At 38.3% G+C, this 116,142-nt stretch overlaps 5 protein-coding genes and 1 long non-coding RNA gene across 12 annotated transcripts; 1 reads left to right on the top strand and 5 right to left on the bottom strand.

The window, feature by feature from the left end:
- The first annotated feature begins 7,079 nt into the window (after window positions 1-7,079).
- On the top strand, window positions 7,080-10,922 carry LOC143883554 (uncharacterized). The gene is made up of 2 exons (XR_013252424.1): window positions 7,080-7,152; window positions 10,251-10,922. It is a non-coding gene; the product is annotated as an uncharacterized LOC143883554 (long non-coding RNA).
- Window positions 10,923-15,689: 4,767 nt separating this feature from the next.
- LOC143885122 (lipoyl synthase, mitochondrial-like) lies at window positions 15,690-38,175 on the bottom strand. 3 transcript variants are annotated; one of them, XM_077389124.1, is made up of 5 exons: window positions 37,580-38,174; window positions 30,067-30,278; window positions 28,950-29,329; window positions 22,248-22,368; window positions 15,690-16,024 (listed from the first exon to the last, which is right to left on the bottom strand). In XM_077389124.1, exons 1-5 carry the CDS (start codon window positions 38,023-38,025, stop codon window positions 16,002-16,004), a joined length of 1,182 nt encoding a protein of 393 aa, XP_077245239.1. In that variant the 5' UTR covers window positions 38,026-38,174; the 3' UTR covers window positions 15,690-16,001. The 3 variants fall into 3 exon arrangements, with proteins under 3 accessions (XP_077245239.1, XP_077245238.1, XP_077245240.1); XM_077389123.1 differs by having other exon boundaries at window positions 22,242-22,368; XM_077389125.1 differs by lacking the exon at window positions 22,248-22,368 and having other exon boundaries at window positions 37,580-38,175.
- A 3,864-nt stretch (window positions 38,176-42,039) lies between these two features.
- On the bottom strand, window positions 42,040-62,037 carry LOC143885123 (uncharacterized). Of its 2 annotated transcripts, XM_077389126.1 has the most exons (10): window positions 61,789-62,027; window positions 54,291-54,350; window positions 54,140-54,179; window positions 52,109-52,287; window positions 51,542-51,580; window positions 51,274-51,360; window positions 50,796-50,856; window positions 43,691-43,815; window positions 42,691-42,782; window positions 42,040-42,382 (listed from the first exon to the last, which is right to left on the bottom strand). In XM_077389126.1, exons 1-10 carry the CDS (start codon window positions 61,834-61,836, stop codon window positions 42,268-42,270), a joined length of 846 nt encoding a protein of 281 aa, XP_077245241.1. In that variant the 5' UTR covers window positions 61,837-62,027; the 3' UTR covers window positions 42,040-42,267. The 2 variants fall into 2 exon arrangements, with proteins under 2 accessions (XP_077245241.1, XP_077245243.1); XM_077389128.1 differs by lacking the exon at window positions 51,274-51,360 and having other exon boundaries at window positions 61,789-62,037.
- Window positions 62,038-68,955: 6,918 nt separating this feature from the next.
- On the bottom strand, window positions 68,956-69,384 carry LOC143882871 (uncharacterized). Its single transcript, XM_077386263.1, has one exon. The coding sequence runs from the start codon at window positions 69,382-69,384 to the stop codon at window positions 68,956-68,958; it is 429 nt and encodes a 142-aa protein (XP_077242378.1).
- A 3,821-nt stretch (window positions 69,385-73,205) lies between these two features.
- LOC143885124 (BTB/POZ and MATH domain-containing protein 4-like) lies at window positions 73,206-103,274 on the bottom strand. Of its 4 annotated transcripts, none has more exons than XM_077389132.1 (5): window positions 102,472-103,274; window positions 95,687-96,032; window positions 95,250-95,529; window positions 73,606-73,655; window positions 73,335-73,473 (listed from the first exon to the last, which is right to left on the bottom strand). In XM_077389132.1, exons 1-4 carry the CDS (start codon window positions 102,864-102,866, stop codon window positions 73,636-73,638), a joined length of 1,041 nt encoding a protein of 346 aa, XP_077245247.1. In that variant the 5' UTR covers window positions 102,867-103,274; the 3' UTR covers window positions 73,335-73,473; window positions 73,606-73,635. The 4 variants fall into 4 exon arrangements, with proteins under 4 accessions (XP_077245245.1, XP_077245244.1, XP_077245247.1 ...); XM_077389131.1 differs by having other exon boundaries at window positions 73,391-73,529; XM_077389130.1 differs by lacking the exon at window positions 73,606-73,655 and having other exon boundaries at window positions 73,206-73,473.
- Window positions 103,275-106,718: 3,444 nt separating this feature from the next.
- Window positions 106,719-114,654, bottom strand: LOC143885125 (uncharacterized). The gene is made up of 3 exons (XM_077389133.1): window positions 114,448-114,654; window positions 114,177-114,267; window positions 106,719-107,080 (listed from the first exon to the last, which is right to left on the bottom strand). The coding sequence occupies exons 1-3, from the start codon at window positions 114,515-114,517 to the stop codon at window positions 106,942-106,944; spliced, it is 300 nt and encodes a 99-aa protein (XP_077245248.1). The 5' UTR covers window positions 114,518-114,654; the 3' UTR covers window positions 106,719-106,941.
- Between the last annotated feature and the right edge of the window lie 1,488 nt (window positions 114,655-116,142).

The following is a 116,142-nucleotide window of genomic DNA, read 5'->3' on the forward strand; positions in this document are numbered from 1 at the left end:
TGTTAAGCCACAACATAGATACGTTGCGTTACATCATCTCCATAGGATGATCCCAACCTTCCAATCTGTAGTGAGATTGCGCACCAAGCTCTGTTTGGTTGCTGGAAGTTGGGTGGGGATTAGGAGAAGAAGAAGAAGAAGTTAAAGGGGAGTAGACAAGAAGATTAGATTGGGAGAAGAATAGTGGAAGATTGATTGGGTGTGTTTGGTTGTGCGGCAATCCGTAAGAAGATTAGTGGAAGATGGAGGGGTGCCATTACCAAAATGGAGGGTGGAAGAGAGAGAAAGAGAGAAAATATAATAGAACCAGAACTTCTTGAGATCTTCTCCTCAAAATGGCGAAATTTGGGGAGAAGATTTTGGAGGCATCTCCGCCACGTAGGATAAAATGTAATAATGATGTCTAGAAGTTGTCTAGTGGTCAAAGTTCTAAATGGCAACCAAACATGCTTTTGGGAGATCTTTGGAGAGATCTCAATCATTTGAAACTCGTACAACTAGGGCCAGAACCGAACCAGACCCGAAGAACCGAACCGGAACCGAACTGTTTAAATATACTTTGGGTCCGGTTCGGTTCCACTGATGGAGAACCGAACTTATTCGGTTCGGTTCCGGGTCTAATATTTTTGGTTCGGTTCTGGAACCGAAGAACCGAACTTTTGAATATAAATATATATATATATATATATATATATATATATATATATATATAATATTTTTTATATTTCTATTATACATATACTTATTAATATAAATTACTTATAATATTAATAAGTAATAGTTAATACTATTCTTATAATAAGAAAGTAACTTATATTATAACTTTAATTAAAAAAAATTTATAAATTATAATTAGTAATTAGTAATTAGCCATTAGAACCGGAGAACCGGACCGGACCGAACCGATTTTGTTCGGTCCGGTTCGGTCCTACTATGTACTACGGTTCAGTTCGGTTCTTACGGTTCATGGAACCGGGAACCAAGAACCGAAAAAAAAAAGTAACCGAGAACCGAACCGGTTGGCCACCCCTACCTACAACCCCCTAAAATGGGCAACCAAACAGAGCCTAGATCAGAGGCTTGGGATCATCCCATGGAGATGACTTACGATTGCAACCTATTTATGTTGTGGCCATCATATAAACAGTTTACCTTAGCGCCTCTCTCTCATTTAAAAATCAAAGCCACCCAAAAGAGCACTTTGTCTTTCGTGTTTCCTTTCTTCTCTTTTGAACTTGCTTGGTTTCAGAGCTTTACAAAGTAGAGGCAGGATTTTAAGACTACCCGAAAAGAGAATAGCCAATGGAACCCCAAAACCCAGAAACCAAAAGAAAACCCAACCAAATACATTGAAAAATCCCCCCACTCTTTTACTAGCAAATACTCCCACAAATCAAAACCCACATACAATCAAGGCCCCTGAACAAAACAACACTCAAACATCAACAAATAAATGACAAGTGGGTTCTCTTCTTTCCTCTTTTCATCAGCAGAAATCCCTGCCCATCAAAATCCATATGGAGAACCAAACAAGACAAGTAAATCCCCAATTCATCAACAGAACATCGAAAGGCCTTTGTTTTCTTCTTCTCCTCCCCGCTAATGGCTATGGATTTTGTAGACAGACCTCGTGGTATAAGGGGCGGATGATAGAAAGGAGATTGCATGGGAATCAGGGAGTAGTATCTATTAGGCCTTGCTATTGAAAGGGTCTACACTAAAATCCATCCTCATTTGGATACTTCTAACCCTAAAATAGTTCTAACCCCCAACGGTCTACATTACATAAAAAAAAGGCTTCACATATTGGAGGCTTATAATTGTCCAAAGGGAGTGGGTTTTGTAAGAACATGAGAGTGCATCCCATAACAACTCATGGAAACATATACAGTAAATGCTATAATTAGCAAAATTGCGGAGAATTCAACAGACTCAAACTACTTTGAAGAATTGGGCACTCTTCAATTCCTCAAAAAAAATCTGCAAATAATTTACATCTTTCAAACCAATCATGCGACAATTATATTAGAAATTATATGGTGTCAGGTATTATTTAAAAAGTACAGCGTGACCTACTTAATAGAATGATCCGAACCGTTCATTTGCTGAGCCAAAATGTAAATAGGCTTTACCCTGTAAATCATCACCGTAGGATGATCCTAACCCTCTGAATCTGATTGGATATTGATGATTGCTTGTTAATTGTCACCTGTAACACAGCCTATACAAAAGTGGAAGTAAAAGAAAAGTCCCATTATTTAAAACCAGGGAGTGCAGATATCATTACCTTATAAAAAAAAATCATCAACTAATCCACACAACAATTGTTTTTGAGATACTTAAAACCATTTGAACCCATAACAGCTGCATCAAAGAGCGGCAATTGGAACATAAAGAACAAATTGAGTTTTTTGAAAAAAACTAGCAAAAATATTGAAACCTTAAAGCTCCGATCTTGACCCTCGAATTTTCAATTACTTTGAGAAGTTCCTGAAGAATGAAAAACTTTGTAAACATATGCGGAAGTAGTGTTAAAATCATGAGTTTGTCAAATTACTGTCAGGGGCAAGCTTTGAAATGCTAAATTTTTAACACAAAATAAAGACAGGCTGCTGATAATGGCACTACCATGTTTTAATAATTGCCCAAACTCATCTTGTCTTTTCAGCTCCCAGATGCCCGTTAAAACAGAAAAGACAAGATCAGTTTGTGCAATTATTAAAACACGGTGCTGCCAATATCAGCAGCCTAAAGATAAACCAGAAGGAAAAACAAATGAACAGCAACTCATGTCCAGTTAACATACAACTGATTAAACCAAGCATTGTAAAGTTGCAAAAATGGCGGCAAATGGAAACAATAAGTAGAAACAGGACGGAGTTGACAGCTTTGATACATTGCTTTAGAAACATGCAACTACGCAAACCAATTGCAACTCAAAGCAGATAACAATGTTGATTTTGCAAAAAATGGTAGCAAAAACTATCGAAAAACTACCCACTCATACTCTTTACAAAAAGTGTTCATGTAAAAATGTTCAGAGATTTTACGATGAACTATAGGATGTAGGCACGAGCAGATTGACCACTCTCTTCTGCAATCTGTGTAGTTTTGTTTCTTAACAATTAAGGTTAAACAATTTAAAATGGAGGAATACTGGGGGTTTATAAAGCCAATGTTCAGCCCCTGGATTCCACTAGGTAACAAGAACCCATGCTGGAAAGGACGATAGAAAAACAGATTTTGGTGCCAAAAGGAGTCTACAGCTGTCAGTATAACATTTTCTGAGATGAGCAAGAGGTGGACCCTCTTCAAACCGCTTCGAAACTCCAGGAATCTCATTGTTTTTATTTTTCACATTTTGGAACAAAATTTCAGAATGTGTTTGGCATATCCATACTGTAAGGATTGAAGAAAAGAGAAAGAAGGATAAGGAGGAAAAGTTTTGTGGTAATTCTCTATTCAATACTCAAAGTGCTGACTTATATATCAATGATAAGTAGATGACTAAAATGCTCTCAAGTCATCGCTAACGAGATCTCTAGATAACAATTTCAGCTTGCCAATCTCTAATAAAACAATCCACTATTCATAGTTCACTTGATATACCTCATTTCACTTTGCTGCCGATAGATGCTCCTAAAGTGTCATGGAGATGCTGACAAACCTGACTTACATCGTATAAAATATCAGATTTTGGTAAAATTGAGGTTCCGAATAGCATCTACCATAGTTCTAATACATAAGAGGGAACTTTATTTTTTTCTCCTCCTTTACCAGTCTCCTTAGTGTAAGCAACAAGGGTGCTAAGTGGTTTACAATTCATCATGTAAAACCTATGCCTATGAAGTAGTGCAACACCCCAAGGTCCTTCACATCAAAAGGGGGTTTCCAAAAGGGTAAGGCTAAATCGAGAAGGTGGTTGGGGGACTGGTTATGCTCACTCTGCGATTATTGTAACTTCAAATGGCGGAGTAGATGCCACTGCTGTCAACAAAGGAAATCAAAATCACTCCCTCCGATCGGTACCCCACAGGGTAGTCGCCATTTACAAACATCCGTGGTGGGGGGAGAACCTAGAAGGAGAGGTAAGGAAGTAACAGGACGGCGGCTTGGGGATTGGAATTGCCCCTCTTGTGATTATCTTAATTTTAAGTGGCGGGATAATTGCCAATGGTGTCAGCAGGGAAGAAAATCCCCAAATGAAGTGAGTCCCGTTAACCCAACAGTTTTACCAGCGAAGGATAGTATTGAGGTCAACCGATGGCCTGATTCTGGGGAGATCTCTTCCAATGTTGAGGGAGGGGTTCCAACATTATTTATCTCGGGTAAGGATGTGGAATTGCGAATGGATACCCTAAAGGCATGCTTGATAGGTAGGAAAAACAGATAAAAATGGGACCCTAGATGACATTTGGCTTTGGGCTAAGAGTTTCTGGGATATCCCTTCTCTTCCTTGCCCCAGCATTTTGGCGAAGAACGAAGTCCTCTTTATGTTTGAATCGGAGGAGGTGGCCTCCAAGATGTCGAGGCATGGGGAGACCAACTGTTCTATCTTTTTTCATGGAGTAGGGACTTCGTTCAGGGTGCGGAAGCCCTCTGGGTTAACTTCTATGGTTTTCCATCCGATTATCCGACATTGAGAATGGTAGTTGAAACCTTCCTCGATGGATGGATCCAATTATCCGACATTGAGAATGGTAGTTGAAACCTCCCTCCTTGCCCGAGGAAAGGTTGAGTACATTGAAAGAGACCCTCCTAATAGTGACGATAAGTCCTACAACAAGTGGAGAGAGGAAGATGCCATTATCAAGACGCTCCTCTGGAGTAGCATGGACCCAGAGTTGCAAGACATATGATGTACCCTATGATTTGGTGGACACTATGAATTTATTGTCGACACACGTGTCGTGTCGTGTCCGCCACGACACCCGTGTCGACACTCCTTTAGACACTTCTAAGTGTATTGCTAGAAGTGTCAGTAACTTTGTATGTATGTGTATGAGTGTGCCACTATTTCAAGATTTTTAGGGGATTCCATGTCAGATACCTCATATCTTGATCGAAACCCGGCACACGAATCTATGTCCACAAATCATGATTATATGTATTTTCTATTTTAGCTGTGTCCCCGTTTCTAAATTTTGGGAGTTTGCCGTGTCCGACACTCATGTCCGTGTCCACAAATCATAGGATGTACCTTAAATCATCCAAGGACATCTGGAAACGAGCTGAGACTTTGTATCTGATCGTCAAGAAGTTCGCTCGAATTTGTGAAGTATACTCCGAGCTGTTGTATCTCAAACATGGTGATCAGTCTGTCTGAGTTCTACTCCCAATTCGTGACTCTTTGTGAGCAGTTGGATATGTACCTGCCCTTTACCACGGATCAGTCAATTTTGGCCAAGCGTCAGCAAGATTTATGGGCCGTCCAACTCCTTGATGCTTTAGGGCCCAAGCTTTTTCCTATTCGTCAGTAGATTGTGGGTTTAGGGCCTCTGCCATCTCTTGATGAGGTGTTCTAATTTTGAGGAGAGAGAGGGGGGAGAGAATTAGGGCAGATTGGTTTTAAGTTCTATGGGTTTCCTACTCCAATGAACTGTTATTTGCTTTAACTGTTTGATGAGATTGGAAGCAATGCTCGCATCTAATGATCTTGCAACGGACTGGGCTATATTGCTCGTTTCATTTTTATGAAGATTGTAGTTTTGATATTATGGTGTTACATTACTTTTTTGGGTGCAGAGTCCGTCTACACCAAAGGGGTGTCGGTGCTGATGCCTGGGCAAGACATCCCCACTTTCATTGCACACCCTGCCCCTGCACCATACCCCCCTGAGCGGATTTCGTGGCCCCTTCAGCCACTCCACCTCCAACTCCAGTTACAAATCTCATCCCCTCTATAATTGTTTGAGTTCCAGAAATTCAGCCTCAAAACCCATTCAACAGAACCCAATTTAGCAATTATACTTTCAACCTAGAGTTAGAGACCATATAAATTCACCCCGCCGCACTACCAGAGACTCCTCCTTCAACACAACCTGTCAGCAATTCTATCAGAGACTAACGGAAACCATCAGCAATCCTACATCAAACCATGTTTCTGTGTATATTCTGTCACATTCCAGTGGTGTTGTCGTCAACTTGCTCGCCTACCCTCTTCTCCATAGATGATGTTGGCCTCTGTCTCTATCGATGATGATGTTGGCTTCGTAGCTGAGCCAACCTGTACGATTACTCACACCAGAGCTGATTTTTTCTAAGATTTTTCGGGTGGCTATTCCATGTCTCCTACAAATTCGCCTATTCTATAGTATAGTTTTGAATTGTCCGAGTATCTTTGATGGATTACTTACTGCAGAGCTGATCTTTCTCAGATTTTTCCTTTTGAATCAAATGAGCATCTGCCTAAAGAGCCAGAGAATGTAATCAGCATGTAGAATGATCAGTGGACACCCTTACTCTATTGTCTAGCCATTAATGTAAATTCCAGGGGAAGTACTTCAAGAGGCATGCTTTACACAGTCTCTGTGTGTGTATTGCTATTGCTATTGTATCACTAATTCCTTACTCCATATGGTGTCTTGTAAACTAGGTTCTGATTACAACCTTTTGGCATATCACTAGTTCCCTGCTCCAAAGGGATTTGCTAGGGTCCAACGCAAAAGGCATTTCACGGGACGTCTGTTGCAAGAGAGAACAGCCACGTAGGCTCACTTTTCAACAGATTTTGTCATATTTAATGAGGTAGCCGCTCTCTCATGCAACAGACGGTCCACGAAATGCCTTTTGAGATGGACCCTGGCAAATCCCTCCTCCATATGGTGTCTTGTAAACTAGAACATTACGACCTTTTGGCATTCCATATAAAAAATGCCTGCCTTCTTGACAAGGAAAGAAGGATGATATCCCCCCCAGCCCCAAATGGATAAAATCCACCCCCTCTAACGGTTTCTGTGAGAATGGTTCACAGCTTGAGGATATAAGTTCACCCCCTTTAACGTTTTTCTTTGCCTTTAAGTTAAGGAATAATGTTCCGGGGGTATTTTTTCCCCAGGGGGGGATATCATTTCTTGGTTTGCAATGAGCAGGATGCATGCAAGAGCAAAATTGTTGGAGCTGGTGGAATGGTTCATGCGAAGATCAAGAAAGGTACGTTTCCATGTACTAGAATTTGATTTGAATTGTGTTCCCTAATACATAACTAAATTGATGGAACTATACAAGCTCTAAGAAAATGATCATCCATGCTACAACATTTCTTGGTTTGCTGCTTGCAGACACTAATTGCAATGTTGTGGGTGGAGTTGGATCACCATGTAATAGATTTTGTATCTCTGTTAATGCTTCAAAACCTTAATGAATAAAATATCAGATCAGATGAAGATTTAAAAGTTCCCATGACTTGAATACTCAAGGTATACATGGTAGTGTTCGTTATTTTTGTGATTTATTCCTTCCCCAATTCACAAGTTTTACTGACTATAGGATCATGAATATAGCTTATTCCCTGATGTTGTGTATGATATTTATTTATTTTCTCCTTTTTCTCTCCCTTGCTTCTCCTCTTTTCCGACTTCACACCCCCATTGTAGCCATTCCTGCTTTGATTTCTTTCGCTGGTTTTTCCCTGTTCTTAAGAAACTCAAATAACTGAAGCAGAGTGAAAGTAAGTATTAGCTATACAACAAGAGAATCACCAGCCTTCTAATTTTATGTTTACGAGAAGCACTTAAGAAGTGCTCCCACAAATTTCAGTCCACCTGAGTAAGCAGGGCATTAACATGCAATGCATATTTGTAAAAGGACCATATATAATTAAAAAGGAAACTGTTTCCAAACAAGAAAAAAAGGAATATACTCTATAGTTAGGGGCTGTGTTTGTCATCTAGAACATTGCAAAGTTAGTCAAAGGAATATTGTTAGTGAGTTTAAAGATAGATATGAACAAACAGAATTACCAATGATTGAGATGCTATCGGCCTTTTAAAAAAGCTAATGATAATGATGAAACAACAAATAATGATACGGAGAGTACTCTATTTGATGCTTTAGGGTGACAATATTGTTCTTTAAATGTTGGCTACTTATAGCGAACATAGCAACATGCAAGATGTTTCAACTCTCGAAGAAGAATGTTGTAAAGGAACAGTAATTATTCTTCGTTTCAAAGCAGCTTTGTTCGGTTTATAGGGATTCAATCCAACTGTGCATGGGCACACCAAGGGATTTCTTATGGTTTTTCTGCCTCTTATCTATTGTCCATTTGGGTTTTTTTTAGATCAGATATATTCTTCTTGTGGTGTGTGGTGTGTTCATATTTATTTTTTCGTCTCTGTATATTGTCCGTTTGGGTCTTTTTTTTTGTAGACTAGAGATATTCTTCCTGTGGTGTGGATTCTATCTCTCTGATTCATTATATCTATGAAGAATTTTGATTTTTCAATGATCATTAAAAAATTCTTCTTATAGAAGGGAAGAAAACATAGAGTGGGAAGTCATTGAGTTGTAGTTCTTTGGTTTGAATTTTAGTCCTATTGGAAAGTTTGGGTTTTCATGATCATTGGAAAAAATTAAGTCATTTGCTTATAGAGAAAGAAAGAAAAACTTTGTAAATCTTTCAATTCGTTGAGTTGAAGCTCTTAGGTTTGGATTTTAGTCATATTGAAGCGTTGGTTGTTGGGTGATCGAATAACTGACTAAATATGGGTAGTAGAAACTTCATCTTTTTATCGATAATGAAGAAGGACAGAAGGTTAAAAACTTCATCTTTCTGTAATTTGTTTGCTAAGATCAACACAAAACATGTTAGGTTTCTTATTTGATTTACCCTGAACACATGCAAATTGGATATGTTTGCTTATTTTCATTGATCTAGAGTCCCATTATTGTTCGTTGGATTAATATACATGCTTGGACATGATTTTTCTGTTTGGGAATGAGGTTATCTTTTTTTACCTTCATTGGGTAAATCTAACTATGTAATGTTTTGGTTTTCAATGACCATTAAAAAATCATCTTCTTATATAAAGGAAGAAAACTTCGAGGGTATTCATTAGGTTGAAGCTCTTTGGTATGGATTTTAGTCATGTTGAAAAGTTTGGGTTATGATCTGACAGTATAGAGTTTTGGTTTCCAATAATCTTTTTCCTTCATTGGGTAAATCTATCTATGGAATGTTTTGGTTTTCCATGATCATTAAAAAATCATCATCTTATAATAGAAAGGAATAAATTTTTTCCTTCATTGGGTAAATCTATCTACGGAATGTTTTGGTTTTCAATGATCATTAAAAAATCATCATCTTATAATAGAAAGGAATAAAAATTAGAGAGCATTTGTTGAGTTGAAGCTCTTTTGGTTTGGATTTTAGTCCGGTTGAAAAGTTTGGGTTTATGATGTGGCAGTGTGGCGTTTAAGTTTGCAATGATCACTAGAAAAAAAAATCATTTCTCTAATAGAGAAAGAAAGAAAAACCTTATAATCTTCACTTCGTTAAGTTGAAGCTTTAGGTTTGGATTTTATTCCTATTGAAGCTTTGGCTGTTGGGTGATTGATTAACTGACTAAACATGGGTAGTAGAAATTCCATCTTTCTATAGAAAATGTTCATTAACCCAGGTCAAAAATCACCAAGGGAAAAAAAGAAGATATACCATGAAGCTAATATTGTAACGACTAAGTTGGAGCAGTCCCCTCTTTCCATTACTAAGATGATCATCAAGACCCATCGTCGTGCTGTGATTCCCCCTTGGTAGATTGGCTCACATATTAGGGGTGGAACTCAGGACAATTTTCGGGAATTCGGGTTGAGATTTTACCTTAAAATCGGGTCAGGTTCGGATTGATTCCTATTCATTTTTTAGCATAAGCTCAACCCAACCTGACCCGACCCAATTTGAACCCCTACCACATATTGAACCATATTTATAAATTTTATTTACAAGCACAAACTTCTTATGACACAAACAAATGTTCGCTGCCCTTTAAATCCTTGGAAAATATTATCTATAATATGACTGGATTTTTATTCTTTCATAGGCTCATTTGCAGGACATAACATCTGTAATATATGACTCCTTTAATCGAAATTGAAATGATTCAATAGGTCGTGTTTTCAATGGATTTTCTATTCAATATATATGTCCTAGGCTATGTGTTTGACATTGAGACATAGTAATAGATTTTTCTTAATTGTTCTCTTTTTAGGTTGTTGTCTGACTTATTGTCTCTGTAAAATGTTGGATTCAGGCGTTTGTTTGCTATGAAGATTTAGGTTGGAAAAGGTAGAGTTTGCAAACAGTGTTCCTCGGGACAAGAAAGTAATCCCATGGAAGCTTACCCTGCATCAAATAGGACTCGATGCGGTTCGTACTGACAAGAATTTAGTGTTTAAGGAGAAGGGAGAATATTTATCATTGGTTTGGGATATTTTTGTTGAAGATGTTGGTTACAGCTAAGGAATGAGTGATCCTTGCTCCCCGATTGTCCTTTGCAAATGCATTTTGCATCAATCACTCAAGTTATTGATCCAAAGCTTCATCAGCACTTTGAGACGCTTGGTGGAGGAGACTATCTATTTGCATGCTGTATCCAAGAAGTGAGATGGATGTTCAAGGCTTGAATAAAATTTAGGTGCAGAGAGGCTCACTTTAACCTTGAGTTGGTTTTTGGATATCCTTTTTGGGCCTTCCCATCCTGGCGACTATGCTGGTTCACTATGCTGCAGAACGCCAAACATATTTTATTCGTACTTCACAGTGGTTTTTTTATGACATGTTAAATTCTCAATATTTTTGTTCAAAACTATGTTTAGGGTCCAATTTTGTTACCTGGAACTACTGTTCCTAATTACGGGAGTTGATGGTGAATTGTCTATGGTTGGTTGACTGGACCCTGATGCTCCATAATTTCTTTCTTAAATGTTTGTGGCTAAGTGAAGATGAACATGAGATGAATGTAATTAAGAACTTTTTATTATGCAAATATTGACAAAAAGGTATATTTAGATTTATATTTATGATCTCAATTTACATGAGATTAGCACAAGAGCTTTTTATAATGCAAATATTGACAAAAACATAAATTTAGATTTATATGTTATGCTTTCAATTGGTCTCGGAATTGGATGCCAAACCTGTTTCTAATCTATTTGTAAATTTGGCGTTAGGTTTCTTGAGCAAATGGATATTACTCTTCTTTGAAAGAGTATGTGGAGAGGTTGGTGGCTGCTGTTTTAACAAACTTCAAATTTATTTTTCATGAATCTCTCTATGTTGCCTTCAGAGAGGAAAGACTTTCCCTACTGATGAAGCGTAACTTATATGGTGTAGGTTTATTTCTTGAGACTGATTGGAGACTATCAATTTGTCGAGTTTGTAAATGCAAGTATTTCTTGGTTTTGGATTTTTCGTACGGAAGTTTTACTACCTACTTATATTATTTTGTCATTGAAATTGCTACTAGCACAATGGGGAGATTATCCTATCTTATTCGGGGACCCGCAGGTTTTTCTGACGCAAATGAAGCACAAGTCGCGGCTCTGCTTTTTGGGCTTAGATGGTTCGCGGCTAATAACCTCGGGCTATTACTTTTTGGGCTTGGGGGATTTGCAAACACCATTGCTTGGGCATGTAATAGGAGCTGTGGACCTTGCTTCGAAATTGATGAAATTCTACTGCCGATAAGTTAGCAAAAGAAAAAGAAGGCGTGGACAGAGTTGATATCTTGTGTGTCTTCTCGAGAGCCTACCAATAAGTTAGCAAAAGAAGGCGTGGACAGAGTTGATATCTTGTGTGTCTTCTTGAGAGCCTAAGTGTTGTACTTGCTCTTTGTTTTCTCCTTTTTGTATTTTGGTTGTGGCTTATGTAATCGTTCAAACAATATCAGGGGACATCTTGTCCCTGGCTGTAGTGTTCTTTTCAGGAAATAAATTTTAGTTACCTTCTAAAAAAAAAAAAAAAGTAAACAAAATGAAGTCCCGTTGGAGAGAACTCAATAGATAAAAAATCTTGATATTTGCTTGGATTTTTTCCAAGATAGAACAATTAATTTTCATTTATTTTTAGTATTTAAAAAAATATTGGACAGTATTCAAATAAATTTCTGGCATTCCTATAAACTACTGCCATTGCATACCAATCGTTTGTGATAGTTTGTGATTAGTTCTATTGTCCCAAGATCATAACCACAATATGATTCAAGGCAAAAACTATTGATTAGTTCTATGGATTCTCTTGGAATCACATATATGAATTAATCATTATTTAGTTAATTAATGAGCTTATAGTGTCAGTCATATTTTGTACGGTTTGTTTATTAGTGTTCTCTAATATGGATTATGACCTTTCACAGCATTGGAGAGCCAATAAATGCTTCCTTGATGGAAATAAGAAATTGCATTGCACTTTGACAACTTTTTTCTAGCTCAAGCCACCCTTATTTGTTTAATGTTTCATGGCTGCTGGCCGGCCGGCCCATGACACTATGAAGATGTCTGATGAAGTTTTGTGGTGTAAAATAAATATGTTTTTTTTGCAGTTTTACGTTGTAAAATACATCGGTCGCACACGTGCAACGCACGTGCCCTTTTACTAGTAATTATGAAAGCCATAGAGGTGAAATGTGGGCCTTATTTTTGCAGTAAAACCCCCACCCATCATTCATATGGTGATGCTCTTCTAGAATATTAATTGCAAATGACAGCAGGAAAAACAAAACGCCCGATTCATGTTCAAAGGTAAAAAACATGCATATCTTTGGGGTGTCACGAGGAGGGACACGTCGGAAATCAACCATTGATCTTGTACAGTAGAACATCAGGAGAAAACCCTCATGGGTTGGGTCCCATCCAGAAACGGACATCTCGATTCGAATCCTTAACGAGCCGAGCCGAGCCCAATTTAGGCCAGGCTCGGCTCCGCTCAGCTCGTTAAGAATTTAATATATTTAAATATATATATATATATATATATATATATATATATATATATATATATATAATATTAATTTATACATTAAAAGGGTTGTCCAAGGAGTGAAAGGGGGGGGGCAAAATATGTCACTTCATTTTTGGAACCCCATTTGTTAGTAGACCACCCCCCATAGTGTAAAAAAAGTAGTCAAATTACACCAGTAGGGCTGTCTAGGGAAGATGAGGGGTGTGAACATGATATAACCCAAGCTCGGGAAGGCTCGCGAGCCTGGCCGAGCTGAGCTCGAGCCTGGTTCGAGCCCGAGCCGAGCTTTTGAGCTTAACGAGCCGAGCCGAGCTTGGCTCGGCTCGTTTACACCCCCCACAGCATCCCAAAAAAAAAAATTACTATTGTTTTGGTTGATTAAGATTTTTAAAATAACCTTATTTTTATATAGTTAGCCGGTTTTAGGAACTCATATTTGACCTAAACATTTTTGTTTTTTTTGGCATTTGGCCCGTGCTAAGTTATGTCAGCTTACTAAAACAGTTCGTGACCTAACACCGTTTATAAACCAAGAAAGATACAAAAATAGTAATTTAGACCTTGCAAAGTGGAGATTAGTGTTGGGGTAGGTGCCTTCTTAGAATTCTCAAGCACAAAAATATCTTGCCACATTGGTGTGATATGTTCAAAGGTTTAAAAAAGGGTGATGATATTTTCACCCCCCTGCAGTACTTGCACACCCCCCTTATAATGTTGTCAAATCAGGTTATAAGGGGGTGTGCAAGTAATGCAGGAGGGGTGAAAATATCATCTCCCTTAAAAAAACAGAGATTCTATACGTTGTACGCGTGAAGTCGAGTATTTTTCAAAAGTAAAGTGAGGCCCACTTCTTGTTAAGCCACAACATAGATACGTTGCGTTACATCATCTCCATAGGATGATCCCAACCTTCCAATCTGTAGTGAGATTGCGCACCAAGCTCTGTTTGGTTGCTGGAAGTTGGGTGGGGATTAGGAGAAGAAGAAGAAGTTAAAGGGGAGTAGACAAGAAGATTAGATTGGGAGAAGAATAGTGGAAGATTGATTGGGTGTGTTTGGTTGTGCGGCAATCCGTAAGAAGATTAGTGGAAGATGGAGGGGTGCCATTACCAAAATGGAGGGTGGAAGAGAGAGAAAGAGAGAAAATATAATAGAACCAGAACTTCTTGAGATCTTCTCCTCAAAATGGCGAAATTTGGGGAGAAGATTTTGGAGGCATCTCCGCCACGTAGGATAAAATGTAATAATGATGTCTAGAAGTTGTCTAGTGGTCAAAGTTCTAAATGGCAACCAAACATGCTTTTGGGAGATCTTTGGAGAGATCTCAATCATTTGAAACTCGTACAACTAGGGCCAGAACCGAACCAGACCCGAAGAACCGAACCGGAACCGAACTGTTTAAATATACTTTGGGTCCGGTTCGGTTCCACTGATGGAGAACCGAACTTATTCGGTTCGGTTCCGGGTCTAATATTTTTGGTTCGGTTCTGGAACCGAAGAACCGAACTTTTGAATATAAATATATATATATATATATATATATATATATATATATATAATATTTTTTATATTTCTATTATACATATACTTATTAATATAAATTACTTATAATATTAATAAGTAATAGTTAATACTATTCTTATAATAAGAAAGTAACTTATATTATAACTTTAATTAAAAAAAATTTATAAATTATAATTAGTAATTAGTAATTAGCCATTAGAACCGGAGAACCGGACCGGACCGAACCGATTTTGTTCGGTCCGGTTCGGTCCTACTATGTACTACGGTTCAGTTCGGTTCTTACGGTTCATGGAACCGGGAACCAAGAACCGAAAAAAAAAAGTAACCGAGAACCGAACCGGTTGGCCACCCCTACCTACAACCCCCTAAAATGGGCAACCAAACAGAGCCTAGATCAGAGGCTTGGGATCATCCCATGGAGATGACTTACGATTGCAACCTATTTATGTTGTGGCCATCATATAAACAGTTTACCTTAGCGCCTCTCTCTCATTTAAAAATCAAAGCCACCCAAAAGAGCACTTTGTCTTTCGTGTTTCCTTTCTTCTCTTTTGAACTTGCTTGGTTTCAGAGCTTTACAAAGTAGAGGCAGGATTTTAAGACTACCCGAAAAGAGAATAGCCAATGGAACCCCAAAACCCAGAAACCAAAAGAAAACCCAACCAAATACATTGAAAAATCCCCCCACTCTTTTACTAGCAAATACTCCCACAAATCAAAACCCACATACAATCAAGGCCCCTGAACAAAACAACACTCAAACATCAACAAATAAATGACAAGTGGGTTCTCTTCTTTCCTCTTTTCATCAGCAGAAATCCCTGCCCATCAAAATCCATATGGAGAACCAAACAAGACAAGTAAATCCCCAATTCATCAACAGAACATCGAAAGGCCTTTGTTTTCTTCTTCTCCTCCCCGCTAATGGCTATGGATTTTGTAGACAGACCTCGTGGTATAAGGGGCGGATGATAGAAAGGAGATTGCATGGGAATCAGGGAGTAGTATCTATTAGGCCTTGCTATTGAAAGGGTCTACACTAAAATCCATCCTCATTTGGATACTTCTCACCCTAAACTAGGTCTAACCCCCAACGGTCTACATTATATATAAAAAAGGCTTCACATATTGGAGGCTTATAATTGTCCAAAGGGAGTGGGTTTTGTAAGAACATGAGAGTGCATCCCATAACAACTCATGGAAACATATACAGTAAATGCTATAATTAGCAAAATTGCGGAGAATTCAACAGACTCAAACTACTTTGAAGAATTGGGCACTCTTCAATTCCTCAAAAAAAATCTGCAAATAATTTACATCTTTCAAACCAATCATGCGACAATTATATTAGAAATTATATGGTGTCAGGTATTATTTAAAAAGTACAGCGTGACCTACTTAATAGAATGATCCGAACCGTTCATTTGCTGAGCCAAAATGTAAATAGGCTTTACCCTGTAAATCATCACCGTAGGATGATCCTAACCCTCTGAATCTGATTGGATATTGATGATTGCTTGTTAATTGTCACCTGTAACACAGCCTATACAAAAGTGGAAGTAAAAGAAAAGTCCCATTATTTAAAACCAGGGAGTGCAGATATCATTACCTTATAAAAAAAAATCATCAACTAATCCACACAACAATTGTTTTTGAGATACTTAAAACCATTTGAACCCATAACAGCTGCATCAAAGAGCGGCAATTGGAACATAAAGAACAAATTGAGTTTTTTGAAAAAAACTAGCAAAAATATTGAAACCTTAAAGCTCCGATCTTGACCCTCGAATTTTCAATTACTTTGAGAAGTTCCTGAAGAATGAAAAACTTTGTAAACATATGCGGAAGTAGTGTTAAAATCATGAGTTTGTCAAATTACTGTCAGGGGCAAGCTTTGAAATGCTAAATTTTTAACACAAAATAAAGACAGGCTGCTGATAATGGCACTACCATGTTTTAATAATTGCCCAAACTCATCTTGTCTTTTCAGCTCCCAGATGCCCGTTAAAACAGAAAAGACAAGATCAGTTTGTGCAATTATTAAAACACGGTGCTGCCAATATCAGCAGCCTAAAGATAAACCAGAAGGAAAAACAAATGAACAGCAACTCATGTCCAGTTAACATACAACTGATTAAACCAAGCATTGTAAAGTTGCAAAAATGGCGGCAAATGGAAACAATAAGTAGAAACAGGACGGAGTTGACAGCTTTGATACATTGCTTTAGAAACATGCAACTACGCAAACCAATTGCAACTCAAAGCAGATAACAATGTTGATTTTGCAAAAAATGGTAGCAAAAACTATCGAAAAACTACCCACTCATACTCTTTACAAAAAGTGTTCATGTAAAAATGTTCAGAGATTTTACGATGAACTATAGGATGTAGGCACGAGCAGATTGACCACTCTCTTCTGCAATCTGTGTAGTTTTGTTTCTTAATAATTAAGGTTAAACAATTTAAAATGGAGGAATACTGGGGGTTTATAAAGCCAATGTTCAGCCCCTGGATTCCACTAGGTAACAAGAACCCATGCTGGAAAGGACGATAGAAAAACAGATTTTGGTGCCAAAAGGAGTCTACAGCTGTCAGTTTAACATTTTCTGAGATGAGCAAGAGGTGGACCCTCTTCAAACTGCTTCGAAACTCCAGGAATCTCATTGTTTTTATTTTTCACATTTTGGAACAAAATTTCAGAATGTGTTTGGCATATCCATACTGTAAGGATTGAAGAAAAGAGAAAGAAGGATAAGGAGGAAAAGTTTTGTGGTAATTCTCTATTCAATACTCAAAGTGCTGACTTATATATCAATGATAAGTAGATGACTAAAATGCTCTCAAGTCATCGCTAACGAGATCTCTAGATAACGATTTCAGCTTGCCAATCTCTAATAAAACAATCCACTATTCATAGTTCACTTGATATACCTCATTTCACTTTGCTGCCGATAGATGCTCCTAAAGTGTCATGGAGATGCTGACAAACCTGACTTACATCGTATAAAATATCAGATTTTGGTAAAATTGAGGTTCCGAATAGCATCTACCATAGTTCTAATACATAAGAGGGAACTTTATTTTTTTCTCCTCCTTTACCAGTCTCCTTAGTGTAAGCAACAAGGGTGCTAAGTGGTTTACAATTCATCATGTAAAACCTATGCCTATGAAGTAGTGCAACACCCCAAGGTCCTTCACATCAAAAGGGGGTTTCCAAAAGGGTAAGGCTAAATCGAGAAGGTGGTTGGGCGACTGGTTATGCTCACTCTGCGATTATTGTAACTTCAAATGGCGGAGTAGATGCCACTGCTGTCAACAAAGGAAATCAAAATCACTCCCTCCGATCGGTACCCCACAGGGTAGTCGCCATTTACAAACATCCGTGGTGGGGGGAGAACCTAGAAGGAGAGGTAAGGAAGTAACAGGACGGCGGCTTGGGGATTGGAATTGCCCCTCTTGTGATTATCTTAATTTTAAGTGGCGGGATAATTGCCAATGGTGTCAGCAGGGAAGAAAATCCCCAAATGAAGTGAGTCCCGTTAACCCAACAGTTTTACCAGCGAAGGATAGTATTGAGGTCAACCGATGGCCTGATTCTGGGGAGATCTCTTCCAATGTTGAGGGAGGGGTTCCAACATTATTTATCTCGGGTAAGGATGTGGAATTGCGAATGGATACCCTAAAGGCATGCTTGATAGGTAGGAAAAACAGATAAAAATGGGACCCTAGATGACATTTGGCTTTGGGCTAAGAGTTTCTGGGATATCCCTTCTCTTCCTTGCCCCAGCATTTTGGCGAAGAACGAAGTCCTCTTTATGTTTGAATCGGAGGAGGTGGCCTCCAAGATGTCGAGGCATGGGGAGACCAACTGTTCTATCTTTTTTCATGGAGTAGGGACTTCGTTCAGGGTGCGGAAGCCCTCTGGGTTAACTTCTATGGTTTTCCATCCGATTATCCGACATTGAGAATGGTAGTTGAAACCTTCCTCGATGGATGGATCCAATTATCCGACATTGAGAATGGTAGTTGAAACCTCCCTCCTTGCCCGAGGAAAGGTTGAGTACATTGAAAGAGACCCTCCTAATAGTGACGATAAGTCCTACAACAAGTGGAGAGAGGAAGATGCCATTATCAAGACGCTCCTCTGGAGTAGCATGGACCCAGAGTTGCAAGACATATGATGTACCCTATGATTTGGTGGACACTATGAATTTATTGTCGACACACGTGTCGTGTCGTGTCCGCCACGACACCCGTGTCGACACTCCTTTAGACACTTCTAAGTGTATTGCTAGAAGTGTCAGTAACTTTGTATGTATGTGTATGAGTGTGCCACTATTTCAAGATTTTTAGGGGATTCCATGTCAGATACCTCATATCTTGATCGAAACCCGGCACACGAATCTATGTCCACAAATCATGATTATATGTATTTTCTATTTTAGCTGTGTCCCCGTTTCTAAATTTTGGGAGTTTGCCGTGTCCGACACTCATGTCCGTGTCCACAAATCATAGGATGTACCTTAAATCATCCAAGGACATCTGGAAACGAGCTGAGACTTTGTATCTGATCGTCAAGAAGTTCGCTCGAATTTGTGAAGTATACTCCGAGCTGTTGTATCTCAAACATGGTGATCAGTCTGTCTGAGTTCTACTCCCAATTCGTGACTCTTTGTGAGCAGTTGGATATGTACCTGCCCTTTACCACGGATCAGTCAATTTTGGCCAAGCGTCAGCAAGATTTATGGGCCGTCCAACTCCTTGATGCTTTAGGGCCCAAGCTTTTTCCTATTCGTCAGTAGATTGTGGGTTTAGGGCCTCTGCCATCTCTTGATGAGGTGTTCTAATTTTGAGGAGAGAGAGGGGGGAGAGAATTAGGGCAGATTGGTTTTAAGTTCTATGGGTTTCCTACTCCAATGAACTGTTATTTGCTTTAACTGTTTGATGAGATTGGAAGCAATGCTCGCATCTAATGATCTTGCAACGGACTGGGCTATATTGCTCGTTTCATTTTTATGAAGATTGTAGTTTTGATATTATGGTGTTACATTACTTTTTTGGGTGCAGAGTCCGTCTACACCAAAGGGGTGTCGGTGCTGATGCCTGGGCAAGACATCCCCACTTTCATTGCACACCCTGCCCCTGCACCATACCCCCCTGAGCGGATTTCGTGGCCCCTTCAGCCACTCCACCTCCAACTCCAGTTACAAATCTCATCCCCTCTATAATTGTTTGAGTTCCAGAAATTCAGCCTCAAAACCCATTCAACAGAACCCAATTTAGCAATTATACTTTCAACCTAGAGTTAGAGACCATATAAATTCACCCCGCCGCACTACCAGAGACTCCTCCTTCAACACAACCTGTCAGCAATTCTATCAGAGACTAACGGAAACCATCAGCAATCCTACATCAAACCATGTTTCTGTGTATATTCTGTCACATTCCAGTGGTGTTGTCGTCAACTTGCTCGCCTACCCTCTTCTCCATAGATGATGTTGGCCTCTGTCTCTATCGATGATGATGTTGGCTTCGTAGCTGAGCCAACCTGTACGATTACTCACACCAGAGCTGATTTTTTCTAAGATTTTTCGGGTGGCTATTCCATGTCTCCTACAAATTCGCCTATTCTATAGTATAGTTTTGAATTGTCCGAGTATCTTTGATGGATTACTTACTGCAGAGCTGATCTTTCTCAGATTTTTCCTTTTGAATCAAATGAGCATCTGCCTAAAGAGCCAGAGAATGTAATCAGCATGTAGAATGATCAGTGGACACCCTTACTCTATTGTCTAGCCATTAATGTAAATTCCAGGGGAAGTACTTCAAGAGGCATGCTTTACACAGTCTCTCTCTGTGTGTGTGTGTGTGTGTATTGGCTGTTTTTGCATACCCCATTTTCTTCTTGATGGTCTGTTTTATGGCATCATACTTCACTGGCAAGCAGTGGGTCCGATCATAGCTATCTCCGTCTGAACCTTTATCTTGTGTATGGAACATCCATTTTGGATGAGACCCGGATACTGTGGTGAGCGTCGTGATGGTTCTACAGGATCAACGGTCTTGATTAGAAATACAACCATGTTTATTGTGGGATCCATTCTAAGGGTTGATCATCTGCAGTCACTTGTTAATGATCCAAACTATATATTTTATTTGCACCAAAATCCACCCCCGGCAATTGTGAATATAGTTTTTGGATGTGCAAGCTGGGGTTAGGCTTTAAAATTGTGACTTGCCAGTTAATGATGGTCCTAACCATTCAAGTACTGCTAAGAATTGGTAGGTAGTAAGTAGGTACCAACCACCTATTCGATGGTTGCAACTATAATTAAGGGCATGTAAGGTAAATGCTGGGTTTAGCGAGTACCTCTATCATATTACCCAGTGGGCCCAACCTATAGTTGATCTAAACCGTCTGCTGGGTGTCCCAAGTGATGAAAATCCCTAAGGGTCCGTTTGGATGCCGAGAAGATTTTGATTTGGAATTCACAAATTTGCAGCCCCTTTTTGCGTTGACATTTGGATCCCGATCAAATCCTTGAATTTCCAATTCAGCGACCGACACTGAAAAAAATCAGATTTCCAAATAAGCTGTGGAAGTAAGAAATTGGAAATCCCCAGATATGGCAGTTTCCTTCACCTCTACCCTGCTCCTCAATCTTGTTAGTAGTTGTAGTAAAACCCCCACCCATCATCTTCTGTTGTGATAAATCGGAATTTCTCTCATGTTTTTGTTGTCCTATATAATAAGGGAAGGGTGCCAATCTATGCAGTAAGCCTCTGCTCAAATTCATATGGTGATGCTCTTCTAGAAAATTAATTGCAAATGACAGCAGGAAAAAAAAAACGCCCGATTCATGTTCAAAGGTAAAAAAACATGCAATTTTTTGGGTGTCACAAGGAGGGACACGTCGGAAATCAACCATTGATCTTGTACAGTAGAACATCAGGAGAAAACCCTCATGGGTTGGGTCCCATCCAGAAACGGACATCTCAGTGTGAGAAAGATAAAAGGACTACAAAAATCAACGGTTTAGATTTCCGTATGGAATCCCAAATGAGGCTTGATGGATCAAGGGCCAAAGATCATCCGATTAAGGTGTCTGGATCACATGTTCTGATCAACAGATCTGATGAGGCAGAAGTGGGGCCCAATAAATGTCTTTTAGGCTTGATGGGCTGATAAAACCTAGTTACATCTCGAAGATCACAAGAGTCCAGTGCTGCTGTAATTAGTAAAACTTATACTGGCATCCATTCATTGAATGGCTAAAGATCAAACAATAGACTAGCTGAAAAACAGGTGAAAATATTTATTAAAAAAAAATAAAAAATAGAGTGGGCGCGCAATGATCCAAAACATTCAATTGTTGGTTCCCTACTCAGATAATCCATGTACAAAAAATCATCTCTATATATAGATAAATCTTAACCCTCTGATCTGCAGAGGTTTCTAAAATTTGGAGGTTTAGCATCATCATATGGAGAAGATTGATTTTCGGGGCATGGCCTATCTAAGTTGGCGCCAAACAAATGAATGGTTTTGATGAATGAACCATGAGGGACCCACATTATTTTTTTAATATACTTGAACTTACAGACACCATATAAAAAAGTATTGAATATTAAAAAATACATTTGGAGAGAGAGCGCGCGAGAGAGAGAGAGAGAGAGAGAGAGAGAGAGAGAGAGAGAGAGAGAGAGAGAGAGATAGAGAGAGAGAGAGAGTAAATGAGATATGGGTTGGACTTAAAGACCTTCACCTAAGGAGACGCCGAGCTGAGAAGACATTGCTCTATCAGATTGAATCATAGATTTCATATAGAACTCCCCTGCTTTGTATGAGGACCTCACCATGGGACCAGATGCCACGTATCTAAAACCCTGCAAGCGACAAACCACATCACATTAAACAACCACGACACGAATTTCACTTATTACAATCATACCACATGGAGTTAAATGCTTGAAGGGTGAAAAGGGGCAAAGAACCGTCTATGAATCCAACCGGGAAGGTCAACAAGGGGAAAAAGAGAAATGGGACTACAAACAAAGAGTCGGATCTAGAAGAGGAGATTTTATATGGTGGCCGACCTTTACATGTAAAGGTCGGAGAGAGAAAACCCCTCCTCCCTTGATTTTTTATCCATCAAAAGCCCCTTTTTTTTTACTTTTCCATGGATCAAAAATCAAGGGTGGCAGGTTTTGTCTCTCTCTGCCCTTGTTACTACACGGTCGGCCACCATATAATTTCTCGTAGAAGAGAATGTAAGAAGGGCGAAAGAAATGAATGGAACAGGAGTTAATGGATAGAAAACTGCCCTTTCAAAAAAAAAGTATAGAAAACTGCTATAGTATGAAACATCACTTTAAAAGAAAAAAGCATCATACCCCATCAATATAAGAAAGCACCTATTGTCATTCATTTCAACCATTTTCAAGGCCAGTAAGCCTTTCATATTTATAGGCTATACGAGCCAAACCATATGACTATCGTAAAAAACATTTAAAATCCTAGTCTAGTTAAGATTCCTATCATACTTAAATTGCTAACTTATTGTTCAAACAAAACTATTACATGGACTCACTCTACTACAATCCTAACTCACCATGGAAAGTAACCTACTTCAAATCCCAAAAATACAAGGACTCTACTACATTGCAATGTGGACCCTTGCGTTCACTTAACAACTTCAGTGATTAATTACAAATGACTTAAATGCCCTATCACTTGAGATTTTCATAATAAATAGGTGGGCCCTTTTTTAATGGTATGTGGGCCCTATTTTAAGCACCTAAAGCTTAAAGAAACTAACTGATAGAAAAATATCACCATACCCCTCCTATAACTAAAAGGGCCTAAAAGACACATAAATAGCACGCAAAAATTAAAATATGGTCCCTAGGTTGGTCCAATCAATATGGTTAGGAATAGGATTTGTAGGATCTATTTTGGCGCTACAAACAACACTTGAATATCTACTGCCACCTACATATGCTTTGTTGGTCAAGAAAAGCTTTCTTTTTCACCCTGTCTTCATTCAATGCAAATTAGAAAACTTCCTATGCATTCCAAACTCAAACAGGTACTAATTCCTTTTGAATATGAGTCCAAGAACCATAAACATCAAGCTATGAAGAGCAAGCTGCCAAAACTCTTTCATGTACTCTTTCGCACTTTTATCAGAATGACAAAGGTGATGAAAAGAACTATAAAAAGTTTGCACTTAAATCAATCAAAAAAAATCCCTGAAATTATATTCAGTGTACCCAAGTCCAATTCTTCATCTGCCACTTCTCTCTAGTGACGGCATGAGACATTGCCACCAAATTGAAACTCCCTTCAGTTTTGCTTATATGAATTTTATTTCCAATCTTCAAGAAAATCCTTCCACTCACTAAAAAATTCCACACCATTAAGACAATCCAGAAAAGATTTAGGATGCACCTTACTGTGAAAAATTAGACACAGAGACCTCCAAACAAAGCTACAATCATCCTCGAGTTCGAACAAATACGTCTTCCTATCGACAAGAATTAGACCTCGGACCTTTGGAACATACTAAAAATAATAATTTATTTTTGTCTTCTACCTGCTCACGAGTCCCACAGACAACATCTTCATATGCCCCTTGAGTTCTTGACAAGTTACTTGATTCTAATGTCGTCACTACCTTTTAGTTGGTTTTTGGCCTCCGCTAGCAAGTTCTTGTCTGCCAGACCACCATTACAAGCCAACATATCCAATCAAATTCCTGCAACTATGGACCTACTTGCTGCACTAAATCCAATAGCTAGTCATAATTTTGTTTATGAATGTGTGCATAACACAAGTTGTTTTGCTGCACATGCTTTGCCCAGCAATATTTATTCAAGACAAATTTTCATAACTTCAAGAACCGCTCTAATACCAATTTTTTTTTTTTTTGAAAGATGACCAATTGTATTTATATTCATACCATATATACATAAGTAGGGGACCAGGAGTCCCGTAAAGCTACATCATAAAATGGCCTAGGAAATAACTCCAGGCCTTCCTACAGAAGGGTTCCCAAAAATTCCTCTGATCCCATTACATTAACCAGTGCAAACCTAAATACCATCTTCACTATCTACCTCGAGACTCATTCATAAAACATGAAAGGACCCACCAAAATTTCTGCTATCTTAACCGAAGATCTTAGAAGATAAGCAGGACCAACCTTCTTTCACAAAAAATCCTGATCAGAAACCACAAGGGATTTCACCCATAAGAGGAGCACTTCTCCAGCTCTCCTAAAAGATGTTGGATTTGGTAGTCCGGCATGTCTGTGTAAAACCCAGTCTCATTCTACTGGAAATCCTTTCTTCTACTAGACGAATACCCACCGCCTTATTAGCCTCCCATCGAGACTTCCTCAAGTTCCTCTCGTCGGCCAGGATTATATTGAAGAAGGGGTGTTTGTGTAGAGGCAAATGAGTGTCCTTTACATAAACTGACCCGGATAGACGATGGAAATCCTCAAAGTTATCTTGGGCCTCCTTCTTAAACAGTTTCCACTGCTTCCTGAGGTCTTTCGTAATTTCCTTGTGGGTCGGGTCGTTCATAGAAGCCCTCTCCTCGTCATAATTCATCGTTTTCATCCCGTAAAGGATTTTTTCCAACACCAAAAGTTCCATGGACCACTTCCTTTTCCTCTGGATATCGCTTGGATGCTCCATTCTTGGCTACCTCAAGATGAGAGCGAAAGTTCAAAAGTAGACCTATTTCCAGATCTCATGTCGGATCCCAATGGTTTTCCCTAAACCTTTATATAAAGGTCATCACCAAATTATGGCCAATGACCAAAGACCTATCCCCTATTCCACTATAGTGTGCGAAGAAAGCCCTTCTAAATAAATATTTATGCAGCTAACGTATTCATACCCTCTAACCCAAATCGAGAAGAAACCTTTTCGACTCCCCTTGTATCGGTAATAGAAATATAATAATTACTATACTCAAAGAGCAAAGACCTTTGGAAGGGTCATTTCCTGATCGTGACAGATCTCTACTCTTCCCCACCCAGTGACGAATGTTAACATTTATTAAGTACAACGGCATCTCCGTAATACCCAGAAGCAATGATATAAAGCAATCCTTCTGATGCACGCTTAAAGCACCTTTTATCCAATATCCTTCTTCATTTGAAGAAGTGCCAACCAATAATCCCCCGATCCCCCACATAGAATACTATATCACATAGGACCCCCGCTCTCCTAGGCCATCTAGCTTCAACTTAGACATAAGCTAGAGGGAAACCACTGATCACTCACGCAAAGACAGCACATGCACTGGGTGGGGACTCAACTTATGTCACCGATGAACTTTCCAGATGTGAGGACTCAAAATTAGGCAAATCAGAAAGAGACCCAGCTACATCTTGAATTTCAATTCCAATGGTGTAATATTGGTCTGAAATCCAGATTTTTACAAAAGAACCAGGTAGCTTCCATCGTGGGGCTAAAATTTTGGTTGACACAAAACTCATACATTGTATGTGACTCCCTTCCAACTTCACCTCCAGAACCAGACCAAAGAGGCTCCCTAGAGCTTCCACCGTTGAAGTGGCCCATGCGTGTTGTGGAAAACCATAGAAGTTAACCCAGAGGGCTTCCGCACCCTGAACGAAGTCCCTACTCCATGAAAAAAGATAGAACACTTGGTCTCCCCATGCCTCGACATCTTGGAGGCCACCTCCTCCGATTCAAACATAAAGAGGACTTCGTTCTTCGCCAAAATGCAGGGGCAAAGAAGAGAAAGGATATCCCAGAAACTCTTAGCCCAAAGCCAAATGTCATCTAGGGTCCCATTTTTATCTGTTTTTCCTACCTATCAAGCATGCCTTTAGGGCATCCATTCGCAATTCCACATCCTTACCCGAGATAAATAATGTTGGAACCCCTCCCTCAACATTGGAAGAGATCTCCCCAGAATCAGGCCATCGGTTGACCTCAACACTATCCTTCGCTGGTAAAACTGTTGGGTTAACGGGACTCACTTCATTTGGGGATTTTCTTCCCTGCTGACACCATTGGCAATTATCCCGCCACTTAAAATTAAGATAATCACAAGAGGGGCAATTCCAATCCCCAAGCCGCCGTCCTGTTACTTCCTTACCTCTCCTTCTAGGTTCTCCCCCCACCACGGATGTTTGTAAATGGCGACTACCCTGTGGGGTACCGATCGGAGGGAGTGATTTTGATTTCCTTTGTTGACAGCGGTGGCATCTACTCCGCCATTTGAAGTTACAATAATCGCAGAGTGAGCATAACCAGTCCCCCAACCACCTTCTCGATTTAGCCTTACCCTTTTGGAAACCCCCTTTGGAAGCTCGCACATCTCTCCCCCACGCATGGAAATTATCACCACTACTTTTGTTGCTTCTACCCTGCCCTTGATAGCTGCAAATTACTTCCTCCTGATCGAGTTTCCACTTTTCAAGTTCTCCAACTCTCACACACTCCTATTGTAATTTGTATATCAGATTTCGCTCTAATACCAAAATTGATGGAGAGAAAGCAAATAAAGCAAGGAAAATAGAGCCATGAGTCCGTGACAGCTAAGGGGGACTTCCCCCTCGGCAATCACCCTAGATAAATCAGAAGGTGCAATCAATTTTATACCCTGAATGGCTGCCCTAACTTCCGCTTCATTTGAGTCACAAAACCCGAGGGGTCTAGAGAAAGCCCCAAGTGTATCGCCATCCTTGTCTCTAAGAAGACCGCCCACTCCTGCTGGACTGGGGTTTCCCAAACTAGATCCATCGAAATTAATCTTAAGGGAACCTGAAGGATGAGACGACCAGCTCTAAATGACTCGCGCAATTGGGTCTCCCCTAAGCATACCTCCTTCCAATCATGACAAAAATCAAATGCCAAAACAAAGCTAAATAACGGGAGGGCCTTTGCCTAGGAGATGATTACAACAACAGTTTTCACGTACAAAAAAAAGACGGGCTCTTGACAATGCCCTTGAAGATTCTAGCATTTCTTTCCGTCCACAACACCCAAATTGTAGCTAGTAAGGCCACATTCCATAGCAATCTTCCTTTCTTTTGCCAAGAGACCAACAATCACGAGTCCATTAGTTGATCCAAACCGGCTGGAAATACCCAAGAAATACCAAACGAAAATAAGATTATGTAGCTCCCTGTCAAATTTGCAATGTAAAAAGAAAATGATCCATTGTTTTGCCTGCTTCAATACATATAGCACAATGATCCACTATCAAAAGTTGGCATTGGCGAAAGTGATCCACTGTCGGAATCTTGTTCAGAACAACCGTTCAGCCGACGGCACAAACCATTAGGGGTGCCAAGATGCACCACACTTTAGCTACATGCGGAGATACCGTGCGAGAGGTAAGATGGAGGGAGAATGATTTGACACTGCAATCCGCCGAGGTGCACCAAATCCAAACTCTTTTGTTTATACCCGAGTTATGAATTAATTGCCTTTCCACAATACTTAGCAAAGGAGCAACCCACTCGAACTCACTGTCAAAGAAGCTTCTTCTGAAGTGCAAGTCCGAGACGATGCCACTTTCCTCTCAAACAAGGCATTCATTCACCCAAATTTCTTTCTTCTTAGCCACAAAAAACAGATCAGGGAAGATATCACAAAGAGCCTTGTCTCCACACCATTTATCCTTTCAAAATTTAATTCTCTCCCCCGAATAAACCCTAAAATGAATACCTTCAGTAAACTTGAAGCAAAATTTAAGAATATCTCTCCACACAGTCACACCTCTACTGTGAAAATTATCACCTGACTCCCATCCTCCAGGAAATTCTCCACATGGTCACAATATTTTTTTTTATTTGAATGGTAAAATTCCATTAAAGAAAATGGAACTAAGAGAGTCTCCAGGATACAAAGAAGAAAGATACAATGAGCCCTACAACTTAGGGCGGAAGAAAGCCAAAAAATACAATGCTTTCTTTGGAAACCCCTTATTTAGCCAATCTATCAGTATTATCGCGACATTTTGATACAATGACAAATACTTGAAATAATCACGGAATGATATTATCATTGTTATCATTTGTTGTGAAAAAAATAACAAAAAATGTCACAATAGTTTAATGAGGGTTCCATCAGATTACTTAAATTGAGTATGCGATAAAGTGTTTTGAATCCAACATCTTATGTCATTATGATCCTACAGTTCAAGCTCCCTCAAGTATCTGATCAGAATTTCTGAAATTGAGTTTTCATAAGTACTGCAATAAGGTTTTTTCAAGTTTTTTGAAGAACAATCTTTCACCTTAACCCCCAATTCTTGATTTGAGTCCAGTAAATTCAATGAGTTCCCCCTAGCAGTTCATTGAGTTTTCGAAAAACCTTGGAAGTGAGAGACAATTGAAAGATTGAAACTATGCAAACTGTCCAAATATAACATCTAATAAGTAATTGTAGAATATGTTTAAGTGATTGGAGCATACCATTTCCATGCCAAGAATGCGATACTTTTCAAAAGCTTCTGGAGTGACGTATTCAGAGACTGGCATATGTCGCTTCGATGGCCTCATATATTGACCAAATGTCATGACGTCAACCCCTGCAGCCTTCACGTTCTCCATCGTTCTCACCACTTGATCAGGTGTTTCCCCACAGCCCAACATTATCGATGTCTTTGTAAGAGTGCCAGTAGGGGCATAATCCTTTGCCATTTTTAGAACGTCAATAGATTGCTTGAAATTAGCACGGTGATCACGCACGACACACTGAAGCTCTTCAACTGTCTCGATATTGTGAGCAAAAACGTCTAATCCGGATTTGGCCACTTTCTCTACACATAGAGGGTCTCCTCGGAAATCAGGAACTGCACAGATGGTATGATGTATTTTAAAGCTATGGATGAAGGAAAAAATCCTATGATTATTAAGAGTGTGAAAAGGAAAAAAAACATTAGTGAAAAGTGAAAACTTTAGATTGTCTTCATAGACATAATCAACATTGCGTCAACATGCATGCTGAGCATCAGTTACCAGGAGGGTAAAATTGGGAGTACAGGCAGCAAACAAAGGAAAGAAAACAAACTAGATGAGAAGCCAAACTGCCCAGAAATTGCGTAATCAAATGTACAGCCTATTGGATTCTCTCACTACATGGAGGAACAAGTGTTTACTTGGATGTATTGCAATTTAAAATCATATACTTAGTCAAAATAAAGTTGACTCAGTTTAGTTAATCAGTGACCCAGTGGGATTTTATTAACTTGAATAATCTGAAGAAGCTTTTGATGGACCAAAAAGGGGAGGCCAGAATCGGCTTGACATGTGCAAGTCAATGATTGAAGACATGAGTCTTTAAACATAACAATGATCTGGAAAGCAATAATTATAGCCAATCCCAGATCTTCAATACATTTTCTTTAAATGGGAAAGATCTTCAACACCTTTAATTACACTATAGGTTACAAAGTTATGATTGAAGATGACAACAGTATATTCAAACACAGTTTAGAAAAATCACCCTACAGAGTACAGACACTACAAATATATAAATAAATGGATATGCATACATATTATAAAGATTAAGGGTGAGAATAGTTCATACCAAGAGCTTCTATTAGCATTTTTGGCTTTAATGTTTTCAACTTCTGGACAGTCTCTGCAAAATGACCACTTCCTTGGTCAGCCAAATCATCACGATCAACACTAGTAATAACCACATAATCCACACCCCATGACACAATTGCCTCAGCCACGTTAGAGGGTTCATTTGGATCTGGTGGAGGAGGATTACGTGATGTCTTCACATTACAGAACCTGAAAAGTAGCACATAGAGAGCATCAGGCTCCATGACATCTGAAGAAAAGGAACAGTAGAAGAGGTTCATAACTACAGCCTTCCTAATAACATGTAATAATCCATGTCACAAAAAATTCATTCATTTCATTTCAAGTTCAACATTGAAAAGTTATTAATGAATGATGTTATTAAAACATTCATATCATTCCTCGACATGGACAGAGCCAGCGCCCCCTCCCATTTCTCATTTATTCTAAAGAGGGGTAATGCCCTTATCACCATTGTCTCGGGTATTTTCCAAAACAACGGGTATTTCCAAATCTGCAACAACTCCCTTCATCGCAGATGTTAGGGCTTTTTTGTTTTCAAAACACATCTTCCTCTCAGGTCTACCCTCTCTCACGGTGACAGTCAAGGCGATTTGTAATTTTCCAGGCGTATTGTCTTTCTCCATCTCTATCTCTAGGTTCCCTCTTTCTCTCTCAATGTGAATGCTCCAAATTTCTGAACATTTTATTTTCCAACATGATATAGCTACATTGGTTTCTTGTTTTTGCCATTGCGAGGTCTGGGGAGGGCTAGATGTACACAGCCTCCCTATGAAATCCAAGCCAAAATCTACAAAAGGGTGGAATTTTGCTTGGAGTTCCTGGGAATGATGATCCCTCCCTCCCTCCCTCCCTCTGATGGGGTACCATCCAAGATGACATGAAGAATCAAAGAGATACTGATTTTTTTACTTTAATTCCACAAAAAAGGCAATGGAGGTTCGGAATTTCAAACCAATTAGCTTGATTGGAAGCATTTACAAAAGTATTAGCAAGGATCTTGCTAGGGGTATAATGATCGTGCTTGGAGAAGTGATCTCACCCTTCCAATAGGGTTTTTTGTAGAAAGGGAAGCAAATTTTGAGGGAGTACGGATTGTGAATGAATGAGGAAAGACCGGGAATCATATGCAAGGGAGACCAGAAAAAGCATACGATTATGCGGTTTGGAGTTACATAAATTATATCATGGGAAGGATGGGGTTTGGTGATAAATGGACAAAATGGGTGAATGGCTGCATTTATCCCTCTATTTCTCTATAATGATCAATGGAAAAGCGGTGATCTTCTTCAAAAGGTTGAAAGGGCATAGGCATGGGACTCCCTCTCTCTTTCATATTCTCTTTGGTGGGCGAAGCTTTTGAGCAAGATGCCAGAGCCAAGGAGTGGGATGGAAGGCTTAGCGACAAGGAGAATACTTCTGTCATTTCTCACCTCTGGGTATACTGTTATTTTTATTTGTGGGGATTCTGAGCTTCAATTGTGCCATTTTGTGGAGGTTTGAATTTGTTTCAAGGACAAAAGATAATATGAGAAAGAGCTTTATAGTGGGAATTTGAGTTGAAGCGGACTAACTACATAATCTAGCAGAGAAGTTAGGGTGTAGTGTGGGTATAGCTTAATCTTAGACTTCTGCTTGGTTTTGGTATTCCTTCAAAATCACTTTGGGCTCCTGACATGGAATGAGTGGAGAAGAAACCTGCTCATTAGAAGAAATCATATTTATCATTTGATCGTATTTGATATACCTTCTTAATACCACATAGGCATTTGCCAAGAAGATTGTTAAGTTACAAAAGAATTTATTGTGGAAGGGAACAGAAGAGAGAAAGCAAATGAAGGAAATCGTTAAATGTGAAGTTTTGCAAGACAACAGTGTCGAGGGGCCTTGGCCTGTCTCTCTCTCTCGCTCTCTCTCTCTCTCTATATATATATATATATAGAGAGAGAGAGAGAGATAGAGAGAGAGAGAGAGGAGTTGGGGGGGGGGGGGGGGGGGGGGGAGGAGTGCTGGCAATGAATTATTAGTGTTAAGGATAATTCCTTTCCCTTGGTTATGTATACAGTTGAGCAGGGAAAGTGGATTAGGTTTTGGAATGATCTTTGGTTGTTGAGTGTCCAATTACGCCATGTTTATTATAGGAAAGTCTATGAGATGGGGTGTTTGTTGCCAAATGATTCGAATGCAAGGAAGGTAGTTTGAGGGTGGGTTATGAGTTGTAACCTTAACCATTGAGTATGAGTCTCTTCTAGAGTTATTGGGTCATTTTGCAGGTGTACATTTACCCTAACATTGTAAAATGTAGGATTAGGACATCAAGTGTGAAAGGAAGTTTCTTTGAGTGGTCTTTCTTTCGCAAGCTCGTTGAGAAGGAGACCAAGCTTTTCCTTATTTGGAATTATACAGCCCCACATAGAATTCTAGCTTTTGAGTGGGATAGTTGTGCTTCGGGAGATCAACTCTTAATGTATCTAAGAGCAAGGTTTTAAATTTCGGTTTCCGTCGGCAAGGAAATGGAAACGGAAACATTTCAGTTTCGGTGGAAATCTTGTAAAATCACAGAGACTTAAGGAAACATATACAAATGAATAAAAAATCTAATCTTTTAAAAAATATATACAAATGATGAAATTTTAAGATGAAACTTTGGGAAATGCAAAAATAAGCACAAATACATACTTATAAACCATAACATAAGCAAGAAAACCATCCATAACGACTTAATCGGATTGAGCATCTAGAGACATGTGTTGTCGCACATGTCTGGAACAATAAAGTCAATAAGGTACAATGTAATGAATTATAAGAAAGTACAATGACTAGTCCCCCTCTAAGGACCTCAACTCTATTTCAATACCACATAGAGTTACGAGGTATTATTGGTCTCATGCCGATCTGACATCCCATGCATAAGATAAGGTTACTTTGTTATGCAGTTCAATAATGTTGCCTACCAAATATCATTTTCTACATTAATGAAATGAAATGCAAATAATATCTTTCTATTTTTTGTTGTTCCAACAATTTCGGTCGAATTTCGGGAATTTCAGTCAAAATTTCGAGGAAATAATGACATAAAAGGAAATCATGTAGATTTCGTTTCAATGGGGATGGAAATGGAAATATTTCGGTCGTTTCAGGGAAATTTAAAACCATGTCTAAGAGAACGAGTAGCCATTTGGCCAACTATTGTGTGATGTGTAGGATAGAAGAGGATTTTTTTTTTTTTTTTGTGAAGGGTAATAGATAGAAGAGGAATTTTGCTCCGACCACCTCATTCATTGCTCTTTCTTTAGCAAAGTTTTTTTTTTTTTTTGAATGGTTCTTTCTTTAGCGAAGTTTGGACTACCATTCTTCATGATTTGGTATAACCTAGGTTTTTTCGTGCTCCCCCCCCCCCCCCCCCCTTCTAGGGGAAGTGAGGTATTGATGCCGCCTGTGGGGAAAAAAAGAACGTATTCTATGGAGCATGGCTCCATTTTGTAGTGGCATGGGCAGTTTCAAAAGAAAAGAATAGAAGAACATTTGCAGGTAAGGACGATGTAGTGGCTAGAATCATATTTGGGAAGTAAAGAGCTCAGTTCTGAATTCGGCCACGGAAAAGGACCAGCACGTTCTTTCCAAGATATTATTCAAAAGTGGGACATCATCTTGAAGGATTGAAGCTCCAACGGTAATAGGATGATGAGATTGAAGCTTTCACTGCCCCAAGCAATCAAGCTAAAGCTAAAATCTGATGGGTCTACCTAAGAAAACACAGAGTGCACGGGATTGGTGGCATTTTTCACAATAATTGAGGCGAGGTGGTGTTGTTACTCATGACAGAATTGGCATTGCTTATTCCAATGAAGCAGAAATGAGGGTCCTTGCTATGGTCATCCAGATTTTCACCTAACAGTAGGGAGACACATTATGGGACGAGCGGGATTCTTTTAGCTAGATATAGTTGGCAAATCAAAAGAATTCAGGACTATAGAAGCTGGCTCACATTATTAACAGATTTCTGATCTAGGTGAAAGGAGATGTACTAATTTTTCATTTTCCTTGAAGTGCCAATGCGATTGCGGACTCGCTAAAATTTGAGCCCTTGGAGATGTTCTGTACATGGAGCGACCTCTACCCCAATTGAAATTTTCTGCTTTTGTTTCTTTAGTAGAATCTAGTCGTCTTCTAAGAAAAGGTAGGGGAATCAGAGATTTTTGGACTGCCATGTCCAGTTTTATTGCTATAATAAATGTAAGGCAGTTCTTAAAATTTGTGCTTACTTTTTCGTTTCCAGTGGGTACCGGGGAGTAAAAATGCTTAGGCTTTCCACGCCAAGCAGCCAAAATCAAATAGAACTTCACCATAGTGAATTTACTAAGAAGATTGTGCTCAATAATTGAAGCCTTTAGTGACCCATCTAAATTAAAGGAAGAGAAAGTGAACAAAGAAAGAACCACAATCTGTAAAACCAGTAGAAAGAGACCATTATCACTTATACATCCAAGGAAGTATCACGTGCAAGGGAAGAATGAAAGGAAACAATAATAAAACTTCGAAAGTCAACAACACAAGGGAGAGTTGGTGAGATAACTATGGGTAGAGGGTGATTCTTGTGCAACAGGATAAAGCCTCAGCCTTTTAAGGATTGCACAACACGAGACAGAGCCTTTAGATTAGGGAGTGGTGCCTGTTTAACCTTTGTTGTAAATATTTTCCTCATTTTGATTAAAAAATGTGAGAAGCACATGCACATGAAGTCAAGTCTCATCCCATATGCAAGCATACAAATCACTATGTGAGATCCTGGATCTCATTGCCATAAGAATTAAGAGATAAAAGCACAATAAAATAATTCCAAAAAAAAAAGAAAATGTAGAAGCAACACAGATGGACACAAAAAAAGCTCAATCATTGTTGCTTATTAATATGAACCAGGTATCTACCTCTTAATAGACAGAACTGTAAACCCAAAGGCCAAAATTTTGCAATATAATAACCTATGCCTCTCACAAGACACGAGATGGCTCCCGAATTTTAAATTTGACATGGAAAGACAACTCTCAGAACAGCAACAAATTAACACTGCAAACAAACATATAAAACATGGCACACTTCACCTTTAGCCAGTAATGGCAGCAATCTGGCAGCCTATTCTAGCACTCAATTTGGGTAAGTTCTGCACAAATTCCTAAAATGACATGTAAGAAGACAGATGTCAAGCTCTTGGTTTTAAATTTCCAATTAAACCGACACGAAATGAATCCGAAACCAACGTAAGTGTATTAATGGTGTACTAAGAACATTGTCGGAAGTGCCTCTTATTCCTTCTCAAGAATTCTAACCCTAGCAATTTCTTCTTCTTTTTTTGAAATGGCAATATATTGAAAGAATTGAACCCTAGCAATTTCTTGGGCTAGGTTCCTTTCCGTGCTCCAAGTTATGCTTGGCAGAGGACATCAGATGTCGCTAGGGTTAGAATTCTTGAGAAGGAATACAACCCCCCCCCCCCAAAAAAAAAAAAAAACCGGGCTGGCTGAAGCTAAATTTTGACGATTCCACCTTCGGCAACCCAAGGCCAGCTGGCATTGGAGACCTTATGAGAAATGAGTCTCGTGCAAGCAAATGGGCTTTCTCTGGCCCTATCGGTATCAACGACTAATGGGACGAAAGGGCATTCTTCAGGGTATTATACTGGCGGCTAGAGAAGAATTGGATAATATTGTTGTGGAGGGCGATTCTCTTAACGTAGTTAGATGGTTAGATGGGAGGAATACTCCTCCTTGATGATTTTCCGAGATTATATACGAGATATTGGATACTGTGAAGGGTCACTTGGTTAGGTTTCACAATACACGGAGGTCGGCTAATGAAGAGGAGAACAAAGTTGCTCGTGCTGGAGTCGATCGGCCTTCGCTATAGAGATATTTTCAAAGAATCATGATGTGTTCGGATGATTTATAATTAATCACAAATAAAGGACGTGGAAAATTAGGCCATTTACCTCAAAAGAATAAAAATCTTTGAATTAGACCCGCTTTCAATTTGTCAATTCGCACTTCGTTTTTTGTTTTGAATGCGCGATTAGAGTAAAGGTAGATAGAAAATGGTCAAATGACCTTTAATCTTATAGAAAATAAGTCTAAAGAGCCCAGTGCAAAATTAGGCCATTTACCTCAAAATAAGAAAAATCTTTGAATTATACCCGCTTTCAAATTGTCAATTCGCACTTCGTTTTGTGTTTTGAATGCGCGATTAGAGTAAAGACAGATAGAAAATGGTCAAATGACCTTTAATCTTATAGAAAACAAGTCAAAAGAGCCCAAAATTGAAAAGAACATAAAATATGCAACCAGAGTTCAAATTTTTCAAAACCCGGATAGCATGGTGACACTCACCTGATATGGGTGCAATTGTCGGCAAATGATACATGGGGTCCCTATCATATCAGCCCCCCTAAAAACCGTTATGTATGGTGTCAGACCATGCTCTTAAACAGTCTTCACATCTTTACTAGTGAATTAGGAAAGAAATTGTTCATGAAAGATGAATCTTCAAATGGAATTGATTCTCCAAGTGTGAGTAGTCCACAATCTTTCCATAGGTAAGATTGGATGCCCAGAAAAATAAAGTTTGTGTTAAGAATGAAATTAGTAACAGATCAAGGGTATGTCCAATATGCGTGCAAAACTTATACAAATAGACGAAAAACTCTGCCAATACCTCAACAAAACAACCATTTCTTGCTACTAGCAACGATCAAAATACTCAAACTTTTGTTCAATCTTGTAAATATGTTCTAGCATAAATGAAGAAAGCCTGTTTTCCCAAAGCAAGAACATAAATGAAGAATGTAATGATTTTTTTTTTAATTGAAAGCAATTTGAATTGAAATTTGTGTCATCGTTTGATTTTTTGACTTTATAATAATTTATTGATTATTATATATCAACAATTCTGTGCCCCCTGGAGCAAATTCCTCGCTCCGTCCCAATGTATAACCATAAAATGAAAGTATCAGTGTATAACCAGATGTGAAGTCCATTTCATGTTTCATCAGACCATATGGATTCCAATGTATAACCATAAAATGAAAGTTTCAGTGTCGGGCAATTGCACAGGTGACATTAGGAATACATGAATTGAAAGAGTAAACATAAGTTAATGAGGGATCCAATGGTTCTTCATACAACTCCATGATGACTTTTTCAACCTAGGGAAGCTGTATGCAGGCAACCCTCAACCTATTAGAACTCTACCCATATAACACAACACATGTCACTGTAATAAGAGCAGGCACTCTTTTGCTTTGCAAAATGCTATGGCTCCAATCGCATGGGCTTACTTGGAGAAACAAATCCATTGTTTGGTGAGGTATATTTTGAATTCATATTAATATCAAAGTACAGAGAGAGAGAGATAGAATTCCTTCAATTTTACAATCAAAAGAAAATTCCTGACTGAAAATAACATAATTGACCACAATATAAAACACATAAAACACAGACCTGCATCCTCGAGTACAGGTGTCTCCGAGGATCATGATGGTGGCGGTAGCAGTTCCGGTCTCTCCACCGGACCAGCATTCTCCCAAATTAGGGCAGCGCGCCTCTTCGCAGACGGTGTGGAGCTTCAATTCCCTAAGCTTACTCTTGATACTAGCGTACTTAGATCCTCCGGGAATCGATTCCTTCATCCATTTAGGCTTGGGGAGTGGATTCTTCTTCGTTCCAACCTCGACGGAGTACTCCTCCTTGTCGCGAAGGCGGATGAAATCTGAGAGGGAAAGGGATTCGATTGAGAGGCGAGCCCTCAGATCTGCAAGGGTTTGGGGGTTTGGGGGATTTGTTTTCTGGATAGAGGGAGACGAGGAGGAACATAAGTTTCTGGATAGAGAAGGAAGAGGATGGGAGGATTTGAAGCATCTCGCAAGGGAGACGATGCGAGGATACATGATTTGGTTTGGCTCTCTCTCTCTCTTCCCGTAGAAAGAAAGATCAGAGGGTGAGGTGAATCAGAGAATGATAGGCAGAGAGAAAAGATAGAAAAAAATAGCTTCTGAATATTTGTTTTTGTCTATCGGCCATTTTGCTGGATCTTGACCATCAGCTACCACCATGGTTTTAAATCTTGACCGAAAACCGAAATTTCCGTCCGAAATTTTGGGTTTCGGTCGGGGCCCAAACCAAAAGACACATACCCGAAACGTTACTTTATTTCCAACGAAATTTCGTTTATTCCAAAATTTCATCCTAAATTTTAGGAAATTCGACCAAAATTCTAGATTTTTAAATTTTATTATTATTTTCCTAAACTTTCGATCGAAATTACCAAAATTTTGTAACAAATAAAATATTGTTTTTTACATTTCGTCGGATTTTGGCTGAAATTTCAATTTCGGTGAGGTCTGAAACTGGTACCGAAACCGAAATTTAAAACCATCGCTACCAGTCAGATGATAATACTGGTGTATTTTTAGCCACACAAAGATGGCCGACGGCAACGGCGGAGAGGAGTAAAGCGTTAGGAGAGGTGGTTAGGGTATTGAGGTCGGAGTGGTGTGGGACCTGGTGTGCGTGCCCAAATACGTGCAAAGGCTGCACGAGTTGAGGATGGAAAAGATTAGGGTTTCAGAGCAGGTCACGACCTATATGGCGCGCAGCCAGATTGTGGACATGAGGAGGCTGGGTTTCAGCAGATGGATTGGAGGCATGGGTAGGGCTGCAAATGAACTGAGTCGGCTCGCGAACATGTTTGGGTTCAGCTCATTAAAAGCTCTGCCCGGGCTCGTTCGTTTACTAAACGAGCCGAACTCGAGCCCAAATATTAGGCTCGCCAAAATAAACAAGCCGAACTTGAGCTTTGTATAGTTCGGCTCGGTTCATAAACGAGCCGAGCCGAGCTTTAAAGCTTGGATTATGTTTGTTTTTTATATATAAAATAAAAGAATATGGGTTGTTTACCACAAATGAAAGTTTGGCCGAGTGGTTAAGGCGCTGGATTTAGAGGGGGCTTGGGTTCAAATCCCACAGATATCATTCTTGAGACAAGCCGGGCTTTCTTGAATATTTCACGAGCCGAGCCGGGCTTTTTCTTGAATATTTCAGGATTTCCTTGACAGTAGGTTTATTTGGATTTTTTCTCCGTTTGGTTGCCAGTAAAATTTTTATCCTAGAGTGTCATTTACTAGATGTGAAGTCCATTTCATGTTTCATCAGACCATATGGATTCCAATGTATAACCATAAAGTGAAAGTATCAGTGTCGGGCAATTGCACTGGTGACATTTGGAATACATGAATTGAAAGAGTAAACATAAGTTAATGAGGGATCCAATGGTTCTTCATACAACTCCATGATGACTTTTTCAACCTAGGGAAGCTGTATGCAGGCAACCCTCAACCTATTAGAACTCTACCCATATAACACAACACATGTCACTGTAATAAGAACAGGCACTCTTTTGCTCTGCAAAATGCTATGGCTCCAATCGCATGGGCATACTTGGAGAAACAAATCCATTATTTGGTGAGGTATATTTTGAATTCATATTAATACCATTGGTTCGGATGTTGAATCCTGATGGCAAAGCATTGAGATCGTTGATTGCCCGTATGGGCTTTCCTAAGAGGCCATAATAAGGGTAAATTGGATAGCTCTAGCCCATTTGCTATCTCATAAACTTGATCTCTACTCAATTTATATCAGTCCCTAACCCAGCAAACACAATTTACTTGGGCTCCTCCTGCCCATCAAGCCACTCAAATACCTCTCAGGCCACTAACGAGCAGCTGCACAATCTCGCTTACCCGAATAACTGGTTTCTTATATAATTTTCTGAGTAGCTCAATGAATTCTCTCTATCACTCAAGGCAGCTCTTCAGTCACAATATAAGTACCTTTCACTTAGTCATTATTCCAAGGGGGCATAAAAAATAATATACAGTTGGACGCATTGGAACGGAATAATCCGTAGAATAAATCATTCACCTCATGGCGTTGGAGGGCCAAAGATGAGGGGAATGTGATCCATCCAATCCGGTGGTGATAATAGGCTCTCCAGAGTGGGCCACAGTTTCCTTCTTTCATCCACTGTAAGAGACCCTAATATGCCAAGGAAGGCTAACACAGCAGCAGAAAAAGTAGAGAAGAAAACTATAGGCACAGCGATCTCTCGAGCAATCTCAGCCATCCCGTAGGAAGATCATATCCTGGACTATCTGATTGGGTGCAATAAAGGCGATGCAAGAGATCACAGGCCTTCGTTTAAGTATTGGTTATCTTCTAAGGGTATGTCAAGGTGGCAAGGGAAGCTCTATTAAGTATATTAGAGCTGCTAAGATTTGAAGGGACTTTGTGAAGTCTTTGAATCTTTGGAGGGGTGGAAATGAAGACTCGGATTCATATCTCATTATCTTGGCTAAGGCTATAGAGAGTAGTGAAGATCCTCAGCCATGTCTAAGTCAATGTTGTTGATGAACCAGCCACTTGTATTTCATCTCTCTCTCTCTCTCTCTCTCAAGATTTTCAATGAAATTCCACCCAAACCGAAACCGAAATCCAAATTTAAAACCTTGATTGTCATCAGCCAAACCTTGAGTCAAAGAAGACCTTGATTATTAAGTTAAATGCCTTAGCTCAGGGAAATCGATTTTTAGTGCCTTTAATTAATCACCGTAACTGTTTTAGGCTTGCTAGCCTTTCTTGGTGGACTCAAATCTTACGTAATGAAAGGAAATACTTCCCTTCTAAAATCTCTCTGACGGTACAATCCGTTCTATCGTAGAAACAAATGACTCATTTTTCTTTGGGCAGTGATAAATTGACCCCCTAATATCTTAAATCGACCCCGTCTCTCTCCTCTCTCTCTCTCTCTCTCATGTTTCTTTGGTATTTGGATAGCATGTTTAAATTTCAGATAAGGTTAAAAAACCTGAACCGATCCGACTTGAGAAACTATCTCATGTGGGGCCGGGTTTATAAATCATGGGCTTTTTTAGTTTTCCTAAAAAAACCCGATCCGACCCGAGATTGTTGGGCCGGGTTTATAACGTAGGGTACGTTAGAGTTAGGGTTAGGGTTCTGGAAGACCTGACCGGCGACCCTAGTAAGGATCATCAAAATGATTTTTGGGGCACAACCTATTTACGTCATGGCCTAACAAATGGACGGTTTGGATCATCCTATGGAGTGGGCAAAAATAATGGACACTATGGCCCCACACCATGTAAAAACTCCCGTTTTAACAACTACATGTCAGATAGTTGCCACGATCCTATGTGTATGAATTTCAGGGCGCGGCCTATATATGTCGGGCCCAACAAGTGAGAACGGTTTGGATCATTCAATAATATGAGCCCCGTAGATTCTCTACTTTCATGTGGTGTAAATAGAAAAAAAAAATGCGTCTCAATTTTCCCCAACTATTCCGAAAATTTTCCGAATTTTTTCGAATATTTCTTGCCGATTTATTCCCCAATCTGAGCTACAGGTTTGACATGTCTCAGAGAGCGAAGACAAATAAGAAATCAAAATAATTCTGTTAGGGCCCGTTTGGATACCTCATGCATTTATATTTTGATTTGGATTTGAGTTTTGGATACAAAACACATCAGTCATCTTCATGATCAGGTTTTAAGAGAGATAAGAGAGTGAGGGAGGGATGGCTCGCTGCTGCCGGAGTAACATCGAGTGAGGGAGGGAGGGATGTCTCGCTGCTTCCGGAGCAACGTCGAGGAGCAGCGATGGTGACGGAAGTTGCCACAAATGTTGATTTGCAAATAATGTCTCTCAGAAAAGATTTGAAAATCAGAATTTTTGCACTGTTGTAACTGATTTGGAAATTCCAAGGATCTGATATACTTCAAAATATCAACTAAATCCAAATCTAAATCTTGCTGGTATCCAAACGTGGCCTTAGAGAATGAAATAAGAAATCCAAAGGATTTAATATAGAATAACATGGTATATGAATGAAGGCAATAGCTAACTTAAATTCACCGCCATCTTTCTACATTTAAATCTGTTATTGGCAATTTTGCTTAGAACACGAGGCATTTCCTCCAAGAATCCTTGTAAAATTCTCAACTCTGACCACCTTTCCTATTACCTATTTAGAGAAGAAAAAAAAATGTACTAATTTCCAGAAGAAAAAAAGCAAAAAATTGTGCAAAAAAAGACATGAAAAAGAAAAAAACTCAGACATCAGTCAAGATCAAGGATGACACTATCATAACATAAGCAAGAAAAAAGAAGATAGCAATCTGAATGAAGAATTTTGGATTTTCCCTCATGCTTGGCGAAGTGACAGCTCTGCACACCAAAATTCATCATCTCATCAGGAAAATAGAGAACAAATGTGGAGCCACTCTTTAATAATGTGAACGCCTCTGGCTAAAGAATATTTGTGAAGAGAATACTCTCTTTGTTTTCTTTGTTTCTTTCGACGTAAAATGGGCATTAAACAAAATTTACACTCATTTTTAAGTGGAAAAATGGATGTGAAATTTGTTTTACACCCATTTTCTGTTGAAAGAAACTGAGCTCTATTAGGAAAATTTTCCCCTGCTTATACTAGGAACGCCCCTTTCAGTAGTTTCGAAACAAATAGATAGTGTTACCTTGCGATGCGCTGAGAAAGTCGGTAGAAAGGTAAGCTCTGAACAAAGACGATGCCAGGTCCAGTTAGAACAGCTGTTGATAGGTTGTCACCCTACAAGATTATGAGTAGACAATATCAGATATTTTGTAGAAAATCATCACAGGAGTATCTTACATCTTAGATTTGAGTAGGAGTATCTTAAATCTATTCTTACTACCTGTTTGTTTTGGATTTTAAGAATCGATTTTGAGTCCAAAGTGATAATTGGGCTCAAAATTAAACTTAACTTTGACTCCAATAATCAGTTTTTGACTCGATCAATTCTCAAAATCCAAAATGAACAGGGCCCTAGTGTTTCAGATAAAGTGACTTTTAACAGTTGGGGCTTGAAAGGCTATATCAAAGTTCAAAACATCAGCTTAACACAGCAATGCTCAAGTCCATCGAACAATGTAAATATTTGACGTTCTTATGTGCTACTCCCTTAGTTGACAATCTGTTTGACTGGCACACCTAATGAAAATCACCATGTCAGGCAGATTTTTTTTTTGAATGATGGCAATTTCATTAAAAACAGACCGAGATGGTCCAATAAGAGAACAAAGGAAAAACAAAAAGGAATTAAAACGAAAACATGAAAAATTATACTAATAATCAGGTTTCTGAAACTGAGCTTTTGCAGGTTTATAATTATACTAAAATTATACCAATAATCAGGTTTCTGAAAAATTATACTAAAAAAAAGTGAGAATATGATGATGTTTTATATGTTCCTGAAACTGAGCTTTTGCAGGTTTCAGGTACCCGTTTGTCACTCTTTCTTTGTTGATTGGTACACGTTTGTCACTTGTGAAATGAAGGAATATGGTTTACATGGAAAATCAACTGCTACAAAATATAAAACTAGAGCATTGGAATTCCATTAGCTTGTCAGTAGAACATGAAAACAGTGATATTCAACAAAAGAAGCAGCATGGAAATTTTTTTTTAAAAAAAAGCAAAGTAAACAGGTAACTCACCCCAAAGACCACTCGCCTCATCGGTCCAGAATATTTGACTTGGAAATCAATTGTAGCTGTCATGGCAACGATGCAGGCCGCATCAACAACCATCACTTCTCCCACATCAAGATTCTTCTGTACAACTAACCCAGGGAAATGTCCAATAACTTCCAAAGTTAGCTTATAAAGGCATGAACTGAAGAAAAACTAAAACTTTTTATTGAGATGTATGTGGCAATGTCGCGATGATCTCTTTTAAAGCCAACAAAGTTCACTAATGCATGCACATTACGGAGGAAAGCCTAGTGGTATAAAATTGGCATAATGAGTGTAGGTCAATCTTCCAGCTCACACATTTTGAGACCATAAAAAGGGTGATAAATCTTGTTTTATTATGCCATTAGTGATCATGATAAAATTTCAAGTTAACATGAAGCAAGATATTCTTTCTTTTCCTTTTTATTAATCGAGAACTGAAAAATACTTTATTAGAAAATACATGGAGATACAAATCTAGGGAACATTGCAGCAAAATGGAGAAAGAGATCCAAAAAGAAACTTATAGTCTATGATATGAAATTCATGGTCATCTCTGCTTCCATCAACTTTGAAAATAAATTTCAATTTTTAATGGAAAGAAATTGGAAAGAGAATTCCAATGTATTTTTTGTTCTTCCTGCAGCCTTGCTGGTATCGTACGTGTATCAGTTGAAATATTTCCATTCATCATGATATGGATGTGGAATCATCTTTCTGATAGATTTATCCATGGCTTGTTAGTTGTCACCATGAAATGTAGTTAGCTCATAGGTGACTGACAAAATATATTTTGTTAACTAGAGCATGATTATCTTTCTGCTATCTTTTTTATCAACAACTCAATAAGTTATATTATTTGAAAGGTACATAAGGGAAATGGAAAGGAGATCCAAATACAGAGGGATTGTCTCTGGATTACATTCATACAATCTACTTTGCTTCATAAACATTGAAATTAACTAATAACTTTAATAAAATTTCCCAAATTTGCTACAGTAACTTCCGTGCTATGAACTAAGCGAACCTATTTGATTCAGAGTTTGTTGCACCAATTCACTAAATGGCAGCGAATTTAGCGTTTTTGTTGTGTTACTAAATTTCTTGTTATTTACATATATTTTTTGGTACAAAAAGTGGATATAAAAAATAAAAACCTAAAAGGTTCTGAACCTGAGACACAAAATAAATTTAAGAATACCCTTACGAATTTAATAACCTAATTGTAAAAAATTAGTCTAAATTATTATTATATATAATCATGTCACGAACATCCATCTAACTTATTTTGTGAACTTAGTGAATTAATGGCACAAATTGGTGGACTATAATATTACAAACTGCTAATTGAAATTGAACCAAACCAACATAAAATTGACAGCTATGACTAAAGAGAAAACGGGAAAGAAAATTCATACGTATACTTCATGGGTGACATTGCAGTCACTTTATGGGGATCAATTAACATTTCTTCCCCCTATTAATGATAAGGATGCAGATTCATCTACTTGGCAGATTTTCCAGGGTTTTCATCATGAACTGGAATATTCATTTGAAATGAACGATAATGAAAAAGAACATTATGTGCACATGTGACGGGTCATGCATATGCACATGGTTCGCAATTCGTCAGCTGGTCATACTAACTATCGACATAGATTTAATCATTTTGGTCATGGGTCGTTCAGCGGGTGAAGCCACGGGAATAAGAGGTAGAGACATTTATAAATTACACAAGAACATCAAGGATGCTGTCTTTAGTCAATAGTTTTGCTTGCATATTGTGCAGAATCCAATGATATTCTTAGTATTATTTTAGACCAGGAATTTATATAGGAACCCGGACCGACAAGTTAAATTTTATTGATATAAGAAAAAGGTACAAGAGGGGAACGTACCACCTTACATCTGAATAAAAAAGAACTCTCAACTTACATCGAATATTTGGTATACCCAAAACATCACATCTAGCTGCACCTCTTTCTCTATTAGGAAGATTTCGATAAAATCTGAAAATATTATAACATTTATTATCGCAAGCATGATTATCTGAAGAATCGACAACTTGATTTACCTCTCTGTAGGCATGAGACATCCGTAGTTTCAGCTCAGCTATAAGCGAGTCTGTTATCAACTGGGACCGCATTAGTGTTAAGATAAGTTATATTAGACTAAGGGTATATATACTGGTCATTTCACCATGTATAATATTAACTGTGTACACATGTATTTATCATATTGGTGAGAGGGGCTGATTGACTCTCTCATTTTCCCCCTCTCTATTCTCTCCTTCTCTCATCCTCTCTTCTTTCGATCTCCAAGTCAATATGGTATCAGAGCCCTAGGGTTACTGTGCCACTTCTCTAAAAAAAATAGCAAAGAAAAAGAAAGAAAAAAGGAGAGAAGGGGACGAAACCCTAGGAGCCCTCCTCTCCCCCGACCACTTGGAGTCGCCGAGCCCCCCTCCCAAACCGTTTTTGGGTCCCTCCCCCCACCCTTTTTTTGGGGTTTACCCCCTGCCCCCCTCCTTTTGGGTTTTCATGCCGCGGCTCGACTTACCCTCTTTGTCGTTGTTGACATCTCTGGCACTCCCCAAGCACTATTTATTGGATCCGATTGTTGTTCGCCTTCATTTGTGATGGCGTAAATTCTCGTCTACACCTGTGCTGATGTCGTATGTCTCTGGATCAATTGTTTGCTTGTTGTTTCACGTTGGCAGTCCGCCCACAGGACTGATTAGTGTGTTCGATCCTTTCAAATGATGTGTGTTGAAGTTTGTCTGATTCCAATACTTGGGATTTTTTGTCGGATCAGTGCCCTTCTTCGGGTCGTGTCGGTTCGCCATGTTTTGTGGGTCACTTATGATTGCCTCTGCTGCTGCTCCCACTATGGAGTTTCAAAACATTCAGATGACGTCCAGTAAATTTGATGGATCCAATTATCCGACATTGAGAATGGCAGTTGAAACCTTCCTCCTTGCCCGAGGAAAGGTTGAGTACATTGAAAGAGACCCTCCCGATAGTGACGATAAGTCCTACAACAAGTGGAGAGAGGAAGATGCCATTATCAAGACGCTCCTCTGGAGTAGCATGGACCCAGAGTTGCAAGACATATGATGTACCCTATGATTTGGTGGACACTATGAATTTATTGTCGACACACGTGTCGTGTCGTGTCCGCCTTTAGACACTTCTAAGTGTATTGCTAGAAGTGTCAGTAACTTTGTATGTATGTGTATGAGTGCCACTATTTCTAGATTTTTAGGGGATTCCATGTCAGATACCTCATATCCTGATCGAAACCCGGCACACGAATCTATGTCCATAAATCATGATTATATGTATTTTCTATTTTAGCCGTGTCCCCGTTTCTAAATTTTGGGAGTTTGCCGTGTCCGACACTCATGTCTGTGTCCACAAATCATAGGATGTACCTTAAATCATCCAAGGACATCTGGAAACGAGCTGAGACTTTGTATCCGATCGTCAAGAAGTTCGCTCGAATTTGTGAAGTATACTCCGAGCTGTTGTATCTCAAACATGGTGATCAGCAATGAAGCACGGATACGGGTACGGGGTGCGGGTACGACACGATAAGGGTACGTGGATACGCGATTTCTTAAAAAAATAGGATATGGGTACGTTGGGGGTACGCTGAATATAATATATTTTTATATTTTATTATATATTTATAAAAATAAAAAATAAAATATTTTGTTAAAGAATTCAAACAATTTAATTGGAGAACAATCAAATAACAATAACATCACCAAAATCTAATATTACTTCTAAGTTGTTAGGTTTTTAATTATGGGATATATATATTATAGATATTTTGATATATTCAACCCCCCTTTTGGACAACCCATATATTGTAAATCTGTAATTTTCGATTTAATTTGAACCAGGTGCGCACCTGATACGTACACAAACCCGGGTGCGTACCCGGTATGCACCCAAAGAGTACCCAAGAGCACCCGCACCCGATACGCACCCGACACGGGTACGTGGACCTCCGGATTGTACCCGTGCTTCTTAGGTGATCAGTCTGTCCGAGTTCTACTCGCAATTTGTGACTCTTTGTGAGCAGTTGGATATGTACCTGCCCTTTACCATGGATCAGTCGATTTTGGCCAAGCGTCAGCAAGATTTATGGGCCGTCCAACTCCTTGATGCTTTAGGGCCCAAGCTTTTTCCTATTCGTCAGTAGATTGTGGGTTTAGGGTCTCTGCCATCTCTTGATGAGGTGTTCTCCCGTGAACAGAGGTCTATGACGACTAAGGGGTCCAATAAGTCTCCTATTGATCATTTTGCTCTTGGTGCACAGTTAGGAGCAAATCGTGGTGGTAGAGGCCGTTGTGGCTGTGAAGGTGGTCGCAATTCAGGGGGAGGCAGTGGCATTGGTGTTCATGGGACTCGCTTCTACACGCACTGCCCAATGGAGGGCATTCGGTTGACTATTGTTAGGACTTACATCCAAAGTTTTGGCCTTCCTGTTATGCCAACTATGCCTTAGCAAGTGTGCCTGAGAGCTCAATACCGCCTTCATTTGGTCAGGTCAAGCAGAATGACACTGATGGTGTTCCGTGCTAAATATGATGAGGAACTATGCCTGAGAGACAGAGGCAAGCAACCGCCTGCCACTTTAGCCCAACAAGGTATCACTTCATCTTGCTTTGTTATTGCTACTCATTTTGGGTCATGGCTCATTGATTCAAAAGCCTCCAATCTTATGACGGGTAAATCCGACATTCTCTCTCCTTTTCAATCATACTCGTCATCGGTTCATAGCATTACATTAGCTGATGGGACTACATCCCTTATTTTAGGGATTGGTGTAGCCTCTCCTCACTCCGGCCTCACTTTATCATTTGTTCTTTAGGTACCAAAGTTTCCTTTTAATTTGCTCTTCGTTAGTCAGTTAACCAGATATGTAAACTGTATTTTTAACAGTTTAGATATCTAAATTGTTCTGTCTCCTTTTTCGCTTCTTATTGTGTTTTTCAGGACCTAAAGACTGGGAGGAAGATTGGTTTGGGTCGTAAGATAGATGGCCTTTATTATCTTGATCAGGGCAGTGATGGTACCGCATTACGTAGCTCTATTGACTCATTTCAGTGGCATTGTCATTTGGGCCACCTTTCGACTGAGAAGCTTCGGAAGTCTTATTTTGAGTCTAGTCCTCCTTAAATCAAAGTTGAGGTTTGTCATATTAGGTGGTAGAGGAACACCCCTTGAACTTCTCTCCTCTTTTATTTCCCTTTTCAATGACTTCCATTTGCTTTTTAAAGAGGAACATGAACATGCTCAAAATAGGTTTTTTTTTACTTCTTATATCTTATAGTTATAGTAGCTCTGCGGATCCGCCCTTCGAGACAGAAAAGAGGATAAGAGCTCGAAGAGGAGATAACAGTCAAATGCCAAATATGGCAACCCAAAAAACCCAATACTCGACATCAATATAGGTATATGATAATAATATCTATTTTGGATGCAATACTGAATAATATCTTGTTCACAAAAAGAAATATTGAGGAAGATAATACTAGTTAATATAGTGAAAAACATATTAATATATTTCTAGATAGATTAGAACCTATGATTAGCTGAAACTTTGAATTTTCAGTAGACATGCGTGTTAACACATATCTACTATTGGGATCTTAGCTATTAGCTATTAATAATTATTAATATTAATTATTATTAATATTAATTAATGTTAATAATTATTAATATTATATGAATTCTGATTTTCTTTTTTATTATTTTCTATTTTTTTATTTTTTTTATTATTATTTCATTTATTAGTAGTCACTAGCACTAGAATTTTTTTTTCCATTCAAATCAAATTTTAAAAATGCAAAATAATGTGAAAAAAATAATAAGATGTTTCTAGATAGATTAGAACCTATGATTTAGCTGAAACTTTGAATTTTCAGTAGACATGCGTGTCAACACATATCGACACTCCTATCGCAATTTTAAAGATATTGCTAGAAGTGTCAGACTAAATGTGGGCGTGTTGAGGCAGTTTTGTACCCATGTCAAGTGAAATACTATTTATTCTTGAATATTATGTTCACTTCCATTTTTATCATTAGCAATTATTTTTATTATTAACTCTTCTTACACTAAACAAACACTCTTTCAATATTATATTCATTGTATCATATTGGTCTCTCTTTCTCAGTGCATATCGGAGACTGAAGATAACTATTTTAGATTGATAAATGCATTGTTATTTGATTATCTGATGTTTCTTCGAGACCTATAGTTTCTTTATCCTAAGATTTATTGGTTTATTAAATGAATAACATATTTTTTATGCAAATTATGATTAGTAATTAGTAATTTTATATGTAAGTATGTGTACGGATGTTCTCCATTTCTAGATCTCTAGAGGTTGCCGTGTTGGACGCCTTGTATCTGTGTCGGCGCTAGACACACGAATATGTGTCCACAGATCATAGATTGTAACAATGTTAAACCATATACTTAGTCTACAAATGGAGGTTTAACAATCCGTGGCATTTTCTATCTTTCTTCGAGGAAATTGATGATATAGTTCTTGACTCGTCTATAATGTTTAACCATGTGAGGAGATATGCTAATTCAGATGCAGACTCCCTGGCAAGGGATGGTGTTTTTAGGACTAGTTTGGAGAGTTTTGATTATCTCCCACCTTGATTTTGTATCTTCGTTTTTACTCTTTCTGTAATTTGCTTGAACTATCTTGGTTCATCTTTTAATATATTCTCTCTTTTACCGTCTCAAAAAAAAAAAAAAAACTTAGTCTACAAATGATAACTGAAAATGAAGGAAAACATAAATTAAGGTTTTCTCCAAATAATTGTGTCCAATGAGCATGGAGAAGTAGCGTTTGACATGGCCATTTAAAAAAAAAAAAACAGGAGGGGGAAAAATTCTTGTCAACAACAAAATAATATTAAAAGGAACCAGCATAAAGAAAAATAAAAAAACAGGACATAAAACAAAAACCATAGGTGACTCTACCATGGCTAATACTCTGTGCAATGAAATCAATATAATCATAAGAAATAACAAGAACAAAGGAAAGGAACTTCTACCAGATCCACCAGCAACTATGAATGCAAGCCCTTGACCTTCAAGCTTCTGCCTTAAAATTCCCTACAAAAGCACAATCTTTAAACAATCTTTAAACAGTCAAACAAACTGTTGCAGAGAGAAATACCACAACCAACCGACTGAAGAAGAGGACCAAAAGAAAGTAAAATAACAGACTTCAAGACAGACTAACACCATGATCCATAAGTTCCAGACTGGAGTGCTCCATTTTATCATCAAAGAAGCACATCTAGCACCATGGTTTTAAATTTCATCCAAAATCTGAAATTTCGTCGGATTTCGGTTGGGACCGAAACCGAAATTTCGAGAAATTCAATTTTTTTTAAAAAAAAATAGTATTTTTCCGAAATTTCAGCCGAAATTACCAAAATATTAATTAATGCTTTTTTACCGGATTTCGGCCGAAATCCAGCTGAAACCGGAATTTAAATCCATGTCCAGCACCAACCACAATCTCACCTCTACACCGCCCACAACATTCCGCGCCCTCTGTTCAACTGTGCTGGTGACTTTAACATCGTTGACAGAGCAAAGAAATGCATCTGACTACAAGGACCATTTTGACAAAGTGAAATATCCTCCTCGGTGTAAGAAAATATAGAAAGAAGCGACAACACTTCAATATACGCATGGATAATAATCATGATTACTATGGGAAGAAATCTAAGCTACATTCTCTGAACTAGAAAAAAAATCATAATTGATCAGTGTGATGATTCAGCTCTACCTGGCATAAAATCTCTCCGCCAAAGGTTGCCAGGTCAATCTATGAAAGAATAAGCAAATGAAACTCAGGATATAGAAAGAAATATAGCCAAGAATATCCAAATGTAAATTTTGGATTTTTTTTTAATGGTATAAATTTTAGAATTATGAACAATATCTGAACTTCGGAGAAGCACATGTTGCGCTTGCATAGCAAACATGAAAAATATTCCGTGGAATTAGTGGGGCCAGTTGTAAGAGATGGGAGATACTTGAGAGGGTGGGAGTGAGAGGAGCAAGAAAAGCCACTGAGAATCGGGGGAAAAAAACCCAATTTGAAGTAGCATACTATTTTAATTTTTCACAGTTTTTTAGGGATTACTCATGCTCTCTCCACTTGTGCCTCATCAATTCTCTTTCCTCCCTCTTCGCAGCTCATATTTACAGTTGGCAAGATGGATATTCTATGGAATAAAATTTCACAGTTGCTAAATGCCTAAACATGCCCTTATGTGTAAAGAAAGAAAATGATTAATTTAATGGCATCCGTTAATTAGGGAATTGGACATGATGTTTTGTAAATACAGACCGGCAGTATCCTTGCAAGAGATGGGGCGGCAATTCCGACAAATCCATCATGTGGACCAGGATTGAGAAGAACCACGCTAGTCACACTCCTGCCGAAAAGCCATTGCCACATACCTCCTTCATTTTCAGGGATGTAAACATTCTCCATTTGAATAGAGCCAGATGTATAGCACATGGAACCTAGACGTTAATTTAAACATCAAAATAGAACTTAAAATACTAGAAAGAGAAACTAGATTCAGATAAAATAAACCATGGCTTACTTTACAGGAGTAATGCCTAAATAGAAAAATTTATAACAGACATTTGGCAATGTTAAAGGCACTATATGTAGCAAAAATAAAGTAATCATCAACTATATAGCAGTTTTAATTAATCCCCTGAAACAAATAAAAGGTCACATTCTCATCAAGCTCGGCTTGCTTTACAAGAGTAACGCCTAAATGGAAAATTTTATAACAGACATTTTGTAATGTTAAAGAGACTTCATGTAGCAAAAAAAGCAATCAACTATATAGCAGTTTTAATAAATCCCCTGAAACAAATAAACGGTCACATTCTCATCAAGCTCCAAGTTAGAACTTCAAAGCTCAAAATTCATTTATGCATATACGTGGGAAACCAGAAAATGCAACACGTGACACACCTGGGTTGAATATGCAAAACCCTAAGAATATAACCTGTAGTCTCCGCTCTGTTCTCAAGATGCACAATTTCAAATAGGCAGTATGTCCTATTGTGAATACATTTCCATCGAAGAAGTTTACTCTTTGCACATATTCTGATATGTATAACACCACAATATTCAGACTTATCATGCCACAGTGAAAGTTTAGTGTCTCATTCAGACAAACTTTCGTGGAGACAATGGCAATCAGGAGTTATGGTTTCCCCATCCTAGGGGCTTGCAACAAAGAAATTTTGATTCCAATGAACTAGACAGACATTACTTACAGCCAAGATATCAAGGAAGTGATTTGTTGCTACCCTCATTATTTTAAATTTCGGCCAAAATACCGAAATTTTGGATTTCGGTCTGGCTGACACTGAAAGTACAAAGATTCGATGTTGGCCCAGATTTCAGCCGAAATTTTGTCCACAAAAAAATTTTGGATGAAATTTCGGGATTTTCGAAATTTTGGCAAATTTCATTTTTTATATTATTTTTTTCAAAATTTCCACTTTTTGCCGAAATTGAATTTCAGAAAAAGACTGGGCAAAAGCAGAATTATTATTTTTTACAAAATTTCGGTTGAAATCGAAAAAATTTGGTTTCAGTTATGGCCGAAACTGAAATTTCAATCCTTGGCTACCCTTTGCAGAGCGCAGGATCTAATGCATGCTTTCAGTGAACAAATGCAGGTGTGAGAATTACTTCGATGTTATTCTTTTATATAACAGGATTTCCCAGTCTCCAATGGCACATTTCACCTCATTGATCAGTAAAGGCTATATCAAATCATATGCTTAAAGTGTTCAGTGAGGAAATCATCAATTAAAAAGAATGCGATGCTATCCGACCCCAGTATCCTCAAAGTGAGCGTCTCCGGTGGTCTTTTGGTTCAAGGCAACTCTTCTAATGTACCTCTTGGGAATTAATGAAGCTCGTTCCTCTATAATTTTTTGTCACTTTTCTTTGTTTGTCTGTTTTGTGGGGCTATGCCAGTCCTTTCTGTTCTTGTATTTCTTCTTGATTTAATTGTTATCTACTTATCTTTCAAAAAAAATAAAAATTGCAGTTGTTTTCCTTCACCCCTATATTGGATATTTGGATTTGCATTTTTTATGGATCACAATCACATTCCTTACCATATTAATAGAACAAGAAGATTGTCAGCTTCAGCCATCAGTAGATACTACACCAAATGTGAGACGGCTAGAAAATAAAATTTACCTAGTCAAAACTGAATGTTCTGGGCAAGTTAATAATTAATTAGAAAACTATTCAAAAAAAAAGTTAGAAATAACAACCGTCCATAATAGCATACTTTCTGCATTAATTACTAACAACAAAGATGGAAAATGAACTTACCAGGCCTTGCAATAACCTTCTCTTGTGGCTTTAACATTATCTGGAGGTGGAAGAACCAACGCCATTGTTAGGAACTTAAGAGGTTCAAATACCCAAATTACAGAAACAAGATGTTGATATTAGCAAGGATAACCATTATAAACCCAAGTACCTGAACTATTTGAGCTTCTCCACCCAATATTTGAAAAGGTATGACAGCTGCTTGTGGAGTCTGCAGCATGGAGTTGCAGATAGGTTTAAACAGCATATAGAAATTGAAGAAAGATAATAAACTAAAGGTAGTAAATTTTTCTCTATACTCGTGCTATTCATGTCAGCATCCATCACAACTGCTGTATATTCAAAAGGCATTATCAGATATGAATAAAGGGCATGCACTGTAAATGAAAGACAGTGTGTGCAAGACAAGTGCTTATATTTTATGGAAGGTCCGAAGTGTGATGTGCTAGCATACTGAAAAATATTTACCTTGGGAAATGTTTTTTTGGGTTTAAATCAGGAAAATAATGGAAAAATAACTATAAAAAATAATATAAAAAACTAAAATTTGAGAAAAACTACACAGAAACATGTATAAACATGCTGATATGCTTTCGAAGCTCCAAATCATAGTTTCAAACTCCTCCGCTTAGACGTGGACTACCTCGAGTCGACTCCCTTTTGCCTTCGCCGCATTCTTGTCCAGGCAAAGTCAATCAAAACTCCTTTGACTCTCCCGAGTTATGACCATGTCAACTAAGTACTCAGCGACGTCGACCTAAATCTTGGATTTGGGTTCTATGCAAAGATGCAAAAATGTAAAGGATCTTTGAACGCTTCTGAAGGCGACTTCATCTCCCCCCCTCCCTAGGTCGATCGAAACCCTAGGGAGGGAGGCTCTCTCTCTCTCTCTCTCTCTCTCTCTCTCTCTCTCTCTCTCCTTTTTAGTTTTTTCTCCCCTCTGTTTTTCTCCCCCCCCCCCTCTCTCTCTCTCCCCTTTTCTTTCATCTTTCAGATCTCTCCCTAATCTCTCTCTTTCTGCTTTTTCTGATCCCCCCTCTTTCTATCTCTTTGGTCTCTCTTTCTCTTAAATCTATCTCTCATACTTTCTGATCTCTCCCTCTCTCCCTTATGGGCAAGGGAGGTGTTGGTGGCCGGATGATGCCTGGAGTTGGGCAGATCTCGCAGGGGATGCAACAATGGTGGCTGGAGGTGCGGAATGGCCGGATCTGGGTCCGAGTGGGCCGGATTTAATGGGAAGGATCGGAAATTGGTAGGGTGAAAGGAGAAAGTAGACTGGTGAGTCGTCGAAAGCGGTAGACGTGGCAGGAGTATGAAAAATGGTGGCCGGATTCGGGGGGGAAAGGAGGAGGTTGGATGTGGAGGTGATGGTGGTGGTGGTGGAGAAAAAGTATGATAAAGGATGCGGACGACGATATTGAAACGGCCGGTTATTCCAAACTCTCCTCTCCCTCGTGAAAAGCGGAAGGCACGTGGGATGACGGAAATGGTGCAGCAGATGACCGGCAAAGGACTTTGTGAAGCCGTGGGTCGCCGGGTTGGGGCTAGTGGGGCCGGGGTGTTAGGTTAGGATAGGTGTTTTGGGTTGCAGGTAGTTAGATGGAGTGGTGGAAGGCGGTGGCTGGAGAGGCAGTGGTTGCAGAAGGAGGTAAGATTAGGGTTAGGTGGAAGGTAGGGTAGGGTTAGGATTTTAGGGTTTGGTGGAAGTGAAGAGGAAGAATGTTAGGGTGAACAATGGTGGTCTCTAGGGTTAGGTGGAAGGAAGGATAGGGTTAGAGATTTAGGTTCTGGTGGAGGTGAAGAGGAAGAAGCTAGGGTGAATAATTGTAGTCTCTAGGGTTAGACTAGGTTTTTTAGATTGGTGGTTTAATGAGGATCTCCCGAGAGAGGCGGTGGCGCAAGGTGGAGGCCACCAATGATCGGATTCGATGGGTTGGCTATCGTGCACGGTTAGGGGCGCACAATAGCTTCAGGCCTTTGAGCGGGATTTTTGAAAATCGAATTCGCCAGCTAAAAAGTGGTGGAGAAGTCTGTGTGACGTGGCAGGTCACACACATGACTCGATGGGGCCCACAAATATGGCACTTTTTATTGGATTCGATTCAATTGAGACCATCTGGCAGTGTAAAAGGAAAGGAAGGGGGAATGGTGAAGGCACTCTCGGCTGTGGTAGTAGATGAAGAATTCGAAAGGGAAGTGAAATAGTTGCTCAGCATGGTGGTAGCACATGAAAGTGTGGACGTCACTGTAGCGGTTGACCCAGAAGATCATTTCTTTTGGTTTTTACTGGCCTAGGAGTATGCTCATGGCCACCCTTAATTGATTCTATGTAATGCAAGTCGGGACCCCTGGTGCCCAATGCAATCTTCATAGTATCAATGAAATTGTCAATTTTCAAAAAAAAAAAAAAGTACTCAGCCACGTCAACCAAGTACTCGACTGTGTCATGTTGAGTCGACTAGACCTGTTTTGGCCAAGTTTTGACCCACATCCGCATTTTGAAACAATGCTAAAAATACATCACCTCTACCCTCTGCAACCAAATGCTTTTACCAGCTCGGCCAATCGGCTATTGGAAATGTCCATCCCAGCCATACGACTCTTTGTTGACATTCATCCTCATTCCTGATACCACACCGAACCACCTAAACATGTTTCAAGTTCATGACCTAGTCAACCAAATTCTCACAAAATAAAATTTTGTTGTCAATACACTAGAGATGAGATACGATCCCATTTGGCCCCAAATCTCCACCCTTTTATACAATGTCTTCTCTTGACCCTACATAAGATTCTATTTAGAGCCTCCCCTCAGGTGCAAAAGGAAGCAGTGGTAGAGGAACCCCCCTTGCCTTGGAGCCTTGGAGCTCTCTAAAAAGCATCGGGCTCCTATGCACCAAAGATTGAAAAACAAAGGCCCAAGATGCACTTCATTTTCAAAAACAAAAAAAAAACAAAAAAGGCCCGAGATGCACTACTCCATTTGTCCTCTCCATCTTCCTCCAAGCCTCATTATCCTTAGCAAAGTAATCTATAAATCCACAATCCACATGGTCATATGCCTTCTCCATACCAATTTTACAAATATTCCTACTCTCCCTCCCTCTTCAGAGATTCGAAGCGCTCGTTTGCAATAAGAACCCCATTTAAAGTATGAGGCCCTCCATAAGAACATTTGAAATGGTGAGATAATGTCCCCCAACACACTTAATGTAACGACCAGGAATTTTTACTACAAGGATCGTTACAGGCAACAAAACATATTTATTCTTGTAATTACGCAGCAGAAGGTTAAAGTACATCCTGAATTTACAAAAAATCCCAAGTATGACATATTTAAAACCTTTCTACATCTGAGGAGATTAACTAGGTTCATCATTTCTGTATTTCCTCAAGTTGCTTTCACACTTCTCATAACTAAGGTTCCTCATTGACAACTACTCCCGCATCCAAATTTTCAAATCCTGGTGGGAAAAAGTGGGTTAGGAAAGCAGGTATATAAAAACTTCGATAAGTAGCTGAAATCAATAATAAGAGACAGTTCTATAAAAATATGCAGTATTTTGTATAGAACATAATGTGGATTAAAAACTAATACTAATAGGATTTTTTTATAGAAACAATTTAACCAGATAGTAAAACAAACCATTTAAAGCCCAATAGTTTCCAACTGTTTCTATTTCTAAAGTTTCCTGTAACAATTCGCCTCACCCCCGTATTGTCCGCTTTGGACTTGGCCCGCTTCCTCTTTTGGGTAAGTCGACGGCTCAGAGGTACAAACACGTCACACGAGAGAGACTATCGCACATTTACCTATTCCATTTCTCATTTTCGTTTAAACTTTTCGTGCATATAAAATCCAACATTTCATTTCATTTTCCAGAATGAAACACATTTCATCATTTTGAAACAATTATGATTTGATATTTCTCAAATATAAACAATGTATATTTGAAGTAAAACGGATAATAAATATCTGAATAAAACAACATATAATCATATCCCTATCACTTTCATTGAGAAAAGATACCAGTCGAGTCTACATATTACCTGCCTTATCAAACCTGAGAAGTGGGAATTTGAAGATGCTTGACCTTGAAGATGACAACGATCAGGGAGAAGTGATTCTCCTAGCCTTTTCCTTCTTCTCCCTCTCCTCCTCCCTTTTCTTTCTCTTTCTTCCTTTTCTCTTCCTGGTTGTTCTATTTATAGGAAAAACTGAGGGGAATAGTAACATGTGAATAGTTTTTTATGCATAATAACTGTTATTTTTACCGGGTATTACATTCTACCCCCCTTAAAATAATTTTGTCCCTGAAATTCCTCTCTCCATACTCTCAGGAGAAAATAGTTCTACCCTAATCGTAACAACAAGCAATGGTTACATTCTGCATCTGTAAGACGAACACACGGAGGATTAGATATATTTCAAGCTTGATCTATTGTCTATGTTTCATCTATCTAACCCCTTTCCTAAGACATACCCAAGACTCGCGCAACCAGGTTCCTCACAAACTAAATCTGGTGGCTCTGATATTGTCTGGTTCTAACTGCAGTGATCCTGGTTTTGTTTTTCCCGCGGAAAATGCGTCTACATAGGGTATTGGGGTCTACACATATAACCCAGGAACTTTCTCCGCTTCCGATGTGGGACTATTATAATAAATGTAATACCCGGTAAAAATAACAGTTATTATGCACAAAAACTATTCACATGTTAGTATTCCCCTCAGCTTTTCTTATAAATAGATCAGCCAGGAAGAGAAAAGGAAGAAAGAGAAAGAAAATGGAGGAGGAGAGGGAGAAGAAGGAAAAAGATAGGAGAATCACTTCTCTCTGATCATTGTCATCTTCAAGGTCAAGCATCTTCAAACTCCCACTTCTCAGGTTTGATAAGGCAGGTGATAGCTAGACTCGACTGATATTTTTTCTCAATGAAAGTGATATGGATATGATTATATGTTGTTTTATTCAGATATTTCTTATCCACTTTACTTCAAATATTCATTATTTACATTTGGAAAATATCAAATCATATTTGTTTCAAAATGATGAAATGTGTTTCATTCTGGAAAATGAAATGAAATATTGGATTTCTTATGCACGAAAAGTTTAAACGAAAATGAGAAATGAAAGAGGTAAATGTACGATAGTCTCTCTCGTGTGACGTCTTTGTACCTCTGAGCCATCGACTTACCCAAAAGCAGAAGCGGGCAAAGTCTAAGGCAGACAATACGAGGGTGAGGCGAATCGTTAAGGAAACTTCAGAAATAGAAACAGTTGGAAACTATTGGGCTTTAAAATGGTTTGTTTTACTATCTGGTTAAATTGTTTCGATAAAAATCTTATTAGTATTAGTTTTAAATTCACTTTATGTTCTCTACAAAATACTGCATATTTTTATAGAATTGTCTCTTATTATTTATTTCAGCTACTTGTCGAAGCTTCTATATACCTGCTCTCCTAACCCACTTTTTCCCGCCAGGATTTGAAATTTTGGATGTGGGAATATTTGTCAATGAGGAACCTTAGTTATGAGAAGTGTGAAAGCAACTTAAGAAAATACGGAAATGATGAACCTAGTCAATCTCCTCAGATGTAAAAAGGTTTTAAATATGTCATACTTGGGATTTTTTGTAAATTCGGGATGTACTTTAACCTTCCGCTGTGTAATTACAGGAATAAATATGTTTTGTTGCCCGTAACGATCCGTGCAGTAAAAATTCCGAGTCGTTACACTTGAGCCTTCTTGAAAGCACCTCCACGACTATCTTATATAGATTCCCCATTTGATTTGCTAGGCAATTTTTTTTTATCTCCACTGCTCCTTCCTTCTTAGTGACAAGAGAAAAGTAGTCATAGATTCTTCAGTCAATCTTCAACGACCATAGAAATATGTTCTCCCTTCACAGCATCCCACATGTGAATCTTCAGGTGAAAGTTGAAAATTGCTTCTTCCACCTCTCTCTCTCTCTCTCTCTCTCTCTCTCTCTCTCTCTCTCTCTCTCTCTCTCTCTGCAAAGTACCCCATCAACCATTAGGCATCATATTTATCTATGCTTTCCCCGATCCAATGTCATCTTATGTTAAAAGAGATATCTCCCCCCCCCCCCTTTTTCTCCTAAACCATAGAGCTTCCGATTTTTTATACCAATTAATCTCATCCTATTGCAGACCACATTCATAATCCTTTCTTAATCACACATTTTGATGCTTTTCCAGCCCTTACAATTTCCTCACTTCCTCTCAATCCCACACTTTGATGCTTTTCCTCATCTAGCAGCATTTTCCAATTGTCCAACTCATCCACAGGAACTAAGCGGAAAGGGAATGGATGTCATGTCACAAACCCATGCACCAATGTGCCATTAGCTGAACCCTCCTCCACTCCCATAGTCTCCCCATCAAACAAACTGCTGCTATCTCCCTTATTAGACGTATCCCAGCTCTCAGTTCTAGAAGAATCCCAAATGTAATCATCCTCCTCGAATAAATTTTTCATAAGCCCAAGTCACATTTTCCTGCACTTGTCTTCTTTTCTTTCTTCGACTTTACTGCATATTACCCTCCACACACCTCCTCAGTCTTCCCCACAACCTTCACCACTCCTTCCACAATCTCTAGATGTCAGACAAACCTTTTAACTCTACTGTTTCACACACCACTTTCAAAAACTTTGACGCCCCATAATTTCCTTCTTTGGCCTTCTGCAGCAACCCCCCATTATGCTTCCCTAGTTTCATTAATTGGCATATGGATTGTTGGCTAATCAACAATTTTGCACAACTGATGTAATCGCGCATGACCCTAAACCTACGCCAAAAATTTGTCCCCGCAAAACAAAAACCAGTGGAAGTGGGAACTACCTAAAGTACTGATCCCAATAGCGTACAAAGAATGCTAATTCACTGACATACATTCCATGTATAAGTATCACAGTCGAATACACACAAAAAATTTAAAAAAAAAGGAAGAAGCAAAAGGAGGAAAAAATCTGGAAGTAGAGAGAATTGTAGCACCACCAAGTAATTCAATAAACCCTAATTCAAGCAAAACCTAAAATTCGGAAAATTAATTAATTTGAGGAAGAAGCAAAAGGAGGAGAAGTAGAAAGAATCGTAGCACTGAGAAGTAATTCAAGCAAAACCTATGATTCGGAAAATTAATTAATTTGAGGAAGAATCAAAAGGAGGAGATAAATCTGCAAGTAGAAAGTTCAAAAAACCCTAATTCAAGCAAAACCTATAATTCGGAAAATTAATTAATAAACTTGAGGAAGAAACAAAAAGTAGAAAGAAGAAGAAAGAATTACAGCATTACCAAGTAATTCAAAAAACCCTAATTCAAGCAAAACCTATAATTCAGAAAATTAATAAATTTATGGAAGAAGCAAGAAGTAGAGAGAATTATAGCACTAACAAGTAATTCAATAAACCCTAATTCAAGCAAAACCTAAAATTCCTCAAATTAATAAATTTGATCATGATCTTTGCAAATACACATCAAATCCCCAAATCCTCAACCAGATCCGTGGAGTACAATACCAGATCTAGCACCGTAACTCCATTAAAAGCCCTAATTTGCAGAAAAAAATAGAATTCGAAAACTACTGAGAATAGAAAAATATTACAGAGAGAGAGAGAGAGTACCTGATAAACGTAGGGTTGGAAAGGCGTGGAGAAAAAAGGTGCGGCCATGACTTATGAAAGATAATAAGACAAGTTTTGAACCATCAGAATAAATTTACACAGAGATTGAGAGAAAGAAAGAAGACTGAAATCCCAAAACATGCGTTGTTAGTGTCAATGCTCTCTCTCTCTCTCTCTCAAAGGATCATAAGATTAAAGTTGAATTCTAATTTGGAAGCATCGTAAATAGATACTGATACCCACACTACCTTTTTTTAATAATGGAACGCCTCTCTTCACTGTTTTTCCCCCGACCAATTTTGGAAGGTTTTATACGGTGTATGCCACTATAGTCCAGTATTTTTTTACCATATGATGATTCAAACCGTCCATTTGATGGGACACGATGTTAATAGGTTGTGCTTGTGCCCATTTCCACATGATGATCCTGGCCCGTTGATCTATAGGTTGGAGGGCTGAGATCATCATATGGAAATGATTTTTGTGTGACATCCTATTTTATGTGTTGGCCCATCAAATGGATGGTTTGGATCATCCTATCGTGTGGCCCATACTGTACTTTTGAAAAATACTGGACCATCCGAGCATTTTTTTTTGTAAAGTACAGTGGTAGCCGACGATCCAAACCGTTCATTTGTTGGGCCACAACATAAATAGGCTCTACCCCGTAGATCATCTCCATATGATGATCCAAACCCTCCTATCTATAGAGGTTTCTATAATGTGCTGTCCCTCTATGGATCGGAGGGTTAGGAACATCCTATCGTGTGGCCCGTATTGTACTTTTGAAAAATCCTGGACCATCCGAGCATTTTTTTTGTAAAGTACAGTGATAGCCGACGATCCAAACCGTTCATTTGTTGGGCCACAACATAAATAGGCTCTACCCCGTAGATCATCTCCATATGATGATCCAAACCCTCTTATCTATAGAGGTTTCTATAATGTGCGGTCCCTCTATGGATCGGGGGTTAGGATCATCCTATGGAAATGATCTAAGGGGTACAATATATTTACATTATGGGCCAACAAATGAACAGTTTGGATCATCCTTTGAAATGGGCCCCACTGCACTTTTCGAAAAATACTGAACTTCACGCGCCCACACCGTATCAAATCCCCCATCGAGAAATGCTTTGGTTTAGCCCCGCGAATCCCAAAGTACAAAAAAAAGGGATAATTACATTTACACCCCCCTCTAGTTTCTGAAACATCCACTTCAACCCCTATAGTTTAAAAAGTGACAAAGACATCCCCTCCAGTTTAGTTTTTTGTTTAAGGTTTGCCCCCTCAGCTGAAGGTTCGTCCATAGATTGAAAGGTTAGGATGATCCGATGGAGCTGATTTTTTGGGCACACCCTATCTATGTCAGGACCCATCAAATGAACGCTTTGGATCATCCAAATAATGTGGGCCCATACCCGAATTCAAACACTACCAAACGCTTTCTAGAGGGGGTGTAAATGTAATTATCCAAAAAAAAAAATATTAGTTTCCTATCATGACAGAAATTACTCAATGCATGCAACTCCTAACAAGCTCGGTTTGTTTTGTTTTGGGGGATTTGGTAGTAGGAAGGCCATTTCTCGGCTGGCTTTTGAAAGTGAGAACAGCACCTCAGATTAACTAAATGAATAAGACAAAATCTGCCAAAAAGTCAACATGTGTTTCTGTTCTCACATGCAAAAGCCGCAGCTAAATGGCTTTCGGCAAAATTGCCTAGCAAGTCCTTGTTTTGGATTTTGAGAATCCATTTTGAACTCAAAACTGATTCTCGGCAAAATTGGGCTTCTGCGAAAATACTCATATAACGATGAAAGAATCAATTTAAGCCCAAAAATTGATTCTAGGGAAACAGCCATCTCATTTTGCCAAGAATCAGTTTTGGACTCAAAACCTACAAGCATGGACAAACTAGTACAATGAGAGGTTATTTACATATTTATTAAAAAATACATTTACAATTTACATTTACCATGGTATAATAAAATGACTAAAATACCCCTACCCACGCAAAAAATAATAATCAAAACATAGTCTAAGAGAAGCAGGGTTTAGGGAGGGGGGAAAAAAGAGCATGACACCATTGTTTCCATGATTTAGAGGGAAATGACATAATTATGGCTTATTTAGAAGGGTGTCATTATAAATCCAAGGTCCCAGTGCGTTTGGATCGCAGGAATCAAAATTTGGAATTGGGATTTGATTCCAATTCCACCTGATTCCAGTGTATGGTTAAAAAATGAACAGAATCAAGGGGGCCGAATTGACACCGAGTAGGAATTTAAGGGGGGAAATGCCGGAATCTGTTTCCCACCCCAATACCTGCGATTCCGATTCTATCCCGGTTGGACGGTTTGAATTAAGAGGGAAACAAAAAAATGATGTCGATTCCAATCCTTGATTCCGGCAACCGTTTTTAATCTTTTATGAAACAAATAATTACTCCCCAAAGGCTTAAGCCGTTACAGTTGGTGATATTTGATCTTTTATACTTTAATGCTCCCCCTCAAATGTGGCCCCTTGTTCTTTATGGTTGGCCTACTCATGGCACATGTGGCCCTTCTTTTCTTTGGGTTCACCATTACATGTGGATTTTTAATATCAAGGAGTTTTGAACATGACCTTTACTCTGGTATCATGTGAACAACCAATTACTCCAAAAGCTTAAGCCGTAGAGTTGGTGTTATTTAATCTTTTATACTTTAACAGTGGTGGTTCAAGTTACATTTTTTCATCTTTAAATCAGAGGAATGATAGATACAAGGGAGCCCATAAAGAGCCGCAAAAGGGCTCTTGATTGGATCAACGTTATCAAATGTGACTGATTTTACCTTTTCGACCGATTTAAAATGTAACTGAAAATGAAGTGGATCCTTTTGTGGCTCTTTATGCAAGGGCTCCCTCGTATCTATCATTGCTCCTCTAATCAAACAATGGAAAAGAAGGAAATTCTATAAAATAATTCTTTTATGAACTTATCCGAAAAAAAATCTGCAATCCAAACAGGGTCTTAGGGGCTGTTTGGATGCGAGGGAATTTTTCCCATGAAATTTTCCACTTTTAAGGAAAATTGCAAGCCTACCAATATGATAGATAAAACTCAAAACATGTGATAATAGTAAATTTGTTCCAGCATTTAGAAGAAGAAGAAAAAGCTTAAAAGAGATCTAGAAGTGTCGCAGTATAGGTGTCCAACATGTGTAGATGTTTGAATCCAACATGTGTCCGACACAGGTACTTCATCCATTCAGAAGAATAAGATCATAGGACAACCAATATCCTACCAATTGATGAGCCCCAGTATAGGTGTTTGAATGGTGAACTGTTGTCCACTTTCATTTCAACAGTTTCATTTGCTGTCAGTAGACTCAGTACTGCTGTTTTAGATAACCCATGTTGTTTTGCAATCCTTAGAAGCGCCCGAGTGAAGGATGGAGGGAGGAAAAAGGACCAGAGAATAGTGGAAAGATCAAGTAGCAACACAGGATCCTTTATTTCTGATCTCCAAACCAACCAACAATGTCTTACTAACAAGTTCTTAATGCCTGAATTATAGCATGCATCATTACATGGCAAAGGTGTTAGGTCTAAAATTGGTAACAGGTTATGGTAGGGCCGGAAGGGCTGATCTGGCAAGCCACAGCTGAAGGGCTAATGGAGTCCTGTGCTGCACAAGGGCACAGACAAGGATACAAAGGGTCAGAAGACCAACCCGGAGTGGTGCTCCGGACGGGCGCTTCGACACTCAAGTCAGTATGAGCAGGAGTGCAGAGCAATGTCAGAGCAAAGAGCTTAGGGTTTTTGATCTCAGATCCCTCACCTTAGCACAAGTGAGGGCTATTTATAGTGATCTTGAGCCACCTGTCCAGGACAGGTGGTAACCCCTGTATGGACCAGGTTTCATACCTAGGAGGGGCAGGTGGAAGTCCCTGATTGGTCCAGGCGTCATACCTAGCAGGGACAAGTGGAAGTCCCCGATTGGTCCAGGCGTCATACCTAGCAGGGACAAGTGTTGGCTTTGCAGTGGTCCCTGTGAGGGCCACGTGTCAACAGCCGATTGGTTGCAGATTTTGGACCCCATCAAAAGGCATGTAAAAACAAGGGCTGGGTATCATGAGACTGAAACTGATCCCAAACAACAAACAGAGATAAAAAGCAGGAACATGGGAGGCAATCTCCATAAACATTAGCAAATAGCTTTCTCAAGCTAAAAGAAGAGAGCGATTGTGCGGAGAGAAATTACAGATCAATGCCAACGATCGATTTTTGGGTACTTGAGAGTGGCGACCTTGTAGAGCATCATGAGCTGACCCTCGTAGTCAGTCCCATGACTAAGATAAAGGACTATAAAAATCGAAGGTTTATGTGAACCTGGAAGTGGACTTTTTATGTGAAAAAAGTCTTTTTGTAATTCAAACTTACAATGGGATGTTTTTAGTCATTATATGTATGCTTTTGGGCTTCTCATTCAAATTGCTTGGGCTTCCCTCCAAAAAGGCTAAAGTCATGAGAAAACTTTAGTCCTAGATGGGAAGTGTGAGAGGATGAGAGTGGTCATATATATACTTTCACTCTGTTACCCTTATGAATGAGCAAGAGGTCATGAGGATCCTACGCGCACGGATCGCCCACTTGGGTCCGGTGGGCTTTTGATCTCACCACACACGTGCGCCGCCCGGCCGCGTGCGTGGACCTAAGGCTTTTCTTTTTCTATTATTTATTTTTCCTTTTAACGGTCAAGAATTTATTTATTTTGTTTTAACTCTTTTTAACCGTTTGAGATTCCTTAATCGTGGTTTAGTGACCGTTTGGAAAACGTCTCTCACGCACTAAAAGAGTGTGACGTTTCACCCTAACGTGTCGATTACCTTTCTATAAAATCGGTTTTAGAGAAAACAAAAAGATATTCTTGACGGATTCTTCTTCTGCTCTTTCTCTTCTCTGGTTTTCTCTCTGGTTTTCTGCTCAAGGCTTTTGGCAAATATAAGCGAGTTCTTAGGCATCCAGGCTGCGTGAGTGCACACCCCTAAAGCGAGAGTTGTTGTATCCTGGAGGCATACGCCCATCTGCACCGTTGATTCGTCATAGTGGGGGCGAGATTTGCCTTAAGGACAAGGAAGATTCTTAGTGCCTCAACTCGATAAGTGATCTAACAATTTCTCTTTTTCTTTACAGATTATTACTGCAGAAAATAGTATTATTGATCTCTGTCTTTAAGTTGTGAGGTTAATTTGTTATAAGGTATTCTCGAATCCTAAATTACATATTTGCACATCAATTTTCTAACAGGAAGAGCCCTAATGAAGCTTGATGGATCAAGGGGCTAGGATCATTCGATTAGGGTGGTCTCAACATAAATTGGACAGACTGTGGTCACAGGTCAGATCAAAGGGTTAGATCATTTTTCAAAGAAAAAATTATGGGCAGCATTGTCTTTGACCATAAAGCCTCTAAACTTAGCATGACATAAAGGCAAGATGAGTACTTCTATTGACTAAAAATGGTTCTCAAAGGGGATGAATACTAAGAGACATATGGAGAGACATGTGATTTTGGCATGATGGGAACATAAAAGAGTCATGGCCATGGTTCAAGAAAAAAAAAAAAATAGAACAAGTGCAGAAAGTTACTTTAATCTTTATTCAAGAGCAGAGAAACATTGAAACTTGACTGAAGAAAGATACAGTATCTTTATTCAGAAAGATAAAAGTTGAGGAGAGAAACATTGAAACTTGACTGAAAAGGCTTGATTAGTTGAATTTGATTTTGCATCCGTCACTCATGATATAAATTACTCATAAGAACAATTTTAAAGACTACTTGCTTATATAGCCTCGGTTAAATAAACAAAGTGCAATATAATATCACACAATCAAAGAGTCATGTAGACTGCATTAAACCGAATGGAAATGAAAAGGAAATTCCACCACTAAAATGATCTAACCCATGTTACACCTTGCAACCTATGTAGAAAATCTACAATGACAAATAGACATTAAAAAAGTTAAAAGGAAAGATTGAAATGGAAGTAATAGTTAACATATTAAACAAAGATAATAACCAGCCATTCAGAAAAAAGAAAAACAGAGAAAATAATCAAAGATTGGAATAGAAGTATTCAGTTAAACTGTTAAACAGAGGGAATAATCAATGACTATAGCGTCTCGACATTATTTGCAAAATGTCGCTTGACCACTTGCCGACTTGAGGGTGGTTGGTGTTTGTGTCTTTATTATTTTTGCTTATTACCATACAGACTATGATTGTATATTCTTTGACCACCTTAGCCATTTGCCTTCGTTTTTTCTAATAAAATTTCAGGCATTCAAACGAAAAGGTGAAGCAACACTCAAATATGGCATCCTTGAATGATCCAAATGTAGGCCAACTACACGTTAAGGACATGAATGATACTCAGATCTACACAATGCTGCTGCAAACAACCCATGAATGAAATGCCACTACAGAATTCTTCCAAGAAGAAAATGAAGATTTTAGAGGAAAACATGGTCTCAACTCTCAGTGAGAGAACTTCCAAATTAATGGAAGTTCCATGTATGTCTACATAGGCGTTCGCAAGAAATTTCTGATTGATATTCAGAGAGAAAAATATAACTTTTGTGGGATCTCTATTAAATTGAATTTCTAAAGTAATTGAATGCATGAAATATCCCCAAAATCTCACAGATACACAATAATCTCCTACTCCTTCGAGCGCCCAAAAAAAATGCATGTAAAACCATCCTACTAGAATAGGGGTGCAACTTAGGTCGTGTCGGATTGAGCTTTTACGAAATACTGAATAGGAATCAACCCGAACCTGAACCAACCTGAACCAATTTTATGGCAAAAGCTCAACCCGAAATCCCAAATATCGACCCGAGTTACACTCCTATACTAGAATGATACAGAAGAAAGTGAAAGGCGAAAATGTGAAACAACCAATTACTCCAAAAGCTTAAGCCGTCAGAGTTGGTGTTATTTAATCATTTATACTTCAACATAAATAAATAAAACTATAAAACAAAAAGCAATTAACAGAAATTGCAATGGCTCATAATCTCATATAATTAAGAGCAATTGCTTAACTAAGTAACACAACAAGCATATAACAAGAGATCCACACACAAGCTTAAAAGATTAGCCAATTCCTTCTCCTCCCAACTATTCTTCACCCTTTGGGACAGTCACAATAAGCTCCCCATCTTCATAAACAGCACTGGCGAGCTCCGGCCTAGTATAAAGTGGGAGTTGACACCTCCACAAATCAAGCTCTAATTCATCCATTGCCCATGCTAGAATCTTACTCCCTCTTATAACAATCTTCTTGATATTGGGTAGTATCTCAATTGTCTGGGCTCGGACATCATCCCCCAAATCGTACGTCTGAATGATGAACTGAAAGCAATCTGAATTCTCTTGGATGGAGACTTCGGTTTCGGAATGGAAGGGCAATTCTAATTCCAGGTTGAATATGTGAGGGACTCGCCGGAGCTTATGCCGCCTCCCTGAGAGGAGGGAGAATGAAAGCTCATTGGCCGCACCCGAGAAGGTTGAATTGATGTCATACTGGAATGTGATGCACCCCTTCATGGTTTTAACTGGCTGCAAAATGAGTTTTATACTAAGTAGTCTTCTTTTTTTTCAAATCAATGTAGAAATTTATTCAAAAGTGTGATAAGTGGCTGCAAATTGGGTTTTCTATTTAACGCGTAAGTAGTCTTTTTTTTTTTTCATTTAACATGTAGTTAGTCCTTTTTTTTTCAAATCAAGGACGCAATTTATTCCCAAGTGTGTTTTTGCTTCAGGACTGACCCTTCCCTCGAAGTGGGTCAACAGCTGATCTTCCCTCTAAGAAGATCAATCACATTGCAAACTGATTTGGATTCGTCTCAATCTTGGGCCAGAGAACACTAGACCCTGCAAAAAATAACCGGAGAATGGTTTCCAAATTCTATTGAAAAAAAAAAGTTCTTTAGAAAAAAAAATATTTTCCCTCCAAGAAGATAAGAAGATCAATCACGTTGCGAACTGATTTGGATTCGTCCCAATACGAGACCCATGAAGATTAAAAATGAAAATGGGCAAAAAGGAAATTCACAGAACTTTGCAGAAAGCTGAATTCCTTCTCCGACTGGGAAAGATAAAGGATTAGATTTAAAGGCTATAACGAACTATAACCCTCAAATGAAACTAACACTACTCTCTTTTGTTTCTCTCCGAATTGTTCTACTCCAAGATAAATAAGAAAAGAGAAGTGTGCAGGAAAAGTGGCGGGTAAAAGAATCCCGCACTACTAGAGACTGAGGATTGCTATAAACAAATCATTAGTCAACCATAAATTTTTTTATGAAATTTTCGCCAATTATAGTCCAGTATTTTTCAAATTGACGAGAATATTAATTAACATTTTAAAAAGGGTAAATGACATCAGGACAACCTAAGCCCGTATAGTCCAGTATTTTTCACAAAGTACTGTATTGCTACACCATAGATGATCCAAACAGTCAATTTTAGGGGTGCAACCGTGCAACTTGGGTCGGGCTCCCGAACCCGACACGTTCAACCCAATTTTGGTTTGGGTTGGGTTGGCATTTCCTCACAGTGGTTGGGTTAGGAAAAGAGAACCCGATTTAATATCGGGTTGGGTCAGAGTTAAGGCCATGGCAACCCAACCCGAACCTGACCTCCGTCCTCTAAGTTTATCATGATTTTGTTTGGGTTATTGTATTTTTATGTTTGCCCAAGGCGTACCTTAACCAACTCGACTCAACCTGACCTGATTTCGGGTTAGATGGGTAGGATTAGGGTTGAGAGATTTAGAGGTGGGTTGGGTTAGGTTTGAGGGAATGCTATCTCAGGTTGGGTTAGGGTTGGCCTCAACCTGATCCAACCCAACCCAAGTTGCGCCCCTAGTCAATTTGATGGACGAAAACTTAAATAGGTTGTGTTGTGCCCCAAAAAAATCGTTTGCATAGGATGATCCTAGCCCTCCGATCTATAGAGGAACTGTATATTATGAAAACCTCTATAGATCGGAAGGTTAAGATCAGCTTATGGAGATGATTTTTTGGGCACAACCTATTTACACTGTGACCCATCAAATGGACGGTTTGGATCATCCTATGTGTTGTACAGTACTTTTTGAAGAATACTGGACTATATGAGGTAAAAAAATCCTCTAATAATTGCACAAGCGCAGCTTGTCTTTTCCTTTTTGATTGGTTTGTAAGAGCCTTCTAGGAACTGTAAAAAACATGGTTTTGTGCTGATAATATTTCCCTTTAAAAATATTCCATTCCTTTTCCCTACATTTTTACATATATTTAAAGAATTCCATTTTTATTTTTTTTGGCATTTGGCCCGTGCTAAGTTATGTCAGCTTACTAAAACAGTTTGTGACCTAACACCGTTTATAAACCAAAAAAGATACAAAAATAGTAATTTAGACCTTGCAAAGTGGAGATTAGTGTTGGGGTAGGTGCCTTCTTAGAATTCTCAAGCACAAAAATATCTTGCCACATTGGTGTGATATGTTAAAAGGTTTAAAAAAGGGTGATGATATTTTCACCCCCCCTGCAGTACTTGCACACCCCCTTATAAATTCTTCAAATCAGGTTATAAGGGGGGTGTGCAAGTACTGCAGGGGGGTGAAAATATCATCTCCCTTAAAAAACAGAGATTCTATACACTGTACGCGTGAAGTCGAGTATTTTTCAAAAGTAAAGTGAGGCCCACTTCTTGTTAAGCCACAACATAGATACGCTGTGTTACATCATCTCCATAGGATGATCGCAACCTTCCAATCTGTAGTGTTACATCATCTGAGCTCTGTTTGGTTGCTGGAAGTTGGGTGGGGATTAGGAGAAGAAGAAGAAGTCAAAGGGGAGTAGACAAGAAGATTAGATTAGGAGAAGAATAGTGGAAGATTGATTGGGTGTGTTTGGTTGTCCGGCAATCCGCGAGAAGATTAGTGGAAGATGGAGTGGTGCCATTACCAAAATGGAGGGTGGAAGAGAGAGAAATATAATAGAACCAGAACTTCTTGAGATCTTCTCCTCAAAATGGTGAAATTTGGGGAGAAGATTTTGGGGGCATCTCCGCCACATAGGATAAAATGTAATAATAATGTCTAGAAGTTGTCTAGTGGTCAAAGTTCTAAATGGCAACCAAACATGCTTTTGGGAGATCTTTGGAGAGATCTCAATCATTTGAAACTCCTACAACCCCTAAAATGGGCAACCAAACAGAGCCTAGATCAGAGGGTTGGGATCATCCCATGGAGATGACTTACGAGTGCGACCTATTTACATTGTGGCCATCATATAAACAGTTTACCTTAGCGCCCCTCTCTCATTTAAAAATCAAAGCCACCCAAAAGAGCACTTTGTCTTTCGTGTTTCCTTTCTTCTCTTTTGAACTTGCTCGGTTTCAGAGCTTTACAAAGTAGAGGCAGGATTTTAAGACTACCCGAAAAGAGAATAGCCAATGGAACCCCAAAACCCAGAAACCAAAAGAAAACCCAACCAAATACATTGAAAAATTCCCCCACTCTTTTACTAGCAAATACTCCCACCAATCAAAACCCACATACAATCAAGGCCCCTGAACAAAACAACACTCAAACATCAACAAATAAATGACAAGTGGGTTCTCTTCTTTCCTCTTTTTCATCAGCAGAAATCCCTGCCCATCAAAATCCATATGGAGAACCAAACAAGACAAGTAAATCCCCAATTCATCAACAGAACATCGAAAGGCTTTGTTTTCTTCTTCTCCTCCCCGCTAATGGCTATGGATTTTGTAGACAGACCTCGTGGTATAAGGGGCGGATGATAGAAAGTATTATCTATTAGGCCTTGCTATTGAAAGGGTCTACACTAAAATCCATCATCATTTGGATAGTTCTCACCCTAAACTAGGTCTAACCCCCAACGGTCTACATTATATATAAAAAAGGCTTCACATATTGGAGGCTTATAATTGTCCAAAGGGAGTGGGTTTTGTAAGAACATGAGAGTGCATCCCATAACAACTCATGGAAACATATACAGTAAATGTTATAATTAGCAAAATTGCGGAGAATTCAACAAACTCAAACTACTTTGAAGAATTGGGCACTCTTCAATTCCTCAAAAAAAATCTGCAAATAATTTACATCTTTCAAACCAATCATGCGACAATTATATTAGAAATTATATGGTGTCAGGTATTATTCAAAAAGTACAGCGTGACCTACTTAATAGAATGATCCGAACCGTTCATTTGCTGAGCCAAAATGTAAATAGGCTTTACCCTGTAAATCATCTCCGTAGGATGATCCTAACCCTCTGAATCTGATTGGATATTTATCATTACCTTATAAAAAAAAAATCACCAACTAATCCACACAACAATTCTAAAACCACTGCAGAGATCTAGAATATCCAAATTTATTGCCATCATCCAATAAAAGGGCATACAGAAGAAGAGATTCATACAAAGGAGGCAATGTTTTTTTTTCCAGATTCATTGTACAAATTAGTTTCGAGTTTTCCCTTTTTAGTATCAAGTTGTCCGTTGCCTTACCCTCCGGCCGTTGTTGGTATCGTCACCATCTGAAAGCTGGGCCCACACGCTCCGGCTCTTTCCCCCGCTGCTGCATTCTTCTTCACACCCCGCCACCGTCTTCAGAATTTCGGACTGCAGGGACGGGCAATTGTCTTTGAGATACTTAAAACCATTTGAACCCATAACAGCTGCATCAAAGAGCGGCAATTGGAACATAAAGAACAAATTGAGTTTTTTAAAAAAAACTAGCAAAAATATTGAAACCTTAAAGCTCCGATCTTGACCCTCGAATTTTCAATTACTTTGAGAAGTTCCTGAAGAATGAAAAACTATGTAAACATATGCGGAAGTAGTGTTAAAATCATGAGTTTGTCAAATTACTGTCAGGGGCAAGCTTTGAAATGCTAAATTTTTAACACAAAATAAAGGCAGGCTGCTGATAATGGCACTACCATGTTTTAATAATTGCCCATACTCATCTTGTCTTTTCAGCTCCCAGATGCCCATTAAAACAGAAAAGACAAGATCAGTTTGTGCAATTATTAAAACACGGTGCTGCCAATATCAGTAGCCTAAAGATAAACCAGAAGAAAAAACAAATGAACAGCAACTCATGTCCAGTTAACATACAACTGATTAAACCAAGCATTGTAAAGTTGCAAAAATGGCAGCAAATGGAAACAATAAGTAGAAACAGGACGGAGTTGACAGCTTTGATACATTGCTTTAGAAACATGCAACTACGCAAACCAGTTGCAACTCAAAGCAGATAACAATGTTGATTTTGCAAAAATGGTAGCAAAAACTATCAAAAAACTACCCACTCATACTCTTTACAAAAAGTGTTCATGTAAAAATGTTCAGAGATTTTACGATGAACTATAGGATGTAGGCACGAGCAGATTGACCACTCTCTTCTGCAATCTGTGTAGTTTTGTTTCTTAATAATTAAGGTTAAACAATTTAAAATGGAGGAATACTGGGGGTTTATAAAGCCAATGTTCAGCCCCTGAATTCCACTAGGTAACAAGAACCCATGCTGGAAAGGACGATAGAAAAACAGATTTTGGTGCCAAAAGGAGTCTACAGCTGTCAGTATAACATTTTCTGAGATGAGCAAGAGGTGGACCCTCTTCAAACTGCTTCGAAACTCCAGGAATCTGATTGTTTTTATTTTTCTCATTTTGGAACAAAATTTCAGAATGTGTTTGGCATATCCATACTGTAAGGATTGAAGAAAAGAGAAAGAAGGATAAGGAGGAAAAGTTTTGTGGTAATTCTCTATTCAATACTCAAAGTGCTGACTTATATATCAATGATAAGTAGATGACTAAAATGCTCTCAAGTCATCGCTAACGAGATTTCTAGATAACAATTTCAGCTTGCCAATCTCTAATAAAACAATCCATTATTCATAGTTCACTTGATATACCTCATTTCACTTTGCTGCCTATAGATGCTCCTAAAGTGTCATGGAGATGCTGACAAACCTGACTTACATCGTATAAAATATCAGATTTTGGTAAAATTGAGGTTCCGAATAGCATCTACCATAGTTCTAATACATAAGAGGGAACTTTATTTTTTTCTCCTCCTTTACCAGTCTCCTTAGTGTAAGCAACAAGGGTGCTAAGTGGTTTACAATTCATCATGTAAAACCAATGCCTATGAAGTAGTGCAACACCCCAAGGTCCTTCACATCAAAATCTTCCTCAAATGACCTACATTGGTGCCCGCATTATCTCACTAAAATTATTTGTATTTATCAAGACAAAGTTATATTGGATGGAGGCAACACCTGATCAACAGAATATCTAGCAAGGGAAAAACAGGAAAGAGTTTGGGAGATTATAAGGAAAAAGAAAGAAAAAACAGATTATTTACAGGAAGAGGCATTCCAAACCGGAGGGACTTACGTAGCCTACATATTCAAGTCAATCAATAAGAGAACAAATCTACAAGAAAGCAAACTCTAGAACCTCTTATGATTGCTAAATTCACTGCACATGCAGTCCAAGAACACCACAATTTAAGGTTTCGGTTTTGGCCTCTCCATTTGTTGTCCGCCTAATATGATTGAAAGATATCGAAGAGGTTCCAATCCCATCCTGAATCTCATCAAATAGTGATGCAAATCTCCAAGGCACCTTATGGGAGTCTCTTTGCCACTTTATGGCATTGAGCAAGTCCCCTTCTACCACCACCCTATTCATGTCTATACTTCGGAGAAAATAAATTCCTTGATGGATAGCTCAAACTTCAGCCTCATTTGAATCTGCCACCCCTATTGGCCCACTGAATGCCCAAATGATATCCACCTTCTTATTTCTTAAAAGCCCACCAATACCTGCAGGTCCCGGATTCCCTAAACTAGAGCCATCAAAATTCAAATTGAGGAACCCTTGAGGCGGAAGGAATCATGCTTGTACCACTTTAGGATTGTTGAATGTGGCGGAACATATCTGTCTCCACGCATGCCACAAATCGTATGCCGATACGAATCTGAAAGGTTCTAAAGTTTTGACCCATGAGATAGATAATGCAATCACCTTATTGAAAAGGTATCGGGCTTCCTTAGAGTAACCCTTGAATATCCTTGCTTTGCGTTCCTTCCACAGGACCCAAATAGTAACCCTTTATGTTAAATAAACTAGAACACTAATTAGTAAGATTTTGTACCTTCCTAATCCCATTAAATTGACTTTCGTTCTTTTATTTTAACAATTAAAGACGGCACAAACCCTAATTGGAAAAGAATCTAAAATTTCAAAAGTTGAAAACATAGACGGGAATATTCTATAGATATCTTTGAGCCATTAATTGACTTTTCTTTATGGAAGTTTTGGCTTGCACATCTCTTGGTTAGAAAAGGTATTTGAATTTCAAATTTTAGAGGAAAACCTAAATGGAAACAGATTCATTCTAGCTTTTACTTACCATCCAAGCATCTTGATTTAAGGAAATCCTAGCAAATCTTGTATATGATTGAGCAATCATTATTTATATCTTAGATACTCCCAAAAAGGGAGAACTCTAAATTCGTCCACTCCCTTTTGGTCAAAAGAAAACGTGAACAGTGAGAGAGAGAGAGAGAGAGAGAGAGAGAGAGAGAGAGAGGAGGGGGGAGAGGGAGAAGGAAGGAGAGAAGGAAGGAGAGAAGGAGGAGGTTTGGCTTGGTCTTCTTCCACTTGCAAATCCTATACAAGTACCCTAGGCTTTTACTTCTTGTTCTATAGCATGCATTTATAGATTAAACCATTTCCTTGTCAGACTAGGTATTAAACGATTAGATATAGTTATTTATCGGTTTCTCCAATTCTTTACGCACCTAATGATATTTTTATACCCTACTCTATGATTTCGACAGTTCTATGTATCCATGAATACCAAATAATTTTCGTAATATCTATTTGTAACTTCGTCAGCTTTATGCGTCCAATGAGTATCAGATGGTTTTAATAAACCTCACTAATGTTCTATGAATCCATGAGTACCAAATAATTTTCGAAATATCTATTTGAGATTTCGTCAGTTCTATGCGTCCAATGAACATCAAATGATTTTTAATATACCTAGTTAATGTTTTCAAAAGTTCTATGTATCCGTGATTACCAAATAATTTTCGAAGGTAACTTCGTCAGTTCTATGCATCCAATGAGTATCAAATGGTTTTAATATACCTAGTTAACATTTTCGACAATTCTATGTATCCATGAGAACCAAATAATTTTTGATATACCTATTTAGTAATTTTGTCAGTTCCATACATCCCTAGGTACCAAATGATTTTTGATATACATATCTAATGACTTCACCAGTTATATGCATCCCTAGGTATCAAATGATTTCTAATATATCTATTAATGATTTTAATAGCTCTGTACATCCATAAACATCAGATAAATTTTAATCTATCCATAAATAACCTTGTCAGTTCTATGCATCCCTAAAGTGTCAAATGATTTTCACAATAGCTATTAATGAATTAGACAGTTCCATACATCCATAAGTATAAAAAAAATTGATATATCTATAAATAACCTTGTCAGTTCTATGCGTTCCTAAAATAGCAAATGATTTTCAATATAACTATTAATGAGTTAGACAATTCTATAAATCCATAGGTACCAAATAATTTTTAATATATCCATAAAGGATTTCATCAGTTCTGTGCTTCCATAAGCGTCAAATGGTATTTTTATATTAATGTTGGTTTTGAAAATTCTAGGGATCAAATGACTTTGTAAATCAAATTATCAACTCTGTCAGTTCTATATATACTTAAATATCTTATGATTTTCGTACCCATTCATTTCGTCAATACTCCATAGATCAAATCATTCTCATGTATTTATTTAAAACTAGCTGTTTTATATATAATTAGGAAAGATCAAATGATTTTCATGTTCATTCATTTCATCAGAACCATGTAAATCCAATAATTTTTCATGTATGAATTTAATTTTTCAGTGCTATATACTTAGGAAAAATCAAATGACTTTCATGAATTTTCTCATATGCATTACAATACATAGAATATGTTGTCAGTTCTATGTATTACAATACATAGAATATGTTGTCAGTTCTATGTATTATTATAATGGATCAAAACATTAGTATATTTCTCCATCGTCAGTACTATGTATTATAATAAAACAACTGGGTTTCGTATACTTAGTCACTTGTTTAGTGAATTAAGTTGTGTGTAAAACTTAGAGGGCGTGTGTGACTGTTCCTTCAGGCTGACCTCCCTCACACCATCAGTAAGGTTGTCACTAGTTCTACAGATGTCATATTTCAAAACGGCAGGTGACAGCTAGACTTGCTTGAGTATTACTCACAATATAGGCTTGGAATATGTAAATTTAATTCCTTTATGCTTTATCAAAATTTTCTATTTTAATTCCCTTAATATTGTGTCGGTTTAACTAGTTATCTGTCAATGCAATATGAATTTGTTTTTCGTTCTTGTACAAAAAGGGAAAAGGCAGAAACGGGAAAGAAAAGGAAATTTTATCTCATCTCAGAACAAAGCATTTGCATGGACATGGGAAGATGGGGAACAGTGCCGCAACGGTTTTCCAATTTCTTTAACTAAAAAAGACTTAACCGAGAAGCCACCATGGCTATCCGGCATCCACACCCATCGGTCATCCTCATATTGAGAGAAACAGCAAGATGATAATTTGCTGATAAGTGAACCGAAGAGTTCAATCTCAGAGTCCTTCAAATTTAGCCTCAAGCGGATGTCCCAAAAAATATTGTCACGACCCTCACTTTTATTCAAGTAATCCACAATTGTGGATCCCTGATTCAGTGCAAGTCGGAAGAGTTCTGGATACTCCTCAGCAAGTGTAGTGCTCCCCAGCCATTAGTCCATCCAAAAACGGACAGCGTCGCCCCTTCCTTCTCAGAAACGGACAAGCGGCATGAATTGTTCCCAAGAGGAACGAACCGACTTCCAAACGCCCGATCCCTTATGGTTGGAGAGACTGTTGCAGACCAAATCCCCAGCCTCGTCCATATTTCTCGCCAATGATATTGTGCCATAGGGCCTCCTTTTCCGTCCCAAAACGCCACAACCATTTCCCCACTAGGGCCATATTCCGGAGTCTAATTTTCCCGATACCAAGTCCACCCTTTCGTTTTGATTTACATACCTTAGTCCCAGCCACGAAACTTTTGTATAAATTGATTTTCATCCCGGAAATAATTTCGAACCACCGGAAAAGGCGCTTCACATTCGTAAGTTGACCCACATTGGATGAGAGAAACAGTACTGTATCATCAGTGAATTGGAGATGCATTATAGTAGTGGGAGAATACCAGTTAGGTTTTAGACCCACGATGTAACCGCAAGATTCAGCTTTAGAGATGAGCAAGCTCAAAGATTCAGTCATCAATATGAAAAGATAGGGTGCTCAAGGATCACCTTGTCTAAGCCCACGACTACACCAAAACTATCCTTCGGGTGAGCTATTAACTAGTATTGAAAAGGTCGCCAATTTAAGGCACGCCGAGATCCATCCTCTCCATTTTTTTTTCCAAAGCCCATACGCAAGAGTATGTAATCCAATACCTCCCAATCAACATGGTCGTATGCTTTCTCAAAATCAACACGAAACCGTATACCACTTTCATTCGATCTCTTCATGGTATCGAGGATCTTATTGGCGATGAGGATACCGGCTAGAATCTGGCGATCCCGGACAAAAGCTCCCTGATATTTTGAAATAACATCACCCATAACAGTGCAAATATGCCTCACCAATACTTTCGACAATTATTTGTACATACCGTGTACGAGGCTTATAGGCCGATAGTCCTGAATTCCAACCGTGCCTTCTTTCTTAGGTATAAGAGTGATAAAGGTAGAATTTGCCGCTTTATTGATAATACCCCTCATGGAATTCTTTCATAAATTCCCATACGCCATCTTTGATTGTTTCCCAGTGTTTTTGATAGAAAGCCATCGGGAAACCATCCGGTCCCAAGGCCTTGTCCTGGTTCATTGATTGCAGGGCCTCTTCGATTTCTTCCATTGAGAAGTCCCTTTCCAACCAACTAGCCCATTCCTCAGAAATGTGATTAAAGTTCAACCTGTCAAACATTGGCCACCATTAGTGCTTAAAGTTCAACCCTTTTGTGCTATTTAGTGATGGATTTTTGCCATGACATTAATTCTTCCTAGGTGTAAGGAATATGAGCTCAATGTTCAAATCATTGCATGCTTTTTTAGCTTTTGCGTAGATTTTCAACAATTCCTTCTCATTGACCCTTGTTGTTTTAGTAGCGGAATCTTTAGACGAACCAATGTTCCTTCGCTCAAGTATGCCATCGAACTTTGTCGAAGCTTTCTTACGTATAAAGTGAGCCCATTCTTCATCCTCATCTCCTTCTCTAGCACCATAAAATTCATACAAGTCTAAAAGACTAAAATAGAGATTTCAAGATCTTCCACAGCTCAAATTGGCAGTCATCATAGCTAATAAACTTCAAAAATTTGTATGGGTCCATCACGTTAGTGCTGACTTTATTGTGTGTACAAACCAAAAGTCTCATGTGAGAAAGCACCATCTCAAAATCTCTTTAAATTGTTTGCCCCTTGCTGTACGTTACAATCATCTTGCATTTTGCATTGCTAGGTTTGATTTTCATTGAACTTCATCCCTAACTCCACCATTCATCTCACCATAGCATCGCCATTGCTCATCACTGCTAAAATAAAGATCTGCTGAAGCTTTCTTTCAAAATAAAATCAGCCCACTCTAGAATCTCTTCTTCTTCATTTCCCAAAAAAACCCATACAAGTACAAACACTAAAACAAAGGTGACAATATGTTTTGAAAATCGGAATCGAATTGTAAATCGTAATAGGGGTCGAATCACATCATAAGATTCATTCAAATTATATATATATATATATATATATATATAGAGAGAGAGAGAGAGAGAGAGAGAGAAAACATTTCCTACACACTTGTGTAGGTATGTTACCTACGCACTACCTTAAAATACAGTGGGGGCCCACATTGTTTGGGTGATCCAAACAATTCATTTGAATGGTCCTCACATAGATAGGGTGTCCACAAAAAATCAGATCCATAGGATCATCCCAACCCTACGATTTGTGGAGGTAAAATGGACGTGTATAAACCTTCACAAATTAGTCCATTTTTTGCCTCCATAGTTTGAATGGTTAGGATGATCCTATGGATCTGATTTTTTGTGGACACCCTATCTATGTGAGGATCATTCAAATGAATTTTTGGATCACCCAAACAATGTGGGCCCCCACTGTATTTTAAGGTAGTGCGTAGGTAACTTACCTACACAAGTGTGTAGGAAATGTTCTCTCATATATATATATATATATATATATATATATATATATATATATAAAGAAGCTTTTATGCTTTGAAAAATTATAAACAAGTTACAGAATTTAAAAAAAAAGCCAATTATTCATTTTTCATCCAAATTCATTAATTCAAATAGAAATTACCATGATTAGTCATTCAATATCGTAATACAAATTGTTTGTTAACAAAATTGACTTATAGAAATCATCTATATCTCATCCAAACTCATGCATATTGGATAATAATCTTAAAAATAAAAAAGACACAAGATCATATCGATTCTCAAAGTCTCAAACATCAAATGACAAATATCAATCATAAAAGACTAGAGTCGACGGTGTTGTCCTCATTATAGTCGTCTCCCACCTCGATGTAAGTAATGCCTTCAAGCACATGCATTGTGCTTGACTGGTTCGATTCATTCGAACTCCTACTCCCCTGTCTTCTTCCTTCTAATGAGAGATTTTGAAGGCTTCTCGTAACATAGAAATGAAATGTGGTCTTTCGAAAGAGGGTCCAATTTTCTTTTATACAAAACTGAATTTGGATAAATCATATGAATCTTACGATTTACAATCGAACCGTAAGATTCAATCGAAAATCGTAAGATTCATACAAATTAAGATTCAATCATGGGATGCAAATCGTTATGCATAAGATTTGATTTGAATTGTAAAATCAAATCGTCAATCGTAAGATTTTCCAAACAATGGGTGACATCATGAACTTCCAGAGCTTAATTTTATTACATGCACTAAGCAAAAATCTTGTTATACGCGAGCGGAGCCCTTGTAAAATCTCCTTGAAATCTTTTGCCCATAAATGTATATTAGAATTTTCTTGGTATTCTACATTGCTAGGTTTGAATTTCTTCAGACTTCATCATGTGACTGCACCATTTATCTCGATTCTCGCCATAGCATCACCATCACATGTAATCTTCTAAGTTGATAGTAATAGAGAAAGATTAAGGCATGAAAATTCACTGGCTTTTCCTAGCCGTGCAATTCTTGAAGACTATACAGGCAAATTTCAATCGTGGAAGCACCAAATTCCATTCAAGGGCTTTTCCCTAACCATAGTGTCTGAGGGTGATGGGAACAAATATACCTCTTCCACAATGTTCTCTAAAAGTACCTTAAAAAATTTAGTATCCGTATCCAATGTGATCATTTCAGAAATTTCAGAATCTATCAAGAACAACAAAGATTGAATATGCACTTTTCTGTGTTATCGACAATCCTAGAACACAAAGTGCGTACTAAATTCTTTCCATGGCGTCTTCGGAATCGGTAAAGATATGTAGAAAAACATTTTTTGAGTTTGTCCTTTGGAAAGGTGACAACTTACACACCACACCACACCATTTCCGTAGCATCAATTGCTCTCTTGCATGGTATGAAATGAGCTATGATTAGAGAATCTATCAAGAACAACAAAGATTGAATATGCACTTTTCTGTGTTATCGACAATCCTAGAACACGAAGTGCGTACTAAATTCTTTCCATGGTGTCTTCGGAATCGGTAAAGATATGTAGAGAAACATTTTTTGAGTTTGTCCTTTGGAAAGGTGACAACTTACACACCACACCACTAGTCACACATCTATATTTAGCTCTATCCACTAGTTTTTTTTTTAATTAAATTATGAATAAAAAACAGTACGCCATTGCAACTTTAATCTCGTCGAGTGAAACTGTATGGATGAAAAACAAAAGGACATCCATCATGAAATTGCACTTCTTACAAGTAACAAACAACATTTTTTGGTAAGAACTTCCTATAGATGTTGCAAGTGATCTGCCATCTAAGTGTTGTAAATATGTATGTCGCCATGGAATACAAAAAACTTACATGTAAAGGATATAAGCACATGCCATTCAAAAAAAAATCCGGAATGCATAAAAGTGCATGGAGCACCGAACAGCGAAAAAAGGCCTCATCGACCACTCATGTAGATGTCAAAAGTGATCCACTATATACAACAAATTAACCAAGAAGGGTTTAAGCACATGATCCATGAATCGCATAAAAGTGCATAGTGCACTGTACTGCTCAAAAAGCCTCACGGTCAAGGACCACTCGTATAGACCTCCTTTTGCCTTGAAAGCAAGGTATTGTTTGTTGCCTAAGCTCCTCAAAATTTGGTCGTAGCTAATTCATAAGTCTTGCAGAACACCATTGCACCAATCAACATGTTTAGTACTTCATCCAACCTCAGAGCTGAGAATCAGTATATGACAGCGACCATCCTTTCATGATGATGCCAACTATACTCCTTACAAGCAAAATATTCCCTTTGTATCACAACCCACAATTACTTATCACGAGAAGAAAATGTGATTAATCCTATCGACTACTCCTGTACCAAATCCTTCACCTATGCAAGGTACTACACCTATATGTGATTCAACTTCATCCTCATCTAAACGTCGTTCTAGCCATCCTTTTAATCCTCTTGGCCATTTTCGTTTCCATTCAAAAGCTTTATCCAATAACCTGGATTCACAGTCATTTCTTCTAGCCATAAGCAAGTATCTAAGCAAGACTACTAGAAAAAAGTCTATGGATGAACGTCAAGCATTGTACGAAAATAATATTTGGGATCTGGTTCAATGCCCATCGGATGCTCTGTTATTGAGAGCAGAGGGCTTTAGTTAATCAACATCAAGTCATATGAAGCCTAGGTAGATACAGGACAAGTTTAGTTGCTCAGGGATACGAGCATGCAAGGTTTAAGGTTTTGATCTTAGTATGCATTATGGTCGAAATGGAAACATGCCAATTTTGGATGTAAATTTCTGTGAAAAACCTTTAAAATCACATAAACGTATGAAACTATATGGAAATGATGGGCACTTACGATGAACCTTTAGGAAGTGTTAGAATAAACACCAATACACACTAAAAAACATAACATAAACAACCCCTAATGGTTTAATATCGAACACCTAGTGACATGCATTGTCATGCATGTCCGATAATTTAGTAAATACCACATTTCAATGTAATTCATAGTAATATTTACACAATACATACAACACATTTTCTTTTGTTATAGTTACAACACATTTGACCGTTAAAAAAAAAATACATACACCACATTTCACGCGCAATTCTTTTTTTTTTTTTGGAATGGTAGTTCAAGTGCAATTCATATAAATAAAATTATGTAACTAAAATATATTGTTATAGCAGTTTTCACACACCTTATTAATTAAGAAATTAAAAAAAAAAGTGTCTAAAAATGTGGATGCGTCGTGGAACGCAGCTGAAGAAAATCCTAGTCGACTCGGCACGACATGGTCGAGTACTTGGTTGACCCAATTGAGTACTCGGTTGACGCGGTCATAATTCATAAAAGTCAAAGGAGTTTTTATTGACCCTATACGGCAAAACATAGAACATGGCGGCAAAACACGTAATGCGGCAAAAAACGTAAAAGGGAGTCGACTTGGGAGGGTCTGCGATGACGTGGGGGAATTTTAAAACTATGTGTTATAGAATGCCACTAATACACTATAAGACAAAGAAAGATATTTTCTATTTTAAAATATTTTATAAAAATATAACAAAGATAGAAAAAATACATCATAAATTTTATGTAGAACATGGCTAAATCTGCACATGCCTTGATTTTGTTAATTAAGTAATTTTTTAAATTTTTAATAAAATACAAAAATTAGTTAAAATGTAATATATACCACTGCAATAGGGCAAATTATGTCATTTGTATAATTTCCTTCTCTATTCTTTTTTTTTTTTGAATGGTCAGAGCTTTCATTAAATAAAAAGACCGAGATGGTCAAATACAAATATATATATATATATATATATATATATATATATATATATAAGAAAAGGCAAGAATCACGGGAGAAGGAAAGCAAACTAAGAAAAGTCAAGAATCACGGGAGAAGGAAAGCAAACTGCTCGAAGGCCTCCATGCCCACCCCAGCACTAGCAAGCCTATCCGCCTCACCGTTGGCAGACCTTCTAATTTGGCGAAAGGAAATATGAGAGTTGCCTACAATGTCTTTGATCTCATTAAGATAATGAACTAATCTCCAAGGAAAAACAAGAGAACCGGATAACAAACGAATCACATTGAGGGAGTCTCCCTCAACCACAACTCTATTTAAGTCTTCTCCATGTAGTTTTTTTCTAATTTTAAAATATTATTTATTATTTTTTAAAGCTAGAAATTAATTATTATCCAATTTTAAATAAAATAAGTAATTTTTGAACATTTTCTGAAGTTTCATCGTAAATTTCTACCATTTGCATATGTTTCCATATGTTTTATTTTTTTTGGAATTTACAGGATTTTCATTGAAATTTTCCTACTAAAACCGATATGCTTCCAAGTTTGGATTGAAAGAGTGTAATTAATACACCTACTATGCATTTCAATGATGATGGAAACGAAAACATGTCGCTTTTGGTGGAAATTCAAAACCATGCAGAATGGGAGGTATGAGAATAATTATGACGAGGCACTAGCTCAACGGGCCAAGATGACTACAGTTTGCACTTTCACTTAGATAACAATGCGGGTGACTAGGAGGGAAGAAGAAAGTAGAACACAACCAAGAGAAGAAAGAAACGACAACCAAATTGATATATTATCAATAATATAAGTTTGTACAAAATCCCCAACTCCATTATTTCATACAACATATTTATAGAATTCCTTCGTAGGACTCTCCCAAGAACATTAAATACAATTTTCAAACACTTTCAATCATATAATGATGCGGGTGATTAAGAGGGAAGAAAAAGAAAGTAGAACACAAGAACACAGCCAAGAGAAGAAGGAAACGAGAGGAATGCTAAACCAAATTGATATATTATCAATAATAAAAGTTTGCACAAATCCCCAACTCCATTTCATACAACATATTTTATAAAATTCCTTCGTAGGACTCTCTCCCAAGAAAATTAACTAAAATTTTCAATAACACAACCTATTAAACTTACTTAAAGTAACACAACTTACCAGACGCACTTAATGAAATACAGCTTACTAGACACTAGTTAATGAAACAACTTACCATACGTACTTAATGAAATACAACTTACTAGACAATTGTTAATGAAACACAACTTCCAAGACTTCTTAATGGAATACAACTTACTAGGATTAATATATCAGGTAGTTGTAGAAAAACTCTTCCAAGCATTCAACAGCCCTTGGTAATCAACCCAACCTACTTAGGCATGACGTGGCTGCCAGAGTTGCAATTGCATCATCCTCCACGAATGAGAAAGAACTCGACCACGAGTTTTCATCAAACTTTCCATGATATGTTGACAAATCTTTAACATTATAAGTTAGAAGAGTGTTGATATTTGGAGGGAGCTCAATCTTGTACGCATTATCGTTAATCTTCTTGAGAATCCAACATGGACCAATCTTCTTCTCCTTGAGCTTGTTATAGGAACCGGGGTGATATCCTTCCTTCTTAAAATAAACCCACACAAGATCACCTTCATAGAAGATTTTTGTTTGGCGATGAGTATTGCACGCTTTCCTGTACTTCTCAATACTTTCTTCAAGATTCGTCATCACTTCTTCATGAATTCTTGACATGGTGGTAGCAAAAACTTCAGCCTTCTTGTTTGACAATGATGGATTAGGATTGGGTGCAAGATCAAGATAGTGTTTTGGAGGTTTTCCATAGATCACCTCAAATAGGCTCTTTCCGGTGGAATAATTCACAATATAATTATAAGAGAACACCGCTTGAGGAAGCACCATATCCCATTGCTTGGGTCTCTTTGCCGCCAAATTCCTAAGCAAATTTCCAAAGGTTCAATTCACCACATCACTATGTCCATCAGTTTGAGGGTGATTGGCACTATCAATCTGTTTCCACAAACACCTCAAAAATGACTAATGAATTCGGTATCTCTATCTGAAACAATGGACTTTTGAATACCAAAATGTTTAACCACTTCCTTGAAATAAAAATTAGCAACATAGGAATCATCCATAGTCTTGTTGCAAGGAATAAAAATGAACCATTTTAGAAAAACGATCAACAATTACAAAAATAGAATCACTACCTCATTGAGTTATTGGCAAGCCAACCACAAAATCCGTACTAAAATCTTCCATGGAGCATGAGGATGTGGTAGTGGATTGTAGGAACCTGAGTGTATCCGTTGCATGCTTTGGCATATTCGGCACCACTTTACATAACAGGTCGGTAAACGGTAAAATATTTTTCTTTCATGAGCAAAACAGTTGTATGTGTGTTGCATGTGTTTACTTGTATGTGAGAATGCATATATGTAACAACCCACAATGGGCATGGGAGAGTGCAGTGTGATTGCAAGGATCAAGAGAATATGAATGTGTGCGCAAGCCCAAAGTTGAAAGGGTTGGGCATGAAGAAGTGTGGACGACTGGCCTTATTGTTGCAAGCTTCCTACCACATAAGCATCCCAGCTGTCTCTTCCAAAATCTCCCCCTATACCTCCCAAATGTAGATATTTAAAAATGTATCCTCTAAGGGAACAATTTAGAATGCAAAGGAGAATCCCCTTATTAAGAAAATCATCTTGGAGAAGATAATCTTCATGTTTCCCTTCATTGCAAAGCTTCCAAATTTCAGCAAAGTCCTCATCATTGGTATACGTCCCTAATGGCATCAAACCCTCAAAGTTGCACACTCATAGAATTACGAAGAGCTAGTCTTCTACTAAGAGCATCCCCGCCACTTAATTGCATTTTCCACTCTTATTTTTAAGACAAAAGCATATTCTCATAAGAAAGCAACCCACTTTGCACGTGTTCAATTTAGGCTTTCTGGATTGTTGATGTGCTTGAAAGCTTCATGATCGGAATTTAGATAAACTCTATTTGAATAAAGATCAAACCGCCAATACCGAAGTGCTCGAACAAAGGAATAAAATTCGGCATCATAGTTAGAGTACTTTTTCTTTGCTTCGTTGAATTTCTCAATAAAGAAAGCAATGAGATGACCTTCTTGGATAAGTTCCCGCCAATGCCCACATGAGAGGCATCACAATCAACCTCAAACATCTCCCCAAAGTCAAGCAAAGCAAGTACAGAAGCACTAGATAGCTTATCTTTTACAATTTGAATACATTTTCTTCATGCAATTAGTCAAAGGGGCTGATATAGTGCTGATATTTCTTACGAATCGAAGATAGAATGAAGTCAATCCATGGAAACTCCTCACTTTTTGCAGGTTCTTTGGTATAGATCGTTCTTAAACATCTTTGATCTTCTCATCATCCAATTTAATCCCAGTGGAAGTCAATAAAAAGTTAGTTGTCATGAAAGAATACTTTGAGGTTTATAGAGTTTTTCACCTCTCGAAGTGGTTACAACAGCCTTCAAATGATCTCAATGCTCACTTTCATCTTGACTATAAATAAGAATATTATCAAAATAAACAACAACAAATTTTCCAATGAAAGGATGAAAGAATTGATTCATTTTGGAGAAAGCAAAGGGCATAACAAGCCCCCTCACATATCCTGAAAGAGGTCTTCCATTTATCATCCGGCTTGATCCAAATTTGATGGTAGCCACTTATAAGATAAATCTTGAAAAATATCTTTACACTCGAAAATATGTCAAACATATCATTAATTCTTGGAATGGGAAACCGGTATTTGATATTGATCCAGTTAGTGGCACGGATGTCCACACATACGCTATGTTCCATCTATCTTTGGTGCTAATAAAGCTGGCACCACACAAGGGCTCATGCGTTCTTTGATGAAGCCTTTCTTCAACAACTTCATGACTTGCCTATTCAACTCTTCATTTTCTTTAGGACTCGTATGGTAGTGAGCTTTGTTAGGAAGATTAGAAAAGGAAATCAAATCAATTTGATGTTGAATGTTTCTTAGAGAAGGAAGTCCATTAGGTAACTCTTCGTGGGTGACATCCTTGAATTCCTCCAAGAGAGTTTCTAACTCATTAGGCACATTAAAAGACTTCTTTAATTCTTTAGCAAGTAGTATGTAGTATGTACACAATACCACTACTTTCACTTTCTTTTGGAAATTTTGAAGACTGACAAAATTCTTACCCTCTTGTAAAGATTTGGGTGTCTTTGCCTCTTTGCTATGCAAAAGAACAATTTCTAATTTTACTTTTTAAAAAAAGAACAATTTCTTTTTCTCATCATAAAGGCATATGTATTTTTACGGCCACATGAGTGACATGTCTATCACGTTGACATGGCATTCCTAGGAGTATATGACAAACATCTATAGGAACTACATCGCACCAAACTTGGTCGCGATAATTTTCACACATTGAATATAAAAGTAGACATCGCTTTGTAACTTTTACCTCACTAACCCTTCTTGAACCATGTAAGCTGATAGGGGCTTTAAATGGGGCTCGATTTGGAGCTTGAGCTTGTTCAACATTTCATGAATACAATGTTTTCAAAACTCCCACCATCAATCACAATGGTGCATATCTCATCATGAGATTAGCATCGAGTCTTGAAAATATTAGAACAAAGCCAATCATCATTAGAATCAACTTTTAGTGCAGCAAGTGCTCCTTGGATCACCAAGCTTTCAACTCCCTCGGGTTCAATCTCATCATGTTGCATGTCACATTCCCCGTCATATATGGCTGATTTGAATCATCAACGAGATCCCCATTTTCTTCATCGCTGAAGGTCACCACTTGCCTCTTTGGAACCATCTTTGCAACAATGGCCAATTTAACCATGCTTGAAATAAGCGTTTGGATTGTTGGAGCGGCTGTACAGATTTCCAACTTGATGTTTTGGGGCTAATTTTGTAGTTTTTTTGTTGAAATGTTCAGATTTTGAATTTGCATCCCCACCATGTGAAGATTCACCTTTGGAAGGACAGAGACTATGGACATCCACAAACTTCTTAGCACCACGATGAGCAAGTATAGCCTCCACCTTCAAGGCTAGTTGATAAGCATCACACTCAATAATCAGTGCATTTCAACGTCATCAGGAATAGTAAACTTCAAACCACCAATATACCTTGCCACAACTTGATGTTTTGGGGCTAATTTTGTAGATTTTTTGTTGAAATGTTCAGATTTTGAATTTGCATCCCCGACATGTGAAGAGATTCACCTTTGGAAGGACATCCACAAACTTCTTAGCACCACGACGAGCAAGTATAGCCTCCACCTTCAAGGCTAGTTGATAAGCATCACACTCAATAATCAGTGCATTTCAACTTCAACAGGAATAGTAAACTTCAAACCACCAATATACCTTGCCACAAGTTGATCTTCACTTTTTTTTAAATCATTACGAGCCATGAGTTTGTAAAGTTCATCGGTGTAGTCCAACACATTCTTAGATTTTTGGTGTAGGTTGTTGAATTGTGGAAATATAATTTGAGAAAGTCCAATGGAAGAAAATTCTCCTCTAAACCTTGATTTCATTCTCCTAAGAAGAAATCTTACACTTTCATTTGTGAATTCTCATCTCTTAAACTTTGTCCCACCAAGTCAAAGCGTATCCATGCAGCCTTGTAGCTACAAGCTTGACATGTTCACTTTCAAATGTCTCCTTGTAATCAAAGATCTTCTCAATGACACAAAGCCATCCAAGAAACTCTAGTGGTTGTAGCCGACAATGGAACTCCGGCACATCAATCTTTTTTTTTGAAATGATAATATATTAAAAAAGCAGAGCCGAGGTGGATCACCCGAGAATACAACGAGACTACATAATAATAAGAAAAAACATCAAGATAACACACACTTCTCACGGAGGAAGGAAATCGAACCACTAAATCTTAACAATGTCGAAATCAAGATAGAACCTCTCCAACCTAGCGTCCTTATGATTATTGGCAAAGGGGTTCATATCGGACTCATCACTAGAATTTCCATGGCTTAACCCTTCATGCTCACTACGAGCTTCTTGGCGTTCAAGTTGCATGGCAAGTTGCTCAAATTGTCTTCGAAGTACTTGAAGTTCATCACCTCTTTTATCTCTCAAATTGTCCATCATCCGAATACCACACGTATTCCTCTACATCTTCGGGCCGCCATGGAAAAAAAGCTAACCGAAGCTGTTCAAGTATAAAAGATAAATAACGCCTTTCTCCAATAGCTTAAGCTTTTGGAGAAGTTGGTAAGTTAAAATGGTATCAGAGCCAAAGGTCTCAAGTTCAAACCTCCCGGATAGCAAAAATCCACATGCGATGGTCGGCCCAAAGTGGGAACCACATGTGCCATGTGTTTGCCAAGTGCGCCACACGTCCGGGGGAGTGTTAAAGTATAAAAGATAAATAACGCATTTCTCTGATAGCTTAAGCTTAAGGAGAAGTTGGTAAGTTAACAGAAGCTCAGAGAGAGTAATGCTGAATCTGATAACAGATGATGAGGGTGATTAAGAGGGAAGAACAAGTAGAACAAAAGAACACAACTAAGAGAAGGAAAAAAGAGCAATGCTCAACCAAATTGATATATTATCAATAATATAAGTTTGTCCAAAATCCCCAAATCCATTTCATACAACAAATTTTATAGAATTCCTTCATAAGACTGCCCACAACATTAACTACTTCAATTCTCAATAACACAACTTACTAAACTTAACACAATTGTTAACTAGACACAACGTACCAGACACACTTAATGAAATACAACTTACAAGGCCAACCCAAGCCACCTAGGCATGACATGGCTGCCAATCTAGCACTACATCACATAGCATCTACACGTCATTGGCCACTGTTTCTGATGGATGTCAAGTGTCTTCTTGCACGGGGACTAGCAAGAAACAACCTATATGACTCCACCTACAAGCCTTCGTCTTCCATCACGTTCTTCATTGGTATTCATTGGTATGTATGCTTAAGAAATCTCTTTATGGACTTAAACAAGCATTTCATTCCAGGTTCGAAAAACTCAATACAAATCATTGAGCAATGGATTTCACCAGCGATCCTCATATTATTCTCTTTATCAAAGATCCTTAGACTGTCTTATTTTCTAATACAAAATATTCTTGTTTCTCTCAAATTTTGATGTTTTTTCCTATTCATCGGAGGAGAATACAAAGAGAGAGAGAGAGAGAGAGAGAGAGAGAGAGAGAGGAAGCTGTAGCAAATGGTGAAGCTTCAAGAATGAGCCAGTAAGAAAGATCAAGCTCGATCAAGTAAGATCAGGCAAAGTAGGGTAGATTGTTGCATGGAAAACAATTGAGAGTAAGGTGGAGTGGAGAGCTCAGAAGAGAGACATCATTGTAATATGATTGTCGATGCTGAATCCATGGTCATCAGTGCCTTCCAGATTCATCATCAGAATAGCCTACCGGCAAAAGGTAGTAAGAGCACCAGACGCACAGAAGGTCGACGATGAGACGCTCAAAGTCTCGGTGTTGAGAAAAGCTGGGTCAAGTACATTAAAAAAAGAAGAAGAAAATAATAGAGAAGGAAAGCCTAGGATTTGACATAAGTGATTTTTTTATTGATTTTGAGTGGTTTGATCAGATTCTCTTGAACTGTTTGGTTTTCATTTTTTGCAGCATCCACCCTAAAGGCGACGAGGGATTTCACACAAGTGGTTTTTTTTATTGATTTTAAGTGTTTTGATCAGATTCTCTTGAACTGTTTGGTTTTCGGTTTTTGTGGCATCTTCCTTTAAAGGCCATAAGAATGTAGGATTTCGAGCAGGTGTGGACAAGGAATATGCGGCGGGGAAGAGAGAATTATCCAGAAAGCTTCAACCCCTCCGGTGAGGTCGAGTGTAGTAGTAGGTTCTTCAATGGCTCCAATTACACAATCTTCCTTGAGTACTTCCGTTCAGAAGACAATGGCATGTTATTCTCTTTCTTTCTCTTCCCGTTGACCGAGATTTAGGAAATGAATTCATAACATTTTTCTTTCCTTTTGTTCTTTCTTATTAGCAAAAACTGATAGAAACCAAGTGACGACTACAAAGATCTCCAAGACATCATCTTCAATTCAGATGATTCAAGATACGCTCTCTCCTCCCTCTGCCCAAGATTCATGAAATGAATTCATAGCATTTTTCTTTCCTTTTGCTCTTTCTTATCTGCAAAAACTGATAGAAACCAAGCGACGACCACAATGATCTCCAAGACATCATCTTCAATTAAGAAGATTCAAGACAACACAATTCCAGTGCCATTCAGTGCAAGAAATCATTACAAACGTATCATAGAAGCTCAGTTCAAAAGGATATGAACAGAACATGCAATGATGCTAAGTCTAGAGTCTCATTTTCAACCTCAATCTCGCCTCCTACAGTACCTTAGCCACCATCCTTGTTGGCTAAAATTCAAGCCTGAAGACAACTCCTTCACCAGCCACCTTTCCCTTCTGTGTTTTTTTTTTTTTTCTCAAGGTATTTTAAGGGTAACCAGCTGGGGCAACTATTCCTAACTCATCCCATGTTATCTCGCAAAACAAGAAGTGATGGAATGTTGTTATTGCATATTGGGTATAAAAATATCTATATCCCATATACATAGTTGTCAACCAGTGACTCAACTTGTGACTCGATTTCTTAATTTTAAGACTCGTAACTCGACTCGACTTGTAACTCGTAAGAGTTCTTGACAAAAACATAAACTTAGTTAAAAAAATTTAATTACATGTCAAAAGATGAACCATGTAAAAAATATAAACCAATAGCACATAGACAATGCACTAAGCCAAAAATATAAATAATTATATGCTTGTAACTTGCATGCACAAAAATAATAAAGTTCTGGTTGGAACTTAATCATGGGTGAAACCCCTTCCTTGCTTTAGATTTGTATCCTCTCGATTTGTGATAGTTCAGACCCAAAAAATAAATAAAAAAATAAAGAACCCAAGATTTTCCAAGACTGGGAACCTCCCACACATGGTTTTTTGAAGCTAAAACTTTGACGGGTATAGCATGGGGAATCCTGGTCCTGACGGAATTGGGGGAGTCTTGAGGGATGAATTGGGAGCTATGAAATGGGTCTTTACGGGTCCCATTGGAGTCGCAGACGCTAATGAAGCTGAAGTGCGTACTATCTACCAAAGAATAAGGTATCTTGAGAATGAAGATTTGGATAATGTAGTGGTAGAAGGAGGCGCGCTCAATGTGACAAGGTGGTTTAGCGGCTCTCATTCCTTCCCTCAGAGATTTCCCTCTTTCTTCAATGAGATCCAAGACAGGGTAGCGGACGCATCGATTTCTTTCCATCATGTAAGAGGTCAGCTAATGGTGTGGCTAACAATTTAGCCAAATATGGTGTCTTTAGGGAGAGGGAGAGAGTGGAGCTATTTGACTTCGTTCCACCTTGACCCTTGTAGTGGGGCTTGTTCTTGTCTTTCTTTTTCTATCTCTTTATTTGTATATACCTCATCGATCTTTTTTTTCTCATTTAATGCAATTGCCTACGATTCAAAAAAATAATAATAATTAAGTTTTAAGTTCTGACTTTCAAGTTTTTCGACTCGTCTTGACTCTTAAGAGTCAGTTTTTCAACTCGACTCGCAGCGACTCGTAAGAGTCTTCAACAAAGGCGAGTCACCCATGTGACTCGACTCGAAAGCCCAACGACTAGACTCGAGAGTTGACTCGTACGACTCGTAAGAGTTTGACAACTATGCCTATACATTGGGAAATGATATCCGCACTTGTTTTGATAATGACACTTTTTTTTTTGAATGGTAATGTTTTGATAATGACACTCATCACTTCTTTATTAAAAAGTTGACTGGCTGTAAATAACTTTTTGCAAATTGTAGCATTTAACAGCTAACTAGATAAGAGTAAATAAGTCAAGTAGTGTGGTTACTAAACAAGGGACTGTGGATATCCATTTGCGCATATATAGGTGGGTATGAGAGAGAGAGAGAGAGAGAGAGAGAGAGAGAGAGATCATGTCCAAGAAAAAATGCTATATTTCAGATGAAGGTTTCATTACAAAAGAAACAGCAAACACAACCACTTATAAAGTTTTAAAATTTTGTATCAGATTAAAAAAAAAAAAAAAAAAGAGGGAGGGAGGGAAGTTAAAAACAGAAGCTAAAATGCAAACCTGCGAGGTTTTCAGCAGCAAATTTTAGGCAAACATCTTTTAGAGCCGTGGCATGATGACGATCAGCCAGAGCAAGAGTGCTCGCAGCAGAGTTCACTGAAATATCCTTGCATAGATAAGACTCGCACATCAGTCTAAGTCTTCCCAAATCATAGTTGTCTGCCGCAGCTAACAATTTTGCAGCTAATGTTTCATATATAGAAGGCACACAAGATGAACTTGAATCCACCAATCCCTCATCTTCCATTAGAGTGTCTCGGTATATAAAGTGCAGCATTGCCTGGCAAGAACATAGAAAAAAAGAAATTTGAGAGAAATGACAATGAAAATAAATTAAATAATGATACAGCGGGTTATAAGACCACATAAACTCACTACTAAGTAATTTCAGCTGTAATGAAACACAAAACCAAGAGAAGTATTAAGATAATCCTCACCTTAAAAACCTTCGGTTCCAGATCTGTAATAACAATCTCATGCTGATCTTCATCCATCCCATTAAAGAATTGATCCCGGAACACAGCGGATCGAGCAGCCAAGACTAACTTATGCGCATGGAATTTTTCTCCAGCAACATCAAAAACAACATCTGAGCCCTCCTGATTCTCCAGTAGCATGCCGAAATGTGTTCCTATATCAGAATCAGGAACGTGTATTGGGTGTGATCTGGGGCAATCCATAGCTGAAACAACGACGCCGACTGTGCAATTCATTCTTAAGCAATCATCCTTGAGAAAATCTGATGTTTCCAGCATAGCTCGTCTGAAAAAGCGCTTGTAACCCCTGAAAGGAAAAATAGAAATGAGCACACTCAAGTCAGAATCGATCACTGGACAGTGGCTTCCCCCACACAATTCCAAAACATGATGTTTGAGCAAGATAAAAATAAAGATATGGCTAACGAGAGGATATAATATGTAAAAGAAATCTCAGATCCTTCTAACAAGACGTCGCCCTCCCAAGGCCTGGACAGTTTAGGTGCCTCGTCATGACAAATAGGTAAAAGCAAACAGAATGTTTACGGTATGCCTTGGATATCAAGTAGAAATTGGGCTTACTAACATTGATTAACTATAATATATGCTAACATGACAACTGGCATGACAAACTGGACATGGGTTGCCTGGGCTAAAAAAAAATTTAGTCTATGAATGTTTAATGGAGTATTAGAAAATGTAAGGAAATTTTGAGGTCCTTTCGTTACTACAAGTGTCCAGCTTTCATGCGGACGCTATACCCAGGTACACATGAAATGCAGGTGGGAAAAAGTAACAATAAGTACTAGAGGAAACTGAAGAAAATTAATTGCTTATATAGAATACATTGATGCACCATTATATCACAAGATATAAGGATTGAGACTAATAATGTTCAAAACTAGGCAACTTATATCGATTGACCTACATAGCGCAACCACAGAATTGCCTGTTGTCCACACCAAACAACCTAGGTTATCTTCTTCCGGCATTGTACTATCCACTTGATCCAAGATATGTCATATCTTGGAATCCTTGACAAAGTACCATTTGTTGTATGATATGTGGCCATTGAAATCATATTTCTCCCAACTGTTACCACCATTTTAATGCGCATTACTAGCAGGTGTCTCCTATGGCTCTTGCCCACCACATGGGTGAGCTCTCGATCTTCTCACCGCCGGAAGCTTCATGAATGACAGATATGGACGCCATCCACCACATCTCCAATGACAACATGACCAATCTCGTTTCTTATAATGTTTCATAGCATTTTCATGGATAATGGGTGCTCACTTCCCATCACACATATCGGTGTGACACCCATTACTTCTTCATTTGGGTCTTTGCATGTTCCAAATGACTCCCTTGTTCCTACCATTTGACAAAAATTAATTTTTGTTTCTTAATTTGCAGCTCAATTTTGTTATTATTTTATCACCTCTCCTTCCCAAGTTCTAGTGAAGGATATGCTAACAAAGGAAACTCCCCGCTAAAGTAACCCGGCAAGGCAACCTTGATATATTGTTGCCTCCTCTGGTTTGTGTGGCACCATCTTCTGGCCATGGAGCACATCAGAACAAAGAGGTCAAAACATTGAAGTTTTCTCAGATGCAATCGGACTGACCTTGATATGAGGAGACGTTTTTTCCTTTTGAATGATGGGGAAATATTATTAAAGCACAAGAATAGAAAACCTGCATACAGAACGAATGACCAAGCTAGTAACAAACAAATGGACAGCCAAATTACACAAACATCTTACACAAGTTCCTCTAGCAGGGAAAAAGTCTTAACTAGAGCATCCCATAGAAGCACCACTATGAGATAAGGTTTCAGCCTCAAAGTAAGCAAAATGATAGGTGGGTTGAAAGGAAATCCTATGACTTCCCAATCACATCAAAAACATCCCAGCATAGAGGAATCTCCACGGGTAGTCTGCCATGGCATTCATCTGTTTCCTATCATATTGATGCCACTCCACATTGAAAGAACCTCAGCTTCATTTGAATCCTCGATACCGCCGTGCATAGAGAAGGCCCATCTAGACATAGCATCATGACCCCTAAGGATCTCCACAATTCTTGCACGGAGTGGGTTCCTCAAACTAGGCACATCAATATGGTTGTCTAGTCTCATGGAGTAGCAAGAAGCAACATATAAAGAAAAGGAGTACCAACTATGGCCACTACCACTGTAGAGCTTAATTGGTTGAGAACCTAAAGTTCTCTATTCTGATAATAAAAGTGTGATTACACTGAGAATCCAATCATTTGTGCCATGACGAAGCATATCGAGATTGATTATCACTTTCTTTGAGATAAGGTAGAGACGGGTGGCGTTCTTCCCCTTTGTATCCAGTTTCAACTGCAAACATCATCACAAAGGGTACCACGGACCGGTAGATGCATTTAATTAGCAAGCTGATCATGTTCAAACAAATACATCAGCTTGAGGGGGTGGGGGCGTGTTAGAAGTATCCTTATGAGATTGGTATCATAGGTGCTTGGTCGACTACCCTTCAATAAGGGTATTTTGGTCATGTTCTCAACGTGTGTGTGTGTGTGTGTAGATAGTCTAGATTTGGCAGCGCTATTGGACAGGATTCAGACAGTCGACTTCTTGCGAAAGCGGAAAGCGGGAGATTATGATCACTGATCATTGCGACTTATGATCATTGCGCCTTATGATCACTAATCACTGCACCTTTCAGAAAACCTTTTCCACTATTCTTCTACCAAAATTTTACCATTTTGGTAGGATTTGGTTGGAAGATGAGAAGGGTGGGCATTAGTGCCACATCAGCGCTACATGTGCAAAAAAGCAATAATGATGTTTGGAACATGTTGGGGAGTCAAGTGGAATTTGAATGCAATATTGGCAACCAAACAAGGAATCCGCATTCACTGCCATTTGAGACTCCAATGAATGCCGAGCGTCTATGCAACCAAACAGGGCCTCAGAGACTGCCGCTTTGAAAACCATCCTGACAAGAGTCAGGAGCGGAGGTGATAAGCATGCCGAAGAGAGTCACGAGCTAAGGATGATGTGGTTTCCCCATCTTTCAAGTAGAAATTTAGTCTGATTCCATGATGGTCCTTTTCTCATGCATATTTTCTCATTCATATTCACACAAGAAAAAACCCTAGCAAACTAATACATAACAACACTAGAAAGTAGACAATGTGTGCAAGAAAATGAAACTTATAACAAAATTCCAATTTCAACCAGAAAAGATGGATTGCAAAATTAATTAGAAAATTCTCAAGAAACCAAAAATCGTTGAGATCATATATATTAATGACCTAAATTGGAAAGGAAAAAAGAAATTGATAGATTACTATTACCACTCCCTATATTTCGTTTAGAAATTCAGTCTCATCCCATGACGGTACTTCTTTTTTGAATGGTAATAGATTTTATTGAAAAAACAAAGACCGAGGAGGTCAATACAAAGAAAGAAAAAGGATGGATTACAATAAGAGCCTCTATGAGGAGGAGCTAAAAAATAATCTAGGGAGGAAGAAAATCAAAAAAGATCCACACTTTCTGATCCAACTATGTATATCTATTACTTATATATAAAGCTGGATGTGGTACGCTGAGGGTGTGCCACGTGGCACCCCCTCTGCAAACCACATCCGGCCCCTTTTTTAACGCAAAAAACCCAAACCGTCCTTTTTTTAAACGCAAAAAACTCAAACCGTGGTGCTGTGGTGCTGCCACGTGGCACCCCCTCTATAACCGGATTTTTTACGAATTTTTTTTTTTGTAGGAATTTGCTACTCACCATACCCTAGGCTACAACTCGCCTGTGCTTACTTCGAGGTGCAAAGATTGGCCGAAGTGCTATTTGTGCAAAGGTGGCTAGCAAAAAATAATAATCATTACGGCTATGTGAAAAAAGATTGGCAGCATACTAAGTTTAAAATGAAAAATTACGAACAAATGGAAGCAAAGTTGAAAAATTACGGAAAAAATACCAAAACAATGTAGTAAAATATGACAATTACGGAAAAAAACTACAAATAAAATCTACACGCATTCCAAGATATATCTTTCAATCATATGTCCTGTTTATTAAATTAATATTAATAAATATGTAAACCGCATTCCAATCACCATTCAACAGAAAAATCTATACCGATGGGAATACCAATCGATGCGCTATCATTTAATCAAACATTACGTCTTTTCAGAAATTCCTCTTCCCCTCCACCAAATTAAATACATTTCAGCAATGCATCCTTCTATTCCAACTTCAATATTCCAATCTAGAAACGTCAATATTCCAATCTATAGTCCTCCACACCATCTTCTCCTTGCCTCTGCCCTTCGTCAATCCCATATCTGTTTCTTCTAATTTATTTTGCTTCGGATCCAAGATTATTATCAGACACAGGTACTCTTTTATTGTGCTAATTTATGTGCAAAAATATTTCATAAATATTTCAGAAAATTCTTAACATGAAAGATACTACTATCTTCAAAGAAGCATGCAATAGTTCAAGGGTGATTTTAAAATTTCACTTTAGATATATAAATTTTGACCCATATATAAAGAAGAACTCTACAAATCTATCTAATATATTTTACGGATATATCTTCAAACGATTGTTTCTACTTTTTTTCAAAAATAAAAATTTATAATAATTTTTCCCCTCCCCCGGTGCATCGCACGGGTCTGCAACTAGTTTGGATGTATATTTGAGATCTGATTTGGAAGCAAAGTCCCTTCCCCAAAATAATTCTTATATATGGAAACGAAATAAAAAAAAGGCGCAGCCAGAAGCCGGCCTGCTTCCTTCTAAATGATGAAAAGCGAAGAATTAATGAGGGAGAACTAAGCCAAAATAGGTCTGAGTTCTCCTCTTACAAGCTCTTGTATTTTTTAAAGAAAAATCAACGAAGATAAGAACATCCTAATTCTATTGGGACTGAAGGCAACTTTTTCTCTTGGATATAGGTAACTCGGACTCTATCTTGGAGTGATAACTCCTTGAAAATCTCCTCAGCAGATCAAGCTTACCACTCCCACGTGGTGTTGTAACTGGGATCTCCTTTTTCTTTGGATGACACGGATGCTATAATGCATGTCCCAAAGTCCCATGTATAGCCACTTTCTCCTTTCAATCCTAGTTGCACTAGGACTCTCCATGCACCATGGTTCCACATAGAAACCATGTAAAACCTGCATCTGTGATGGCTAATGGCCATGCCATGCCATGTGGTTATACAAGCCACATAATTTGCCCAATATACCAAAAACCTGCCACATCAGTCATGACCAAAAAAGGCCTAGGGCTTATGCTTTTGTTGCCACTTGTGGCACCTCTAATTGGGCCCACTCTTGGCCACAATCCCTGCTGGCATTGCTTTGCTTTTCTCTCATTTCCTATCAGCGAGTTCTGATCCTTTTGTTCGAAATTTCTTCGTTCGTACCGAACCGCTTGCAGAATCAACATTCCAGTACCAATCTAAGTACTCACAGTATTGAGATAGCCAAGGGGCTATAGCAATACGCTTGCACAGAAGACCGGCATCCCTCCAGTGAGGCTAAAGAACGAAAGATAGTAGATGCGGAGGGGCGAGGCAAAGCTCCGCATTACGCACAAACAAAAACAAGAAATCAAACAACAAATAAATAAAATTGGGGAAGAGAAGATTCAAGAGGCCACACCATTAGCCAATCGCCTGATATGAACATGCCACAGATCATACGCCGCTGCAGATCTAGAAGATAGGAGTATCTTTACCCGGGATATTATGATAGCTATTACTTTATTGAAGAGATAAAGAGACCTTTTTGAGTAACCTTTGAAGACACGTGAATTCCTTTCCTTCCACAACACCCAAATAGTGGCTAGAAAGGCCACGTTCCAGAGTGTCTTCCCTTTTTTCCTCTAAGGTACATTAGCCCAGCTTTCCAATAGATCCATGAGCTTGGCTGGGAATACCCAAGATATTCAAAACCTAGACAAAACCCTACTCCAAATCTCTCTTGACATTCCACAATGTATGAATAACTGGTTCACTATTTCCCATCCTCTATGCAAAGTGTGCAATGATCTATGATTAACATTTCTCGAGATCTTAGGAAGTCCGATATTTGTATTCTATCAAGGCAATCCGCCCACCCAAATGCACTTACCCTTGTGCGAGCTTGTATATTCCAAACTTTGGCTACTCTGGAAGGTACAGTGCAAGGTACGGAAAATTCTCTAGACGAGTTCCAGATACAAACCCTTTTGTCCTCACACGAAGACTTAATGTAGCAACTTCAACAATTTCCATCAACCTCCCTACTATCTCAACCTCCCTACTATCTCAAGTTCTCTATCAAAAAAGTTTCTTCTAAAAATCGGCATCCATACCACCCTATTTTATATACGCTCGAAAAAATACTTACAAACCCTTCCATGATGGTCCTTTTATCTCGCATATTTTCTCATTCATATTCACACAAGAAAGAAAAAAAACCCTAGCAAACTAACAATGTAAGTTTGCTAGGGTTTTTTTTATCTCGCATATTTTCTCATTATAAAGTAGACAGTGTAAGCAAGAAAATGGAACTAAACTCAAAACGAAATTCCAATTTAAACAAAAGAAAAAGATGGATTGCAAAATTAATTAGAAAATTCTCAAGAAACCATAGAGATTCTTTGAAACCATAGAAAATTCTTTGAGACCATAGAGATTAATGACCTAAATTAAACTAGAAAAATAAATGAAACAATCATTCTTACCACATACTCCCACGATATTTCAACGTATAAGGTCCACTCTCCAACGCGCGATCAAAATGGCTATGAACCTTATGCTTCCCCTTCCCACTCTGATCAACTAGGGTTAACTCAAAAAGAGCCCTAACATCTGTCCCCTCGCTCGCTAATGCAATGAAAACAGAAACATAAGTCGAATTATCCTCAGGATTCTTTCCATCAGGATAAAAATATATGGCCCATTGATACCCTCCCACCGTGAAATTATCACTAGCAATGTGTTTCCCAATCCCCATCCCTTTGGCCAATGAATAGCCTTTAATCACGAAATTGTGTGAGCCATTCACAGTCTCCGTCACAGACCGAGATCTCGTCGGAGAAATACAGAAATTCTTTTCTTGTCCCACGCTTTCCGGCATAGTTCGTAAATTTCATGGAAGATCTAGAGGCATCCGAGGCGAAACCCTAATCAAGATGAAATTAGGGTCTGAAGGGAAAAAAAACTCAAGAAATCGACGAATCCTAAGAGATTTGAAGGGATCTCAGTTCTAAAATCGAAAAAAGTACAGCTCGGATGAGAAATTAGGGTTTAACGACTGGAAAATCGAGATGAAATTAGGGTTTGAAGGAAGTTTCTTTCAAGAAATCGACGAATCCTGAGAGATTTGGATGGATCTTGGGTGGATAATCGAACGAATTGTTGATTGGATGAGAAATTAGGGTTATATCACGCTCTTTCTCTTCCACTCGATCTCGGATGAGAATTAGGGTTTCTTACACAGCCTGCAAACGAACGAAAGGAAGAAGAAAAGACTGTTGATTCACATATTTATATTTAAAAAAATTGAGCCCGTTGCTGAGGCAAAAAAAACGAAAAATCTGACGCTAAAATACGCATGAGTGCTCAGTACGCAACTACGCATACACGTATAAAATCTCGCTTATATTCTTCGAGATTTTATTTTACATTGTGTACAAAAAAAGAAAGTACTGTACGGAATGATCCAAACCGTCCATATGTTAGAACACAGAGTAATAGGTTACTTGTGCCCCAAAAATCATTTCTATAGGATGATCCTAGCCCTCCGATCTATAGAGGTTTCCATAATATCCTTTATACTGTGGCCCGTATAGTGCTTTTTGAAAAGTACGGGACTATAAGGGCTTACACCGTATAAATCTCGCTTCATTATTGGGGCGCGATCTTTGATTGATCTCAACCGTCCATCTGATAACACCCTTGTTGAATAATAGGACTGCCCGGGCGTACATGTTAGTATTGGTGGTACAATGGAAGTACTCTTGATATTTGATCCAACAGAAGCTTCTTAAAAACTGATGTTAGATCAAATATCAAGGGCAGTACCTCCAAGTCTCCAACACGAGCGTGCATGCATATTATTTCTCAAAAAGTCATGTGTGGGCCAGCTTCATAAGATGATCCAAACCATGAAATACCATGTGATGATCCTAACCCTCCAATCTACAGGGCTACACATTATAGAAACCACAATAGATTGGAGTGCTAGGATCATCCTATGGAGATGATTTAAAAGGTACGACCTATTTACGTTTGTGGCCCAAAAAATGAACGGTTTGGATCATCTTATGAAGCAGGCCCCACGTGACTTTTTGACAAATACCGGGCTTACACTCTAACACCAATTGATAAATTATGTTGAGAAGAAGCTTCCCATAGTTTATTACAAAAAACATCCCTAAATCATATGATTAATTTTAAAACAAGTTTCTGGTCTCTAAAATGAGTACAAACTCTTTAATCTTAACTCTTAGCTTGCAAATGCCGCTTCTTGAAAATAGTTGGAGCCTCTGAATCGTATTGGGGATTAAGGAAACACTATCTCCAGTATTCAATGTAATGACTGGGACCGGGTATTACATTATTCAGGCAAGTCAGAGTCAATCTGAACCCTTGTTTTGGTTTGAACTACATATTAGGGTAAATTTATTTAAGCGAAGCGATATTTACGCCCCTTTTGAGTTCTAGGGACACCCCGGAGCCAGTATATCAATGACTAAAGGAGGGCTAATGTACTTGACGTCAGAAGAATCTAGTGGGTTTGATTGCCACGTATATTGGCGGTGGGTGTCACTGGTGATCAAAAGAGGCGTAAATATCACTTCCCTTTATTTAATTCTCCTTTTATGAAATGTGTTAGAACTTAAAATTGATTTATGCTTCACTTAAATTTGTAAATAATTTAGAAACTGAAAGAATTCTTTAATAAATCTATTTCTACTTATAAAGTTAACTCTGATTAGGGACTCCAAAATCGGTATAGTGCAATTTGATGTTGAAAGAACTCTACGTAGGATGTCGATAGGATGCTGAGATTGTAGCAAACACTGATGCTCTGTTTGTTTTAAATTTTGAGAACCGATTGCGACTCCAAAATTGATCATTGGACTCAAAATTAAACGTAAATTTACATTTACTTTTGAGAGACATAAAAACTGGTTAATTTGGGCAGAGGCACGAAAAAATTCTGAATATTGGACTCAAATTTACGTTTAATTTTGACTCACAATCAATTCTCAAAATCCAAAAAAAAAACAAACAGGACCTGTGTAGGATAAGTCTAGAAAAATCAACTTGGTTTAATCGATTTCGTATGGATTGATCTAAAGCGGTAAAATCAACACTGCTTCTGTAGCCATAAGGATTTTAGCTGGGGAGTGATTACTTCTATAGTCATAACCCCTCCAACATCTTTTCTCATTTCCCTTACTATTATGGTTTGAAGAAGGACCCTTGATCGAATTCGCCAGCTTAACTTTGAATCCACCATTTTCACTATCATTTCCCAAGCAACAACGAATTCGCAGATACATTGTTTACTTAAAAGCCCACCAAATCCCGTCTCAGATTCCACACTCTTCCAAAAGCAAGGTCAAGGCTTCCCCCACCAAGGGTGCATGAAATTTAATTGCATTAAACTTGACTCGTTATGTATCGAAGTTCGTGTGAAAAAGATCTCTATACTTTGATAGGGTATGATTGTGAATCTTCGAATAGATCATATAATTTGTGTATGGGAAATGATATTTTCCCCCTCTGAGGGATAACCCCCCGCCGGCTCTCTCATCTCTCAACGTTATTCGTTAAGTTCTAAAGGCAAAGAAAAACTTTAAAGGGCGTGAATTTATTCTCGAGCAGTGAACCATTCTCACAGAAACCGTTAAAGTGGGGTGGGGTGGGGTGGGGGGTATCATTTCCCTGTGTATTGGTGTTTATGGCAACTTCGTACCAGCCTTTTAATGCAGCATTTAAAACTCTGAACTTGAATTTCTACTCACAAAAGGCAGTTATGGGCAAATCATGAACCATAGAGTAGGAATTATCTCAAACAAGCCCCCACATGTACAGTGTTCGAAATAAACGGTATATTTCTCTTTAGAATTTTTTGCGCCAATCTACAATATGGAGTCTTGCAACCAATTGAAATTGGTGGATAGTCTATGCATTTCCAATTGAGTAAATAAATACATATTGCCAGTTATTTGTTTTGATTGGCTGTGACGACATAACACTAGTCTCACGGTCTCACCTCATTTCATATTTTACTCTTAAAATGCATGTACTATTCTTGACACTACCACTTGTAGTCAGTAGCATGGTTTTAAATTTCGACCGAAATTTCAGATTTCGGTGAGGACCCAAACCGAAATATGCCATTATTTCGCCATTTACCAAATTTCGGTAATTTCAGTCCGAAATTTCCATTATGCCTTTTTTAATTTAAAAAAAAAAGTGTTACAAAATTTCGGCCGAAATTTCGAACCAAATTACCAAATTTCGGACAGAAATTTTGAATTTCGCCGAAATTTAGGTTTTCAGTGGGGTCCAAAACGGTTACCGAAACCGAAATTTTAAACCATGGTCAGTAGTCAATTTTTATCCCCCCAAACGCGATTCCGTATTAAGAACAGAAAAATTAATTTTTTTATGACATTTACCAAACACATTTCTGATTCCAAATAATCAGAAATAGAATCCGAATCAAAATCAAGAAATAGAATCAGAATCATTGCCAAATGAGATATTTGTTGTCCTGTTTCTTTCCCGATATAAACCTGAAAGTAACAAAAAAAAAAAAATTAAAACTCCCTAGATATACACTTCCTGAGACATTCCCAAGGTAAATAATTGTGACCGTGCTATAGATCAATGGAAAACTATCAAAAACTAATCTGATGGCAACAGTTTAGTATCTGATCATGGTGGAAGAATTTCACTCTCTGAAACCCTCTATAAAATTATCACTATCTTGATTTTATTTGATGGCAACAGTTTAGTATCAGATCATGCTGGAAGAATTTCAAACTTTGAAACCCTTTTACTCAAATACCAATCCTACTACAATATACCCTTTGAATATATAGAATATTTGAAGGGTTAGTCCGGATGAAAGAATAAAGTAAGAGAATCAGCAGCTGAGGGGAGCTAGATATTGCCCCTCAAGGGACTTTTTTTCACTCTTTGTGTGGGTGGGCATCCATTGGTAAGAACTGCTTAGCATATCTGTCTACCTTCCCACCATTCTTGTGGTCATAGTACTCAACAACTGCAGCTCCAGCTAATGCGGCCAGTGTAAGTGCCTGGGCGTGTAGCCTGTAAAACACAGAGAATGGAAAAACAATTAAAATTTAAGATCACAAATGGAACTTATGCTTGAACAATGCTGAGTTTATGCAAATTGGTCATTTATTATCGACACATTTACATACATGTGCAGATGTCTTGTATTGTGGCATTATAAGTCTCGTAGCAGACTAATGTGGGCCACACATGGGTTGAGCTCTGTAATTTCTTGGCCGAGAAGAAAGAGTATTTTTACCCTACTCCTGTGGACGTAGGCACACTCCTGAACCACATTAATATTGTATTCTTGTTTTTGTGTGATTGTGATGGGGATCCAGACTCAGGATTTCGAGTATACCAGCAATGGAGGAGACACAAGGACAGGGAGTTTGACTTCAATTTGGATGGACGGCGAGTTTCTTTGATCCAGATATTTCAGATCAACGATCCGACAGCACAGATGATTCACAGATGATGCAGACACATTTCATATGCCTGACCGGTCACATACATTTTCAGAGATGATTCATATATCATGCGGGCCCTTTTGAGTCTTAGATGTTTTTTTTTTTAGTTTTTCTTTTAGTTCTAGCGTGTTAAAAGAGTCTTTTATGAGTATTTTTTAGTTATAGGGGGTAAGAGGGTCTTTTTGCATCAAAATAACTTTTATGTGAGTTATGGTTGTTTTAAATTGGCCCCACACATGTATTACGGGATTTTAAGAGGGAGCGTGTCTTTAAGTCATTAGAAAATGGTAGTTTGGTCATTAGGATTTTTTTTATTGGTTTGATATAAATACTTTATGTTGGGTTTGTACAAGAGAACACTACTTTCATTTGCTATGAGATATGGAGAGCTTAGAAAAAGGGTGTCATCTTCTTCTTCTTTGGTGGGATGCCAATGATTCTTTGGTGAGATGCTAAAGAAACTCATGGTGTGAAGCCTTGAGATAAGTAGCATACTTTTATTACCTGTCATCTATTAATTTAATATTTTCTCTCTTATCTTTTAATTTTTCTCCCATAACCCATCTTGCCAAAACCCTAAACCTATCTTGCTATTTTCCTTTTTTTACCTACCTTCTACCCCAAACCCCTTAGAATACCCACAAAAAAATTCCCCAACCCTACACCATCCCAATCCATTCATGCTTTTATGCCCATTTTATCTTGTTCAAAACTAATTTTAGCCCTTCCAGGCACCCTTCGACAACCTCTCGGCATATGTCTGCACCCATCCAAACCTATCATAAACCTTGTAGGAATTTTTCCCTAACCTAATCACCTATTTTAGGACCCAATCCCTTAGTATTTAGTCATCCCTTTCACCCATATTTCCTACCACCATAGTCTACACCCACTCGGCATCCTTCAAAAACCTTCCGGCTTTTGTCTGCATAAACCTACCCAAAAGCCCTATTCGAGGTCCCTCATAGGCATATTGCAATTGTTTTGAGACCTTGTGAGATTTGTACGTTGGATTGGAATGCACTTTAGTGGGGTTGCTGAAATTTCCTGTTTGAGAGAATTGTGACTTCTTAGAATTCTTGATATTTGATGCATATGTGTAGATTGATTACATAATTAGATTTGCTCATGGATAATCTTAAAATATCTATTGTTTGATCATAATTTCATTGTTGAGTTGTAGAAGTTGCATGCTGTCCAGATTTGTGATACTTGTGTTATTATCCTTCTCATATTTCAAGTCTTCTAGAACTTAATAGTTTGCCTCCTTTTCGCTTCTAGATAACCCCCATAGAAGTTGTTCCCGTCCTACACGTCAGATTGTTTTTCTCTCATATTAAATTGATGTTTTGCTGCACTTCATGTGTGACCCTATTTGATAAGGTATTTCTCAGTTTTCTACGTACACATGGCCATGAGAAATCAACGACAAATTCTCCCTGTTGGTTGAACCATTTGCTTTGATTCCCTTTGTCTATGAAATGATTAAAATAACGCCTCTCCACTTCAAAATAACAAAATATCCTCCCTCTTTCCCATGGTGCTTCCTCTTTAATGCACCTTCCCAGAGTCTCCAATGCTTCCATAGTGGTTGGGAGAGAGGTGATGCCACATGTCACTTGGAGATTGATCAACACTAATGTGCATATATGCATTGTTTGGTCTTTAGATTGAAAAATCAAAGTGGAAGAATTATAGTTTTTTTGTGACTTGTTTTTTAGGTAAGTACTTAAATTTCTTTTGTTTTTCTTTTCACCTTACCTTCTAACGCTTAAATATGTTCAGAACTATGTTTGCAGTGTTATCATTCAAAAATCTACGCACAATGTGCTCGAATCTATTATGTCATTAGGCTAGATTGATGTCACTTTGGAATTCCTGCTTTGAAGTTTGAATTTATCGAGTAACCGTAGCTCTAATCAATCTTAATCATTACACAAACTTCATTCTGGTCGTTGCCACCAAGTCTCTTGCTCCTATTAAGCCCAACCTTAGTAGAAGTGCGTAGTGGCACTGGGTGGACGGTCTATCTGCCCGTAGTTGATTCAGCAATATACATATTCCCAAGACGTAAATATTTCAATGTAACGTGAAAAACTAAATAAGCAGACAATTTATAGTATTTAACAAATTGATATGGAAATCAATTTGTTACATTTCAAGACAACTAATATACGTCACAGAATTATTGAATGCGTTTATTATAATTTGTTCTATTTTTTTCCTCTTTTTTGAAAAGGACTTGTAAAAGAAAGAACGAGATTCCATCAGGAGCAGCATTTGCCCCCATTTAAAACACCCTATAGAGCCAGTTTTTTAGTATGCGCACCCCAATAGAAAGAAGCACGCCCGTCCAAAGTAGCATCCTTAGGCACATGCATGTACTTATCTCGGGAGGGGAAGAGATCAAAGATTTATAGTCTCGAGGACCAGCAAGAAAATGGATGTTCTAGCGAGCAAAAAAAACTACTGGCGCTACGGCTTTAGTCTAAAGTGTGTCCACTATATTAGCACTATGAGGAATATGTCAAAAGATGCAACCCCATGCACCCCCCACCCACCCCCGCACGCACGCACACACCCACACCAACACAAATCTTGCAATCTATTGATGTTGGTCATTCTTCATGGTTCTACACTCTTTTGTTTACTCATGAGATCACACTAGAAGAAGCAACCCACTCCACACACAGGTACTTTGAACTCATCAAAGAATACTTGCAAACTGATAAGAAGTGCTTGTTCCTCGCTTTGATCGAGGCCACCACATCAATCAGTACAAAGATGTACAGCACCACCTTACACACACACCCCAACACAAATCTTGCAATCTATTGATGTTGGTCATGCTCCATGGTTCTACACTCTTTTGTTTACTCATGAGATCACACTAGAAGAACCAACCCACTCCTCACTCCACACACAAAGGTACTTCGAACTCATCAAAGAATACTTGCAAACTGATAAGAAGTGCTCGTTCCTAGCTTTGATAGAGACCACCACATCAATCAGTACAAAGATGTACAGCGCCACCTAACCCAAGGAGTTACTTGAAACTCCACCAATACCCAAGGGAAGATCCTTCAAAGTCCAGTTTGGTGACATGAGAAGGGGCCCATCTAGCCCTCGTCTCACTGTGTGGAATCCGATCTGCGATGATGATCTCCTAATTTCTAGAGAACTCGAGAATGGAATACTCACGAAACTCCTCTTTTCCCACTGCCAACATAAATAGTACTCTCGCCTTTCTTGGGAACATCAATAGTTATTGATTTTATTAAGTGCCGTGACCACCCAAAAGCTTGAAACCTAGGGGAAATAGAGGTGTCCAAATCTAGTTCCAAGAGTGTGGAGGACTCCTTTGCGTGACAAGCTTGGCAAAAGAAATAACCACAGAGAAAAGCCCATTAGAATTTGACATCCAAATCCTGTTGTTCACAAGGATAGGAGAAAGAAAGAACCACAGAGAAAAGCCCATTAGAATTTGACATCCAAATCCTGCTGTTCACAAGGTTACGAGAGATATACACTTCCTCAAGACGACCTAGTTCTGAAAATTCATCAAGACTCATTATTTTTGAGGTTACAAAGCATTACCCGCCCCCAAACTACCCTCCTACCCACCATCCCGTAGCATTTAGCGATAGACACCCCCAGCTCAAAGTAAACTATACACACTGTAGTAGGCATGGCAGAATTGGTCATTCCCTACCTGATATATACTTCCCCAAAACGACCTAGTAACTCTAACAGAACATAAGACTCATGATTTTTGAGGTTACAACACATTAAACACTGCTAAACTACCCTCCTACTCAGTCTCATAGCATTTAGCGATAGAGACGCCCATCTCCCAAAGTAAACTATACAGACTCAGGCAGGCATGGTGTAATTGGACATCCCCTGATGGCCTAACAATATCTTCCCAAACCACCCCCTCCACCCAACCCGCCTGACAAAGGGAAAAGAAAAACGACAAATAGGTTTTTTCCCAATGAACAAGCTTCTACTCCAGGATCCCTTAAAGGGTCATTGGAGGAACACAAAACCACAAAGGTAATCCAAGATAGAAGGAAGGTACCTTTTCCACTCTACAAGAAAATAATCCTGCCAAATTACAAAGACAATCAATCAGCCTCCAAATTAACCTGTGCCAAAAAACTCTTTGCCATATTTATTTTCAACCCTTACCCATATTCAAAATGCCACAAGATGGTCATTAGATTCCGTATATGAAGATCAGAATCCCCACAAAATACAAAACAAAACGTCCACAAACTGAAGTTGAGATATAGAAGGATTACAACTCCCAATATCGAAACTCTCAAACAAAACCCTTTCCTCAGCCCAACCAAAATAAACAGGAATGAGGATAAGGGGATGAGAGCCTCTAAAGTATCCCACCACTTCTCCATTAATCAAAATAAAGAAATATGGTGGCGCCATGTAATCCATCATCTAATTCCTCCATTGGTTACCATAAGATCTCAACTCAACTCAACAAAGCCTCTGTCCCAAACTAGTTTGGGTCGGCTATATCCTACCATAAGATTTTTTAATTGGTTTGATTCAGTTTTGAATTGGATATCCTACCATAAGATAATCCAAAAAAATCTCATTTCACAAAATATACGTAAATTTCATTTCTTATTGTGAGAAAAGGCACCTTCTTTTAATACGAACAGACTCGAAGGCTATATCTTTGCTCCCCAAAAGTGTAAGCGGTATCAATTAATTCTATCTCAACTCAACTCAACAAAGCCTTTGCCCAAACTAGTTGGGGTCGGCTAAAATGAAACCTTTAGAAAAATTTCATGAAGAAGGTGAAAGGAATCTACCCGGCTCTAGTGGGTTCTTCTACGTGGATCATTTTCTTCCATTCTATCCTATCCAAGGTCATGTTCTCTGTTATGTTCCTAGCTATCAAGTCTTTCCTTATTGTTTCTACCCAAGTTGTTTTCGGTCTGCCCCTACCTCTTTCACTATCTTGGTTCAATTCTACATAAGGAAGGAGAGATTAAAGAGGATGCTAACCATAGAATAAGAGCAGGTTGGTTGAAGTCGAAGCTTGCCTCAGGAGTTCTGTGCGACCGTAAAATCCCTACCAAGTTGAAGGGAAATATTCTATAGTATCAATTAATTCTATCAATTCCATAAATCTAATCGTTGCAAAACCAACCCCCAACAATCCAAATCTTATCCTGGTCTTATTTTCTAAGACCAACTTCCTCCAACTTAAAGATTTTCCAAGACAATCCACTTGACATGGCATGCAGTTTGTTTGTGGGATGATTAACTAATGTATACTAGCTATTCCTAAATCCCTTTTAAACATAAACAACAAACACATCAGAATTCCAATATCAATACACACAAACTGGACATCTATATGCCTTTTCTACTCAAAATTCTTATTCTTAAGTATCCTTTTAAGGCATAAACAACAAAACTCTCTATACTTCCAACATCAACATCATCAAAGCGAAGATGTGCAGGTTTTTTATACCAAAACTGCTCATTCCTCAATACCTCTAGAAGAGTGAATTTCACCTCCTTCTAGAAATAATGCAAAGTTATCAAGCTTTTGATGTCAAAATGCACAAAAAGAAAAAAGGTCATATTTACAGCATTTCATTTCAAAGGCTACTGCTCTTAAACACCCTTATAACTAAACATAAACAGCATAACCCAACAACATCCAAAAAAACACTCAACCAGGGATATGTACATCTTTTAGCTTCAAAATTATTACTATTCTAAAAAATCCTTATAATGATAAACAATAAAACCCAACGGACACATGTATGAATTCTAGATTCAATATTACACAAACAATAAAACCATAAGTTCCAATTCCAACAAACCTAAAGTGAGTGAAACAACCAATTACTCCAAAAACTTAAGCGGTTAAAGTTCGTGTTAATTGATTATGGGTTTTGCTAACAAGTGCCCTAAATTGGTGTTATTTAATCATGAGTGCCCCACTCGTTAAGGTGCATTGGATATGTGATTTTACAATCATTTTACACATGTTTTCATGCTTTTACGCAAGTTTTGAGATTGTTTTATCAAAACATGTGTAAAATCACATTTCCAATGCACCTCAATGAGCAAAACCCTTTAATCATTTATGCCTCTAAGTTCTAACACTCTTCTCATGTGTGGCCCCTCTTTTTGGGTTGGCTGTACACATGGATTTTTAATATCAAGGAGTTGTTGGGTTTTGAACCCAAGATGTGTGCCGTGAGGCAATGACTCTGATGCCACATGAAACAATCAATTAGTCCAAACGTAATTGGACCCAATACGTGACGTGAGGCAATGACTCTGATACCACATGAAACAACCAATTACTCCAAAAGCTTAAGCTGTTAGAGTTGGTGTTATTTAATCATTTATACTTCAACAAAGTGGACATAGTTATGTCTTTGAGAACCAAAAATCCCCACCCCTTGTAAGAATAGGTCTTGTCTTTGCTCTCTTGGTTATATCCCTATCCTTGTGATATGGTTAATGTTGTGTTCGCTGATTGTAATACCTTTCGCATTTTAATAAACCGGCAGGGATTCCAGCCAAACCCCAGCTAACCTATAAAAAAAATAAAATAAAAAATTTCCCACGTATTTTAAGCTTAATGTGGAACAGAATTAAAAAAGTACCTTGCATGGATGATCCTGACGCTGGTTTTCATGTTGGGTTGAGACCAGTTGTAAGCAATAGAACCAGCAAGACCACTAAGCCAAAGGGAGCCTTTTACAAAACAAAAAGGAAAGAAAAATCAATAAAAAAACCATCAAAATTCCATTAATTGTAAAAAAAAGAAAAGAAAAGAACAATCAAAATCATCAAAATAAGAAGCTTAAATAACGATTAATTTAAAACCCATTTTTAATTAGGGAAAAGAAAAAATGGGTATGAATCGAAAATTACCGACAGCTCGAAGCTTGTGCTCGACTACCCATTCTCGCATACACTCGAGGCTGCTCTTATTTTCTGCCATTTTTTTCAGACCCTTCTCCTCTAGTTTTCTCTTTTCCTTTTGTCTTGAGAGAGAGAGATATAGAAAGAGTATTAACTAAATTTGGTATGAGGGATTGCATTTTATAGAAGGGGAGAGAAGGAGAGGGGGGATGCACGGAGAAAGGGAAGGAAAACAAAACAGAATTGTTAACGTGTGCCCTGTTGGCAAATGTGGAATTTTTATAGGACCGTCAAATACTTTTTGAAAAATACTGGACCATAGGGCCTTACACAATATAAAAACTCCTAGTACACTACCAAACTTTGCCAACAATTCATGAGTTTTTAATGGTGCAACTCGGGTCGGTCTAATTTTTTATTGGAAAACCTGAGATTCCTAAACCCGACCCTACCCAAGATAGTTTCTCGGGTCGGGTCGGGTTTTCATTTTTTAGCTTAGGATTGTGACTAATTTTAAAAATTGTAGAAAAAAAAACAAATCTTCACACCAAAAATTTCTAAATTTATATCATCGGGTGTATAACTTTAAGGACACTCTATTTTCAAATAACAGACATGATCACCTCAATCAAAACAATTGCATCAACACATTGGAAAATAATTTTCTATGTTAGTCAAGAGATGTTTAAGAAAGTCACAATGCAACCATATGAGTCGGGTCGGGTTTCGGGTTTTTTTCTTTAAACCCGGCCCTACTGAAGATTGAGTCGGGTTCTCCAATTTAAAACCCGACCCTACCCAAGACCCATGATTTCTAAACCCGACCCATGTTATTTTCGGGTCGGGTCAGGTCGATGCGGGTCGGGTTTGCAACCCTAGTTTTTATATGGCCTGTAGGCATGCAGCCCAGTTTTGTTTTTCAAAAGGTACAGCACAGCCCACACCATAGGATGATCCAAGCTGCTCATTTGATGGGGGCCACAACATAAATAGGTTGTTCCCCAAAATTCATTTTCATAGGATGATCCTAATTCTCCCATTTATATAAGTTTCAATAATATGCAGTTCCTCTCTAGATCTATAGTGGGCCGTTTTTTGGGGACTAAAGTGGTTCCACAATATGGGCTTTCTCAGGTCCTACTGGATTGCATATTCTAATGAGGCAGATTTGAGATTTTCATTGATGCATTAGGATGACCAACCCAACATCCTTGATCAAGTGATAGTGAGGGGCTGTCAATGTTATCAGATTAGACATTGAACCGTGTGACGGGTTCTTAATCTCATTTCAAGAAGGTGGTCGAACAACGAAGCTGATAGTCTAGCCAAGGATTTTTCAATTATTTCCCATTCAAACAAACTAATAAAAAAGAGACGAGCATTTCACGTGTAGCAGCTATGACTCCACCTGGTTTTTCAACTTACGCCAGAGACAGCTACCAAAATGGATATTTCCACGCGCGGGTTTTTGACGAAAAAGACAATTTCCGTGCCATTTAGTTTACCCACGTCACCTCCGCTGCTTCGAAGAAACAGGGAAAAGTCAAGCTGAGTTTGTATTCTATTTCGAAAAGGCTATATTGATATTTTCACTACCATGTTTTGATAATCACACAACCACAGCTTGTCTTTTACCTTTTAAAAATATGTCAATATTTGTTAAAGTTCTTCCCAAAAAGCTCTCAAAAGTCAAAAGTCAAAAGT

The sequence above is a fragment of the Tasmannia lanceolata genome, unplaced genomic scaffold (assembly GCF_043159265.1).
Source record: "Tasmannia lanceolata isolate RefF3 unplaced genomic scaffold, GAP_Taslan_0.1 ptg000008l, whole genome shotgun sequence".
Classification (NCBI taxonomy): Eukaryota; Viridiplantae; Streptophyta; class Magnoliopsida; order Canellales; family Winteraceae; genus Tasmannia; species Tasmannia lanceolata.

What these genes read in the sequence shown, in the direction of transcription:
- LOC143885122 (XM_077389123.1), bottom strand. Translation starts at nt 38,025, where the DNA reads ATGTATCCTCGCATCGTCTCCCTTGCGAGATGCTTCAAATCCTCCCAT. An exon ending in ACCTGTACTCGAGGATGCAG is followed by an intron (nt 30,279 to 37,579) that starts GTCTGTGTTTTA and finishes GCTACTTTTCAG; the next exon opens with GTTCTGTAATGTGAAGACAT. An exon ending in GCATTCTTGGCATGGAAATG is followed by an intron (nt 22,369 to 28,949) that starts GTATGCTCCAAT and finishes TGTCGCTTGCAG; the next exon opens with GGTTTTAGATACGTGGCATC.
- LOC143885123 (XM_077389126.1), bottom strand. Translation starts at nt 61,836, where the DNA reads ATGGCCGCACCTTTTTTCTCCACGCCTTTCCAACCCTACGTTTATCAG. An exon ending in GCGGAGAGATTTTATGCCAG is followed by an intron (nt 51,361 to 51,541) that starts GTAGAGCTGAAT and finishes TGGTCCTTGTAG; the next exon opens with TCAGATGCATTTCTTTGCTC. An exon ending in CATAGTTGCTGGTGGATCTG is followed by an intron (nt 43,816 to 50,795) that starts GTAGAAGTTCCT and finishes TCCCTGGGTTAG; the next exon opens with TTGTACAGAAGAATCTTGAT.
- LOC143882871 (XM_077386263.1), bottom strand. Translation starts at nt 69,384, where the DNA reads ATGAAGGGGTGCATCACATTCCAGTATGACATCAATTCAACCTTCTCG.
- LOC143885124 (XM_077389129.1), bottom strand. Translation starts at nt 102,866, where the DNA reads ATGCCGGAAAGCGTGGGACAAGAAAAGAATTTCTGTATTTCTCCGACG. An exon ending in AAATATCGTGGGAGTATGTG is followed by an intron (nt 96,033 to 102,471) that starts GTAAGAATGATT and finishes TTTTCCTTTCAG; the next exon opens with GGGTTACAAGCGCTTTTTCA. An exon ending in TGGAACCGAAGGTTTTTAAG is followed by an intron (nt 95,530 to 95,686) that starts GTGAGGATTATC and finishes TGTTCTTGCCAG; the next exon opens with GCAATGCTGCACTTTATATA.
- LOC143885125 (XM_077389133.1), bottom strand. Translation starts at nt 114,517, where the DNA reads ATGGCAGAAAATAAGAGCAGCCTCGAGTGTATGCGAGAATGGGTAGTC. An exon ending in GCACAAGCTTCGAGCTGTCG is followed by an intron (nt 114,268 to 114,447) that starts GTAATTTTCGAT and finishes GTTTTGTAAAAG; the next exon opens with GCTCCCTTTGGCTTAGTGGT. An exon ending in GTCAGGATCATCCATGCAAG is followed by an intron (nt 107,081 to 114,176) that starts GTACTTTTTTAA and finishes TGTGTTTTACAG; the next exon opens with GCTACACGCCCAGGCACTTA.